The sequence below is a fragment of the Zootoca vivipara genome, chromosome 14 (genome assembly GCF_965207765.1).
Source record: "Zootoca vivipara chromosome 14, rZooViv2.hap1.1, whole genome shotgun sequence".
Lineage (NCBI taxonomy): Eukaryota > Metazoa > Chordata > Lepidosauria > Squamata > Lacertidae > Zootoca > Zootoca vivipara.
The window spans coordinates 3,991,100-4,129,955 of NC_142597.1; the positions used below are offsets into that span (position 1 = coordinate 3,991,100).

General features: G+C 44.7%; 3 protein-coding genes, 1 long non-coding RNA gene and 1 other non-coding gene across 16 annotated transcripts; 2 read left to right on the top strand and 3 right to left on the bottom strand.

Moving 5' to 3' along the window:
- The first annotated feature begins 1,888 nt into the window (after nucleotides 1-1,888).
- On the top strand, nucleotides 1,889-5,043 carry LOC148683460 (uncharacterized). The gene is made up of 2 exons (XR_015947115.1): nucleotides 1,889-1,999; nucleotides 4,972-5,043. It is a non-coding gene; the product is annotated as an uncharacterized LOC148683460 (long non-coding RNA).
- On the bottom strand, nucleotides 3,426-23,359 carry ENTPD4 (ectonucleoside triphosphate diphosphohydrolase 4). 11 transcript variants are annotated; one of them, XM_088658137.1, is made up of 16 exons: nucleotides 23,271-23,359; nucleotides 21,938-22,046; nucleotides 20,234-20,350; nucleotides 20,061-20,106; nucleotides 19,793-19,960; nucleotides 18,503-18,682; nucleotides 18,072-18,277; nucleotides 15,644-15,794; nucleotides 15,446-15,549; nucleotides 14,328-14,387; nucleotides 13,356-13,510; nucleotides 10,544-10,710; nucleotides 9,121-9,445; nucleotides 7,202-7,287; nucleotides 5,881-6,042; nucleotides 3,426-5,332 (listed from the first exon to the last, which is right to left on the bottom strand). In XM_088658137.1, exons 5-16 carry the CDS (start codon nucleotides 19,831-19,833, stop codon nucleotides 5,104-5,106), a joined length of 1,866 nt encoding a protein of 621 aa, XP_088514263.1. In that variant the 5' UTR covers nucleotides 19,834-19,960; nucleotides 20,061-20,106; nucleotides 20,234-20,350; nucleotides 21,938-22,046; nucleotides 23,271-23,359; the 3' UTR covers nucleotides 3,426-5,103. The 11 variants fall into 11 exon arrangements, with proteins under 11 accessions (XP_088514263.1, XP_088514265.1, XP_060124627.2 ...); XM_088658139.1 differs by having other exon boundaries at nucleotides 13,380-13,510; nucleotides 20,230-20,350; XM_060268644.2 differs by having other exon boundaries at nucleotides 20,230-20,350.
- A 680-nt stretch (nucleotides 23,360-24,039) lies between these two features.
- Nucleotides 24,040-24,111, bottom strand: TRNAC-GCA (transfer RNA cysteine (anticodon GCA)). Its single transcript has one exon. It is a non-coding gene; the product is annotated as a tRNA-Cys (tRNA).
- An 18,841-nt stretch (nucleotides 24,112-42,952) lies between these two features.
- SLC25A37 (solute carrier family 25 member 37) lies at nucleotides 42,953-79,506 on the top strand. 2 transcript variants are annotated; one of them, XM_035139213.3, is made up of 4 exons: nucleotides 42,956-43,280; nucleotides 74,176-74,404; nucleotides 76,549-76,605; nucleotides 77,860-79,506. In XM_035139213.3, the coding sequence occupies exons 1-4, from the start codon at nucleotides 43,056-43,058 to the stop codon at nucleotides 78,378-78,380; spliced, it is 1,032 nt and encodes a 343-aa protein (XP_034995104.2). In that variant the 5' UTR covers nucleotides 42,956-43,055; the 3' UTR covers nucleotides 78,381-79,506. The 2 variants fall into 2 exon arrangements, with proteins under 2 accessions (XP_088513949.1, XP_034995104.2); XM_088657823.1 differs by lacking the exon at nucleotides 76,549-76,605 and having other exon boundaries at nucleotides 42,953-43,280.
- A 34,773-nt stretch (nucleotides 79,507-114,279) lies between these two features.
- Nucleotides 114,280-118,093, bottom strand: NKX3-1 (NK3 homeobox 1). The gene is made up of 2 exons (XM_035138988.3): nucleotides 117,591-118,093; nucleotides 114,280-116,313 (listed from the first exon to the last, which is right to left on the bottom strand). The coding sequence occupies exons 1-2, from the start codon at nucleotides 117,787-117,789 to the stop codon at nucleotides 115,904-115,906; spliced, it is 609 nt and encodes a 202-aa protein (XP_034994879.2). The 5' UTR covers nucleotides 117,790-118,093; the 3' UTR covers nucleotides 114,280-115,903.
- Between the last annotated feature and the right edge of the window lie 20,763 nt (nucleotides 118,094-138,856).

Below are 138,856 nucleotides of genomic sequence, written 5' to 3' on the forward strand. Positions count from 1 at the left end.
TAACATAGAGGAACATAGTAGGATGGCTGGTCCCGCCATCAGGCAAAATGAGGCCTTGGATGTCATGAAAGACAACAAATTATTATTACATTTTTACTGCCAGGTAGGAGGAGAGGTGTCTGTGTAATTTTCTGCCACAGTTAACTAAAGGACTAGGCTAGCCTTGATGGGGAACAATATCATTTTTTTCTTGTAAACTGCCTTGGGATCAGTAAGGAAGGCAGGATGTATTTAATTCATTAATAAAATGCTTACTATCAGGCAGCAAAATCTGAGGATTTAAAAGTGGCCATAATCTTTGAGCTGCACTTGCAAGAAATCCTTTTGTTAGTGTAGCTGCACCTATCTTTTAGAACTCCCTGCCCATTGGCATTAGTGCCTTCACTGGATTCTTTTTGGCACCTGCTAAAAACTTTTGTTTAGGCAAGCGTGCCCAGACATGTAAAGTTTGTATGTATTTTAGTCTGTAATTTTACCCTATAATGTTGTTGTTGTTATTTATACACCACCCCAGCCACTCTGGATAGCTTCCAACAGAAGTATTAAAATGTATATTTTTAACTGTTGATTTTATCTGGGGGGGGGAGGTTTACTGATGGTGTTAAAGTATATTTTATATTCTTTGTAAACTGCTTATTTACACTTAAGTGACATTTTGTTAAATAAAATGAAACAAAAATGGAGCAGCCCCATGCCTGGGTTTCTCTTCATCTCTTGTTCAGTTTCCCTTCAGCTTATTTGGTTTCCTTCCTGTCATTACCACCTAACTCCCATGCTCAGATCTTTCTCCACCCATTATTCCCTTATTTGCACCCTGGCTTTTAACCCATCCCATTTTATTTGCTAAAGTGAACTGTGCACATCTCTTTAAACATAACCCATTCTCCTGATTCCCCCACTAGCTTTCTATTCCTGTAGACTAGAATAGGCTATAGCTTTTTGGAAGGAAAGTTATGAATCAAAATGTGCCTTCTAACTAGAGGGAAACATTTTGTGAAGTCAGAGCCACACAACATGCAAAGTTGACGATCTGCCATTAAACAATGGCCCTCTCCTTAGACCTGCAAACCTATGGTACTAAATGGAATGCCCTCACTGCAATGCCCTTTCTGAAGCCAGGAATGCCAGGGCTTGTCCAGTTCCTGGTAGGTGGGATATAAAAATATTACATAAATAATATATTAAGGAAGAAACGTAAGGGTTTAGGAATGGAGAGAGGGATCCAATACCAAATATCTGGAAGTTCTTTTTTATTGTACTTTTTATTGTTTTCTTTGTATCTTGTGTATTTTGTGTTTCATGTTTTGTTTTGTTCTTGTTTTTGTTGCTCTATGTATTATTATTTGTATGGTTTTTTTTTCTTTTTAAAAGAATAAAGATGTTTTTAAACTAAACTAAACTAAACTAAAAATATTACATAAATAAGAAAAACAGCTCGGCACGAATGCAGCTTTTGCTTTGCACTTGGTTCCACTGCTGGCAAGCTGACCTGAAAAATAACAGAATTTTTTTCTTCTCCAAAAAATATATTTTTGAGAGTGAGGCTGCTTTTAAACATTACTACCATGTACGTGGCATTTGCAGAGTTCCACCCATCATTAAGCAGCAACAATGGCAGAGATAAAAGCAGCATCAGGGGACAGTGTGCCCCAGATCAAGTTTGTCCCCAGGCTACTGAGACTTTTTGGCCGACCTCTTTGTTATGCTCTTTTTGGCAGAGTATCATTAGCCAAACTGTTTTGTCCAGGCAACCTTTAAAAGAGAAAAGAAGACATACCCTTGAGTCATAGAAAGGAAATGAGAAAAAAACCTCTGTTTTTCCCATATACACAGTGCAGAATTCTAAAAATTAAAAACAAAAAATCTTTTCTTTTTTTAAGCTACTCCCCTCCTGCATTTAAGAGAATGGTTGGGTCCTGTAGCTGCAGCACTGAAGCAGAAGCAATGCTGATGGATATGTCTTGATGTCACTTACCTGGCTGCAAGGCCATTGGCAAAGGTTAGAGGGCACAGCCCTGGTCTTTTCTTTGCATTCTTCCCCTGTACTTCTGCTACCCTTAATGGATTTTTTTGGGGGGGTGGAGAGAGAAAAGAGGCTGAAGCAAAGCTTGTTAAGTGCATAACCCCCCCCCCCCCCACAAATGTATAAACACGACCTTTGGGATGGAGAGGAGCACGAGACCTGGGAATCCTGTTGAAAACTGTTGTGCTTAAGGCTATTAAGAGTGTTGTGTTTCACTGTTTTGTGGAGAGGAGGGGGTCACTGCAGATTGCTTTGGATTAGAAAGCAGCTCATTATTCCTCCAACAGCTGCTAAAAACTTGTCGATTCGGCACAAGTACTAAAGTTGCAAGATTTGTCCTCCCTTATTTTTCATGGTAGAATCACAAGCATTTACAGTGGTACCTCGTTTTATGAACACAATTGGTTCCGGAAGTCTGTTCATAAACTGAAGCGTTCATAAACTGAAGCGAGCTTTCCCATTGAAAATAATGGAAAATGAATTAATCCGTTCCAGACAGTCCGCGGAGTACTTAAACTGAAGCGTTCATAAACTGAAGCATGGGTGTAATTGGTTCCGGAAGTCTGTTCATAAACTGAAGCGTTCATAAACTGAAACGAACTTTCCCATTGAAAGTAATGGAAAGTGAATTAATCCGTTCCAGATGGGTCTGCGGCGTTCATAAACCAAAAATTCATAAACCGAGGTGTTCATAAACCGAGGTTCCACTGTATATAGAAAGCAAATTAGAAAGCAAAAGGCTTGACCTTTTTTTTTGAAAAAACACAAAATGCCAAGCAAGGCTGATAGTTACACTTGTTGCCTACATTTCTATAATATACTTCAGTGTTTCCCAACCAGTGTGCCTCCAGATGTTTTGGGACTACAACTCCCATCATTTCTGACCACTGGTCTTGCTAACTAGGGATGATGGGAGTTGTAGTCCCAAAACATCTGGAGGCACACTGGTTGGGAAACACTGATATACTTTAACACTCAGGGCCAATTACAATCCTGGGTCTTTCGGGGGTAAAGGGTAACAATAAAATTAGATGTGTGGGAATCTAAATAGGCCAAAAAGAAAAGAAATTCAAAGCATGAGCAACATGTGCAAGAGCAACTCCCCTCCTTAAATAGATGCTCCTTGACCATAGCACACATGGGCCTATATAGCTGTCAAGTTTTCCCTTTTCTCGCTTGGAAGCCCATTCCACATAAGGGAATTTCCCTTTAAAAAAGGGAGAACTTGACAGCTATGCACATGGGGGATTCCAGTCAAAACATTATAATTAATTTCTAATGTATCCTCCCACTCCAACTTCACAGGTCTGGAAGAGATTCTCATAAGGGAGAATTAGGCTAATCTCTCTCTCTCTCCACACACACACTCACCCCTTCATGCATGAGTGAAACTAGATGCTGCTTTCTAAGATGATAAAGCTTGTATTTTATGAGATGTTCACACAAATGCCACTTTAAATTATGAACATGTTCTTTCAAGTAAAAAACAGTTTCTATAGCCAGAAATAAGGACATGACAGCATACATGTTATCTTTCCAGCACACATTCAAGCAGTGTTTCAGTCTCACTCAATTATTTGCTGCTACAAAAGGATCAATAATTGCTGTCAGGCCCAAAGATTGAAAGCCACACATATATTAACTCTCTGCTGCAGCACAAATAGTGCTACCAAGCACACAAGGTGGACTGCAGGCAAGGCCAACTGTGCCATGCTATGAGTGCATTTCCCAACACCAGTACATTACAATGGCTAGCCAGGTTTGCTCCATCACAATATTGCAAGAATACTGTACATCACAACGTTAACAGACTGAAGAACCATCTTTTCAGGAAGCAGCTCAGAACCTTAAGATCTATTGCCCTGGTCAGCATATTTTACAAAATATCTTTAAACACATTTGAACAGAGCAAGGGCTTCAAGACCAGCCAAATTGGCACTGTTCAATGACACACTCGCAGGCAAGCCAAGACACCAACAAAAAAAGGCTGTTTAACACCCTCATTCCCAGCATGGGCAGCAGCACAGGATTGGGTGGAGGGCTTGTCTTGCAATGTGCATTTGCTTACAGTGGTGAAGGGTTTATGAATCCTGCTGCTGACTCTCACTTTGCGCAATTCTCCGCGGGTGCTGGTTCCTCTGTGCAGGCCAAGACACAGCAAGGAACTTAGGAGCACCCAGGGAGAGTTCTGTTGAAGCCTATGTTGCTGTTCACACCAGGAATGAATAGAGGGCCCTTTGTCTGATGTCTGTGTGCCTCTGGGGCATCTTAGGGACAAATGAGATGTCCTTAGGACTCCAATGGAGAGCCTCCAGCCCATGGGCTTAATTAAGTCTACCAGGCCATTTCAGCTGGGCTTACCTGCCCAACACTGAACATCACATGAGTGACAGCCAAAAGGGGGTTTTCAGGCATTGTCAATCAGCTGCCTATCAGGATGGCCTGTGCATAGCACTCTGCAAGCCCTGATAGTGTGATAGTGTGTGCTTTGCAGGCTGTGCTTTTGCCCCCAGTCTGATTTCAATCCGTGCAGGGAAAAACGGGTCACCCAATGTGGGCACGAGAAGTGGGGGAAGATAATGGTCTGGCCAGCCAGCCCCATCCAGTTCCCCACCCCTGCCTTATAGGATGGATTAGGTTAGGAAGATTTCACTCACATCCACAGGAACCTTTTATGAGCTGGCTTACCATATATTGAGAGAACAATCGCAGTAGTTGTGTAGGGAACAGTGGAGAACAGACTAGTTTGCTTCTTTCCCATTTATTCATTTACTGGCATTAAGTCTTCCCTGCCCTACCCTTTTTGTTCCTCCCTTCACAACATCTCCCCTCCCCTCAAAGTCAAAGTGCATTTACTTTTAAGGTATGAGTTTTTAAAATAGTTTTGGCTGATATTCCCTCAGTCTAGCCCAGCAGAGCTGACCCTGCTTTCGCCCCTCATTTTCCAGGTGCAGGTGACCTCTCGATTCCAACACTGCAGCGAGAGGTTTGGGCAACGGTTTCTAGGGATGAGAGAAGAACCCTGAGGCAAAAAATGATGGCTTTTTCTTTAGCAAGTCCTAAGACCAGTGTTCAGCAGCTTATGAGGCTCCTGGGATCTTCTGTGGCGGGAGGCCTTCCTCGATCCAGAGGGAAGGGGACTGGCTGCTGTGTACCATTCGCCGGTGAATCCGTCGCAATCGCAGCAGGTACAGCAGGATGGACAGCAGCACAACAAAGAAGCAGGCGAAGAATAAGTAATGGTTGTAAACAAAGGAAAAGCTGCGCCAATGGGAGTGATTGCCTCGGAAATTCTCCTGCTGGATGTCCCTGGGAAAAGGGAGGGGGCCAGAAGAAAAACAAAAGTATTAGTGTGAAAGAAATCTTACAGCAACCCAGACCTCAGCAAGTCAGCCTCTGCAAGGGGGGGAGAGTTGCCAGAAGAAAGCTGAGGGGGCAACTGAGGAATATGCTGATTTTCAAGTGGGAAAGAGCCCCGACTCCTAAACTACCCCGTAGAACTTTTTTGGGGGGTTATTTTGTGATGTCAGCAGCTGTAACACTAATGCCATTTTCCTCTTAGACCAATTCTTTTAATCCTCTCAAACTCTCAAACTATCTGAATGCCTAGCAACCCAACAGCAAAGGCTGCTGTGCTGGCTTCGAGGAACAAGGCAGACAGAGGTGAACAACAACTAGCGTTTAACATTCCATTTGTCCTCTATTCCTACCATCTGGTGGGCAACTCACTAGCTCTACATGATGCTCAGAAAGCATCACAGATGCAGTTTTCTGGAGAAAATTATCCACTGAAAGGGAGATAGCTGGTCGTGACCGGCTCTTTTTGAACACCACACTTAAGAAAAGCGAAGCTATACCTCAAAGGCAAAAATCGTGTTCGATAGAGAATGGCCCCCAACGTCCATTGCACCTCTTTGTCATAGACCTGCAGTGCAGTTTTTAAGTTGCCATAGTTTACAGGAAAAGAGAAACCGTTGTGAAACACTTCATACATCCAGGCTGACTTAAAGCATTGATACCTACAAAGAATAAACATTAAGGAGTCAACTTCTGCTGTTTTTAAACAGAAGAAGAACTTGTTAAGACATAAAAAGCACAACCTAAAAAGAATAACTGAATTCCCTTCGTCTTGTGCATTTAATTGCATATTCAAAGGCACACTGTTTCTACTTAAACTTACACAGACATTCTCTGGATTGCACCCAACATGAGGTGCTTACATGGAATATATTAAGTTTGCTATGACAGAGGGAGTACATCTGCTCCAGCAGGCTTGAACATTAAACCCAAAAGAGACAAAAAGGTGGGATGAGGTTTGGTACTGGCTACTTTAACAAGCCTTTCTCGTGTTAATTTTCGGTAATTAATAGACAGCATTATTTCCACAAATAGAATGCTAGGTAAAGGACCCCTGGATGGTTACGTCCAGTCGAAGGCGACTGTGGGGTGGGGCGCTCATCCCGCTTCAGGCCGAGGGAGCTGGCATTTGTTCACAGACAGCTTTCAGGGTCATGTGGCCAGAATGACTAAACTGCTTCTGGCGCAACGGCATGTCGGAAGCCAGAGCACATGGAAACGCTGTTTACCTTTCCGTCACAGTGGTACCTATTTATCTACTTGCACTGGCGTGCTTTCGAACTGCTAGGTTGGCAGAAGCTGGGGCAGATCAATGGGAGATCATCCCATCGTGTGGATTCAAACCACTGACCTTCTGATCAGCAAGCCCAAGAGGCCCAGTGGTTTAGACCACAGTGCTACCTGCTCCATTTTTCCAGGAATAGCAGCATTTAACAGATCTTCGGAAGACCGAAGTTCACGGATCAGACAGTTGCATTACTAACCAGCTCATGTAGGTGGTCAACCCCATTGTGGGGTAGGTCTCTCCCCTCCACCACATGGGAACTGCAACAGTCCTAGGGGTTGTTTGAACTAGAACTATGTTATACGAAATAGCTATAAACGTTTAACATCCGTTACATTCTTATGAAACGGCACCCAACCACAGTTCCAAAAAGCTCTGCAGTTTATGACTAGTGGTTCAGATGGCAAGAATGAATGCTTCTAAGCCTCCTTGAAGTGTTTCCTTATAGCAACTACTTGTACAATCTGTTCTCAGCCCTTCTCTCCCCAGGAAGGATGCTCAAGCAGATCCAGCCATGAGGGAATACGAACGCTCACTTCAATCGATGACGGTCTGCATGCGACGCATAAAGACCATGGTCCAAACGTTCCCTTAGGACTGACCACTTTGTTGCACAATAATCCTGAGAAAGAAACAGAAAGAATGTAAAATAATCATTTTGAAGGCAATGTGAAAATATTATAGTTTATCAACCACATTTTTGGAGGCAAGGAATGTACTATGGTCAAGTCACCGTCTCTCATCCTGACCAACCCCAACATTATTGCAAGGATAAAATACCCCCAAAAAGCAGGGATTTCCTCCTCCGTCAAACAAGCTCAACATCTTTGACCTGAACCCCTAAAAATGGGCCTCCCTCCTTCCTAAAAGAAGCTCAAAAACTTTGACCTGAACCCCCCAAAACAGGGCTTTCCTCACTTGAAAAAAAAGCCCCCCCCCAAAAAACAGAGCTTTCCTCCCTTGAAAAAAAGCTTTACAACTTTGACCTGAATCAAGGTTCAGGTCCCAAAAGGGGGTAGATCACTGACAGTTTTTAACTCTGTGAGTAGATCGCAGTCTCTTGGGAGCTGGCCACCCCTGTTATATAGTATAGTGCTCACTGTGTTCAGAGGATAAAATAGAGATCATCCTTTTCAAAACTCTTTTAAAAAGCAGCATGCAATAAAGAGGAGTCAAACATGAATGCCTCCTCCTTGCTTAGGGCAAAACCCAACAAAAAGTAATGCACCTCCATCCACTTACAATGAGACTTAAGTATGTATGAAAACCTCCAGGAATGAAACAGGGTGGGGGTTATAACAGAAACAAACACAAGGGAGAAACAGGTTCTCTAAATACAGTCATACCTCGACAGCCGAACGCTTCGACTTCCGAAGGTTTCGACTTCCAAAGTCGGCAACCCCGGAAGTCTTTTCGCCACACGCGCGGTCAACGCCTGCGCAGAAGCGGCGCTTCGACATCCGAAAACCTCGACTTAAGAAGACGGCTGTGAAACGGATCGTCTTCATAAGTCGAGGTTCCACTGTAAAAAGAAAAGTGTCAATTGGGCTCAAATAAAAATTTCGCACCTTTTTAAAGAACTTGCTTCTCCCTTGTCAGTATGACCTTTCAGAGCCTACTAGCTCAAAATTACATCTCTTTCCATCTCCACCACCCATCTCTGCTCCACCACTATGAGCAACTCTCACCCAGGCTCCCTCCAGCCACTATTCTTGCCCGAATCTCTTCCCGTTTGATCACAGTAACTACCACCCCTGCTCTTCCCTCTCAATCAAACCTAAAATTAAGGAGTTGGCTGGTGAGGATTTTATTGAACATATGCAGAAAATCTGTGTATTGCATGTATATGTCTATACCTCTGGAACCCACCCCATTACATATCATACAAGCACTGTCTCTATTGTCCTTTTTGGTACCAACTGAAGACCTTCCTTTTTCAAAAATCGTTTTAAGTGAATATTCCCATCTCAGTTTGCATCTGTATTGGTTAGGAAATCTTTCTTATTTGGGATGTTTCATGAAAAGCAATTCGTAAATGAAATAAATATACCTACAGTATACAGCAGAATGTTACCTTAATGATAGAAACTCAGGCCTCTCAGAACCAAAACTCTTCAACATCAATCACAACTCATGTACATGTGTAATAAAGAGTAGCATTAATTTTATTATATTTTGCCCTGATCTCCTTCCAAGGAACTCAGGGTCATATAAAAAGCTCTCTCTATCTTTCTCTCTCTCTCTCTCTCTCATACACACACACACACACACACCACCACCAATTTCACTTTCGCAACAACCATCTGAGGTTGGTTAGGCTGAGAGAAAAGTGATTGGCCCAAGATCACCAAATTAGTTTTGTGGGTTAACTGAGAAGATGATCCCTAGCCTCCCAGGTCCTTGGTCTGACAATCTAGCTGCCCCTTCACCACCCAAAAGCAGAGTGAACTTTTACCTTTGCAGCTTTAATAAACTTAGCAGCAATGTACTCTCCTCCCATCCGCAATACATCCTCGGTACAGTAATAGAACTCCGAGAACCCATAGAACTCGCTGTTCTCAAAGTGCACAGGAGGCTGATAAATGCCATTCAAAGAAGTCTGCGTCTCATTTGTCTTATTCATGAAAGGCTGAATAACATCACGGCACAAGTGAAAATCTCCCGTCCCTCGAAGATACATCTTCTGCCCATTCTGCTGGATTTCATCCTCAGCATCCAAAGGCAGGCAAGGGTCCAAATAGGGGGTATCAGAAGTCATACCAATCTGTTTGCCTAGAAGCCTGCAAAAGATTGAGCAAAGTTACATGGGCAAAAACTGTTTACAGGATGCCAGATCGCTCTGCCTTGAAGAGTGGTCCCACCTAGCGCTGTGTCAGGGGGGCAGGCACAGTGCCATGTTTTGCTCAAAATTGGGGAAAGGAAAGCAACACAAGGGCAAAATCTGTGACTTCCAGTAGGCCTGTGGTGGGCAACGCAGGATGCAACTGCGACATCCTTAACATCCTCCCTGACAGACATCCTTAACATCCTCCCTGACAGACAACCACCTCACCAGTGAAGGAGGGCCCACCACTCCCTGAGGCAGGCTGTTCCAGTGCTATACAGCTCCTCCCATGAGGAAGCTTTTTCTAATGTTCCTCTTGTGTGGATGCACGATCAGGATGCTGGTCAGCAGGGCTTGCTGGCAGTCCAGAGGTTGGTAACATGAGAACAGGGTCTTTTCTGTGGTGGCTCCCCGTTTCTGGACTGCTCTCTCCAAAGAGACTCACCTGGTGCCTTCACAACATATTTAAGCACTAGCCAAAAACATTTCTCTATAACCAGGCCTTTGGCTGAATAATCATTCTACAGCCTTTTAAATCTGTTAGTGGGAGGGGGGTTATTGGTTTGTTTGTTATGCATTTTGTGTTCTCATTTTGTGAACTAAACTGAGTAAATGGCAATATTAACCATAATGATGGCTGGGAGACAAGTCAAATAAGGAACGGCTGGGGAGACACATAGCAGTTAAGAGTGAGGCTTCCAAGTTCCTTGGAACCGAGGTGTGAGGTAAGGGGTGGGGGCAGAACGAGCCTGACTGGAGTTCCAGTTGAGCCAAAGCCCTACGGGGAGAGGGTGCTGGGAAGCAGCTTATAGAATCGTAGTATTGAAGAATTGGAAGAGACCTTCATGGTCATCTAGTCCAACCCCCTGCAATGCAGGAATCTCAACTAAAGCATCCACCTTCTGCTTAACAATCTCTAATGAAGCAGAGCCTGCCACCTTCCGAGGGAGTCTGTCCCACTGTCAAACAGCTCTTAGCTACATGAGATGTCTGCAACCATCTGAAGGAGGGAAATTATTTGGATCTGGAAATCAAGTTAATTATAGAATATTACCTGTTTCTAAATACTGTGGTAGTAAATATGCTGTCTGCATATCTCTGCCGGGCAGCATTTCCACCAAAGCCGAGGAAAGTTGCCACATAAACTCGGTACACATGTTCAGTTTGGTGAGCATCGCACCCTAGATTAAACTCTGCAAGTAGGTTCTTGGCCACCTCCTCCTGCAGATCACAAAACATGAGATTAAAGAGGCATGAACAACTCTGCTTTGTGTTGTGTAACACTTAACTCTGAATATAGGGAAGGAATTTCAAATCTGCAGCTCTCTAAACATTTTCACAACAACTTTCCCCAGAGGAACCCTTTGTACTCACTACCCAAGTGTCAAAGCAGGGGTACTCAATGTGGTGACCTCCAGATGCAGTTGGACTACAACTCCCATCATGTCTGGCAATCAGACATGCTGGTTGGGGCTGATAGGAGTTGCAGTTGATTAACATTTGGAGAGCACCACATTGGGTACCCCCTGCTAAAGAAAGCAGCACCAACACCCAAAACTCTGCTAGTTGACCAAATCTGCACAATTTATGATCCAAACTGATTGCAGCCCACCCATGGGGGAACTGTACATGTTCTGATATTCACCCCGTTAACTCTTGCCTCTTCTTTGCCTTCTCTCCCTTTGACATCTTTACCACATATAAAGTAAAAATTACAGAAGGGAAGGGACAGATATATTAACTTCTGAATGCCCTGGAATGATTACTCCCTCCATGGGACAGAGAAATCTTGGAGGAACATGCACTGGGGGCAGAAGAAACACCTGGCGCAAACACCACTTAATAGCCCTAGAGGTTAGTCTCTAGGGCAAAGACCAGCAAAGCCTCCTTTCCTGATTTACTTTTGAAATTACTATAAATTACTACAGAGACTATTTCTACAGAGGTGTTCTCTGTCGGTTAAGATGTTCACGTGAAAACCTGCCAGTTGGCTTAAGAAGACACATCATTAAGGGGCTGAAAACCAATAAAGCATGAAGCGTGTTTAAGTAATTTATCAAATAAAGTTATCTACAGCTGGGAGGTTCTCCATTTCTGAGATGTTTTCATCTTATTGTGATCTATTTTCAACCCTCCATCTCACTGATTAATGTGTTGCTTGAAAAGTGGAGCTACATGGCTGCCTATGGTTAGACTGAAACGTTAGGAATGCACTGCTTGACTCTTAGATAGGCAAGAATTGTGTGGATTTCTGAGAGTGCACTGTTGATGCTGAATTTTAAACTATTTTAAAAACATTAACTGTCAATGTCATGCAGCAATTATTCCATAAGCAACTGTTAGAAAGTAAAGTGGAGATGCATAAAATGGTTTACAAAATTGTACTGTGTAAAGCTGAGGCTGGAGAAGTTGCAGAATACTTGGAGAAAATGCTGGTGGGGAACAGCCAGAAAAGGATAATGGAATGGTAAAATTGGAGACAACAGAGGATGAAATCCAGAGAACATCCACACAGATGACCGAAGGAGTGAAATAGCCAAATGCCGGAGTTATGTTGGAGGAGGAAGTGGTGGGCAGGGATGGAGAGACTAAGAAATATCCTGAACTGGAAGAGATAGAGTTGAGAAAGAAAGGACTGTGCATATAATTTTGATTGAAATTGGAAGAAAAAGCTACTAAGCCTCTTGCAACATTTTTGGAAAAATAATGGAAGAAGAGAAAAATTCTTTAAAAAAAATAAGGATTTGACAACTAATAGCTAACTGGAAATGGGATTGGAAGATATGAATTTGGGCATGGATTAATGACTATATAAGAACTAAATAATTATGGACTGTTGTCTCAATACATAACCATAGTGAAGAAATTCTGGACGGAATAAGGACTGAATGTTTCTTAAAATTGGAGGGAATGCTGTGATGTTGGACTATTGCTGACTGTTATAGATAATAATAATTGAAGAACCTCCTTTGGACTTCTTGCACTGAAAGAAATAAACAGGAGAGTCCCAGATAGAAGACTAGAAAAAAGGACCTAGCAGAGGAAGGAACAGCTGGATACTACTCTAGATTGAACATTTGACTGTTGTGAAGAACAATTGTATATATAACTGATAGATGGATAGTTGGAAGTTCTTTTTATCTACTTTTTATTTTTTATTTCCACTTTATTCTTTTCTTTAATATTCTTTTGTTTTCTTCCTTTTTCTTCCTGCTTTGCTTTGGTCTTTTGTATTATTTGTGGCTCTCTATTCAGGGTTAAAGAGGTGCTAACATGCTGATAAAGGTTATGGGTAGTTGACAAAAGAACCTGCATGATGCAGGGAAGAGAATCTCCCAGGTGAGAGCTGGGATGGTTCACCTTTCTCTGTGTGTGACAAGTTAAGATTTATCTGTGAAAGAGGACGTTGTATTCTTTTTTCTTTCTTTTATGTTTATGTTTTTGTTTAGATTAGTTGGTTTTTTAATTGCAATGTATTAGGAAAGGTATTAATAAAACTTTATAAAAACAAACCCACAATCCAAAATAAATGACACCCACAATCCATACAACGCCGCATATTCCCACCAGAAGTGTCACAATTTAAACGGCACAATTCAAAATGGGGGTTAAACACCAGGAAAAGTTAACGGTTGTGCAACATAATTCAAGGACATTTGTATTAAACTGACTGATGAAATGAATCATGTACAGGCAGACTGCTTAGCTGATGGGACATCAAGATGCAACCTCCTCTTGTCTTGGGGTGAAGTTGTCATGTAGTGAAGCACAGAACTCATAACACGCAAAAGAAAAAGAATCAATGGTATATGGATTAAAACACAGGGGAAAAACAAAAAAGAAGGAAAAGCTGTACAGATAATAACCTGCTGTGAGGAGGCAAAGCTTACAGTTTTAGGGACTTCGTATGCTATTTGAGTTGACACACCACCCATGTCAAGTATACCCACAGTCCTCTTTCGAAGAATGGCTTCCTTGTTTTCACTGCCAGGAATATGCACCTCCACTACAGCATCATCCTCTGAAAGACAAGACGTGAAGGATGTTGAGATGGGGAGGCAAACCCCTCTGAGGATCTGAATTTCAAACATTTGCACTGCTATAGCTTGGTACAACGTAGCAATGGCAACCCTGCAATGGTAGCCTAATGCCAAGAGTTTGCTAGGCTGCATAGCTGACCAAAACATGCAATTCTTGATAGAACACTCTTAAGGAGCATTCTTGGTAAGCTCTCTGAGCAGAATGGTCCAATGATCCCAAATCACAGCCATAGTGACAAGAGTCCTGGAAGTTAATAGGAAAGTTAGCTTGCAGTGGGAGAAAATATGTGCTATGTATTTTAACAGTATTAGGAAATAAGCTTGGAGTAAAACAGGAAATGTTGCAATGGTATTCAAAAGTAGGCATAATTAGAATGCCTTGTATATTATTTTCAAAAATGGTAACACAGAGCTGGGAAAGATACAGAAAATAGCAAATAAAATAATATGGGGTTGAAGCACTTATTTAAAGTCCTCTCCATACTTCTCAAAAGCTAATGTTCTTGGGACTTCCTGGTGCATGTGTGTACACACACACACACACACACACACACAGCCTTGTTAAAACTTCTGTAGCTGAAAATACTTAGGGTATTGTTTTATGCCTTCTGTTCTCTAGCAAACACACATATTTTCAGACTCTATATCTTTATTATGGATCAGAATCCACCAAGCACAGCTGCTGATCAACTTTCATTCACGGCTGCTGCAGGGTATTGTCCACTAGCAACAGCCATTGGACCACCAACACCATCTCTCCCTTTGGTATGCCACACAGAGTGCTATTAAGAAACTTGCCATCATCAGTATGCTCAAACCTTCCAAGGACAAAGTTGATTCCAATCCATGCATATACTCCTAGAAAATTTAAGAGAACAACTTTAAGTATTAAAAGTTATTAAGCTGCACCTTTAAAAATAGTAAAATTAATTAAAACAGTATTATAACAAGGGCTCAACCAGACTTGCCCTTGCCCAGTCACTTTCACCCAGCGAAACCAGATCTTTACTGCTGAATCGGAGCAAATGCCCATTAGGTTTACTCTGGATTGCTGTTTGCTCCAATTTATCACTAAAGAGTGCATTCTAGGCACTGGACAACTGCTCGTCTGGATTAGCCCCAAGAAACTTGTGTTGTACGGAAAAATACTTTCCTTTTTAAAAAATTAATCCAGGTAGATGGGACCAAACAACGAGAGCTCACCCAGTCGCAGGGATTCGAACCGCTGACCTTCTGATCGGCAAGCCCTAGGCTCTGTGGTTTAGACCACAGCGCCACCTGCATCGCATTTAGAATCTGCTTTATTCAGATCAACTGTTGACTTGACATTCCACTGATGAATCTCCAATAAAGCCCTTTCTCAGCCTCTCTCGATACTGCACAAATCCAGCCAATTTTACTCTTATATCATGCAGAGAAGACTTCTCATACATTCATTCTTCTTCCCACCAAATATATTCTACGTACCTAAAAAACCAACCATCAAACTAACACCCTCACACTCCCTAACCCTGCTACATCCCTGGATATTTTTTAAATTTATAGTAGAGGGGAAATTTAGCAATCTAAGGAGCCCTGCCCCTTCAAAATTAACTTCCAATTTGCCAGTGTTTTTTGCTTCTTAAAATTGGAGTGACCTAGTATCAACACAATCTGGTTGTAGGCCAACTAGGTATATAGACATCCTGGACAGGGACATATCTCTGCTCTCCTCATTCTGTGTTGTGATCCACAGCATTTCTCACAATTGTGTTTCTTGCAGCAGTTAGAATCATAGAGTTGGAAGAGACCACAAGGGCCATCCAGTCCAACAGTTCTTTGTCACCCACTGAAGGGGACCTGCTCCCTGGACAGACAATTCCATCAGTCTAGTGAATGTGATTTCAAACTTGTCTTTTTCAAAAGCAGTTCCTTACCTTCTTGCTTTCCTGAAATAACCTCAGCATGCGAGTCCGAAAACAGAAAATCAAAATGCACTGGGATATCAGTTAGCAGGTCTTCTAGTATTGCCTTTTGCTGGCTGCAAGATTCCAAATATGTTTAAAATACAAATAGACCCCTAACATACTCAATTCTCTGTATTAAACTGTAATAGAAGAAAGATATTCAGTCACCTCTCTGGTAAGATTCTCATCCCTGCTGTACAAAGGATATACAGAGGTGTTTCTTTATGTTTTGCACGGGGTACATGTGCAGCAGCAAAGCTCAGAAGTGGGAAAATATAGTCACTGACTTTTTCAGGAGAGGTAGCAAATTCTGAAATGCCTAAAAAAAAAAAGCAATGGAGATACATATGTGTATATATGCATACAGCAGAAAGTGGGAGTCCAGCATACAAAAAAACCCTTACTATTTCAAAGAGTTTCTGATTGTAAGAGTTGGAAGCTGCATAACCTGTTTGTTTGTTTTGGTGAATTTTCTGGGTAACATTCAGTATGCCAATCCAATTAAAGACAAAACACTGCCTGAGCAAAGGCTCTACTAGCCAGTATAATTCATGTGGCCATAACTTTACTACAAAAGTGATTTCTTGGTTTTTAAAAAAGCCTGTTTCTGGAAAGGTCAAGACTGTTGTTGAAAAAACCCACGATATGTGAGCTGAGATTAGTCTAGGCAAAAGGTAAAACACCTTGGCTCCCATGCTACAAAGGTTGTATTAGAATGGACCTTGGAATGTTTTTTATAAAAGCATAAAAGGCATATATAACTGGAGTCCATGTAACAGCCATGCAATCAAATGGAGCAGAAAGGCCCCAAGACGTCAAATAATCATTCCATCTATTTGAAGGGATGCATACATAGTATGTCTGAATGCCAGGGAAAAGGCCATACTGTATTACAGGTACTTGAATGATGCTTCTTTCAATTTATGTGTTAGGAAAAGCATACGGCTTGAAGTTTAATATACCGTATTTTTCCATGTATAAGACGAGCTTTTTAGACCCAAAAATGAGGTTCAAACTTTAGGCTCATCTTATACACAGGCAGTGCTGAGGGGGGCATTCCCCCCCCCCAACAATCAAGCAGCCATTCACCACTTTAAAACTCAGGCTCATGGGTGAGCGATTTTCAGCACTGGCCGCTTGATTTTTGTGGCGGGGATCCAGAAAATCACTTACCCGCCAGAACGTAGCACACAGTTGCGCGCGCTACAGCTGCCTAATCGCCGCCATTAATCACGCTGGTGGCGATCGGGGAGCTGATAGGTGGTTTCTGCGACGCAAGCGGAACCAAAAGGTTGTCAGCTCCCCGATCGCCACCAGTGTGATTAATGGCGGTGATCAGGCAGCTGCAGCGTGAGCAGTTGAGTGCCACACTCTGGCGGGTGAGTGATTTTCAGGATCCCCCTCCCACAAAAATCAAGCGGCCAGTGCTGAAAATCACTCACCTGCCAGAACGAAGCACGAGGCTGAGTTTTTAAGCCGTATGATTGTTGGGGGGGGGGGAGATGCCGAAAATCGCTCACCCAAGCCCGAGATTGTAAGCGCCGTGAGCAGTTGTGTGCTGCGTTCTGGCGGGTGAGCGATTTTCGGCATCCCCCCCCCCAAATAAGCCTGCCCAACAGTTCAATCCCCCTATTTCCTAAATTTTGAGGCCTCAAAATTTTGAGGCCTCTTATACAAGGCGGCGTCTTATAGCAGAAAAAGACAATAGCATCCTGAAGTTTGCACTTTGAATAGAAATGGTCCATGGATTCCAGATATTTAAAAGCATTTCACTCATTCCAGAAAACAGGACATTTCATAGGTAGGTTTTGTTTTTTAGTGCTCTCCAATTTTTTTCTTTTTTCCCCCCAAATTGGAAGTTTCACTAAACAGTCTTGTGCCTGAGTAAAAATGCATAAAGCTATTCCCTGTAAATTTCATAAATATGCCAAATAGCATAATTTCACATGCTATATTGTCATTTTATGCTACAGCAGTATTAGTAAATATTGCATATAAAAACAGTTAATTGATGAAAAGAAAAGTATGACTTTATCATATTTATTCACATAAAAAATAAGGACACTGAACAGATGTCACAGATTGAGTTTGAGAACAAATAAAATCTAAACATAACATGTCAACTTCTAATCTATTTATATAACACCTTTTCATATATACTCAAGGTAGCTTCCAGGAATCAGTCACTGTTAACTACCAATAGGTCCTTCCTCAAAGAGTTTTTCTAAAGTTATAACCTTCCAGCACAGGCCAACCAGTGCTGAATTTCAAACCACAGGGAAACAACTCTTTGTTTTTATGTTACAACAGCAAGCAGAGCTGTCTGCAAGAATGAGGTGAAAGAGGTTAGAATGAACTCAAAACTCTTGGCTGTATGGACTGACTGCCAAGTAAACATGGGCAGAATTGGCCTGCACACACATACGGTATCATCCCAAGTAAAACAGGGATAAAACACAATGAAATATTTAATAAAATGAAACTGCTACATTTTTATGAATTACCATCACTCCATTCCTTTTAAGACTGGCTGCTAAACAGCTATGGCGGGCGGGGGGGGGGGGACGGGGGACAAGTTATGGCTTTTCTCCAATACCTGGTTTAATTTTCATAACCACTGGTTTGCTGTTTTTGTCCCTCATTTGCTTGATATCCAGCAAATCATGTGGATTGCCATTGTGCCTTGGCCACCAATATACAAAGATCCTAGATCCACTGCTACCACAGTCCACCATAATACCATAGTTTAACTTGGGATTGTTGGTATCTGTAGCTTCTGTGTCGGTTACTCGAGCAAGATACCTGGAAGAGAGCATCAAAGTGTTGTTTAGCAGCAAATTTCATTGAAACCAGTGGGACTGAGCTTAAGAGTAAACAAACATAAGATCTCACTGCAAATTGCATTCAATTTATAGGGACTTAGAAGCACATTTAAAAGCAAACACAACTATCCATTACTTGTGTTGTTCTCAGATGTGAACAAACATTTTTGGAATATATATTTTTTGTCTTACAAGATGTTCTTACCTGTGCAACTTTTTGTCCCTGTAGCCATATTTTACAACAGAATAGTACAGCAAGAAAAATGCAGCAGCGAGCAACCCAATGACAATAATCTGCCGTAACGTGGTGTTCAATATTCGTGGACACCCTACTGGGGAAATGCTGAAGTGCCAAGAAGCAGGAAACAGGCAAGAAATACTGACCCTGAAATTTAGAAAACAAAGACATAGCCTGTCTGAAAAGGTACATTGCTACAGTATACCCACTGACACACAAAGGATACAATCACTGGATCCCAAATGTTCTAAGCCAGAAAGAATTTCATAGTGAATTTAAGTAGATCATAAACTCTTCAAATAAATGATTCTGCAGTTTCAAGAACTGAAGGAAGATCCCAAAATTCACATTGCTAACTCTCCATTCCTAGATTTGAAATGCTTCCCTACACTTCGTATGTATTTAGAAGATGTATACCTTGTTGTCCTCCTATTGCAGTCATGATGCTAAATTACAGTAATTCTAAAACATCCATATCATCACTATTGACACTAAAGCAACAATCCAATATTAAGAACATAGATATGCTTAAGTAGATGAGTGAATGCAAGCTAAGTTTGCATAGCCCCAGTACTGCTATGAACACAAGTAGCTGCCTGGGGACAGAGGAGTGAAGCCACAAGGGTGGAGACTGCTGGGAGGAAGAAGAGATGATCAGGGGATATGGCTTAGTCACACAAAATTGTTTATGTGGTCAGAAATTTCAGCTGCTACAGTGTAGCCTTCTAAGACACTGCTATATTCAAGAGTTTGTGTACTGTAATTTCTGCTGTTAAGTCAAGCAGAGCTTATTAGACGACCCTAGGGCAAGCCAAAATCGTCATATCCTCAGACTCCAGGACTACAACATGAGGGGGACTCCATTTATGGTATAGAGTTGCAGTAATTAGAGATGGAATCTTCACAATTCATTCATCAGTTAGATTAAATTAAGCAATAAAATGCATTTTGATTTACTAAAAGATGCCCCAATGTAATAAAGCAGCAGCTTTTCATTTCAGTTTGAATAAAATTACTTTTTAAATTGTGGAAGCAAGTACCACCATTCTTCTTGTGTGACAAAGGGCAATGCTTCCTTTATGATGCTGCTTGCTACTGGTGTGCAACATTTTTTAAAGACACTTTTCCTTTATCACAATCTCTCAAATGCATATCTTATTAATTCATTTTTAAAGCTTTAAGTAGATGACAAACCTAGTAAAATATTCTAAAAATAATTTATATATGTGCTGTTATTTCCAAACACCATTTACCCACTTTTCCAATCTATATGCAATGCCACTGTGAGTCCTTTCCATTTAAGTCCATTTCAGGTACTGACTGCAGAATTCTCACTCTGCGAGAACAGAGTGCTAGAATAGAATGGCCTTTAGTTTCATTCAGCAGAGCTCCTCTTATGTTTTATATTTCTTCATGACACAAGTGCTGAAAACAAGCAACGGAAATTCAGCACTTTTTGTTATTTATTCATTATTTGTACCTATTTTTATCTTGTATAGTTCAGTATTCAGCTGTAACAGTTTACCTGTTAACAATGTGATGTGTTTCGTCTCCAACTGTACCTTCATCAACTAAAAATAGCACAGGAAGGGTTAAAATTTAAGGGAGCCCAAAGTCAAATACTTTTAAGTCTGTTTCATCCCCACCAAGCACTCAGCTTATTCCTTTCACCCCGACAGTATTCAGATACTTACCTACCCATTTCAGAACAGTTTGATCAGGCAAGGTACAGTAAGATAGACTCCTATTGTCAGCCGGATGTTACAGGTTCATAAGACAAAACATAATCCCCAGAACCAATGGTACAAATAGGAACTGAAAAGGAAAGATTGCAGTGATATTAAAAAGATGGTACTTTCATTCAGATCCAACATGTGATGAGTACAAAAACTAAACCAATGTACCAAATAATTAGCAAACAACAATCCTCGATCTATATCCTACCCTTCTTTCAAAAAGTACAGGATGATGTGCATGAGACTGTCCTATTTTATTTTTTCTCTCCATAACCAATGATCAGATCTCTTTGAAATTTTACAGAGATCAAAAACATGATGCACACAAAATGCACACAAGGCCGAGAATCTCAAGAGGGACAGAAACACAGATTTCACAAAACTTTGAAGTGCTATAAAATTAAAACCATTTGAGATAGAGGGGGGAAATTAAGGGGGTTTCTTTCAACCGTAAGGGAAGGGTGTATATCAAGTTTCATCAAAATGTGAGACGGTGGGTGGCGAAACCCTTGTTTTTTTGCGTTGATTTGATGTGGAATGACCCATATCGGAAGCAAGTGCACTAACACAGTTACTCACAAATTGGAGATGCAGGCAATTATATTATTATTAAATTAATATCTCGCCCTTCCTCCCAAAGAAGCCCAGGGCTAGCTTACACTACTTCCACTGAAGCTAGCAGAGCAATGTGAGGTTATGTAAACTTCCCACTATACTGAATGTAGTCTGATGCTTGATGACCTTCCAACATACTTTTGCTGAAATTCATCTTCTGTATCTGTGCAATTTGATGCTGAAGCAAGCAACAAAACTACAACTTCCAGCTACAAATAATCAGCAGCGCACACTGAATTTTAAATAACATTTCAAAAGCACAAAAACCCACATTATGCAATCAAGGCTTTAACTGCAATAACATTTCAAGTCTTATTACCAAGTTAACCCCTACTTTCTAAACAGAATTTGAAGCAATTGGGTGTGTGAAAAGAATATATATATATATATATATAATGATTACAAATTTACAAACTAGAACCTTGAGTTGAGCTCAGAAACAAATTGGCAGCTAGCAGATGCAACACTATCATAATATGTTAAAGAAATCCATTTCATGTATGTACGGTATGAGAATTACCTGACATCACTATGACATCAGCTGAAGCATTTTCTTTTGCCCACATTGTTTGATTTCAAATTACATGGACAAAGGCACAGATTTTGATGGTGTCACTCAACACAGTGATTGGCAGCACCTGCAAACCTTGCTTTCAGCATAGATCAATTGCACTCAGAAGCTCTATTTGGGAGCTGCCATGTGGAACAAATCCCAGCAGGCTTGCATTTGGGGACACATTTAAAAGGTACCACATACAAACTTTGCCTGCCAAAGAACATTTAGAGGAGAATTTTAAGGCTTCCAACTATTTCTCTGCAACTGTGTTTTACCTGTTCCACACCTGTTGTCATATGTGGCATCAGGTAAGGGGCAGGTGGGGAAATGGTCTCATGGGCCAGAGGTTTCCCAACACTGTTGAAGGCATTAATGCAGACTCTGCAGTCTTATTATGAGTAATTTCCACTTAACAATTTACGGTTTGAAATGGAACTCCAAGCATGCATGTTCCAAATTAAGACACCGCAACATAAAGTACTTATAATTACTTACCACTGAAACATTGTGACCTTCCGGCAAACTATACCAGCTATTTAATGCAAATTACATATCTTAATAGTTCCATGCAAAGAATGCTGGTGGAAGCCATACCATGCAGAAACTAAATGGAGAATAGAAGAAAAAACAAGATATTAAAATGTGATTTTCATTAAAATCAGCAGATCTGCTGAACTTAAAAACCAAGTTACACTGTCAGCATAATACCCTGTTGCTAGGTTACATTTAACAGCACAATGAAGCAAGTAGATCCCAGACTTGAAAGGATGGGGGCCTATGAGGAAGAAAATATGCAAAAAGGTTCATCTGTTTGGTCCCTTTTGTCTCAGGATTAAAAAAATAATACAAGGGCTCCTACGCTTCAAGACATTAAGATTTACCCTGGCTGCCTCTAACTAAAGCCCCTTGGATGAACCATACCCTTGCTAGCCTCTCTCTTTTTTTGCTAAACTAAAAAGCTCCCAATGTTGCAACTTTTCCAACTAGGGGAGTTGATGCAGCAGCTAGATCAGGCATCCCCAAATTGCAGCCCTCCAGATGTTTTGGCCTACAACTCCCATGATCCCTAGCTAACAGGACCAGTGGTCGGGGAAGATGGGAATTATAGTCCAAAACATCTGGAGGGCCAAAGTTTGGGGATGCCTGAGCTAGATAATATGCCCTTTCCTGCACTTGGTTCTTTCCACATGACAAGCATTTTAGGAAGCTGACGGCTATCACAGGGACAGGGGACCTATAGCCCTCAAGATGCTGCTGAACCACAACTCCCATAATCCCTCAGTACTGGCTATGGGGCTGATAACAGCCCAACAACATCTGGAGAGTCACAGGTTCACAGGATCCAGCCCATCATAGTTTTCAATAGCCAGCCATCTGTTGGAAGCTGCTACACACACTTCATGTTTCACCGCAGTTTATAGGAACGCTTCTCTCGTTTTACCCCTTACACCAGCCTGGGCCGGGACAGCCAATCAAACAGAGGACTTTCCTCCGACGCCGCTGGAACGAGGGGCGCGTCCTCTGCGAAGCCCAGCACAGGGGGCCACCCGCCCATCCCAGCTGGCGCTTCCCGCACGGCTGTTCCGCAACTCCGCCGCCGACCCCAGACCAAACCCTCGTTCTCCTCAAAAATGGCACTTTAAACACGGACTTCCTCTGAGAGGCCCCTCCCCCCGCCGCTGGGAACCTGCCCTTCCTTCCTCGCTTTTTCAGACACGGCGGAAGGGAAGCCCGCGGTGGCGCCCACTGGGCACGAAGGAAGAACCCGGGAGTCCGAGCTGGCGGTGCAACAAACGCGCACGCACTCCCCGCCGCCGCCAAAATTCACCTCAGCCGCCTCCTCTCCGGCTTCTCCGGGTCGCTCGCCGGACGCAGGGCGCATAGCGACACCTCAGCCACCCTCCACTTCCGGGTCTCGGAAGACCGGGTGTCGGAAGTGACGTCAAAGGCGATAGCCGAACGGGGTGGGAAGCAAGAGCCGCCAAAACTGTAGAGTTGAAGGACGAAGAATCGCGTGCGCAATTGCCTCAGGCCCCTTTGGGCACACTTCCGGTGTAAACATAGATCTACAAACACAAAGAAAAGGAAGGGGAATCTATTTCATTTATTACATTGATATACTACTCTTTCTTCCAAGGAACTGAAATATGGTCCTCCTCCTGCTGCGAGATAGGTTAGGCTAAGAGATGACGACTGGCGAGGTCACCCAGTGACCTACGCGGCCGGGAGGGGATTCGAACGCCGATCTCCCAGTCCAACACTCCAGTCGTTGCGCCCCGCGGGCTCTCCTGGCGCAGGGCATCATGGGAGTCTGGCTCGGCGTGAGAGTCCTGGCGCAGGGGGTGATGGGACTTTGGCTTTGCCTCCGCTGCTTTAACCCGTGGGATCCCGCCTTGGCGGTTCAGTAACCGAGGAGGAGCAACGCTTTCTCTGGTATGCCTGGGCTGTACGTGGGAATCGGCGCCGGCGCAGGACTCCCTTCGAATGCATTCGCCGCAGCCTCACATTCCCTTCCGTACAGGAATAGGAAGGAATCGAGGTGCAAATTTAATTGGGGAAATTTACCTTTTTTCCAGGAAGGAGGAAAAAAAAGAACGAGGGGACACCCGGATTTGAACCGGGGACCTCTTGATCTGCAGTCAAATGCTCTACCACTGAGCTATATCCCCTGTGTTGTGGTTGCTGAAGAAATAGTACAACTAGTGACATCTAGTTCTTCCATCATTTCACCGCCAGCCTCTTCCAGTAATAAACTGATTGGCTGTTGTCGTGGTATTCCCTGGCTAACTATAATTATGTTTAATTTTGTATTCTGTATACTGTAGTAGGTAAGTGCTTTGCTTTCTTCTGTGTGGTGAGGCTAGAACATTTGACTGCATAACCATCTAAGGAACCCTCCCTCCCCAAGGATAATTACTTAACTCCACTGCTGATCACACCATAAATAACCCGGTGTTTTCTTTAAAATACAGTGCTGTAGTGGTGTTGCAGCATGGGCTGTGAGGAGAGCTTAGACCCCATTCAAAAACAAGTGCCCCCTCATTTTTAGCTGAGAGGTATCATGATGAGAGCAAAGAACTCATTCTTCCTTTGATTTGATTTTGTATTCCGTGTGATACGTTGGATTATTTTTGTTTATCTGTGCATATAGCTCAGTAATCAAACACATAACTAATGATGGGAAAAGTTCCCTAGTTCAAATCCTGGCATCTCATAGGGAAGGAGCTCCATAGTAGAGTATTCACAGAGAGCTACTGTTGGGGAAGGTGGACCAGCGGTCTGACGCCCTGTGCAACTTCACATGCCTGCAAATCTCTTCCTCAACGTAGTGCCCTCCAAGAGTTTTTGGATTCCTGCATTGCACAGGGTTGAACTAGATAGCCCATGCGGTCCCTTCCAACTCTACAATTCTATGATTCTGTGGAATCCTATCATTTCTGAACTCCCGTCGGCCTTTGCCTAGCTTGAAGGCACCAGGCTGGGGAAGACCATAAGGAGAGTTTGTCGTACAAGTCTGCTTTAAAAATGTAAAGGTAAATCTCACATTTAAGTCCAGTCGCGACCGACTCTAGGGTTGCAGCGCTCATCTCGCCTTAAAGGCTGAGGAAGCTGTCGTTGGTTCACTTCCACAGACGGTTTTCCAGGTCATGTGGTCAGCATGACTAAGCCGCTTCTGACAAAGCCAGAGCAGCACACAGAAAAGCCGCTTTACCTTCCCGCCGGAGCGGTACCTATTTATCTACTTGCACTACGTGCTTTTCGAACTGCTAGGTTGGCAGGAGCTGGGACTGAACGACGGGAGCTCACCTCCTCGTGAGGCCTCGGACCGCCGATCTTCCGATCGGCAAGCCCAAGCGGCATCCAATGCTGCAGGATGGTTTGCATCAGTCTAATAAACTGAGCAATAGAATTAGCCCTGCTCTTGACATTCCATGTGTAGACAATGGAACCCTCCAGACTGGTCTTTTATTGCAAGTGATTCTGCTTTGTGTGCCTTGTGGGACATCTTCGGGAAAAGAAAAGGCTAAGGAGTAAACCATACACAAATTTGGACTGGAGTCCCTAAGACGATTGGATGGTGCCTTGTACTCCTCCCTCCAGCAACTCCTGCAGCCAAGCTGCTGCCTTTGGACCACACCAGCGAGGCCAAGAGGGGAGTCTTGTTGTCTGGGTAGCCCAGGAACTCCATACACACTGCCCAGACTTGCACCCTGGGTGCAACAAAAGTGAAGCACACAGCTGGACATTTATGATATGAAAAGTTATGGGATTTCAGCAGGAAGTTACAGGGTGTGCACTTATTGGAAATGAGGCAGCATGATCACCCAAAAACCTTACTGACACAAATAGCATTGAAAAGAGGCTCATGTGGTATGACTGCCCTGAATGTGAAATAAAAGGGATACAGTGTCTGATATAACGTGGATGGGCTACAGATTCCCCCCATCTCACATAACCAGAGTTTGCAATTGCATGAAATCTAAGGGTTGTAGCCAGTGCAAGTCCTACTAAGAGTAGACCTATTGAATTCAATGGACGTGAGTATCTTAAGTCCACTGATTTCAGTGTGTCTGCTCTGAGTAGGACTAGTGTTGAATACAATCCCTTGAGTGAAAGAGGAAAGAATGAGTGCTCTGATGGAGCACTTCTGGTGGTCCCTGATGTTTGGCAGCCTTTACAAGGGAATGGATGTTGATTGTAGCAAGCCCTGCCCTGTAGAACTCCCTGCTACTAGAACAGTGATGGCGAACCTATGACACGTGTGTCAGACGTGACACGCAGAGCCCTCACTGCTGGCACGCGCCCCATCGGCCCATTCGTTGTTGTTGTCCCCCCCATTTGTTCTCCCGCTCCTCCTACAGCTTGTCTCCGCTACAGGTTGTCTCCAATTTATTTCTGTTCTCTCCCCCCCCCCAAAAAAGCAAAGCAACTTTTGCACCCCCCAAAAAACCTCCAAAGGTTAGCAACTCCCCCCCAAAAGCTCAACAACTCTGGGCACTTTGTGATAAATAAGGGGGTTTTGGTTTGGTTTGGTTAAATAATTAGGTTTTGGTTTATTAAATACAGTTATATACCGTATTACAATTATACATTTTTGTTATTTAAACTATAAACATCGCGAAATTATGGTTTTTTTCTCGACACACCACCCGAATTATGCTCAGTTTTTTGGCGCATTTTGACACACCAAGCTCAAAAGGTTGCCCATCACTGCACTAGAATAATCTCTGTCCACTTTCAAATGTCTGCTGACAATTTTGTATATTGTACTCGGCCTTGCGTGGTCAATAAATATTTAAATATAAATAGATAAACATTAGATTCCACCTAAACATTAGGAAGAACTTCCTGACAGTAAGAACTGTTCCGTTACGCACACAATTAGTAGCTATGTAAACATGCGTAACTGGCTGTTGTAACAGAATGTACAAAATCTTATTCAAAACTTTGTTCAAAAATTTATCAGATTAACAAGATCAACATAAGTCAACATAAATGGCACACCCACATGTTCAAATTATCAACGAGGATTCAGTCCAAAATAAACGAAGTGTTCATGGGGTATCCATGTAGAAGAAAGTCAATTCAAAAGTACTTTCGAAGTAGAAATATTTGAATTCCACAAGAAGAGGTGTACATCAGGTGTAGAGGTGGCAACAGTATATCCAATTGGCAAACAGGTGTGACAACCAATGTGCATAAACAAGGTTCCCGGGTTATCTCCCTTGTTTCGCCCCGGTTGGCTTCCTCGGTAGCTAAATATCATAAAGGAATATCATCAAAAAAATATAGAATCAATTTTAACAGCCCCAAAAGGTAAGAAATGATCCTCTAAATGTGAGTACATACCTTGCAAAGATAGAATCTTAACTCAAAGCTCTAGGTGTAATGCCAAATGATGCTCCTATTGCTAGAAAGGGCACTAGCCCAATATAAAGATCTAACTGCAGATAAACAGGTGTGATCAGTCAAAGGAAACAGTTATGGACTCTTAAAGAGACAACCGATGGAAAATACAAGACTCAATAGGACAAAAGCAGAAACAATATGTATAGATGAAACACTACTCAATACAGCATTGCAAAACATACAGAGTGATTACAAAAAACAGCTTTCTGGCATTTCTTACCTTTTGGGGCTGTTAAAATTGATTCTATATATTTTTGTATGATATTTTTGATGATATTCCTTGGCAGGGGGTTGGACTGGATGGCCTTTGTGGTCTCTTCAACTCTATGATTCTATGATTCTAAGACCCCTAGATCTTTTCACATGGGTAAATGCTGGAACCCCTGGAGCCTCTTGTCACTTGGATATTGAGGTGCGCACAGCCATATACAGTATTAAAATTATGTCAGTGTTTTATGTTATTACTTATGTATTTTTTAAAAGTATTTTAAAAAAACCAAACCAAAACAATGCTATTTCATGCTGAGCAACAGGAAGTGGTGTTTGTTGGCATTACTTGACCTAGGTGAGAGATTTGCTAAAGTGCTGCCGAGGGGGTCGAAGTACCAGGGTGTCATGTTTAGGGACACGACAGAAAAAACAGAGGGAGGTCATAGTGTCAACCCCTTGGTGGAAATCAGCTGAATACACACAGGTCCTAAGCAGTCATTCACAAGAGGAAGAACCAAATAGCTTGAATGACAGGATCATACCTAGAAGGGCACTTGCACTGTGGGAACTGTCAAGAGTAGAATGTTTTTAACATATGTCTTAAAAGATGTTTAAAAGCAGAAGAATGCTTTACTGTGGCACCTTCTCACCAGATTGTCCCCATCTGTATGTGGATTTCTTATGCATGAATGTTAATACCAATTTAAAAACACTACAGCCCTTTCAGCATCTCTGCTGAATGAACACCAGCCATAGGAACATAGGGCTGAGTCAAATCATTACTCCCTGCAGCTCAGTATCTTCTCCAATGACTGACAATAGCTCTCCATGGTTTCAGACGGGAGCCTCTGTTGGTGCCCCTGGAGCTTTGCCTGGGAAGGAAAGTAGATGGATAGAGAGGTTCACTTTCAAGCTCTGGAATGCCATAGCAATTCCAACTGTCCACTTGTAATAATGATCAGCTCCAATGCAACAAAGCTAACCTCATGTTAAAGTTTCACAATTTGCATCTGACTATTGCAGTTTCCTCATCCCCATGCTGCCTGGTTTTCGTGGGTGGTCCTATTCTCAGCAGTCCCACAAGGTCTCTTCTGTCAGCCAGAGGCTCGTGTTTCATTTCAGCCCCAGAGATACATTTTGATGAATCAACCTGTACTACAAGGCTGCAAAACAGATACAGGTATAGGCACAAGTTGGTGTGTCTCTTTTCTTTCTGCTAGTCGTTCCTTGTACTGTGGGGTGTCACTATATGAGCTTGAAACTTTAAAATTGGGGGGGGGGGGTTTTCTCAGAACCAAACATTAAACCAGGAAGGTAAAGCAAGGTGTGGGAAAGGGGTGATTAAAAGGGGTGTGGTCAGAAGTAGGATTTCCAAATGATGAGAAAAACAACAGCCTAAACGGCTAGTGTGCCTTTTACAGCCAAAATAGGGTGTGGCCATCAGAGCAGAGAGGGGGGTGCCAAGATTTTGGGGTTGTGGACACATCTACAAACCAAAGCAATTGTCATGCCCCCCCCCACAAGCACTGCTGGACTGCGACCCCATCACCCTTGATAAGTGGCTAAGTTAGCTGGGGATCATAGAATCATAGAGTTGGAAGAGACCACAAGGGCCATCCAGTCCAACCCCCTGCCAAGCAGGAAACACCATCAAAGCATTCTTGACATATGGCTGTCCAGCCACTGCTTAAAGACCTCCAAAGAAGGGAATCCACCACACTCCTTGGCAGCAAATTCCACTGTCGAACAGCTCTTACTGTCAGGAAGTTCTTCCTAATGTTCAGGTGGACTCTTCTTTCTTGTAGTTTGAATCCATTGCTCCATGTCCACTTCTCTGGAGCAGCAGAAAACAACCTTTCTCTCTCCTCTATATGGGATCCTTTTATATATTTGAACATGGCTATCATATCACCCCTTAACCTTCTCTTCTCCAGGCTAAACATACCCAGCTCCCTAAGCTGTTCCTCATAAGGCATCGTTTCCAGGCCTTTGACCATTTTTGTTGCCCTCCTCTGGACACGGGATGATGCTGAGGATATTCTAGAGCTGGTAAAAGGTTCAGAAAAGGGAAACCCAAATGATCCAGTGGCTAGAGCAGCTGTCCCAATGAAGAAAGCTTACAACATTTGGGGGTTGTTAGTCTTGGGAAAAGGCGAGCAAGAGGAGATATGATAGAGGTGTATAAAATGATTAATAGTGTGGAGAAAGTCGATACAAAAAAGTTTGCCTCCTTCTCTCATAACCCTAGAACTCGGGGGGATCTAATGAAGCTGAATGTTGGAACAATCAGGACACCCAAGAGAAAGCCGTTCTTCACACAGCAGCACATCATTAAACTGTGGAACTCACAGGAAGCAGAGATTGCCACCAAAAGTCCATGGAGGCTTACGGCTTTCCCATACTTTCTCTGCTCCCACTGCTTTCCCCTGGGAAAACCACTCTCTAGCACTCAATTGGAGCAAATGGCAATTTGGGTTTTCTCCAGATTGATGTTTGCTCTGATTTAGTGCTAAAGAGGGGAAAGGGGGAAACCACTTGGATCTGTACTTTCTAAGCACGGGACAAGAAGAAGTGCAGATGAGCCCATAATTCCCAACATCCCTGACCACTGGTCCTGTTAGCTAGGGGTCATGGGAGTTGTAGGCCAAAATATCTGGAGGGCCGCAGTTTGGGGATGCCTGCTCTTATCTGTAGCTACTCCATTGCACCAACTCTCAAAACAGAAAGTCACAGTGATTCATTTCTACCACTGTGGGGCAGTGGAACTCTTAGCATAGCTGTGTCTAATGCAGTTGCTAGTGCCGAGTCATGCTCCTTGCATCTAGGGGTGCCATGTCACAGTGGGTGCGGGATAGGGGCAGCTCAGACCCCATGTTTCAGATGGCCCTTCGAGAGCAGCTATATTTCTGGGTTTATAGGCAAAACAAATACCGTATTGTTACAGTAAAATGGGCTATATATTGGACAAAACAGCTGGTGTTCATGTGACCTTTCTTGTTCTGCGTTAATAGCAATACTGCAGCTATTGTGGGGTGTAAAGAGTACAATGCTGGGTTGCATACAACCAAGGAAATAGACCCATTTAAATTAACAAATGTTTGTCATGTTGAAAAACTTCAATGGGTCTACTGTGAGTAGGATTAGCATCGGATACAATCCACTCTTTAGACGTTTTTTGTCAGCTTAACTGGGCCAGTGTACCCTTCAAACTTGGGCTCCCAACATCGCATCCATGGCGCTAACAGACACCCGCTTTATTACCTGCCAAGGCCTCCTGCCCCTCCCAATCCTTATTTTTAAAAATTGAGGCTTTGGTTGTTTGGTGGGGAGGTTGCCTGTTTTCATGTGGGTTATGGGTGTTACCTGCTTTTTTGTGTTATTTTGTTTTTGTTTTATTTGGGATGTGTACGTGACTTACCTTTTTTCAGAGGGGGCATATCTGAGCATCACCAATTTTTCTTCTGTGATATTGGTATTTTGTAGTTCCCATAGGAGATTTCCAAATGTGCCCCCAGCTCACAAAATGTGGGAGACCCCTGTAGAAAGGGGCAAAAATGGCCCCTAATACTGCATGGCCTGTCCTACAGCAACTAGGACTTTTACTGCCACACCCACCTTTCCAACCAACCAGTTCCTGACAAAGAGGCACTATGGGAGTTCAAGGGCAAATTCCAGCCAAGCAAAGACACTCGAGAGGGAGTGGAGCAAGGCCAGTGAGGGGGTGGCTTAAGAATGGTTGGAGGAAGAGTCCCAAGGGCCAGATAGAGTGGCCTGGGGGGCCACATTCACCCCCAGTCCTGGGGTTCCCCACCACTGATATAGGTCACACCCAAGCCATACATTTACAGCACTCTTATACCAGTTTTAAAAGTCATGGTTCCCTGCACAGTTTCCCAGGAACTGAAGTTTGCCCCAGCCTATAGTTCTCAGGACAATTGACAAACTACAATTCCCAGGATCCACATTCCCCAATATAGGTTGTTCTGTACCATTATCTAAGGGACACTTCTATTTATAGTTATTGTACATTAAAAACTAAAAACAAAGTTTATAAAAAGGTCATGAATCAATGAGTAATAGCCACAAATAGCTCTCCAGGAATCTAGTTGCTTACTAAGCCTTGCAGTTCCCAACTCAATAAAGTCTCTTGTGACACAACTGGTCAGCACATCCAGCTATTCACTGGGCCAGACAAGACACACCATTATATATTACAAGGTTTTATTATTTCTAATGGAAGCTTCTATGTGGGTGCTATAAATAGTAAAATTATCATTATGGAATGGCCCGTCTCTATTTTCATGGGAGAAATGTTGGAGGGCATGAAAGTGGGTCATGGATTACCTCTCTGATACCATCATGAGCATGAATCTGGAGTTGCCCACTAGTTCACTCTCATGGGCACTTTCCATCCAAGGAATGCACACAGCAGAGAGTTAACTCTTTGCTGTCAATTATAACACTTGCAGTCACTTCTACAGCTCTGGAGACCTCCACAGACCAATCTAGCGGCTAGGCAGCTATTCCCAGTTCTGTGCTCTATGGAGCAGTTGCAGCAACTGGGAACACTCCCCCTCCACCAGCTGATGCACCTTCTCCTGAAGGGCTGTGTGCACGTAGCCAGAGACTAAGCCTGCGTGGAAACTGCTTCTGCTCTGCCTGCTTCAATTCTCTCCTGGTGCAGGAGAGGGTGAGGAAGCACCCAGCCCTTCACTTGCCTGGCTTGCCTCTTCCTCCAGCTCTGAAGCACCCCCTGCCTCTGATTCTTGCCTCCTGGCTGGTATAGGTCCCCAGAGACCACTGCCCCCCTCTCCTGAGTAGACTCCAGCCCCCCTTCCCTCAGTGCACACTCGTCAGCATCCTGCCAGCCCCTGACATTTGCTCATGGAAATACCGGTAGTAGTTTGCCCTGGGAAAGGCCAGCAGGATTTTGGGTGAGATAAAATGAAACACTTCCACTAGCGCAAGCACTTTGGGTTGTGCCACAGAGCTTCCTCTTCCTCCCCTCTTCCATGTGCTCCCTGAATATGCTCCAGGTTTTGCCACAAGCCCCTGGAGCAGATTCAGGGGACACATGGAAGGAGGAGAGGGAGGGGAAGTTCAACTGAGCAGCCCAAAGTGCTTGTGCTAGTGCAGGGGTGGCCAACTCCCAAGAGACTGCAATCTACTCTCAGAGTTAAAAACTGGCAGTGATCTACCCCTTTTTTGGGTTCAGGTCAAAGTTGTTCAGCTTTTTTTTTAGGAAGGAAAGCCCTGTTTTTTTTGGGGGGGGGTTTCAGGTCAAAGTTGTTGAGCTTTTTTTTCTTTTTACGAAGGAGGAAGACCTGTTGAGCTTCTTGGGGGGCAGCCGGTTCACAATCTACCTGTTGGATGTGCCTGTGCTAGTGTAACTGTTGAGTTGGTGAATACTCTGTGCCACTAGACACTGGGCTTGCACCCATTTCTGACACATTAGTCCCACAACATCTGGAGGGGCACAGGCTCCTTATCCTTGAGCTTCTGTGTTTTTGACATGATTATATATAGATGGAAATGTTACTATTTCTAATGGCTTTTTATTGCTGTGAGATGCTTTGAGCGCAACCTGGTTGCTTGGAAAAAGTGGCACACAAACCAAAAGCAATATTAAATCAAATCAATAGCAACCTTACATCAACATTGGCAGTGGGAACAAATCTTCCACCATACCACACAGTAACAGGACAGCTTAGGCATAGGCAACATAGCAAGCCATTTTGTTACATGCTCTGTCCCTCACATACCTTGTGACTGTGTCTCCCTGCCACCGAGTGTTTGCCTAATGATTGGGCCGGCCCGGAAGGCAAAGGTGGCAATGCAGATTTTGCTCACAGTAGGACCTGCAGGGTTTGGTGCAAGTGTGAGAGAGGTGTACCAGGCTTCTAAGCAACTCCTGGCGCTTATTGGTAACTGAAGGAGCTCTTATTACCTTCTGTGTGTGAAAACGGGAGGCTTCATTCTGTCCTTTCTATTCCAGAGGTAAATTCTGGTTTTTCACAAAAGCCTGCCTGAACCATTCTGGACATCTGCAGATGTTCTAAAAATCTTAAGTGTGCAGAGCCTCCCACCGATACTGTCCAATGAGAACTCGGATCCACAGTATACATTTAAAACATATTTAGCATCAATTCAAAGCATTCTCCCAAAGAATCCTGAAAACTGTAGTTTCTGCTTCACAGAGCTACCATTTCCAGTGTGCTTAGCAAACTAAGGGCATGGAGCGCTGACTGACAGTTGTGGCAGGGGGAATGGAAATTAGTGTCGGTGGGTAGGTGGAATGGAGTATCCTGAAAAAGGTCATGGCAGGCTGGCTGAACAGCAGCATTCCACAAGGCAACATATTGTTTGATAATCCCCAAAAGTAAACGCCCCCCCCCCCTTTTGCATCTCTTCCGTGTTGGAAATTATGGTGCATCTTAAAAATGCCTTTTTGGATATGAAGCTCCTCTAAGACAAGAAGCTGGCAGACGAGAAAGACATTGTTGCATTCAGGATGGGTGAGCTCCTATCTGTTCAAAACACATCTGCAGCTGCTCCCTTCTCCTCCCAAGTATCTAGTTACAACACGGAATGACTGGCATTAGCAGATACAAATTTTATGTTGAAGACAAGCAGCTGGTTGTTATATTCCTGCATTTAATACAAAGTTCAGGTTAACTGCTGGGTAGTAATAATAACACTTCCCTCCTATTAACACAGGCTTCCTCAACCTCGGCCCTTCAGATGTTTTTGACCTACAACTCCCATGATCCCTAGCTAGCAGGACCAGTGGTCGGAATTGTAGTCTCAAAACATCTGGAGAGCCGAGGTTGAGGAAGCCTGTATTAACATCTGCTTGTTTATGAACCAGTATTTTAATTTAAACAGGATTGCTTAACTCTCCCAAAATACCATCAGCTGCCATGTTCAATATCTCCAGGCATTAGTAGGCAATCACATTTAGCTTCCTGTCATGAAGCTTCACCTGTTGGTTTCTGTCTACAAATCAGAGTCCTGTAAAAGGGCCAGAAATGGCCACTACTGCAGGGTTGGGCACTACAGCCTTCCCAATACTGTTGGACTCCAACTCCCATCAGTCCCAGCCAGCATGGCCAATGGTGAGGGATGCTGGGACTGGGAGTTCTAGGCCAGCAACATCTGGAGAGCTCTAGGTGGTGGTTGCAGAAGGGTGTCCAGATGCAAAAGGAGACAGGAGACAGGAGAGGCGTAGGAGAGGAGATTTCAGCAGGTCTAACCTGTCCTGCAAGCTGCACCTGCTGAAATGCCTTCTTCTGCACAACTACTGAAGGCCTAAGAGCCCTGGTCTCTTTTGCATCATTTGCATCTTTTGCGACTCTTAGAAATGGGTACAGAGTTCAAATCACTGTGACCAGTTGTATCTCCTTTGATATGCAAGGCACCTACACTATATTACAGGAATGGGGGATCTGTGGCCTACCAGATGTCATTGGCCTTCAACTTCCATCAACCCCGGCCAGCTTGGACAATGGTCAGGGTGATGGGAGTTGTCTTGCTTGTGGTCTAACCCATAATGGACATTAGGCTGGTTAATGTGAGAATGGCATGCTGGATGAGGCTGGCCACTGGCCTGATCCAGCAGGCTCTTCTTACATGCAGGAGGGTGGTCTTTTTTGCATCTCCCACCCTGCCGGGAGGGTGTGCATATGCATTACACACTGCAGAGGCCATGTGCGATTAATCTGGGCATTGTCACTTGCTCTGCATGCCTTTCTGCTTTCTCCATGCCTACACCGCAGCTTCACCTGTGTTACCTGAGGCCCTCCAAACCAGAAAGACAAGTTGCTGAAGAGACTGGGTCAAGGAAGAAACACAAAAGGTGGTATAATTACTCTGCTAAGTGGAGCCGCTCCCTGTCACAGGAAAGCTCTGCACTAGGGAAAGCGAACTGAATCGGGGTTTATGTCCTCTTTGAACTTCAGGGACAAAACCTACAGGAAGCGAATGAAATGAGCAAGCAGATGTGAGCCAGCCAGCAAATCCTACGTACTAACACTCCCAAGCATAGCTGCCAAGTTTTCCCTTTTCTCGCAAGGAAGCCTATTCAGCATAAGGGATAACTTGGCAGCTATGCTCCCAAGACCGTAGGACAGGCAAGAAGTTGGTTGGGCAGCTTGTTGTGGTCAGGAAACTGCCAATCCAGAGACAAAAGCTGGAAGTGTTTCCCGAATATTGATAGAGCCAGACTGCCAAATGACTTCCACAGTCCAGATGCTTGAGAAACATCTCCTTAGAACTTGCCAATTCCCATATGAATGGGCCCCAAAGGTGGGTGCTGAAAGACTAGGCCCTTTTAGTGGGAATGTTGAGGCTGGGCAGCCAAATGCAAAGGAGGACAGGACTACACCTGCTCAAATACAAGTTTTAGTACTTGTAGGCCAGCAATATCTGGAGGGCCATAGGTGGTGGCTGCCAGGGGTGCCAACTTCAGGGGGTCCTGGGCACACACAGCCACTGGTGGAGGAAGGGGCGCGCGCTGGGTGCATTCCGCCCTGGGTGTCATCCCTGAGGTGGGTGACATCACTGCCCCACCCCCATGGGACGCTCACAGCTTACCGTGGGTGCCGCCCCCCTGGGACGCTTGCCCCACCCCCTGGGACACTCGCCCTGCCCCTGTGGGCGGCTAACCCCACCCCCAGGTGCACAGCATGTGTACTGCTCTGGGTGCCAGAGCAGCTAGCGCCGCCTCTGCCCACAGCAATTTTTCTGTGGGTGGCCGGCCCCTATCCCCAGCTGCAGCGGAGACACAGGTACCAGTTTAGTTGCTGCCGCGAGGCGCGAGGTGCCAGAGCGCTCACAAGCCTCACGCCACCATGTTGCTGTTGCAGTGTTGTGATATGATGTTATGTTACGACATCACATTGCGGCATCATGACTTCAAGGCGTGAGGTGAGTGCGCTGGGCATTCCAAGTGTGGGGCTCAAGTCAGTGCCACTGGTAGTTGCAGTTGGTTGTCCAGATGCAAAAGAGGACAGGATTTCTGAACTTTGAATAGAGGCATAGGAGAAGAGATTTCAGAAGGTCGAACAAGCTGCACCTGCTGAAATGCCTCCTTCTTCACAACTACAGAAGGCCTAAGAGCCCTGGTCTCTTTTGCATCATTTGCATGTTTTGCGACTCTTAGAAATGGGTACAGAGTTCAAATCACTGTGACCAGTTGTATCCCCTTTGATATTCATGACACCTCACTATATTACAGGGATGGGGAATCTGTGGCCTACCAGATGTCATTGGACTTCATCTTCCCTCAACCCCGGCCAGCATGGCCAATGGTCAAAGGTCACTTGGCAACCCTAACACTGTTCAGACATCAGCAGGCTTATAATGGGGATAACTGAAATCTCCTGTGAATGCCTATATCTCAATTTGCTAAATGCAGAGCTACAGGGACAGACGATCGTAGTTTAAAAACTGACAACCCGACTGCCATACAATGTTCACTGCAGATAAGGTTGCCAAGGGACCTTTAGACCTACTGCCAGAATATCGCAGCCCCATCAAGTAAAACAGATCTCTTATATCCAGACTAGGATAACCTCCATGTCATACCTTTAAAGCGTGTGGCTGCCCCCAAAGAATCCTGGTAATTGTGGGTTGCAGAGAGACGGCTTGCACTGCAGTCTGCCCCAAGCCACACATGCACATACATGGCTGATTGTGTCCTACTGCACATGTTCCTTTGAGGAAAAACACATCTGGGAAGGAAGAAACAGTTTGCAAGGGGAGGGGAGAGTTGCCGCAAGAAGCAGTGAGTGGAGAAAAGGTCAAATGGCCCCCCTTCCCCTGTGCTTAGAAGAGAGTGATCATAGGTCAGTGATAGACTGCATGCTTTTTATGCAGAAGGTTCCATTATCATGTCTCATATTTTTAAGGGAGCCTCCAGGTAGTATTTTGCAGGAAGGACTAAAAAACATGCCATAATTTAAAGTGGATTAAAGTCATAGGAGCCAACTCCTAGGGGCCAAGGTCCCTTTGGTCGCCCAATAAAATATTAGAGCCCCCCCCCCCCCAGTTAATAGGCATTGCAATTCAAATGGTGTGTGTGTGCCCATTTCTGTCTCGCACAGATCCACTTCCTTTGTTTCCCTTATTGGTCCATTACCTCACCAAGAAGCTAGCTTGGCTATTCCAATAATTAGAAGGGGGCTCAGGTATTCAGCCTACCCCCCCCCACTCATAACAATACACTACAAATCCACACTATTTTAAAGAGAGAGAAAGAGTATTTGTGGTTTGTAAATGGATGAAGAAATGCATTGTAAAATATGGGATGAACAAATGATGAACGGAAAGACATGTAAACACTCTGCAAGCAAATCAGGATAAATTTAGGATGAATGTTCATGGTCACATAACTTCCCCATAAACAAATCAGAAGGAATGCTCAATGAAGACAGCCTGACCCCTGTGAAAGCTTTGTGCAAGCAGATCAGGGTGAATGCTGAATAAATAGGTCATCTGAAGGTACCCATAATTTGCAACAGAATAGTGGGGGTTGCCTGGGCATCATCTGGTGTGCCATCATTAGCTCCCTCTGGAAGATCTAGCAGGGCTGGTGAGCTCAAGGAACAGTCTGAAAAGTTCTGGAATCTGGGGGAACAATCTTCAGTCTACAGTCATACCTCGGTTTAAGTATGCTTCGGTTTGAGTACTTTCAGTTTAATTACTCTGTGGACCCGTCTGGAACGGATTAATCCACTTTCCATTACTTTTAATGGGAAAGTTTGCTTCAGGTTAAGTACGCTTTAGGTTAAGTACAGACTTCTGGAACCAATTGTGTACTTAAACCGAGGTACCACTGTACTGCTCTGCAGCTGAAACAGCTGGCTAGAAATAATAATAATAATAATAATAATAATAATAATAATAATAATAATAATAATCTATTATTTATACCCCGCCCATCTGGCTGGGTTTCCCCAGCCACTCTGGGCGGCTTGCAACAGAAAAATAAAACAAAACAATCTATTAAACATTAAAAGCCTCCCTAAACAGGGCTGCCTTCAGATGTCTTCTAAAAATCTGGTAGCTGTTTTTCTCTTTGACATCTGATGGGAGGGCGTTCCACAGGGCGGGCGCCGCCACCGAGGAGGCAACTTGGCTTCCCGCAACGAGGGAACTGCCAGAAGGCCCTCGGCACTGGACCTCAGTGTCCGGGCAGAATGATGGGGGTGGAGACGCTCCTTCAGGTATACTGGACTGAGGCCATTTAGGGCTTTAAAGGTGAGCACCAACACTTTGAACTGTGTTCGGAAACGTACTGGGAGCCAATGGAGATCTTTCAAGACTGGTGTTATGTGGTCTCGGTGGCTGCTCCCAGTCACCAGTCTAGCTGCCGCATTCTGGATTAGTTGTAATTTCCGGGTCACCTTCAAAGGTAGCCCCACGTAGAGTGCATTGCAGTAGTCCAAGCGGGAGATAACTAGAGTATGCACCACTCTGGTGAGACAGTCTGCAGGCAGGTAGGGTCTCAGCCTGCGTACCAGATGGAGCTGATAGACAGTTGCCCTGGACACAGAATTGACCTGTGCCTCCATGGACAGCTGTGAATCCAAAACGACTCCCAGGTTGCGCACCTCGTCCTTCAGAGGCACAGTTATCCCATTCAGGACCAGGGAGTCCTCCACACCTGCCCGCCTCCTGTCCCCCACAAACCGTACTTCTGTCTTGTCAGGATTCAACCTCAATCTGTTAGCTGCCATCCATCCTCCAACCGCCTCCAGGCACTCACACAGGACCTTCACTGCCTTCACTGGTTCTGATTTGAAAGAGAGGTAGAGCTGGGTATCATCCGCATACTGATGGACACCCAGCCCAAACCCCCTGATGATCCCTCCCAGCGGCTGCATGTAGATGTTAAAAAGCATGGGGGAGAGGACAGAACCCTGAGGGAACCCTACAAGTAAGAGCCCAGGGGTTTGAACACTCATCTCCCACCACCACTTTCTGAACACGGCCCAGGAGGACTGTTCAGTTGGTGGGTTGTGAGCCACCTCTGTTTTTTTTCTTTCTTTGCTTTATAATTTAAAGAGAGGAAGGAAGGAAGGAAGGAAGGAAGGAAGGAAGGAAGGAAGGAAGGAAGGAAGGAAGGAAGGAAATACACCCCTATGGAAGGAGAAATGAATAGCTTGGCAAGAGAGCTAAAGGTGGTCTGAAAGAAGGATCACACTTTGTAGTTGTATTCACTCATCTGAGGTGCTTCCACAAAGTAGCACAGGAGAACAGGATGCTAGACTAGATGGGCCATTGGCCTGATCCAGCAGCCTCTTCTTATGTCCTTATGAATTAGATCGATCAGTGTTTCCTAGGTTCCCATGAGATGATGTGCCATCACTTGATTCGTGGGGAAGGGTGTGCTGTGCCTGGCCTCCCACATATGCTGCATCTAGGGAGGGTCCTTTTTAGCGAAGATAAGAGATCCTGCTGGATCTGCTAGATAACCAGGGCTAGTCTCACTTCTCAGAAAAGTTTCCTCCCACTTTAAACCGGCCACACCTTCTTTATCGGACGGTATGCACATAGCCCAAGTTGGGAAGTGGCAATACACACCTCCTACCCTTAGAAAGTAGCTTAAGATAAGCTTGGCTCAGTCTTCCTAATCAGTTGAAAAGTAACAAACTGTACTTTTTGGAGACTGGTGGATGTGTGCCAGCTTGCTAGGACAAGGAGGCTGAAGAAGGTCAGAGTGGAAGAGGCTTATCCACCTAGTTAAGCGAGACTAACTCTACTCTGTTTTCTCTTTTCTTCACTTCTCTGTTTGTTTTTTGTATTCTTTTCTCGGTCACTTTTTTGTTTTCTTCACTTCTCACTTCCCTCTGTGGCCCCCTAGCCTCATCCTGTGGCCCTCCATTTACATGATTTTCACCTGTGGCCCCCTTGGAATATCTTGGGGGGGGGAGGCAGGGGGCCATATGGCCCCTGGTTGAGAAACGCTGGTTTAGACTATGTCTGGTCTTTATTGAGCATTTGTTCTGATTTGTTTGTGGAGATGTTATACAGCGATGAGCATTCATCCTGAACTCATGGAGTGTTTACATGCCTTCCTGTTAGTCATTAACAGTTTTCAATGCATTCCCCCACCACTTTCCAAGTGATGAAAATTCTGCGTATTGATTTTGTTTAAGTGGATTTATTGTCCTAGGATCCTGACAAAATCCACTTCAAATGTGCAAACCTAAAGTTGTGGCATGTGAGTGAATCCTACCTGCAAATTAGTGACAGTCCAGAGGCATCTGTCATCCCCCAAAACTTGAGGGCCACAGGTTCCCTAATCTCAAAGCCCAGGTTGCAAGAAGTATACTGGAAAAGAAGTATCCAGTAGGTGCTTGTGAGCATTTGTGCAGTGATACTTCCACAGGGCAATTGCTATATTAATGAAAGCACTCTCTGGGAGAAATTATTACGTTCCCAATCACAAAATATTGGCCTAGGTCCAGTTCTACTTTTAGATAATTGCAAGCAACTACTTGACCAGGAAATATGCACATTTGGCACCAGACAGGCCCATTGTGTTTGGGGGAGGCTTGAGGAGCATCATGATGTACAAGCACATCTGCAAGGACAACCACATCAGTGGCACACAGGCAGTGGACATAAATATGATGTACAACAAGGAGGGGGGTCTACATCTCTCATCATCCCTGGCCATGCTAGTTGGGGCTGATAGACATAGGGAGTCCAACAGCATGTTGAGGGCCACACATTCCCTATCCCTGATGTACACGATGGATCTAAAAGCCTGGTTCTAGACCAACACATTTATTGTGGCATGAACAATTGTGGGCTTAGAGACCACTGCATCATACACTTGGGACTGTTGTCATCAGCTGGGAGGCACATGGGTGCAGAGGGAAGAAACATATACAGTTGGGACAAATGGCAATGAAATGCAGGAAGCACAGTCTTGTGACAATTCAGTGAGAGCTTAAGTGTATGCGATAAAATCATGGTGTCCTTTCTAAACAACATTGGACTCATCCACACTTCCTTTTGTGCTGTGCTCTCCAGGCACAGGTCCAGGATTTCTTTTGCTTAAGTAGACCAAACTGGATGACTTTGATGGAAGCTCCCTGAAATATTTCTTAGTACCCCGTTTGTTCTTCCACCATTCAGGCACAGTGATATCAAGACCCTATAAGGCATGGAATACTAAGATATCTGAGTTGATTTTATTTCTTTCCATTTAACATCTTGCTTTAATGCCTTCACCTTGCATCTTAAATTTATTACTGACATTTTTGGGGGGGATGTGTTTTAAAATTATATTTATATTTAGATAACCTCTTCATTTTATTGTTTTTACTTTATTTATTTCACCAGAGATCCACAAAAATACATTATGAAAATCTGTATTCCTGTATATACTACACACCACAACTTATAACAGTATACACCTATAAAACTCGTAGAATCATAGAATTGTGGAGTGGATCCACATGTTAGTAAAAACCTTTGGAATGGGTCTTTGGTTTTCTGGAGAATTTGTAAACAAAATGAAGCTCCATCATTCTCCTGTTTTGTTCCTTTTGCCAGTGTTTATTTGTGAGTTAATTTTTCTGTCAGGGCGATATGCCATATTCTCTTGCACCGAGCATTACATTCGCACCTTCCAAAATGCTATAACCATAGGAGCAGCTACTAAGAGAAATCCAATTAGTAGCATATCCACCAAATCATTTAAAACAGATTGGGTAACGCAACATGCGGATGTGTTTCCCTCATTGCCACGGCGGATACCCTTGTAGTAAAGCGGGTAACGCACCCCAAACCCCACACGGAGTCTCAGTGTGCCCATGCATGCGCTCACGAAGTAGCCCCATGAAGTCATCACAAGGCGCTGTTCTTAGCAACCCTCCCATGCCATGCGTTGCAAGCCCGCAGACTGCATGCATGCGTGCCTTAACTCATTCCCCGTTCCGTAGAAGATGAACGGTTTATTTTATATTGGCAAGTCTTCTTAAGCCGTCTTCCTTCGAGCCAGCCACAGCCCGTCAACTTTACTGTGCCTGCTTGCATTCTGAGCGTAGCATAATACCAATAATAATAATAACAACAACAACAACATTGTACAGTGTTGTACAGTACAGTAATTCGCTTTCCCCTTTGGAGCGGGGCGGGAACAGACAGGACCCGATCCCGCCCAGTGGCCGAGAGCCTTTGCGCTTTCTGTTCCCGGGGATTTGCTGGCCAGCCTGTGAGTCACGGTGCGCGCCTGCAGGATTGCAGCAAGCGCCTGCCAGGAGGCTGCAGCGCGGGGCGGCTCTTGCCAATCGTTCGCCCGCTTTTGCGCGCAGCCATTCGCTGGACCTGGTCCGCGGGGGCGTGCCGGGGGGCGGAGGGGTGTTACTTGAAGAAGTGAACTTTCTCCCCCCTCCTTTCCTCCCCTCCTCCTCCTCCTCCTTCCCTCCGCGCTCTCTTCCCTCTAGCAGCTGCCGCCTCGGGTCTGGTTGTCGCTCGGATGGCGCTGAGCTGCGGCGTCGGGGGAAGAAGCAGCAGCCAGGCTGCGGCGCCAGGCAGCTCCGCGTCGGCGGTCGGTCCCGGGCTGCTGATGGAGGTCGAGAGCCCCGGCGAGGAGGATTACGAGAGCCTGCCCACCAGCGCCACCCTGGGCACGCACATGATGGCCGGGGCGGTGGCCGGCATCCTGGAGCACACGGTCATGTACCCCGTGGACTCCGTCAAGGTGAGCCGGGAGTGCGCGCGGCGGGGGTCGCGGGAGAGCCTGCGAGCCGAGGAGACCCCCCTTGCCACAGTCCCGGGGCAGGGGACGCGCGCGCGCCCTCGCCACCCTCCGGGCGAGGGACCTTCCGCTGCCCCCTTTCTGGCGAGTCCTCGTTGCCCAAAGCTGCTGGGGCTCAGCCGTCCGAGCGGCAAGTGGCAGCGGCTGCCATGCATGTGTTTCCTTCGCCCTCCCGTCATTGCGTGGGGGGCAGGTCCCGGGCAGGGCAAAAGTCGGGCTGCGCTGCAACATGGCAGTGCCATCTAGGCTCTTACAAGCAACATCTCTTTAAAGGTAACAACTGACAACCCCCCCCCCCAATTAAGCCAAGAGGGGCGTGTTTTGCTGACTGCCCTCCGCCACCCATATCCTCAAATTGCCATTTCTTGTATTTACTACTACTTACAAATAGGATCCACTCATTCTGCATATTCATGCAGTCTAATAATAATCGTGCTTCAGCACTGCAGCTGGAAATGCTGTTTCTGCTAATGAGACTAAGGATGCATATAATAATAATGATAACAATAATAATTTATTATTTATACCCCGCCCATCTGGCTGGGTTTCCCCAGCCACTCTGGGCGGCTTCCAGCAGAAAAACAAAACAAAACAATCTATTAAACATTAAAAGCCTCCCTAAACAGGGCTGCCTTCAGATGTCTTCTAAAAATCTGGTAGCTGTTTTTCTCTTTGACATCTGATGGGAGGGCGTTCCACAGGGCAGGCGCCACCACCGAGGAGGCCCTCTGTCTGGTTTCCTGCAACTTGGCTTCTTGCAACAAGGGAACTGCCAGAAGGCCCTCGGCACTGGACCTCAGAATGATGGGGGTAGAGACGCTCCTTCAGGTATACTGGACCTGGCTCAAAGCACATTTTTCCTCCACCCTCTGAATCTCAGGAACTGGAATTTACTACAATTCCTGGCACCCTTAACAAACTACAGTTCCCAGGATTTTAAATATATATTTTACTATGGGAGTGTGTGCTTTAAATATACCGGTATGTCATGTACACAGCCTAAGAGATGCTGATGTTCTGTGCAGTGAATCATTGGCAGAGAGCACCCCTCTTAAGCAGTCAGTGGACCAGGGGGACTAGGCTAGTCCCCTAAATGTTCCTAGTAAATTAGAGTATTAAAGCCTGGCTCCTCCTTCCCAAAGTCCAGGAAGCTTCTGCCCACCTTAGGGAGGGATGTGTGTTTGACTTCCACACCACTGCTAGTTTCTCCAGTTCTTAGCCCAATGCACTGGGCGCTGTTAACCCCGTGAATTGTTTAGTTACCACAGTCAGGATTAAGGAGGGAATGTGCCTAATTCATGTTAGTGAGAATAGAGTAGGAGGAATGGTGGCTGCAGGACTTGGTGTTCTCCTGCTGCTAAATATTAAATTTATAGGTAATCTTCAATCTTTGCTTCACCCCCATTCTCAGTTTAGCAGCCCTTCTCCTGCGTTCTGTTACTTGGAGATGGCTGCACCACCTTCCTAGGTGAACAGGTGAACTGCTTTCCCTCCTGTCATTTCAGTTGGTGGTTGGCTCTTACCAAACACTTCGCAGGAGTATTTAGAAGTGAGCTCTGGTGCCCATTTTAGCATTATTGCTGAAGGGGTACCATGGAGTTCCCCTGCCCATCTGCTAGCAAGACTGCATTACTGTATCCAATTTCTTGACATGTGTGTGTGTGTGTGTGTGTTCATTGTTCAAATCAATTGCCAGTGTGCAATCCTAAGCATACCGTGTTTCTCATATTTTAAGACATGTCTTATATTAATTTTAACTCAAGAAAATAAGCCTATGGCTTATTTTCGGGGGTGTCTTATTTTTTGCCGAGCCCCGACTGAGCGGGAACCAGCAAAGGCAGCAGCCCGCCGCCGGCATGGAGCTCGGCAAAGCGCGCGCTCTGTTGGAGCTCCATGCCGGCGGCGGGCTGCTGCCTTTGCTGGTTCCCGCTCAGTCGGGGCTCGGCAAAGCGCGCGCTGCTGCCCTTGCCGGGTCCCGCTGGGTCGGGACTTGGCGCGGCGTGCCCTGCCATACCGTACCAGCATGTCTTATTTTCGGGGTATGCCTTATATTTCGCCAGGTCTTGAAAATCCTGCCATGCCTTATTTTTTAGGGGTGCCTTAAAATATGAGAAACACGGTATTTGTTCAGAATCCAGTCCCATTGTGTCCAGCAAAACTTAGCTGGAAGTAAGTATGCATAGGATTGCAGCTTACAGAACTCAGACTAATGTTAACGTTGCTTTAACAAAAACAAAAACAAAAAAGAGCCACTCTTCCCACCCCTCATTGATCAGGTTTAGTCTCATTTGCACACACACATTCATAGAATCATAGAACTGTGGATTTGGAAGGGACCACCAAGGGTCATCTAGTCCAACCCCTTGCAATGCAGGAATCTCAACTAAAGTCTCCATGTCAGGTGGCTATCTAAGCCAGGCATCCCCAAACTGCGGCCCTCCAGATGTTTTGGCCTACAACTCCCATGATCCCTAGCTAAGAGGACCAGTGGTCAGGGATGTTGGGAATTGTAGTCCAAAACATCTGGAGGGCCGAAGTTTGGGGATGTCTGATCTAAGTTCTGCTTTAAAAATCCCCAAGGAAAGGAGAGTCCACAACCTTCTCAGGGAGACTCTTCCACTGTTGAACAGCTCTTACTGTCAGAAAGTTCTTCCTGATATTTAGTTGGAATCTCCTTTAATCTAACTTGAAATCATGGATTCAAGTCCTACCCTCCAGAGCAGGAGAAAACAAGCTTGCTTCATCTTCCATGCAACAGCCCTTTAGATATTTGAAGATGGTATCGTTCTAAGTTCTCTAGCGATATTTAGTATAATAGGCTAATGCTTTCTGCCACTCACTTGATTGCAAAAGCAGTCTGGCAGCATGGTTATGTCTAGTAACAGCATGGGCGTGTGCCTGACGTTAAAACTCTCATTAACAAAAATGTGGCAATGTGCTACTTGCTTGCCTTGCGAAGCACACTCTGGTTTGGAGCAGGAATTTGTGTGTTGCTCAAGAATGAGGGAAAATGCAGTTGGGTGGCTGGCTTCCCTCCCTCAGTTATTCTTGTGGCTGGGTGGCGATTCCCTGATCTCAGGTTTTGCTAAGTGCAATCTTGAATGCCAGGAAATTTTCCGTGGCTTGACTTGGGAGTAGCTGTCTCCTGTCAGCTATACATGGAACACAGCAAATGTGCCTGCTCTGTGAACAGAGGAAGGCCACAGCTCAAAAGGAGAGTGTGAGCTTTGCACACAGAAGGTCCCAGGTTCAATCCCTGGGGGAGAACACTGGAGAGCCTCTACCAGTCAATGTAGACATTATTGGTCTGGCCTGTCTTGGTATAAGGCAGCTTCCTATGTTCATGCTATCACTCTGACTTCTGCTGCAGCAGTGGGAATCCTGTACACATGTTTAAAACCTATTCCTACGTTTCCCATGGAACTTCAAGGAACATTGGTTTCTCCACCGCCATTTCATCTTTCATAGCATGTATATCTGCCCCTCGTTTGATTGAATGAGTTGATTCTCAGCTCCTTACTTGAGGTCTACCTAGAGGAATGATGCTTCTAATCAGAGTTGGGAAAATATTTCAGATTCCTAGAACCCTGCACCAGAATTTTAGGAGATAGTATTGAGGATAGGCCCCCCCAACTCAGAGTGTCTGGGCATCTAGTGATTAGGTACCAGGAATCTGATTGGCCCAGCTCCTACCTGAGGGAAGTGGTATTTCTGAGTTGGAGGGTGGCCGTGGTAGTTTAGGGCTGGGCGCAGAGCCAGGATAGAGTAGCAGGGCTGGCTCAAGACATTTTGGTACCTGAGGTGAACCACAAAATGGCACCATGAAACAATGAGTGAAGATCTACATTGGGAACAAGGAGGCAATAAAGATCTTCATCGGGATCTGCTGCCTCTGTGGATCCTGCTGCCTGAGGCAGTTGCCTCACCTTGCCTCATGGGTCGGCCAGCCCTGCAGAGCAGAGAGTGTTTGGGGATGGAACAGTGCCGAAGGGGCAGGTGGCATAACCTGAGAAGCAGCCTTGGTGTTTTGAGGTCAGAGTCCATCTTGTATTGTCCTATTGTAGCTTCCGCTGTTATAAAACAAATTGCCTGCTTTCCTTTTCCAAGTGTCAAGTTAATAATACTCAATGTTGTGCAACTAGGTAGCTAACCTGTTGGACCCCTTTGTAAAGTGGATTAAACACATAAAATTCTTTTGCGTGTGAGAGAAATGCTGGTAAATAAGCCCTAATGACTGGTTTGGTGGTGGTTCAGTCATCTCTATGTAATCTTTTGCTGAGGGTGGCAGGTGTAGGTGAGCCAAAGGTGATGATCATGAACTTGTAGGAGGAGTTTGAAGTGGGAGCAGTGGGGTAGGTGAAGTGAAAAAAGAGACGCACTTGCACACCCTTCTAATAAAGGGCAGCACTGAACAGGTGCAGAACGCCTTTCCCAAACCCAGGAGCCAAATGTAGCTTTGCGCCAACACATTTAGAATGAAGTAGAGAAGCAGGTAACAAGGTTGTCATGCAGACGTGAGCCTGGGTAAGTACCATTAAGGGACCCAGGTGGCGCTGTGGGTTAAACCTAGGGCTTGCTGATCAGAAGGTCAGCGGTTCGAATCCCTGTGACAGGGTGAGCTCCCGTTGCTCGGTCCCAGCTCCTGCCAACCTAGTAGTTCGAAAGCATGTCAAAAATGCAAGTAGATAAATAGGAACCGCTACAGTGGGAAGGTAAACAGTGTTTCAGTGTGCTGCTCTGGTTTGCCAGAAGTGGCTTTGTCATGCTGGCCACATGACCTGGAAGCTATACGCCGGCTCCCTCAGCCAATAATGCGAGATGAGCGCGCAACCCCAGTGCACTTCTTTTTCTCTTGGTACAATGCAATGAAATCTTAACATCCAAAACACACAGGAATGCAGGAAGCCTCCTTCTACTGAGTCAGACTATTGGTCATTCTAGCTCAGTATTGTTTACCGTAATTGGCAACTGCTCTCCCGGGTCTCAGACAAGCGCCTTTCCTAGTCCGGCCCGGAGATGCAGAGAATTGGAACTGGGACCTCCTGCACACAAGGCAGATGCTCTGCAGTGGAGCTGTGGAGGGTCCTTGGCTGATTGTATTGCTTGCAGCAGTGAATGCTGGAGGATGGCGGGACTTTTCTAAATATGCCAGATGTAAGTGAGCAAAGCTTTTGAAAACTAACATTAAACAGCTCTACTCATTTGGATTTGTGACTGCTGTTTAAGAAGTGGATGATGGTAAGAACATTTTCACGCCTTTACATTTTTACAAACACTTGAAGCATTATTATTACTGTATTATTATTGCTGTTAGTACAGTGCTACCTTGGGTTAGAAACACTTCAGGTTACAAACACTTCAGGTTACAAACGCTTCAGGTTACAAACTCCGCTAACCCAGAAATAGTACCTCAGGTTAACAACTTTGCCTCAGGATGAGAACAGAAATCGCAGCAGGGCAGCAGCGGGAGGCCCCATTAGCTAAAGTGGTACCTCAGGTTAAGAACAGTTTCAGGTTAAGAACGGACCTCCGGAATAAATCAAGTTCTTAACCAGAGGTACCACTGTATTAAAATTTGCATACCACCCTTCATCTAAAGATTCCAGGGTGCTTCACAATATAAAAATACAAAATGAGAATACAAAATACATAATAAAACAAAAACAAACCAATAACCTCCCTCCCACACATTTAAAAAGCCATAGAACGTTAATCAGCCAAATACCCATTTAAGAGTTCTTGGCTGGACGTAATCTAGAATTTGTCATAGACCTTTTATCAGGATCGTTATGCGTGCTAGAGAATTTGGGGTTGGGGTTCTTCCATATTGTTAGGTGATGAGACCCCCACACCCCTCCAGTTCAAAGCCTAGTGAAATACAGTGGAACCTCGGTTTATGAACACCTCAGTTTACGAATTTTCGGTTTACGAATGCCACGGACCCATCTGGAACAGATTAAAAAAATTCCTTCAGTAGCACCTTAAAGACCAACTAAGTTTTTATTTTGGTATGAGCTTTCGTGTGCATGCACACTTCTTCAGATACGAAAGCTCATACCAAAATTAAAAACTTAGTTGGTCTTTAAGGTGCTACTGAAGGAATTTTTTTTATTTTGCTTCGACTCAGACCAACACGGCTACCTACCTGTAACTGGAACAGATTAATTCACTTTCCATTACTTTCAGTGGGAAAGTTCGCTTCAGGTTAAGTACGCTTCAGGTTAAGTACGGACTTCCAGAACCAATTACACTCATACTTCAGGTTAAGTACGCTTCAGGTTGAGTACTCCGTGGACCCGTCTGGAACAGATTAATCCACTTTCCATTATTTTCAATGGGAAAGTTCGCTTCAGTTTATGAACGCTTCAGTTTATGAACAGACTTCCAGAACCAATTGTGTTCATAAACCGAGGTACCACTGTATGAGAAATGGGAGTCCCACTTCAAAGCCCAGTCCAGTGTGTGGGGATGAGGGACTATTTCAATTTCAGCATCTCGGTTTCTTATTATTCCATTGTTAAGTTCAGCTATCCACATTTCTACATCAGTTTGTGAATTTTATTTTATGTTCTCATGAAAATTCACCAGAATTTTAGTGCAATTTTCCCTAATATGCATATATTTGTATGTAGTGTTGCCTAATGCACACATTTTTGCAAAGCATGTTTCCCTGATACAATGCATTTTTTTGTGCTTTTTTCTGCACACTAGTATATGCATTTTTGTACACATTCCTGGCTGGCGAATTCCATTGCAGAATTTGGAGCAGAATTTGGAAGGGATGACTGAATGGTTAGAGTTCAGCAGAAGGTTTAAGGAGTTGTATATCACATGTAGGAGGAAGTGGAGACTTCTGAGTTTGGTGATGGGGAATTTCTTCACTCTTTTATGGATAAGGAACTTAAAATCATTTCCTCTACGACTGAAGGAACATGCTTGCTTTGAAGAACTACGTCAGCTGGCTTATGAAATATCAGAAACCATCTTTAAGCGCTCCTTTTAATTTTTCCAAGGTGGTGATTTGGCAGGCTTAAAGGTTTAGAGTGTTGTAAAACATGATAAAGAAGCAAGGGCGGAGGAGGGACGGGGAGAGTCTTACTGGTATTAAATTACTCGGTGAACTTGAAAATGTGGATATGTGCTGAACACTTTACAGTTCAATGTATAGCAGTAATTGGTGAAAGTTGATCTGTGCTAAGTGCAAAAACAAATAAATTTCATGTTAATTGTAAAATAGTGACATATACATACACCTAAACACCCAGGGTGAACCTACAGTTAAAAACATAACAAAAAAAGAGAAAAATAAAACATCAGTTTTTTAAGGTGCTAAGCAGACCAGATTTGAAGCTTGGTGGTTTCATGGAATGTTTGACAGCTGTCAGTTGACCATCACAGGAACTATAGTTTTTGGTGGAGTCAAACTCTGCTGCACATGCCAAGAGAGCTTTTTTGACGGGTTCCCTTAATCTTCCTTATCCCTCACCCTGTTTGGACATCTCCTCCCTACTCTGGGCTTTGGTTGGGATGAGAAACCTTCGTCCCACCAGAAATGGTTGGGCTACAATTCCAGCAGCTGTGACTATTGACCATGTTTGTTGAGGCTGATGCAATTTGTACTCCAGTAGCATTTGTGAGCCACAGGTTACCCATGTCCAATTTATCCCCTGTTCTTTCCATCCCTGACTAGAGATGTGAAGGCCCGGGGGAAAAACTGAAAAAATTTGGGGGAAAACCGCCCCCCCTTTTCCCCCTGAAGCCTTTTTTGTTTTGTTTTTCTGAAAAAAAATAAAAAAATAAAAAATAGATTATGGAATATTTTATTTTAACATGATGAATAAAATATTTTAAGATAAGGGGTTCAAATATTTTATAAATCATTTCTAAAATAATATGTATGGTATCTAATTTCTGTGAGGACAAGCAAATCCTAAATAACAAACTGAACTCTCCAATGCAAGAGCAAGATACATTTCTTCCTTTAGGAGGTGCTGTTGTCACCAGAAAAGAAAAAGGTTTCAGTTTTGTTTTTGCATGCGTGTGGTATGTGTTGGTTCTCTTTCTCTTCACTAGGCCTCAAAGCACTGGAAGAAAATATAGAGCAACAAAAAGGGCCTGAAAGTGTTATGTGCTGTCGTGGCAATCAGAAAAGTGTTATGAAAGAAAAAAAGAAATGAAAATATTTTAAACATTAAATGCTGTAAAACAGTCTTTAAAAATAAACTAATTTAAGCATATAGTAGTAGCTAAAGTGGTTAACAGACCGCACACATCAGTGTGAGGAAATACATAAGGTCTCATGGGCAAAACATGGGAGGTGGAGTAAGCATGTTGCATAGCAAACAGTGATGAATGACAAGGTAAATTTCAGTTCCTGTTTGGATACACTATATTTTTAATATGCTAGTTGTGATAATTTTATGCCTATTAAAATTGTCCATAGTTATATTTTATGTTTCTAAAGTAACAGAATGACTTTCAATCTGGAAAAGAAAAAAGAAGTGCTAATGTAGCATTTATTTCCATTTTTCAGAAAATTTTCGTTTCCCCCGGAAAAAAACCGGGGGAAAACCCGGGTTTTTTCCGAGTTTCAAAATTTCCGGAAATTTTACATCTCTATCCCTGATCCCTTAGAGCCCTATACCTTGAAGCTGTGTTTGAACACAGTGTGTGAACACTGTGTTTCTGTGTTGACTGGGGTCACACCCACACAGTACATTTAAATCATATTTATTCTTCAGTAGTCATGTCTTCCCCAAAAGAATCTTGGGAAATGTAGTTTGTTAAGGGTACTGGGAATCATAGTTCTCTGAAGGGTCTTCGAAGAACTCACAGCACCCTTAACGGATCCTATAAACTGAATTTCTTAAGGGTGCCGAGAGTTATGAGACCCCTAACAGAGCTACCATTCCCAGCACCCTTAACGAACTTCAGTTCCCAGGATTCTTTGGGGAAGACTATTAAAGTGGTATAAGAGTGGTTTAAATGTATTGTGTGGCTGTGACCTGGTTCTTCAAGGCTGCAGGGGGGTTGAATTGCATTCCTAGAGAACTTGGGAGGTGCTGTGGCTGAACAGGAGCCCTTTGGACAAAAAGGATGTCCTTCGCCATTTGGAGATGATCCGTACTGAGCTCTTCTCTTCCTGCAGCAAATGCCAAATTTCTCAACTGAGTCTGAAGATGAAAAGTTTCAAATCCTCCGGCCTAGTTTTTGTTTAGTGTGCATTTACAGACAAAATGTGGAGTAGGACTTTTTGTATGTGCAGGTGGAAAGTTGATAATATCCACTTTGGGGGAAAAATTGGGTTGGGGCAGGAAGCTAGACATGTTCAGTGTGTGTGTTTATCTAGCACTTAAATTACAGGCAAAGTCAGGGACAGCAGCTAAACAAATTTCGTTAAGGTAGAATGTGCTCAGATTCCATACTTAACACTGCCCAAACCTTATTAAAACACACTACTCTTGGGGGACAGGAGTGTCTCTTTTTCACCTTCAGTGGCAGGTGACCCTTTGTTATAAATACCTTCATATGCTCCTTGTTTTGGTGTCTGAACTTAGGCAGAATCATTATTGAACTGTCTCTGTATCTCTGTCTCTAAGAGATATTGACTCCTAGGGAGAAACCCCCACCTCCACCCCCATACAGAATGTAAGCAAGCAGTCCAGGATATTGCTTTTGGGTATTTGTGCAGTTGGAAAATCTGCTTTTTAAAAAACTATGCCTGTGGCTGTGGAATTCACTTCATGTGTGTTGAAGGATCCAGGAAGCAATGCAGCAGAAGCCAAATTCATGGTTCTCAGAAGTCCTATGACTTCTACATGTGATACCCAAACTAGAGTAGAAATATTGAAATCAGTAGAGTTAAGAAACTCAAGTTTGGCTTAGTTGGCTATCCACTTTTAATTTTGGGGGCTGGGAGAGATGGTTGTTCTGTGTTCAGGCCTCTCAGTTCCACCATAAGTGCTGAAGAACAACATCTGCCCTGTCAGCCACCTATTACGGTACATCATTCATATTATTACAGGGACCTCAATGTTCGTGGGACTTCAATGAAAATTAAAATATTTTCTGTTCCGTCTTTCCACAGTGGAGTCTACAAGGCATGTTAAGCATGTTTCAAATACAGCTGTAACAAAAAAATCTGAAATAATCCAGCTGCAAGGTAACTAAAATATGAAATATAGGCTACAAAAGAGCAGCCTTCGAGCAAGGACACTTAAAAGCTCTTTCAAATGAGACTGTCTTCAGAGTACAAGATTGCAAGCCATATGGGAGTTGGTCTGGTTGAACTTGGTGGGACTTACTTCTGCACAGACATGCATAGATGTGTGTTCTAGTGCAGAAAGGGACACTGGGATTTGTTCTACAGCCACCGAAGGTTGAAGTTTGTAAGCAAAAACACAGGTCCTCTCCCTCAAGTGGCTGACAGTCTAGACCAGGGGTGCACAACTTGTGGCCCTCCAGATGTTGTTGGACTACCCCTCCCATCATCCCTGATCACAGGCTATGTTGGTTGGGGCTGAAGGGCATTGTAGTTCAGAAACATCTGAAGGGCCGTCGGTTGTGCACCCCTGTTCTAGATCATGGATCTGTCTTACAGATGCTGCTGACTGGACCCCCAGTTCCCACCAGTCCCAGCCATCGAAGTCAGTGGGGACCTCTGCATGTCGGACATTGTATTCCACACAACTTTGTAAATAAACTCATAAATCTTATCAGATTGCTGGGGTCTGGCAGAAGAGGGAAAGAAAGTTCTGCCCTTCATGCAGTATTGTGGTCTTCATCAAAAGTTTGCTTGTGTGAAGCTCCTGTTTTTGACCTGAAGATCCAGGCTGATTTTGCAGATACAGTGCTTGTCAGTGGTGAACCAACTGTGATCTGATCCACATATTGTGGATCAGCTTTTAGGCCCAAATCTCAAACATGATGCTGTGTGTGTGAATTTCAGACTTGTGTGACCTATTTGTTTTGTTTTGCTAGGATCCTCCAATCTACCAGCTGGGAGTAGGTGCAGGAGAGGGGCTCCAGGATGCCCTGGGGTGCCTTGAAAGATTGTCAAGGGTGCTGCAGGCAACACTGGCCTCTGTCCCTCTTTCCTTCCCTCCCTCCTCTGATGCCCTCTCACGTCTCTGCCTCCCAAAGGCTTGCACGGAGAGGTGCCTCTGGGGCTGGTCAGGGGGTGCTTCCCAGGCCCCTGTGGGGCAGTGTGAGGCACCTCTCTTTGGGGTGTGTGTGTGGGGGGGGGGGACAGCTCAGAGACCAGGGACGGCAGCAGCAGTTGGCAGTGTTAGCAGCCAGCCTGGGACTTGTAGCTTGGGCAAGCATTGCATTGCTGTGCTGTGCATCACCTGTCGACCCAGTTTGAATGATACACTGGCTTCACGGAATGCTGCTTGGCTAAGTTTTTGCTTGCTTGCCCATCATGTTTAATCGGAGCTTAGTGTGTCTTCTGCATGTTTAAGAGGTTGCACAGGACCACTGAAAGACCGCAGGGTGAAATGCTTTCATTCTTTCTCTTTCGCAGGTTGCACATGGCCTTCTGAAATGACATACCGTACTTTTCTGTGTATAAGACTATGTTTTTTTATTCCAAAATCATGTTCAAAATTTGAGGCCGTCTTACACATGGGTAGTGCATTGTGGGGCCGTGGGATTGGTGGCTGCTGCAAGGGCTGTTGTTGATTGGCTGTTGCTGCAGCAATTGGGCAGGCACATGACGCACATGAGCGGCATTGTCTGTCTGGCGGATGAGCGATTTTTGGCATTCCCCCCCAAAAGTTCAACAACTTTGGGGAATCCCCCCCTTTTCTTAATTTTGAGTCCCTAAAAATAGGGGTGTGTGTGTTATACACAGAAAAGTATGGTAACTGGGGGAGGTTTGGTTCTCTTCCCTTTTCTGCTCTCCTGCTTCCAGCAAAATCGGCTTCATGATGATTAAGTAGCTAAAGAGGAGCTTTTGCATGCTGGCTGCGCTGCTCTAATCCAGCATGCAGTTATTCAAAAGTGTGCTTTGGCATGCTTTTCTAGTGTGTGTTGCCAGAGCTTGGCAGAATTAAGTGTACACAAAGTTGCTTCGCATGGCTTACGAGCACTTCCTGTTTTTTTGGATGAAAAACGGGTCTGCTTATCTTATGTGATGTGCAGCAGGAGAGCCAGTGGTGTGAATCAAGGCCTTCTATTGGTTCTAGTTTTGGGGAAATCTCTCTTTTTGAAATCTAAAACTAAACCTCCCTAAAATGAGAGGATGACAACTTTCAGACTGTGTTTCTAGGACAGAGCTTTCCAAACTGTGTGTCGCGACACGTTAGTGTGTTGGCGCGTGTCGTGTGAAAACTCCTCGTGCTCCTCCTGGGGCTGGAAAGGGAGCGGGCAGCCTGCTGGGTAGCTAGTAAACTGAATTAGTGAGTCGTGAAATGATGCATGTCCAAAAAGTTTGTCACCAACATGAAAAGTTGGGAAAGCTCTGTTCTAGGAACTTTTAATTGAGGGGTGAGGAACACTGTGCCCTCCAGATTGGGCTGCAATTTTCATTATTTCTGACCATCTGGAGGGCCCAACACTGTGCCCAAAGGGGGCACAGTCTCCCATTTCATCCCTGGTTTGGTGTAGTGGGTCAGAGACTAAGCTGTGTATTGAAGCCTCTGGGGCCACATCCACACCAGCCATTTGAAGCGGCATAATACTCATACATCTATGGCTTCCCGAAAAGCATCCTGGGTACTATAGTAGGTTAAGGGTGCTGAGAGTCATTAGAAGACCCCTATTCCCTTCACGGGATGCGGGTGGTGATAGAGACGCGGTTGGCGCTGTGGGTTAAACCACAAAGCCTAGAGCTTGCCGATCAGAAGGTCGGCGGTTTGAATCCTCGTGACAGGGTGAGCTCCCGTTGTTCGGTCCCAGCTCCTGCCCACCTAGCAGTTCGAAAGCACGTCAAAATGCAAGTAGATAAATTGGTATTGCTCCAGCGGAAAGGTAAACGGTGTTTCCGTGTGCTGCTCTGGTTGCGCCAGAAGCGGCTTAGTCATGCTGGCCACATGACCTGGAAGCTTTCTGCGGACAAGCGCTGGCTCCCTCGGCCAGTAAAGCAAGATGAGCACCGCAACCCCAGAGTCGTCTGTGACTAGACTTAACGGTCAGGGGTCCCTTTACCTTTTATTCCCTTCACAGAGCTGCAGTTCCCAGAGTAGTTTAACAATCCTCATTCACAAGGAACCACCTGAAAAATGTCTGGTGTGGATGTGGAGTGGTCCAAAAATCCATGCTCTGCTGTGAACATGCTGGGCAAACCTTGCTCCTCCTGTCCACCATAAGGGTATAATAATATAGACCTACCTTGCACTATTCTTATGATGCCTCCAACAATAAACAGTGGTGCCTCGCTAGACGAATTTAATTCATTCCACGGGTCAATTCGTATAACGAAAAAATCATCTAGTGAATCCCATAGGAATGCATTGAATTTTTTTAATTTTTTTTGCCCGTAGGAACACATTAATTGAATTTCAATGCATTCCTATGGGAAACTGCGATTCGCTAGATGAATTTTCGCAAAACGAATTTGTCTTGCGAGGCAACCTCTGCTCGAAAAATCTCTTCGTTAAGAGAAAAATTCATCTTACGGGGCATTCGTCTAGCGAGGCACCACTGTACTGTGCGAGGGACACTTGAAAAAAATGCTATATGAATGTTTACTGCAGTGTTTCCCAAACTTGGGTTTCCAGCCGTTTTTGGACTACAACTCCCATCATCCCTATGATGGGAATTGTAGTTCAAAAAGAGCTGGAGGCCCAAGTTTGGGAAACACTGGTTTACTGTATCCTCCGACTCAGGGTGTGCCTGCTAGACTAGCACTTTTCTAAACGTTGTTCCTTGGCACTCTCTGTGACCTTGTTTTGCTGGAGGTGATGGAGGAGAACCAGAAACTTGGAGGAGATGAAATAGGGTTTTTCGATGGAGAGGGTGCCTGGCCGATTAGAACAAGCAGGAGTAATGTATACAGCAGATGTTTACATGTACTGTATGTGTAGCGGATCTCTCTTTTTGAGGTGGTGAACTTTGCATGCATTATAGATCCTTTTCCAGAATCTGCTTTAACATGAGGAGTTCCATGGATGATATGAGGATTTCCTGAAAGGGCAGGAAGTTCAGCGGTTGGAGATGTAGAAAACAACAACAACAACAACAACAACAACAACAACAACAACAACAACTTTTTTTTAAAAAAAATCAAACATTGTACAGTTGAGGGCTAGAAATTTGTTGATCTGGCACTCCCATAACTCCATTGTGATGCTGGGCAAATAGATAGGATTGTGAAACAGTTAAGACACTTCTTGGGGTGTGCTGCCCACTACTTTGGACTTTTCCTCATGTCTCAAAAAATGTTTTCCCCCCTTTACTGAAAATCCTGGCGAGACTGTGAGAAACTGAAAGCAGCATTTTCTCTTCTCTCTGCCCTTCCCTTCCCATCCTCTGCTGCCACCACTGGAACTAAATAACTTTGAAACTGTAAGAGCAAAAGTCCTAAATTGCACCACAGCCTTGCTTTGGCAGTCTTCCTGGTCAAAGTGCCTTTAAAATTGCTGCCGCCAATGAGGGCATCCATTCAGGGCAGCCGTTGTGGAAGCTTGTTCTGTTGCGTAAGAGTCTACCGTCCTGAAGGTTGCTCTGGGCCTTTATGCACAGGGATTACGAAATTCTCCCTATGCAAATTTCTCCCCAGTCTTTAGGGCTCCAACTTATCTGAACTTTGCCACAACTCACCCCTTGCTTTTTCCTGTAAGACCAATTGCAGTCGTTAACAGTCGTCAACAGGTTCGCCACACCTATCAGTCAATCACCCATTCATACCACCCTTCTGAGTGATACCCCTCCCCACCCTCTCACTATATATGAGGGTCTGGTGACTTCTGTTTCAGTGCATCTGAAGAACTGTGCATGCACACGAAAGCTCATACCAATGACAAACTTAGTGGTCTCTAAGGAATTTTTTTATTTTGTTAGGAATAGGGTTGTTCCTAAAAACCTGTATCTTGGCTGTCAGTTTGTTCTGTTAACATTAAGCAGGCTATTGGCACATGTTTCCCTTCCGTCTGCCATTTGGCCGCTGTGGGGCTATTGTGTGCTGTTAACCAGGCACACGGGGTTGGATGCCTCGGTGATGATGACTGTGCATGAGCAGCTGCTTGGTGTCTGGCTCAGGTCCCTGGGAGTCACCGAAAGGTGACTTGGGTTAAGCAGATGTAATGGTCTTGTGTGAAGGATATAGAATCATAGAGTTGGAAGAGACTCCTCATAAGGCATCGTTTCCAGGCCTTTGACCATTTTGGTTTCCCTCCTCTGGACACGTTCCAGCTTGTCAGTATCCTTCTTGAACTGTGGTGCCCAGAACTGGACACAGTACTCCAGGTGAGGTCTGACCAGAGCAGAATACAGTGGTACAATTACTTCCCTTGATCTAGATGCTATACTCCTATTGATGCAGCCCAGAATTGCATTGGCTTTTTTAGCTGCTGCATCACACTGTTAACTCATGTCAAGTTTGTAGTCTACCAAGACTCCTAGATCCTTTTCACATGTACTGCTCTCAAGCCAGGTGTCACCCATATTGTATTTGTGCCTTTCATATATTTTTTTGCCCATTTTTTTTTTACATTTCTCCTTGTTAAAATTCATCTTGTTTGCTTTGGCCCAGTTGTCTAATCTGTTAAGGTCATTTTGAAGTGTGATCCTGTCCTCTTGGGTATTAGCCACTGCTCCCAATTTGGTGTCATCTGCAAACTTGCTCAGGATGCCCTCAAGCCCATCATCCAAGTCATTGATAAGATGTTGAATAAGACTGGGCCCAAGACAGAACCCTGTGGCACCCCACTAGTCACTTCTCTCCAGGATGAAGAGGAGCCATTGATGAGCACCCTTTGGGTTCAGTCAGTCAGCCAGTTACAAATCCATTGAATGGTAGCATTGTCTAGCCCACATTTTACTAGCTTCTTTACAAGAATATCATGGGGCACCTTGTCAAAGGCCTTGCTGAAATCAAGATAGGCTATATCCACAGCATTCCCTTCATCTACCAGGCTTGGAATTCTGGGTTTTTCAGAAACCCATGATGACTTTTTGTGATCACAGCAACTCACAGCAGAACCCTGTGTACATGTACCGTCCATGGGAATAAGTCTTGCTGTGTCCAATAGGACTCAATTCTCAGGAAAGTACCTGGCACTGATGCCTTATTCTCTGTTTCTGCAATATGGACATCATAGATCCTAGAAGCTCTTGCATCAAAAAACCACTTAACCTGCCTGCTGCATTTTATCTGTGGGTGTTCTCTTTTCTCAACAAAATCATTTTCTTAAAAGAATGAGCAAAGGATTGATTTTGTTTTCTGGAATGTGGAGGGACTTTCCCACGATCTGCTTACTGCATTTTGGGTGGGGAGGAAATTTCAGTCAGATGGGCCAGCAATGCTGGAAATGCCTTAACTTAGTTGCTTGCGGATCAGTTTCAGCCCCTGTTGACTCAAAGGTCTCCCTTTGTCCATGCGCATCTTCTTGTCAGTGGCAAAGCAGACTCATCCCAACAGGGTATAAGTCTGCCTTGCCAGGAGTCCAGGTATAGAATGCCCTCCCCAGAGAGTGCTGCCTGGCATCAACATTATCTTTTAGGTGCTGGTAACAAAACAACCCCCTTTTTTATTTTCCCAAGCTTTTAAAAATTCTATCAGTGATGTGTTCTTAGTACTGTTTAAGCTGTCTCATCTGCTGCTTTTTATCTTGATTGATCTTGTACCTCTTGTGTTTTTTACTCACCCAGTGGCCACAGGCGACTAGGAATTCCATGCAGGCGAGTGGGTGGTCCATTAGAGGGGGAGCAGATCACTCTGTCTCTTACTCCATGGATCTACACCGTGCTGGCCATGGAGGATGGGAAACCCATCCCTCAGCTCTGACCCTCGTCTGCCAGCAGGCTTGGTAGAAGGGATCATTATTATTATTAGTCTGCTACTAAGAGGGTAGTGTCCTGCGTTAACAAGTCTGGAGATGCAGGCTGCTACTAGGCTCAAGCTCATTGGTGGAAAGGAAGGCTATAAATGTAATAAATAACAGTTAAGAAACAGTAAAAAAAAAAAGCCCATGAAAAGTTACAAGGCTGTCGTAAGCAACCTTGAAAGTTTTAGAAAATGAATGGTGATAAAATGATTTTATATTTTAAATGTTTATATATCTGTGGATTGAGTGGAAGGGAGGAATGGTGGGTGAATAGCCTGGTCCTCTTGGGCTTCCTGGTGTGACTTTTTCAACTCCAAACTGAGCCATAGCAGGGCTAGGGAGTACTTGACATAGTGGTGGATGAGCTGTGCTTGTATTGCGCCTGTGCTGCTTATCCAAGAAGAGAGGGGGAAAGTTCAGAGTTCGATGAAAGTGTTTATTATTGTGTCAACTGATGGACATGACATTTCCCAGTATTTACGTAAGTGTAAAAAGATAGGCCTCTGCCCCAAGAAGTGTGAAATCTAAATTTAAACAGGAAAGAGGGGAGTGAATTAGGTTGACATGTGTCAATGGAATGCTTTCATTTTCTCTTCTTAACATGGGCCAGAACCAAATGTTTCCTGCCAGTCGGTTGCACAATTGCAAGGGAAGCTTGCATTTACGTAACCTTGCATGCTTCTACGTAACCTTGTTTCACTGCTGGGAAAGATGACTGAGCATTTGAAGTGCTCTGAGTGTGGACGTGTTGACTAACCTTTAATGGCAGGCCTCTCTGAACATGGAGTGTGTGCAATTGCCATGGCTGCTTGCTTGCAAATGGAAAGTGAAGGAATACTACGGTAGATCTGTGCTTTGCCAAGGTAAACTTTGGCTGGACTTGCCAAAGAGAGACTTTCCTTTGGCTTGTGTTTCCTCCTTCTGCAGAGCAGTGATTCCGGGGAGGATTCCTTCCAAGCTTCTGAGAAGCTCTGCCTTTTCCTGATGGGTCTTACTCTTAATCATTTTGCAGTGGTGGTTGTGGTCTGCTGCTCTTTGCAATGAATCTTATTTATATGAATGTGTGGCTTTTAGGACAGAGGAAACTGCCTTATACTGAGTCAGACCATTCGTCCATCTAGCTCAGTGTTGTCTACACTGACTGGCAGCAGCTCTGCAGGATTTTGGGCAGGGAGTCTTTGCCAGCCCAGTTTGGAGATGCCACAGATTGAGTTTTGAACCTCATACTAACTCTGCCACTGAGTTGTGACTTTGCTTAAAGAATGCTTCTCTTTTATTTGCGCGAAGGCAGATAGATTGCTCCTTCAAACGTTTAGCTTTCCTGGAGCCTTTTTTTTTTAAAAAAAAGATTGCATCTGTTTGAGGTTATAGAGGGGTATCCTTGGTTGTGATGCTCTGAGTTTGGACCACGTTCTCCCCTCCGCTGTGACAACTGTCCATTTGCTTACCCCCATCTCTCTTTCTCTTCCTGGGCTCAACTTGCACTGCTATGCAGGATAGCCGGGATGGACCTGGCATAGTTCAGTCGGTAGAGCATGAGACTGAGACAGCCTGCAGAAGCATTGTGCAAATGAACAAGACTACCCGAAAGGAGGAGTTGGTGACACCTTAAATTTTGCATGCCCAGTAAGTCACGCCAGCCAAAACTGGTGGAGTCCTGTTGTTCAGGGTTGCCTCCTTTAAGCTGTTTATTTTTTAGGTGCCTCATAATGGTGATTATTTGGGCAGCACACAGTAAGTTAAGGAAAAAAATCTGATGTGGATTCACAGTAAAAGCTAAACCAGTGCTGGGATCAGGACTCATCCTTATCTCTGTGTGTCATTAGTACTGCTGAAGAGGCTTTTTGAGGGCAGCTGCCTCATTTGTAAGACTGGAATGAGGATCCTTCCTTTGGAGTTAGGACAGCTGCTGGGAATCTCCGTTCTCAAAGAAGAGAAAAACAAAGGGAGGCTTCTGCAAGTTATTTTGTGCAAGTGTCTTTGTGTTGCGGGTTGCACCCAGAATTCTCTTCCTCCAGAAATCAGCTCCATTAACGTCTAAAGAAAAGCTCAATTACTTTATCTTCCAGTCATCAGCAGTTGGCTTAACGTGAGGGTTGTATTCCTAGATATGTGAAGGCCTGGAAGAAAAATGGAAAAATTGAGGACCTCCTCCCCATTATTCCGCCCCCCCCCCTGGGCCTTTACATCTCTCTAGGTGCTGGGACTTCTTCTTTTTTAAAGGAGTTTGTGTTCAAATTTGGGTGCCAGCCCTGCAGAAGGCTTATTAACTGTTAATAATGTGTAGTCAGCTAGAGAGCTGGGATTTATTTTGCTTGCTCTGGCTTGCCCTATTTCCTTTAATAGCTGGCTGCACTTTAATAGCTGGGGCTTCTCCTTTCCAGGCGGTGCAGTGATGGGAGCAGCCATGTTGGCTGAGCGCCTTCCTGCTGTGGAGACGTTCAAAGATGCAGAAGTACCATGACTTCCTGAAGGGCTGTTGGATCGAAGAGGGCAAAGCTCATCCCTGGGTTTGCCAAGGATTGACTCTGTAACCTCCTGTATGCAAAGCACCTACTCACTGAGCAACAGCCCAGATGTGGAGGATTGACTTGTCAGGATGAGTGGGACTTGTAGCATCCCCACATTTTGGAGGCACTGACTGCCCCTGCTGCACCGGTCACTAAAAGTACATGGTTATCACTACCAGTCCTCCAGTATGAAGAATGTCCAAGGAGCATAACTGCTTGGATTCCTAAAATACAGCACTTGCCTCTAGCCCCGTTTTCACACAGGCTGCAGTTGCCAGGGTGCATGCATTTCCCACTCTTGGGCAAGCACAAGCTGCTACTGGTTCTGCTTCATAGTCTACACTTGCAAGACATCTTTATTTTAGCTTTTATTGACATAACCAAAGGGGATTCAATACCAAAGCCTTGTGAAAGATTTTGTTTTCCAGTGCAGCTTTGTGCTAGGAATGTAAATCTCAGAATGCAATGTCTCAAAATAGTCTGCAGGAAGCTAAATGGAAACTAAAGATCACCATTAAAAAGGGTTTTATTTGGTTGCGTTTTACTAGAATAGCTTTTTAGTGGCATCTCTCCATAGACAGGCATGCTAGGGCCAGCGTTCATGGATCTTAGTCATATGTGCTTTGTTACTGCAATGTGGATGGCAGATGCTTTGTTATTTTTGAAGCAGGCATGTCCAAGGCCAGTACTACCATTAGGCAGAGGGAGTCAGCTCCTTCAGGCATCAGATGCTGGGCAGGAAGTGGCAGCAAGATGGTGGAAAGATGGCTTTATGTGCTATGCACCCTCGAAACATGCCTACTACTCTCATTTGTGGTGGCCAAAATTGCCATTATTGCTAGTCCAGTCAGCTTCTGAACATGTAAGACAAGGAGTGGGATGTAGCACATAACACCAGTCCTGAAAGACCTACATTGTCTCCCAGTACATTTATGAGCACAATTGAAAGTGTTGGTGTTGACCTTTAAAGCCCTAAATGGCCTCGGCCCAGTATACCCAAAGGAGCATCTCCACCCCCATTGTTCAACCCAGACACTGAGGTCCAGTTCCGAGGGCCTTCTGGCAGTTCGCTCCCTGCGAGAAGTGAGGTTACAGGGAACCAGGCAGAGGGCCTTCTCGGTAGTGGCGCCTGCCCTGTGGAACACACTCCCCTCAGATGTCAATGAAATAAACTACTATCTGACTTTTAGAAGACATCTGAACGCAGCCCTGTTTAGGGAAGCTTTTAATGTGTGATGTTTTATTCCATTTTTAATATTCTGTTGGGAGCCACCTAGAAAAGCTGGGGAAACTGAGCCAGATGGTTTGGGGTATAAATTTATTACTACTACAGTACTACTATCTTGTTCCTCACCTGAAGCAGTGAAATATCTTGGGCTGGCCCTGCATATGCATCATGTTGGATTCTGAACTGATAAATCTGATGGGTAGCACAGATCTTGGATTCATGGGCATAATAACAGTGTGGGTTGCAATCTAAGCCAGTGTTTCCAGGTAGATATTCCCCTCCCCCCTCCCTGGGGTTTTTGGGTCTGTGAAAAGGGTGAGGAGGCCTAGGGTTAGAAAAGGCGTTTATGAGGTACAGAATGAAAACTTTAATTAGGAACTATGAGCCCCAGAAATATAGGGCGTGGGCATGTACAGAGTGCATTTCTGTTGCCATTGAGGGACTTCTAAATTTAATAAGATGATTCCACAGTGCAACACTTTTCCTTTAAAAAAACCCATTTTATGATTCCTGCGAATGGTGATTGATAGATAAATGTTGGTTATAGGTTGCTATTTCTTGATTGTATTTCATTTACATTCCTAAGAATTTGGGTTGCAGTTAATAACGACTTTATAAGCTCATAAAGGGATCAGTGAACTCAGAAGTTTGGGAAACCCTGATCTAAACAGAGGCATAAAATTCCAGAGTTGTTGGACAAGAACTGTGGGAATCCAATGGATTGGATGCCTTGCGAGGAACATAAAAAGATATCTTTACCTGAGACAGTGAGGAGTAGCAGTCAGTGCAGAAGTTGCTGGAAGGAGGTGTACAAAGTGCCTTCCAACCACCTGAGGGACTCCACTCCACTGGATTTGTATAGGGTTTGCCCCTTAGCCGTGTCTTCTCCTGAAGATGTTCCACAAGGCAGTGGAGATTTAGGACCAGAGTTCCACCTTCCCAGGTCGAGGAGCCCCATCTACTCAAGAGGAGACCCATTGAATCCCTGGACCTAGGTTAGCCATGTCTGCAAATTTCAGTGGATCTGAGTATGATCAGCATGGGAAGCAACTCAGGGCCTTTACAAGATATCTGCAGCCCTTCAGGGTTTATCTCATGTGATGATCTTTGTCGAGGGTTCTTGCTGTGGAGGATAAGGCTGCCAAAGCCGACCAGCCATGATAGCTATACTGTATGTTGCCACCAGGATCTTCCAGTGTCTGTTGGTCTGCATTCTCTTATTCCACGACTGTATTGAAATCGGGCATGAAGTTGAGAATCACTTTCATCCTAAAAGCTTAAAAAACCCTCCGCTATGGCTATGAAGGCTTGCAATCATATGGGTTAGGTGTGATGAAATCAGAGCAGCTGAGCAGGGCTGCTAAGTGTCACAGTTCCCTTCAAAGCTTTCTTCCCCTCTGGGATGAGCAGAAAGTATGTTTTGCAAGTGAATTATAGCAGAAATGCTATAATTTGTCAAATGCACTCCCTGCAACATCCTGCACAGAGAGCTGGGTGTTCATTCATTTTAACAACTTCCATGCTCATCTTACTGGTGCAAAAGCCAGGACTGTAGCTCAGTGATAGAGCACCCTTGGCAATATATTTTGAAACTGTTATCCTCAGACCATAGTGGGGTCTGCAAGCTCCATTTGGGTGTTCTTCTTATGCAGTTTTAATAGTGCAGTTCTTTAAAAAATGGCTCGTGTTTATATCTGTCAAGCTGTCTTGGTGGTGGTGGTGGTGGTGGGGGATCATTTTGAAGGGTAAAACTATCCTGTGCAGTAGTAACAGCAAGTTCACTCTTCCAAAGTGGATCCTATCTATCCGGGGTAACATCACATGTGTGGGGCTGGTGGGTGAGAAATGGCCTCGTGACTAGAGATTCCCTACTCCTGCCTGAATCACAGAAGGAGGTACCTGTGGGCTTGCAGGCACGCCATGATTTGCAGATAGACAGCATTCCTTGCAGAGGGTGGGGCGAGACCCCCTGCCCCTCAAAAAAAAAGAACCCAGTGAGGACTGAGCATATTCAGTCCAGTGGCATAGCAAGGGGGCGATGGGGGCGGGGCGCCCCGGTTGCCACCCTGGAGGGGGGTAACACTTGGCACCCCCCGCGACTCCCAAGCTGAGCGGTGCCGCTCCAGCTTCATGCGGGGATGGTGCCGAGGTTCTGTGCTTGCGGCTGCCACCGTGACCGGAGGGTCCTGGCGCCGTCCCCATGCAGCACTGGAGCGGTTTGCTGCCGCCCCTGGGTGCTGGAGCGGCTTCCTCCGCCCCTGATTCAGTGCACTAAATATTGAAATTGGGGGGAACAGAAAATCCTGGAATGGAGTATGGGCATGGCTGGCTAGAACCCTGAACTAGAGCACTCCACACCTCAGTGTCTTGCTCCAGGTTCCACTTGTAATTCATAACAAAACAAAATGCTGGACTCAATAGACTTTTGCCTGATCTAGGCAGTTGTGTATGAGAAGTGGTTGTGTATATAGCAGGAACAGCAGGCTCTGATATCTGCCTACATTTTCAGATCTGTCTTGCAGAAAGGGGTGTCTTTTGTAATAGTGTAAACAAGCTGAAGGATTCATTTTACATAAACCTCCTTGTGACTAAACTGGGTGTGGTGCTCAAATATTTCAAAAATGTCCCTGCTCCATTTCCCCCTTTGCATTTATCCCTTGGACCAGCTATCCCTGGAAAGTGATCTGCCTTTGTGTTACAGGCTTAGTTAACAAGTTTTTCTTGTGAGTGTAAAAGGAAGCAAAGCCCAATACTCATAAATCCATTCTCAGACTGGACCCCCCCCCCCCAAACCGGCCCTAAGACATCTTACATAATTCTGTTGTTGCCTTTACATCTATCAGGCTGTGATATAATAATAATAATAATAATAATAATAATAATAATAATAATAATAATAAATTTATTATTTATACCCTGCCCATCTGGCTGGGTTTCCCAGCCACTCTGGGCGGCTTCCAACCAAATATTAAAACAGTACAGCATTAAACATTAAAAACTTCCCTAAACAGGGCCGCCTTCAGTTGTCTTCTAAAGGTAAAATAGTTGCTTATTGCCTTGACATATGCTGGGAGGGCGTTCCACAGGACGGGTGCCACTACCGAGAAGGCCCTCTGTCTGGTTCCCTGTAACCTCACTTCTCGCAATGAGGGAACTGCCAGAAGGCCCTCGGTGCTGGATCTCAGTATCTGGGCTGAATGGTGGGGGTGGAGACGCTCCTTCAGGTATACAGGACCGAGGCCGTTTAGGGTGATAAACCTGACTTTGCTTTCTATTTTATCTAAAAGGGCGGTCTCCAGACCAATGTTTGGAGCACTTCAGGGTATGAAAACGTGCTTCTTAAAGATGGGTGTTATTTTTTTATGTCCTTGAGATGCACAACGCTTGTACAGTACAGAGTCAGGCAATTGGACCTTGTAGCTCAGGATTGACTTTTCTGACAGGCAGTGGCTCTCTGGGGGTGCAAACGCTGCTCCCCCGCTGCAGCCTTACCTGGGACCTTCTGCATGCAGGCTGTGATCACCTTATTAGGTGCCACTATAGAGGTTGGCCATGCATCTTTCCTGATGGCCATGCAGAGGACAGGTAGCTGCTGTAGCTGCCACTGCCACTTGCTCACCATCCCATTGTGAAATAGTGACCTCTCTTAAAACCATATGGCTGCAACAAGGGAGCTCCTGTGACAATGGTAGAACAGTTAGAATCATAGAATCATAGAGTTGGAAGAGACCACAAGGGCCATCCAGTCCAACCCCCTGCCAAGCAGGAAACACCATCAAAGCATTCCTGACAGATGGCTGTCAAGCCTCTGCTTAAAGACCTCCAAAGAAGGAGACTCCACCACACTCCTTGGCAGCAAATTCCACTGCCGAACAGCTCTTACTGTCAGGAAGTTCTTCCTAATGTTTAGGTGGAATTTTCTTTCTTGTAGTTTGAATCCGTTGCTCCGTGTCCGCTTCTCTGGAGCAGCAGAAAACAACCGTTCTCCCTCCTCTATATGACATCCTTTTATATATTTGAACATGGTTATCATATCACCCCTTAACCTTCTCTTCTCCAGGCTAAACATACCCAGCTCCCTAAGCCGTTCCTCATAAGGCATCGTTTCCAGGCCTTTGACCATTTTGGTTGCCCTCTTCTGGACACGTTCCAGCTTATCAGTATCCTTCTTGAACTGTGGTGCCCAGAACTGGACACAATACTCCAGGTGAGGTCTGACCAGAGCAGAATACAGTGGTACTATTACTTCCCTTGATCTAGATGCTATACTCCTATTGATGCAGCCCAGAATTGCATTGGCTTTTTTAGCTGCTGCATCACACTGCTGACTCATGTCAAGTTTGTGGTCAACCAAAACTCCTAGATCCTTTTCACATGTACTGCTCTCAAGCCAGGTGTCTCCCATCCTGTATTTGTGCCTTTCATTTTTTCCCCCCAAGTGTAGTACTTTACATTTCTCCTTGTTAAAATTCATCTTGTTTGCTTTGGCCCAGTTGTCTAATCTGTTAAGGTCATTCTGAAGTGTGATCCTGTCCTCTGGGGTGTTAGCCACCCCTCCCAATTTGGTGTCATCTGCAAACTTGCTCAGGATTCCCTCAAGCCCATCATCCAAGTCATTGATAAAGATGTTGAACAAGACTGGGCCCAAGACAGAACCCTGTGGCACCCCACTAGTCACTACTCTCCAGGATGAGGAGGAGCCATTGATGAGCACCCTTTGGGTTCGGTCAGTAAGCCAGCTACAAATCCACTGAATGGTAGCATTGTCTAGCCCACATTTTACCAGCTTCTTTACAAGAATACCATGGGGCACTTTGTCAAAGGCCTTGCTGAAATCAAGATAGGCTACATCCACAGCGTTCCCTTCATCTACCAGGCTTGTAATTCTGTCAAAAAATGAGATCAGATTAGTCTGACATGACTTATTTTTCAGGAACCCATGCTGACTTTTAGTGATCACAGAGTTTCTTTCTAGGTGCTCACAGACTGTTTGCTTAATGATCTGCTCTAGAATCTTTCCTGGTATTGATGTCAGGCTGACTGGGCGGTAATTGTTTGGGTCCTCTCTTTTCCCCTTTTTGAAAATAGGGACAACATTTGCCCTCCTCCAGTCTGCTGGAACTTCGCCTGTTCTCCAGGAATTTTCAAAGATTATTGCCAGTGGTTCTGAAATCACCTCTGCCAGTTCTTTTAATACTCTTGGATGTAGTTCATCTGGCCCTGGAGACTTGAATAGGACAAGACGAACTGTCTTTGGGGGGCAATTTCCCAGGCAGATCTTGACATGGATCTGTAAAAAGGAGAGTCTAATATCACCGGACATCCTTAGAAACAGTAATACATCATATTTATACTTTAAAGTAGGTTGGAGGGGGAGCTGTCTTCTTCTGGCTCTGTGGAGGAACCCAAGGAACAAGGCAAAGTCTTAGGGTTGACTTCAATCTGCCAACCTTGCAGTTTTACAAGTGCCATAATAACGTTGGTTTCACATATTTTAGGAAAAGCTTCTGGAAACAAGAATATCTTCCGTTGTTTCCAGGAAGTATAAAGAGTGTGTCCCACTCTTTATATCTCAACAGGGACGCTGTTCCACAGGGCAGGGGAAGAAGCCACATGGAAAGCCTAGAGGAGATGTCTGACTTTTAAGGAGCATCTCAACACCGGAAATTACCATGATAGATGCTATCTATTTTCTGCAATATTATTATCAAGCAATTATTAATAATATAAGTGTGTGTGTGTAAGATCTTCAAGATCAGTCTCCTAAAACTACTTTGCCTACTTTGGAAGGCATTAATGACAAGCATGTTTGCCTTATACAATAGACAAGTTCATGAAATCCCAGACAGATAAGAGCAAACAGATGTATAATCTGCACGTATTTTAAGTGTTTTGTGCTGTAAAAGTCTTGGTCAGGCAGGCTAGAATGGGGAAAGAGAGAAGATGGGAGTTTTGCTGCACTTGGATTTTTCATTAGGATCTGGACTGATTTTGAGAAGGAAGGCAAGTGTCATCTTCCGGTTTCCTTTAGGCTTGGCATAACAGCCTTTCCGTGAAACCCCAGTTCTGGCATCTGTCCAGGAATTTGCAAAGTTTCCTTTGCCATGCCTTGAAAACATACTTGGTACACTCTGACCATTAAAACATTGCTGATGAAGAATTAGCGAAACAGGGCCTTGTCCTGGGATTCTTTTCACTGGAATTAATTTTTATTTGCCTCACTATCATATTGGAATTGATTCCTATTTGAATTCATCCTATCATTACATAAATAAAACCCGAGTTCTTGCAATTTACTGTTTATTCATGCCTTGAAAATGAGCATGCTCTGGGAATGGGTCAGCCATCTGATTATTTTGATTATTTAATTTATATACTGCTTAATATATTAAAATATCACTAAGCAGTGTAGAATAAAACTGAAGCAACAGTAGATAACTTAAAATATTGCAGAAATGCAGAAAACGATATTGCCAAATTTCAGCCACTTACCATTTACAGACTTCTTTTTGCCTACAAAATGTGCCTGGACTGTAAAGTAAAATAAAATCCCAATAATATTAATTTTTGCCACTGGGGTGGTGGTTTTTGTTGTTGTCCCACCTACGGTATGTTGGTGTATGAAGATTAAATGTGGTTTTACAAACAAAATGGATCCAGAGATGGGGATGGTGCTCTTCTCATGCTCAAATACACACACTGCTTTGTTTTGGGACAGTTTACTGCCCCGAGATACCTTGGAATCAGTGCTTTTTTCTAGAAAGTTAGGTGCTGGGATTCACCATGAAGTTGTTACAGTAAGTGCCACACTTTTTAACAGCAACCAAAAAAGTGGTCCGAGTGCTGTGTACCCTAAAGTACCCCCTGAAAAATAGCCATAGTCATCGGTATGGCTTTTGTTTGCTTTTCAGATTGCTGGCCCAAGCCCTTTTGGGAGGCAGGTTGGGAGATATATGGAATAAATGAATAAATACATAAATAAATACATGCCAATATGATATAAACGCAAATGTGATATAAACACACAGTTCCTTTAATTGCTTCTAGGAAGGCTGTGCCAAGGCTGGTTATGTGTTCATCACATGACTGGCCAATCTCAAGTTTTTTTGCAGCTGGCAAATTGGTGTTTATCTGCTGTAATTCTTCTCTTGCATTTTCTGGGGCTTTGCAGCAAATGAGACAATCTTCTGGGATTAGAATTGCATCTTTTTTTCTTTTAAAATAGGTGGGTGTGTTGAAGTGGGATTTGCTGTACTTGTGTTAGGAAGGAAGCCTGGATTTGCACCTTGCTGTTTACAGTGGCAAAGTGGTGGAAACCACCTCTTCTTGCTGAGGCAGAGCTGTGAGATTGCAGAGTGAGAGATGGTGTCTTGCCACTCAGAGTGGTTTTGTGCTCCAGGTTGGAATGCCGTTCTTCAAAGGAGAGACGCAAGCAAGCAGCTCTGTGGGGCTTGAGTAGACTTGCTGGGCCTCTACTTTGATTTCACGGCACCTTAAACAGCCCAAGCCTGAACCAATCCAGGTGACTATTAAGCATTGCCTTAAGCAATTAAAACAGCAAGGTGGAGATTTCTTGGTTGGCTAGTGAGTTCCTAGCTTTGCCACTCAAGAGCTGGAGCATGACCTTTTGGCTGTACCTTGTGGAACATCATTAGCACATGCACACAAAACTTGAAAGGTTTGAGAGTGGAAACTTCCAAAGCGGGTACATTTTCAGACATGTTTAATGAGCAGGGAAGCGAGAGCTAATGAGCATTTGCACAGAATGACAGTGATCTACATTGCTGAGGCTGACATTAGGCTGTTGGGACAAGTCCAGTCTGTGCTGGCAGCTTTGGTTCTTCCTTCCAGCCAAGTAGCTTGAATTGGATCCCAGAGTCTTGCCTGAGATGCTCAATGTCGTGATCATGCGCTCGGACACAGATTCCAAAAAGCACTAATGTAATAATTAGCATTTGATTTATAGGGTTGTTGGGTGAGGTGGGTGTACTTGAGCATGGTTTTCCCTCAAAGAATCCTGGGAACTGTAGTTTAGGCTGTTGCAAACTGGAGCTCCTTGATAAATGAAATGTTAAAGTGGGGTGGATGTGTTTTAAATGTATGGTGCGGATGTGTCCTCTTCTGTGTGATTGCTGAGGATTTGAAGAGTTTTATCATGTTCTCCACATCCCCACAAACTTCTAGACTATATATATCCAGATTCTCTGTTTACTCCCCTCAAAGGACTTATTTTTATACCTCTGACCATCTTCATTGTCTTCTTCCTGAACCTGTTCCAGTTTCTCTGTTTCAGAAATGGGGAACCTGTAGCTCTCCAGATGATGCTGAACCACAACTCCCATCATCCCTGACTATGTCAGCTGGGGCTGGTGGAAGTTGAAGTTCAGAAACAACTCAAGGGCCTCAGGTTGGTGTAATGATGTGTGTAGCTTTCTCACGTGATGTGTGTAGCTTCCAAACCCCGTGCTTGGTTTTTACAGGGTTTTATTATATACATATGTACAAGACAGAGTAACAAAATGCATGACTGTACAAAATGCATGACTTCTTCCCGCTCTTCATTTTAATGATTCCAGCTTTAAAGGTAAAGGTAAAGGACCCCTGACAGTTAAGTCCAGTCGCGAACGACTCTGGGGTTGCGACGCTTATCTCGCTTTACTGGCCAAGGGAGCCGGTGTTTGTCCACAGACAGTTTTTCTGGGTCATGTGGCCAGCATGACTAAGCCGCTTCTGGTGAAACCAGAGCAGCGTACGGAAACGCACGGAAATGCTGGAACGGTACCTATTTATCTACTTGCACTTTTGACGTGCTTTCGTACTGCTAGGTTGGCAGGAGCTGGGACCGAAAAACGGGAGCTCACCCCGTTGCAGGACCTCGAACTGCTGACCTTCTGATTGGCAAGCCCTAGGCTCTGGTTTAACCCACAGTGCCACCCGCGTCCCTTGATTCCAGCTTCAGTGCCATGCTTTTGGCCAGTTTACCTGGGACAGAAGCCAAGCCAAAGGATCTGCAGCTTCTGAGCTCCCCCAGATTCCTTTTTTAAATTGGTGCCAGATTTGCTATCTTACAAGAGGGTAGTTTGAGTGAAGATTGCACATTTTGTTGGAGGAGCAACAATTTCATATCTGTGCCAACTAGAACTGATGATGTTAATTTATAGTTTGTCCCTTAGCCCTGGTACTTGATCTTGTGCTGCTTTTGCCCCAAACCATTTCACAGCATGATTATTTTTACAGCAAACATTAAAATGGGCTTTTGCACGACAGGTCCAGAATAATGTGGCTCTGAAGACACAGAAGGCTCTTGCTTTGTCCTACTCATTTCTACTCTTGTTTAAAGTGGGTGCTCATTACTGAGACATGTGAGATAAGTACATTCAGTTCTCTTTTGCAGCTTCTGTTGTATTGAGAGCGTAACAGCAATGAAGTTCTCAGCAACTGCGTTTAGTGGGGAGAAGAGAGTGCTATCCTGTTTGGCTGAGTTATAGCGCCCCCTGCTGGCGTGCTGTTGCTGTTGAAGCCTGTGTGTAAAGTTCCTTGGCTTACTTTATTCATTTTTAAAATGGGTCTCCACAGATTAGGAGTTCATAGCTCCTCCAGGACTGCCTCTCCCCACATGAACCAACCTGGACATAGTCTGAGTCCCGTCTTCATATGCCAACTCAATAAGGGGCCTGTTCCGTGATAGCTCCCTGTTTGTGGAATGCTCCCCCCCTCCCCCCGGAGACCATGCCTGGCACAGTCACTGGCTGTTTTTAGGCGCCAGGCACCTTTCTTATTCACCCAGACATGTTGTGTTTAACTGGGAAGGTAGCTAGAGATGGCAATCTCTGTTGCAATCCTCTTTCAAGTGGAGTGGATAGTGCTTTTCTTTTCAAATGCACTGTCTGCTGAGTAGTTTTGTTTTGTTCTGTTTTGTTTTGCTGCTGAGTGTAATGTCTTTGTTTTATCCATGTAGGTTGCTTTGAGGCACTTGGGTGGAAAAATGCATAGGTAGATAGATAGATAGATAAGATAAAAAAAGCTCAGTGGCAGAACCTGGTGCCCTAAACTTAATCTTGGGGGCCATCAAGGGCTCCTTTCCTCATGCTTCTTCAATTCTTTCTTTCTAGACCCGGATGCAGAGTTTGCAGCCCGACCCCAAAGCCCAGTACAGAAGTGTGTTTGAGGCCCTGAAGAAGATGATCCAGACGGAAGGCTTCTGGAGACCCTTGCGAGGGATCAACGTGACTGTGGTGGGAGCAGGCCCAGCGCATGCCCTCTACTTTGCCTGCTATGAGAAAATGAAACGGAGTTTCAGTGACATTATTCAGCACGGAGGGAACAGCCACCTGGCCAACGGTATATTGACATAACCAACCCAGGGTGCCATCCTGGTCCCTTGCCTCTCAAATGGTGTACTTTTTTCTTGCGCTCTGGCATCTTCCGCCTGCATTTCTGCTTCTGGAAAAAAGACGCTGGGAAGACTCTGCCCGTGGCCACCTAAGCACTCTCTTGCTGCATTCAACTCATTGTCTGTTTTCCACAGGCATCAGCAGTGTTAGAGTCACGTGTATGAAGAATACAGAAGTTATGTAGTGCTCCAGAGCCTCCAAAAGTTAGATGTTGGTGAAGCATTTGACCCTGAGCAACTCTGGTTGGGGGCCCTGGGAAAGCAAATAGCCCTGAGCACCTCTGGTGGGGGCCATAGGAAGCAGATACTTGAAACAACTTGTCGGTCAAGCTTGGTCAGCCTCTAGGAAAGCAGGTTCTTAGGGCTTTTTTCGGGGAGGGGGGGACACAAATTGCTTCTGCTTCTAAATCAGTATCTAATCTTATTAAATCTATCCATTGCATTTATATATTGCCTTTCTGCCAGGGCACCGAAGATGCAGTGGTTGCTGGTGCCTTTGAGACACTGTAGGGCAGTGATGATCTATAGCATAAAGTTGGCCTGTGTATGTGGAGGTGGTGGAGGAGCAGTCCAACTGGAGAAGGTCCCGATTATCTTTGCCTGCCTGCCTCCCTCCCTCTCTCCCTTGGCTGTCATCTACAGAAGCCTAAGTTCTAGTCTAGCCAGCCAGATGCCTTTGTCCCCCAGTATTTGGGGGTATCTGACCTTTCTTTCGGGGTGTTTTATTTAGGGCCTGTGTTGATATTCCCACTCTTGAGGGAACTATAGTACAGTAATAACCCATGGGATAAATTCTCTGCTCTCTGAATTTGCACCTGCCTGGCTTTGTAACCACAGATTAATGGATTAATGTAGAAAAACATCCATCTTAAATGCAGTCAGTATTTCAGGCTTGGTGGTCTAAGATACAAGCTTTGATGTACAAAGTCAATGTGTATAGTATTATGCAGGGTGTTTTTTAAATATATATAAACTGTGCCTCTGAAATATTATTTAATATTTATTTAATATGTAGAAATCAGTTTTAAAGAATCCAGTGCATATCAAGCAGATGCAGACACTCAGAGTAGGCCCATTAAAATGAATGGACCCAAGTGAGCTTTGTGTGGGTCAACTCTTAAGAGGACCTTCTTTGGATGCAACACAATGTCTCTTCAGGTACAAAAGTTGCCCATGGCCATTTCAGGGGACATGTCAGCTATTGCTGGCTGTGTGGCCAGTCACAACTGCGACTGTGTTACTTCTTGCTAACTTGGTAACTGTGCCTCCTTGGTGCTGGGGAATCTCTCTCATACCCCAACATTACGGTATAATTATATATATATTTATTTGTTCCCTGCCTTTCCCCTCACATTTAAGGATTGTTTGAAGGGAGAAACACTTAGCATATTTCCCTTGTGGAGGGATCAAAAACTTTAAAAAACAACAACAGTGTCATAATTGGGGCATAACAGTTGATCCAATTGGGGCACTTTAAAAAAGTGTTTTAAATAGCATGTCATGGCTGTACATAATCTTAATAATGTTATGTTTTACGTATCCAATATCATATTTGAAATATGTTAAGACTTAATTCAGAAATTGGGAGTGCAAATAAGAATGCGTCTTTTGTTCAGCATCTTTTGAGGTTTATCTTCTTGTGTTTTGGTTGGAGATTGCGGTTGCTTTCCCCCTCCCCACCCTCTGCTGACTTTTTCATAACAACTTCATCATAGGTGGGTGTACCTGGAAGTCAGTATGGGCAGGTAGACAGTTTAAAACACAGACTTGCTTTGCACAACTGCACAGATGAATTGCATAAGAACGAACTGCCAAAGAAGAACCATTCTTCTCCCAGATGGTCTCTTATAAGTTGCTGTGCTGTATTTCTGCAAATGGTGAATGCTTTCATATGTCTACTGTGGCTTTTTTATATAAAAGTGTTGTGGGTGCAGGTTTTTTTTTAAGGAACAATGTGATTCCTGATAATGTTGCATAAATAAGGGTGATTATATATTGTGCATTCAAGAGCTCCTTTGGGTGCAAAAGGAAAGGCGGATTGTTGAGGATTGATTTGTGAAAGGGGACTTGTCTTTTTTGTATGTTTGTGCAGGAATGGCTGGGAGCTTAGCTACCCTACTCCATGATGGTGTTATGAATCCAGCTGAAGGTAATGCCCTTGCGTATAAATGGCTCCGTGGCATTGAGAGGAGGAAGGGAGAATTAAAAGGGTCAGGATACCCATAAGACTTTCCTCTGTGTGACCTTGGAGTTTGTTGCAGCAGGCTGATATTACCTGCCTTGATGCCACTTCATCAGGGGGCTCATTCTGCACCATACAGGATTCAGCCCTTCAGCATGGCAGCAGCTCTCACTCCCATTGCTTATCCGGAGAAGCACTGTCTCTATTGTCCTATTGGCACCTGTCAAATTCCTTCCTTTTCCAAAAAGTTTTTAAAGTGAAGATAAACCCCATTCTGTACCTGTATTGTATTTGAAATTGTTTTTATATACAGAATTGTTTTTTTCATTTTAAATTGTTTTATTGTTGACCCCCCCCCAAAAAAAGAGTTTTTATGGGAAACTATTCATAAATGGAGTTAAATAAGTAAATGAAATGTTGCAGATTGGGAGACAGGCAGCTCAGCATTGTCTGTACTGACTGGCAAATGGCTCCCCCAAATCTCTGCGAGGGTCACCTGGGAATTGAAACATGGTGCATTCACAGCAACTACAGTAGTTTTGTTTCAGAAAGGGCAACTCTAGCTCCCTTCACGCCATGCTTTTAAGTTCTATGATGCCACTATAAACAGCCACGGCTTCCATCCAAGAATTCTGGGAGCTGTAGTTTGTTAAGGGTGCCAGTAGGAAGCCCCTATTACCCTCACAGAGCTACAGTTCCCAGAGTTCCCCGTGAAGAGGCATTGATTGTCAAACCATGCTGGAAATGATAGCTCTGTGAGGGGAATAGGGGTCTCCTAAAAGCTCTCAGCGTCCAGAATTTGTTGGGGGAAGCCATGACTATTTAAGCTGGCATCATAGTGCTGTAAAGGTAGGGTCTGGATGTGGCCTCTGTCTGATACAGACACTTTTGTGACTGACAAATGTCCCTGCTTGGCAGCCTTGAGAATCCACATGGAAGCTACTTTAAATTTGACAGTTGATTGGGTGATTGATATTTAATCTGCCAGATACGTTGATGTCTTTGGCTTTGTAAGTTTAAAATTTTAAACTTTTCAGATCTTGTAATTCTGAAATTAAACTTTTGGGACTGCCTTCCTCAAATATATTATCTGGGAAATTACAGTGGCCATTACTTACTACTGTATTCTGTTATTGGTTGGCGAACTGCATCTGATTTGGCTTTTCTTATTTCTTTTCTTTCCCTGCTCGGGACACACCCAACACCTGCCCACTGAGCCAGTGGTGAAGCAGCGCATGCAGATGTACAATTCTCCGTACAAGACCGTCCTGGAGTGCATCCGGACGGTGCATAGGACGGAAGGGATGGGTGCCTTCTACCGGAGCTACAGCACCCAGCTCACCATGAACATCCCCTTCCAAGCCATTCACTTCATCACCTATGAGTTCATGCAGGAGCAGTTCAACCCCCGCCGGCAGTACAATCCCAGCACGCACATCCTCTCGGGGGCTGTGGCTGGGGCTGTGGCGGCTGCCGCCACGACTCCCCTGGACGTCTGCAAGACTCTTCTCAACACGCAAGAGAACGTGGTGTTGAGCTCTGTGAACGTTAGCGGACATCTCTCCGGAATGGCCAATGCCTTTAGGACAGTGTACCAGCTGGGGGGCGTCGCTGGGTATTTTAAGGGGGTCCAGGCAAGGGTGATCTACCAGATGCCTTCAACTGCCATTTCCTGGTCTGTGTATGAATTCTTCAAATATGCACTTACAAAGCGTGAACTGGAGAAAGGGACGCCGTGCTGACACCCCCCTGGTGCTGCAGCTGCAACCCAAAACCTCTGAGATGGCAGAGTCCCTTTGTGGGGGGGCTGGAATTCTCCAGGGCTCTTTATGTGACTGTAAAGGTTTCTGGTAGAGTCACCCCTGGGGTCTGCTGTGTGTGTGTGTGTGTGTGTGTGTGTTTTCTTAGATGATAGAGAAATTGATTATGTACCTCCCCCCCCTGCTTTTGTTAAACCATATTGTGCAAGGGATTGTTTGGCTTGAACAAGTATTTATAGTTTTATTTAGAGTTTATAACACTGACCAGTTTGTACAGGGTTCTGCAAGGCCTACTTGTTTCTGCCCTGAAACGCTTTTGAGGGCTGCCCCTGAGGGGCAAGGGGCAAAGAGAGTACTTGTGGATTGGACTTTCCCCTCTTTGAAAATATAAAAGATTGAGCCTTTTAGCTGAACAAAGTTTTATATAGAGAAATTATGCGATATAAATTGATGGATAATGTTTATCCTTTTATTTTTCTATAGCAGTGAGTTGGGTGGCTTTTAAGAGTTTAACAGCTGAACAAGAGTTCTTTTTGTGTGCGTGTCAGAAGAGGCTTCTGCACTATTTTGAAAAATTGTGAATAGCATTTACCCCCCCCCCCTTAAACCAGAATGGCTTTAATCATTGCTTCTTGTCCAGTGTCATAGTTGTAAAGAATTCTCAATCCTTAAGCAGCTCCTTAAATTCTCCTGAAACTGGATACTCAAAGAGGCATAGAACTTTGAAATCTTAAGAAACTGCCTTATGCGAGTCATTTCCCTTTCAATGTATTGGGAATGGTAGGCACTTCTGGAAACTTCAACCAGTTTTGACCAATACCGAGTAGAAGACCAAGAGTACATAGTTTTGCATAAAACTCCATTTTAGCAAACCCTTAAATGCCTCTGACGGTACTTTAAAACCAAATTGCATCTCAGTTTCTGAACAGGTGTTGTGTGACTTTCCCCCACTAAGACCCCTGTGCCTGACTTGCACAAATGTCCAAGACCTTTTGCAGTTGTGTGTGTGTGTGTTTTGCAAATTTCACTCCTGCAAGTGTGCTGAGGGGTGGGGCATCAGTTTACATTTCCTTAGGAAAACTCGCCTTGAATCACTTCTTAGTTTTTGTTTTTTAAAAAAGGAAAAGGCAAAAAAGACTGACAAGAGAAGGCAGCTCTTTGTTGTGGTACAGTTATAATGCCTCTGAACCAAAAGGCCTTTGCAGAGGCGGAGACAAACTTCACTCCCCCCCCCCTCCAAAGAGAGCGGCAATGTTGCTCTTGGCCCTCTGGCCTGTGCAAATGAAGGTATGTAGAGTTAGTTCTAGCACTTGTGATAGCTTTGTGTCTGCTTTTTTATGAACATGTACAACTTTTGTGCTGCCCCAGAAACGTTTTGTCCATACAAAGAGTACAGTTTACAGTGGTGCCTCTAGTTATGAACATAATTCATTCCGGAGGTCCGTTCTTAACCCGAAACTGTTCTTAACTAGAGGCGTGCTTTCGCTAATGGGACCTCTTGCTGCCGCTGCGCAGCTGGCACACAATTTCCGTTCTCACCCTGGGGCAAAGTTCTCAACTCAAAGTAACTCTTCCAGGTTAGCGGAGCTTGTAACCTGAAGTGTTTGTAACCTGAGGCGTTTCTAACTCGAGGTTCCACTGTATTTATATTTTATATAGAGAGTTAGCAAATCAGGATTGCAACTGGATGGTCCTGTTTGTTTGTGCTACACATCCCTGTTTGTGGAAAATGTACAATTCTAAAGGAAGATACTGTATTGGCCCAAATATAAGCCACTCTCTCCCCCCCCCCCAATTCCAACTATGAAAAGTTAAAGTGCAGCTTAAATTCGTGACCTTACAAAAATAGGCTTTTACGAAATTGCTGCTGAAACAGCTGTGCTAGGTCCGTGGCCCTGCCTTGCCTTCCAAGGCCGGAATGGAGAATGCCCCCCCCCGCCGGATGCCACCACGAGGGCTGTCGGGGGGGGGCGGTGAGACAATGGTACCCATCCCGACTGCAGCTCCCACACCTCCCCCAACCCATCAGGGGGAAGGGGGGGAGGCCGCCGGCAAAGCAGCACGGCTCCCCCCCCCCCCAGGAAGCAGCCCGGGAGCGCGGGGGAATGGTACTCGTAGGACTTTCTTCCACATTTGCCAATTATGGGTGTGAATGCCTGCAGAATTTTAAAGGAGCGGCTTATATTCAGGTATTGTCTTTTCTTCTTTCCCCCCTTTGAATTTTAAAGGTATGGCTTACTTGCAGGTGCGGCTTTTATTCAGGTCAATACAGTACTTAAAAAGAAATTCTGTTTGGATTTAACTGAACAATATCTAAGAAATACCGGTAATTGTAACGGGCTGTCTCTTCCAAAGTGCCTGGATCTGTACACTTTATAAATAATAGTTACTTATAAATAGCAGCTATTTCATAGTAATCTTAATGCACTTGGTGGACTGGCTGCAGATCAGCCTGTTGGGAATGGAAGTTCCATAGACCTGGAGGGCGGCATGTTGACGAAGGCTGCTCCAAGTGTTGCTTTTGTGCTTGAAAGTGCCAAAGCTCAACCTGATCACTTTATAATGATAATAATGATAATAATAATTTATTATTTATACCCCGCCCATCTGGCTGGGTTTCCCCAGCCACTCTGGGCGGCTTCCAACCGAATATTAAAAGCAGTACAGCATCATTTAATTATAAATACTAATGCACAACTGCTTCAGATGATTCCAGACGTCTGCTTCCTCAGCAGCGAGAAGTGAAACAAAAATACCTCAGAGGTTCCTTTTCTTTCTTTGCTTAGAGCTGCTGCTGCTCATTTGCATGTTGGCTGCTACCTTTCGCCGCCACCCCAAATGTTTCTAATCAGTGCTTTTTTGTAAAGGGGGGGGGGCGGAGTGTAGGAAAGACCCACAAGGTGCCGGTACTCATATCTTTAAAAAGAGCCTTGAGTTTCAGTACAAAATGGCTGCCATTGTCAGGAAAAAAGGTACTCCATACTGGTCAATACTGTCACAAAAAGCACTGTTTATAATATATTTGTGGCAGAACTACAGGGTGTGTATGATATATGGGGCTGGTTCTTGAAAGAGCACCCCATGTAAATTTTCCTCACCTCATCCTGACATGGTAAGTAGGGTCACCTCTACCATGTTGCACTTGTATGTCCACACAGCCCAGGCGCCTGATCTCACCACTTGGGGGAAGTGTTCCTACTGGGATGGGCAATTGGGGAGTAACTGACACAAGTGTTGTCTTCAGGGTTGGGCATAACATGGAGGTCTGCCCTAGAACTTGCCATGATCACTTGCCAAAGCACTACATCTGGAATTGCCCTTTACTTGACAGGGATAATCATCTGCATTCTGAAGGTGTCCTAAGGTCTGCCTGTGGAGGGATAACCAATCTGAAAATGGCGTCCTGTCTCATTTGATGGTTATATCAGACAAATTTTGATCTCCCCTCCCCCTGCTGTGGCATTTATTTTGATTTAGGTGGGTTTCTCTCTTCTCTCTCTCTCTCTCTCTGTGTGTGTGTGTGTGTGTTCCCAAGCAAAAAGAGGATTCTTTTCCTGGTGGTCAAAGATTGATTGAAAGAGGTGCACAGTTGAATTTGTAAAACACCTCTTGAATCACTACTTAAGCATTTTCAAAATCATGTGTCTGTTGGTTCTCGGCTTTCTTAGCATATACGTTTGGAGCAGAAGGAGGTTTTGGGTAGTATTCCTCTGCATCCTACTCAGAGTAGACCCATTGAAATTAATGAACCTAAGCTAAACATATCCATTAACTACAATGCTTCTATGCCGAATTTGTTGTCAAGCTTGCACTAAGTTTTAAAACCAGTCTGATAATACTTCTCACTGAATGATTTCCAGGAAGCTGAAGGATTTCTTTTAAGGTACCACTCAATACCTTCAGTCAAATGTTCTTCTGCAGTATTCTTGCATGCTGATTTCCATTGCCCTTCTGAATACAGACACTGATAACTTGGATATAAATGCAGACAGCAGTCCCAACATACATTTAGTAACTTGGTCCTTGAGTAACTTCCTATTTTGGGGGAATAATCTTTGCTGTTACCTTTTTGGAGATGTATGAGAGCTAGAGGCACATTGGCTAAAAGCAGGGTTAGTGCATTACTTGACTGGGAAAACAGAATTATTATAGCAGCTACTGTTGGAAGACGAATGTGTGTGCATCATGGCTAGTTGCCTGTTTGTTCAACTGAAAATGGACATTAGATTGCAAAATCAATAGGATTATTTTTCATTCTCTTAACAGTGTGTATGTAGCATTTGCAGCCTTTGGAATGTAGAGGGGAAAGACATTCTGGAGTGTCATAAAAACCAGAGGATAGTTTAGCAATAACCTTGGTCTTGAGGACTGAAATTTAAAATTGATTTCTATACCTGTCCCAGCATGTCAGGCAGAAGACTAGGCTAGGTTCCCGTAGAGTCTAGATTTCTATGCCAATAGAATTTTTGTACGGATGTTGGACTCCCACGCCTGTTAAGCCTACCAGTGCCCAGTCTAGTTGGGAATGATGGGAGTTGTAGTGCAACAACATCTGGAGGTTCCACCACACCTGATATATAATGTAAACCTCCATCTTACATTCTGAAGGGCTACAGCCCAGATATACGTTCAGCAGAATGCACAGGACTAAGGCAAGGATTCATGGCCAATTGTTTCCACCTTTGAATAGCAGGGATGCACCCTCACTTGGCCTGCTCAATGCCTTACTACTAACTGCTTTTCAAAACCCCTCCTTTTCAGATGTTTGTTGGATGTGTATGTTTGGACAGGGCTTGCTCTTCAATGAGAAGCCCAAATCTGCCTTGGATGAACTGTGCACAGAACTAGTGACATAGTTTTTTTGGAACTGGACCCAACTTTGCTTTTGCCCAAGCAAATAACCACAAGTGGATAACCACAAGTCTTCCACTACAGGAACATGCTACAAGGGTCTGTAGCATGTTGGTTGTGCCATATGCCTGCTTAATCACTGCACATTTTAAATTTTGTTATGCACAAAACCCTCTATCACAAGAAAGTGTGAAGCAATCTTCCAGTCGAGTTGGAAAATAGGCCTCTGGGAAAAGCAGTTTGGAATCAGCTCACGCATTGACTAATGGTGTGGCTGAAAATGAAGCAGCACAAGCTAGCCAATCAGGGATCCAGTTCACAGCAGCATCTCTGCTTGATAATGTTGCAGAATGCATGCATGAGAAGACAGAAGTTGCTGTGGGGTGGAGATCTGTAGCCGTGTCCCTTATGCTGCTGCCGTTAATACATGCCTGTGACCTTAAGGACAGTTGCAGTCTAAAATCAACCAAATATAACTGACCCAGCCCAAAGCTGTGCTGGCTAGTATTTTTTATTCTATTGGGAATACGATTCAAAATACAAAAGAGGCATGGGGGCGGGGCTTGCTGGACCACCCTCCTGCTGGCTATGTTCCAGCCCTACATGTGCACACCAGCAGTCTGGCTCCTGAGATCATTTTCCCTAGCCAGATTGTAGTTCTGTAAGTGAGCTTGGCTGAAGGTGTGTGTGTTTTAGGGGTAGAATGGGGAGGCCAGGGTTCAGGAGCCTCGCCATAGTGTTTTCTGCTTTAAACCTCACCAGTTGGGGACAGGCTTACATTTAAAGACTGGTCTCCCTTGATGCCTATTTGATTTGATTTCCCTGCAATCTAGATCAGAGGCTAGGATGTCACCATGAACTAGGCTGGCTTCTCAGAAGCTGATCTGTGAAGGATCCGGGGGAGCTTCTGACAGCCGTCAGTGGGATGTTCTCTGAGTGCATTCTTTGTTCTTTAAAAAAACAAAAAAAAAATCTGAATACTCATTAATGCTTCAGTGGCTGGGGCTGGAGCTCACCTTCTAAAGCAGGGTAGGAAATTGTTCTCCAGGGATTACAGAGGATACCTGCCATCATTCCTCACCATTGGTAATGTTGGCTGAGGCTGATGGGAATGGGGAGCCCGATGACATCTGGGGGGCTACTCACTCCCCACCTCTGCTCTGAAGCCATCTTACGCTATGCCATGTCTTGGCTTACAGTTCTCTACTAAGAAATTAAAATATTCTAGTTTTTTTAAAGGTCTTTAAGAAACAAAGCAGACAAGTGCACACATTGCTGCTTTGCATGCTATAAACGCACATTTTTTTTAAAAAAGGTGGATTTTTAAAAAAATTGATATTTTGTTCTTCTAAACTTGCATTTTTATGTATTTACCAATGTCTACTTTTTAAAAGAATGTTTCTACATATATGTATATATTTAACAGAGGAGAAAGTTGTTTTTCTGAGAAATGCTGCTACAGTTAAAACACTGGAGCTTAAAATAAAAATATTTGATCTGATTTCCATATGTTGTTTGATTTTTTTGGGGGGGGGGAGGGAGGTAAATGGTAACTAGGAACTTATACTCAAGTTGTCTGTGGGTAGAGCAGGCTCAGTGAATGACTGACCCAAAATTACTCGGTGAGCTTCATGACTGAGGGATGGGGTGGGATTTGAACCTGGGTGTCCTCTGTCTTTGTTTTCGGCTGACATAGGTACCTTGGAGAAGACATGTGAAGAATATTTTGCCCCTCGAAATGGAAGACTAATTTATGCATTAAGGTGAAATAACAAGTGGAACCTGGAGCAAAATGTTGTAGTGCTGATGCTCAGGACTCTAGCTGCCCATTCCTTGGCCCCTTTCGCCCTCTCTCCCATCCCACCCTAACGCCAGTGAGTGTTCTGTGGCCACAGCATGCTCAGGCCTCACTGGGCTGCTTGGTTTCTCTCTCTCTCTCTTAGGTTTTCCCTATCAACTTCTAGGATATTTTCTATTTTTTGGGGAAAAAACCCTTATACAAACCTGGTACTCACATCAAAGTGAAGACATGTGCCTTAAAATGTGTTGTAAGCACACAAATATGTGTTCAGAGGTACATCTTCTGCATATCTGTTGACTTTGGCATCATATGGATGTGCAAAGCGGCTCCTATCTTTTTTTTTGCATGTGGAAGCTCCACAAAACAACTGTTTTACAGAAGAAAATTTGGTGATTGGTGAGACTCCCCACACACAGCAGCAGGTAGAACACACCCCCAACAAATAAAACACAGCCAAAAAACAGCCCCCTTCCCGACAAATAAAAAAAATATATAAATTGGGAATGGCAGTGGCTCATGATGGGCTTGGAAATGGTGTCTGATGGTGTCTGTGGGTACCATTTTGCAGGCCCCAGTGCTATGTTATAACACACTCTATGTAGAAATAACACCTGTGTATTTGGAGATGGGTGATAGAAAGACACTGACCCCCTCCAAGACCCTAGGAAATGATTTCATGATCTGGTAGTTGATAAGAAACTCATAAATGTACAGAATTTAGTGGTCAGTACAAAACGTAGCCTGTGTTATTTTATGAAATAATGTCTAGCACATGAGGCAGTGCAAGTAGATTTAAAACTGTGGAAGCAGATATTGGGGGTTCAGAAACTGAAATATGGGGTTTCTAAGGCAGTGTTTCTCAACCGCTGTTCCGCGGCACACTAGTGTGCCGCGAGACGCTGGGTGGTGTGCCGCGACGTGCCGCGACGAGAAGGGTGATTTGCATTGTCACGTGCCTGGCGGCCGCCAATACTAATCACTGACCCGCCAGAAAGCAGTATTTCTCCTCCTCTTTCCCAAAGCTCAGTGCAAACGAGCCTGGCGGCCGCCAATACACAACACTGACCCGCCGGACGGCTTGTGAAGCCTTATTACAGGAGATTGCAACCAACACAGCAATTGGCAAGTGTTTCTTACAGTCATAATTATAGTCAATATAGGGCGGCACAGAGTTAATTTTTTAAACTTTTTTAATGGTGGTGTGCCGCGTGATTTTTTTCACGGAACAAGTGTGCCGTGGCCCAAAAAAGGTTGAGAAACACTGTTCTAAGGGGTTGGAGGAGGGAGAGCTTCTCTTTTCCAAAATTCAAATACAAAAATAAAAATCTTTATGTTCATGCATACAAAGAAAGCAAACTTTTTTTTTGCATTCTGCCAAAAGGTGGCAGGGTGTAATCATTCTTTTTCTTTCTTTACAGTTCACTATGATCTGCTAACTTTGCCTTGGAATGCAAAGTCTATGCTGGCTCCCCTTTCATGTAGCTTTAAAAGGGCTATGTGCCATGTTTAAAGAAACTAAAAATTAAGAGAGTCCATATTTCGTAGTTTTCTTTGTGGGGAAGTGAGAGTGAATTCAGACATGCAACTCTTTTCCTGCTCCCCTCCATCTGTTGTCTGAAGTCCAGGAAAAGCTAATCCACATGATTCTACTGACTGCAAAATAAAAGTACAAATAGTTACATTACAGCATGTGAGCAATTACTGCAAGACAATTGCCTTTTTCTAGCCAATTTCTGCCTTACTCCTTAAGCACTCTTCTGCATTTGGCTGATCTCTTCACACTGTTTTTATAGTGATTCTGAGGGCACACACTGGGGACGCTGTCTCTGAAGCTCTCCTGTTGATACGGATTTGTATTTACAAAGATTAAGGATAAGCTGCAGCAAAGAGACTATAATAAATGAGTATACCACATTAATGCTACTGGTATGTACAGATACAACAGTATTAACTAATTATACCTTGGCAGGCAAGGTGTATGGGAATTTGATGGAGTGATTGTCTTATTGGATTGGATCAATGGTTTGTAAAAGCCCTCTGCGGTACAACAGGCACACAGAGGATCAATACATCTACTGCTTCAGGAAGTGGAAATGAAGCAGGTTCACAATGAAATGCAGACAAAACGAAATTTCACCTTGTGTTAATGGCAGTAAGAGTCCAAAAGAGCTGGTGGGCACCAAGCTGGTGAAACCTGCCTCGGGGCTGACTTGTCCAAAGCCAAAAACGCCTTGATGCGTGACATCTTTGGGCTTGTCATTGCAGGAAAGGTACCATTTCTTGCACTTGCTGGAACTGTGATTCATATGGTTTGCCTTTGACACGTACTCTTTTAATATGCCTGTTACTCTCAACCCATGGCACTCTTGAGTTGGGTTGCAGGGGCAGAGTGAAAAGTGCATGGCAAGTGCCAGCTCCTTGCACAATACGGTGGAGCTCTTACCTGTGCAAGTCACGAGGGAGTGATCTGGGGCTGCGGACCATCTGGCTTGCATTCCCTTCTCTGCTCATTTTGGCCTCTTGCCCCGCCCCCTGCTGGCATGTGGCCCTTTGAAGGCTGCCAGAAGGGAATGTGGCCTTTGGACTGAAAATGCCCCCTGCCCCCCATGCCATTGGTGCTGCAGATTTAGCAGCTTCTCCAGGTTAAAGGTAAAGGTAAAGGGACCCCTGACCATTAGGTCCAGTCGTGACCGACTCTGGGGTTGCGCGCTCATCTCGCATTATTGGCCGAGGGAGCCGGCATATAGCTTCCAGGTCATGTGGCCAGCATGACAAAGCCACTTCTGGTGAACCAGAGCAGCACACGGAAACGCCGTTTACCTTCCCGCTGTAGCGGTTCCTATTTATCTACTTGCACTTTGACGTGCTTTCGAACTGCTAGGTTGGCAGGAGCAGGGACCGAGCAACGGGAGCTCATCCCGTCACAGGGATTCGAACCGCTGACCTTCTGATCAGCAAGCCCTAGGCCATAGCTGCCAAGTTATCCCTTTTTTACAGGGATTTTCCCTTATGCTGAATAGGCTTCCTCGCGAGAAAAGGGAAAACTTGGCAGCTATGCCCTAGGCTCAGTGGTTTAACCCACAGCGCCACCTGGGTCCCCAGGTTGGGCCACCTCAAATCATACCTAGTTTGTTCCTGAGTTGGTAAACAGTAGACTAACATTCTAAGTGCTGTGCCAGAACAGATTTGCAATACATCTACGCATAATGAAGATTACACATTCAGATAAAAACGACACACACAACTACTCACCCCTAAGATCTTCAGATCAGTAGCTCTTATTGCGTTCTCATACATCTCTCACCTTTCAGAAAAGCACACACATTTATGACAAAGAGGGAAGGGGGTGTTTAAATATTTATTCGATGATGAAATCCAAAATATAAACTTATTCAAGACATTTTATCAAGCATAAGGAACACGTTATTGCTCCATCTCCTGTAGGTAAACACATCAGTCAAGCAAACCAGGCTAATCCAGATTGCGGGACATCACAATCCCAGGGCACCTTTTTAGCTGGCATGCATGTGTGTATGCTAGAGGACCAGCAAAGAAGTCCACTTATGAGATACTTCCTAAAGTTTGGCACTGGCAAAGTGAGAAACAATCTCTGGCCCAGCCCCCATCCAAGCTCCATTTTAGGGAAAACCAAGATGGGGCCCTGCAACTCCTATCAGCCCCCCCCCCCAAAATGGTCAGGGCCCGGGGAGGTGTAATCCAATGCATCTGGAGGGCAACTCATTGGCTTCATTTGTTTTGTTCCCTTGCTTATGAGAATATTCCATGTGAAAAAGATGACTGATACTATGGGTGCTGGCAGTCCACACCAGCTGTCAGAGAGAAGGAGTACCTCTGGATTCAGTCCCCTGTCCTCAAAGGTGACCTCTCAGCATGTTCTGCCCACCACCTGCGCAGAAATGCATCTCCATGAAGCTGGAGCACTGCACATGTACAGGAAAGTGTTTGCGCATTTAATACTGGATCCAACCTGCAGCCCCAAATTTATGCACAAATTAAGCAAGCTACAGTTTGGGGCTTCTAAATACAAGAAAATGACTGAATTTCAAGTTTTACATATAGGTCCCCCCCCCAATACGCAAGGGTTACATTCCGGGATTCTGCACACATAAGTGAAATTGCATAAAATGGGGAGCCCCCTCTAAGCACCCTTTAAACACCCTTTCTTCCGTGCTCTCTTCAATCCATACAAAAAATACTTTATCCCAAAATATCCGCAACTAGAATTGAATCTCTGGTACTGGCAGGAGGCTGGAGGATGTGTGGGAGAGCGGCTGCTGCTGTTGCACAACCATTAGCTGTTAGGCGGGGAGGCTGAGCAGCATAACCAAAGCCCCACTGCACCTCTGGTCTCTTTGGGGCTTCCACCACCCTCAGCGACATCCTCTTTGGGCTCCAGGGAGGATCTCCTCGTGAACCACAGGGACTCCCCAGCTCTTTCCTGCCATTTTTGGGTTTGAATTGAAGTATTTAATTATTTATGCGGTCACGTGTAAATGGAGGGATGCCTTTAATGCTGTGAACTCTCTCCATCAAAACCCAGGTTGTAAATACATGTACAATAAACCATTTTTCAAAAAACACACACACACAAAACACTTGTCTCCGCTGTATCTTGATTTTCCAACAGAAACACAACCCTGGTTAAGTGCCTAGAACCCTGGGATCTCTTGCTACCCCAAGGCAGAGATTGGGTGGCTTGTAACAATATTGAATCACCTGTAGCTTCCCTGCCCCATCAAGGTGACGCAGCTCAATATAAGCCATTGCTCTAACAAAGGAGAGAATGTGCCAAAGGGATTCCGAAGAGCACAGAGAATAGAAGAGCTTAGTTTTTAAAATAATGTATTCAATGTTCCTGAAAAAGGGCTGCTTTAATATCCTTGGGGATATATTTTTTTCTGGATGAACATGCCACAAAGTTTACCTGTTATGTGAGCACCAGTTCTTTTAACACACCCTGGAATCCATCATTTGTTTGCTTAAGCTATTAAATTCACCTTTCCCAAGTGGGTGCCCCATTATCCTTGGCCATGTGGGCTGGGGCTGATGGGAATCCAGCAATATCCAGAGGGCATGAGGTTGGGGAAGACTGGGTTAAATCAGGGGTGGGGACCTGCAACCCACAGCCCACATGCCTAATTAGCCCCTCCAGGCTTCCCCATTTGGCTCACCAGGCTATGTGTGGGACAGGCAAAGTCAAGACTGGGTCAAAAGGGGGGTTGCAGACACAGCCCCAACTTTCAGCAGCTTGTTGGTGCTTGAAGAGAGCACCGTGGAGCCAAAAACATGACAATTAGCTGGGATCGGCTGCACTAAGGAATTCTCCTTCAGGAATAACCTAGTGTAGCTGAAGGACCAGGAGCAAGTAGCTTGTTTCTTGTCTGCCGAGACTTTTAAAGGAGTTTCCCCTAACCCAGGATCAGCTGACTGTTAAATGAAAGTCACTTAGGACTAATCTACACTGCTCAGATAAAACATTAAAAATGTGTTATAAAAATGTGACACCAGAGGGCGCTGTACAGCAGTCAATAGAAAATTGCATTGAGAGCTATATTACTTTTTAAAAGCATTTTTTTACAGATCATTGTAGATCCAGCCTTAATATGTTATGTGAGAATCCATGTCATCTATCAAGAGGACAAGCTTTGGTGCTGAGAGGCCTTGGCAAAGTGAGTCAACCCTCCTGCAATGTTGGACCTTCCTAGGGTTCAGGAGAGCCCTGTGGGGGAGGCTTACCTTGGTGGCCCTGCCCATTTCTCCCCTGCAGTGCCCCACATGTTGGCTGAACTCCTGGGGCATTTTGGAGGCTAAAATAGCCAGTGTAGTTTTGGTCCAACCCAGTGTTGGCTGGTGCCCAATGGACCTTGTGGGGCTGCTAGGAGGTCCCAGAGGCATGGCCAATGAAGCCATGGGGTCAAGACCAAGCTGTTCTGGTTTTCTTCCCATCCTTCTCCCTTGGAAACATAGGCACCATCTATGTGGGGCTGTGGGAACCCACACATGTTCAAGTTCTAAGCCATAGCACACACACGCTGCAGGGTGTGCTGACTTCACATGTGCACATGCGCATGTTGTGGTGATGTCAGCATGCCCCGGGCACCCAGTGTCAAGGGGTCAAGGTGGTGTGCCTGTTTGGAAAGATACTGCAGGCACTTAAGCATTGCAGTTTTACAACCAGTATTAGGTACAGATCCGGAGCGAAACAGAAACTAGATTGTCACCATTTTCTTGCACGGATGCTGTTCAGAGAATGAATGGTGGGGATCTGTGAAATGAAGAATAATCTGATTTGTGGTTTGCTTTGAATTGAAATGAGATTTGTGCAAGAGAATTATCCTCTGGATTGTTGTGCAAAATGCTTGTCACCAGCTCATGACAGATCAAATAACTACATGCTGTACTGGTTTCCGAAAACTCCCCCACCTTCCCCCAATTTTGTGTCCAGCTCTGGCTGCCAAAGTTCTATCAGTTGGAATTGGATGACTTTTGTCACGTCCTTTAATCCAGGATCTGGGCAGTATTTGTTCACCGCATGCGATTATTATCTCGTTTACTTGATGCTTTGTTTCTCAATCAAATATTATTGCTGCTTCAGAGGCAAATATCTCACCTCTCTTCCCTGACAATGTCATTAAAGCCCGTGTTTACTTTGGACGACAAGATACTACATAAAGTATAGGGGAGCTTTTTTTTAGCCACACCTGTGGTTTTTTCTGCAAATGAAAAAGGAAAAGAATGACAATATATTTATTTGTCCACAAAGTCCATTCAGATTTCTGCTAGGAAGAAAATGGGAAACTAGTGAGGCAAAAAACCAGATTTTGCTCTACTGTGTGAAAACAAAGACAATGGGTCTATTCTTATCAGCTATTTTGCAATTATTCCTGTGTGTCTGATATGGGCATGCTTGAGAAAGACAATTTCTGTGGATCCTGATTGGAACTGTCCTAGGTTGTATGTGCACGATGGTTTACTGCATTTTCACGACATTTCCCTAACTGATAATTTTCACATTATAAAAACCCACTTCCAGAACTAGAGTGGAACATTGCACAAATTTAAAGCTCATTTTCATATTATACTTTGAGGTACAATAAGTATTTAAATAGTTTGTGCTAAGTGTGGTGCAAAGATTGGACTAAATTTACAGACTATTTGAAAGACAGTTGCATTCAAAGTACTACGTTGGTAGGATTGCAAGAAGCTTTGTAAGTTATAAAAGAGAAAAGTCATTGTAATTTGGATTTTAGTGATAAGTTTTTGTAATAACTTAAATCAATGTTTGATAAGTGAAGTATAGATGTTAGAAATAAACGTTAGAAAATCATTAGAAGGGGTTGATGGAAGTCAAGGCTTTAAAAAGCCAAAAGGATAAAATGTGGAAAAATGAGTTGAAAATGACTATTGTATTGTTAAAAATTAATAAAATATTAAATGGCAAAAAAGAAGAAGGCTGGTGATGGCTGTGGGAAGGGTTCCTACATTGCAGGGCATTGGACTAGGTGGCCCTCAGGGGTCCTTTCAAACTCTACAATTCTATAATTCTATGATATACACATTTTTGAGCAATTTCCCTGATTTCCTTCTGCAGATTTGGACTTATTCAAGAGAGGCAGGTTAAAAACAATAAGAAGAATTAATGCAGAAAAATGATGGAATTGATTTATGAACAAATGCACAAGTGACACTGACCAGAAATCTATCCCTGGTCAAATATGAAAGGTTCGTGCACATACTTTAAGCAAAGCTGCATCAAGATTACAAAAAAAATTAATAAATCAATTGTGTTAACTCTAGTAATGTTGTTTCAATTATTTCCTATCTACACAATATATCTATGCAATATAAACAATATGTGAACCAAGAGACAGCCATTCTTTGAAATTTGCATTCTTCAAATTTTGTGATTCAGTTCTTCAACCAATGTTTACAAAAATGCATATGTTATGAATATATTCGTGAAAATTGCATGCAGAAATGCATTATATTAGGAGAAGCTGCTTGCAAAAATGTGTTCATTACTCAAAATTGCATAAGAAAATGTGTTCATTTTACTACCCACCAGCACAAAAATGCTGATGATTTTTCATGAGGATTAAAAAATGCAGAAACCTGAATTTAAGAATGGGAAACCAAGAGAACTGAAATGGACAGATTTCTTTCCCCATCCCTGCTCTTGCTACATATCAGACAGGCATCATCTCTGTTGCATTTCCAGTGTCTGTTGAAGACTTTCCTCTTTCAAGAAAAGCATTCTAAGCAGGGAATTTTATCCCATTTGGTATCTGTATTGGATATGAAACTTTTTATAAAAGTAATTGTTTTAAAACAGTCTTTAACTGCTTTTACATGTGCAGTTGTTTTATGTATGTTTTTATTGTATTGTGAAATGATGATGCTTCATAGGAAGCAATTCATTAATGAAAGAAGAAGAATGAAAGCAGATCCTGTAGTAAAGGAAGTAGGGTCTGGCCAACCTGAATTAAAGGCACAGGATCAGGTCAGGCCTTCTGATACTTTCTTGTATGGCTGGCCATACATCATATGGTTGAACCATGACTTCCCCACCACCACCCTGCCCAGTTTTCCTTTAAGGGTAAATTCAGAAACACTGGGGGCAAGGGGGGGGCTGTGGTGGCAGAGGGGCCAAATGCAGTCCCTGGCCTCTCTTTCTGGCCCTTGGAACACCCCAGAATGAGCAGGAGGGCTCCCCAAAGCAGCTGGACTGGCTTCCCACATTTTGAAGAAAGGGAAGCATTCGAAGAGTGAGCAATGTAAGACCATTAAGTCCAGAATCTAAAATTGCCTCACCAGGGAAAGCTCCCAGTTCGAAGTGTTGGTGTTATCCTTTAAAGCCCTAAATGGCTTCGATCTGGAGGAGCATCTCCACTCTCATTGTCCAGCCCAGACTGAGATCCAGCTCCAAGGGCCTTCTGGCAGTTCCCTTCCTGCAAGAAGTGAGGTTACAGGGGGACTTTCGGTCTACCGCCATTGCTGACTGGCGGGAGAATCTTGAGCTCCGAGATTCTCTGGCGCTGTGAGGGAGGGGGGAGCCGTGAGAGGGCTGCGGACGCCCGAAAGAGCTCCAGATTTAGCGTTCTGGAGATGTAGGGACTCAGCTGCACCTTTTTCTGTCTCCTCCGCCCCCCAGTAAGCCCTATTAAGGGGGCCGAGAGAGAGCGGAGTAGAGACGTGGTGCCTTGAGTCAATCTGCTACCCTCACAACGTGAAGCTCCAATCTGGCAGCCTGTGGAGTGGTGGATTTTTCCAGATTTTTTTAAAATCAATTTTTATTAAATTTTCACTTACAAACCAATCATATCAATTGTTCCAAATTATACAGATACATATCTATTAAACCAAATCATAACATTTTTGACTTCCCATGCTTCAAAATCTGAGGATTCTGAGTAACGATTCTTGCTGCCATTCTAGTCCAAATTCCAAATTCTTTCCAACCATTATAGTCCAATATAATCCCGATTTTTCCCAACAAGTCTATTCTTATTATCTTAGTTAAAAATGGACCCAGTGTGAGGGGAATCGAGGAAGTCTACAATGTTAATTAAAATGTTAGATTTGATATGTTTTTCTTTTTTATGTTTTTATTCCTGTTTTTATGTTTTTTTCTTGTTTTTGTTTTTGTGAATTTTTGTAATTTGGAATGTTAGAAAATCAATAAATATTATTTGGGAAAAAAGAAATGAAGTGGGGTTACAGGGAACCAGACAGAGGGCCTTCTCGGCAGTGGCCCCCAACCTGTGGAATTCCCTCCCATCAGATGTCAAGGAAATAAACAACTATCTGAATTTTAGAAGAGATATGATGTGACAGAGCCCTACCAGTATTTTTTCTTGAGCTTCAAAAGCCAGCACTGCACCCAGTACTTCTGTGTTCCCCACAGTCAAGTTACTAAATTTCCTCTCTTTCAGAGACTCTCTGGAGTCTTTTCTGTCCATTTCCTCTGTGACTAATCACAGCTTTCGACAGTACAGTCAACCATGCAGTTTGCTATGGCTAACAGGTCCCACTCTTCACCCTTGTCTCTGGAGGTTGGACCCCTAGGAAGAGGCATCTCTTAGCCTACCTCTCTCAGGGTTCAGTTAGATGCTAGCTAACAGGGCCGTCTCAAGCATGTCGGGCACCCGGGTGCCGTGGTGTGGAGATTGCTCCGGCGCCCCCACCCAACCCCGTTTCTTGCCACGGCTGGTGCGCGCAGCACGGCTTCCGCGCGGCGCCCCCCTGCCAGCCCGGCACCCTGCGCCAACCAGCCTACCCCTAGAGCCAGCCCTGCTAGCTAATTATACAACTGCATTGCTTTAGTGTTCTCAGTATAGTTACAAGAGAAGAGGATGGGAAGAGAAGCAGAACAGACTGGTCCATCTCCAGTAGCCCCCTTGGACACCCCACCAGGTCCAGGGCTCACCAGTCTTCACTGTACTTAATGATGCCACATCAAGTTCTGGTAAGTTCCAACCTGGCAATACTGCTCTGATTTTAGTCAAACTCAAGACTCTTAACAATTTTGTGGAAATATTGTGTCTTTTTATTATTTTCCTGCATGGCAGGAAAGCTACGAAGCTACGAACATGAGTTTGACCAAACTGCGGGAGGCAGTGCAAGACAGGAGTGCCTGGCGTGCTCTGGTCCATGGGGTCACAAAGAGTCGGATATGACTAAACGACTAAACAACAACAAGCAGGCTCCATCTCCACATGGACAACTGTAGCGCAACCTAATTTGTAAAATACGTGGGTTCTTCACGTGGGTTCTTCCTCAGTGGGGTGAGTGGCGGGAGATGGACTTTAGTGCTTTTTGTTATGAATGCACAACTGAATAAAAGCATTAAAAAATAGAAATTGGGTGGTAACTCTTATTTTCAGTTTCTTCTGTTCAGTGTGGAAGAAGCTGACATCCAGAGGACACCATCATGTTTCTTAAGCCACAAGGTCAAACGCCCTAAGTGGTCCTTCTACCAACAGGCTGATGGCTGAACAGTTGCACCCACATAGAACTTAAATCTCCTTTGTTTAAGTCTCAAGGTTATACATCCTTTTTCTATGTATCGTTTTCAACAAGGTATGTGTAAAAGCTGATTAGGACCTTGAGGCCTGCTTTGCAAATACAATGGAACGGTCCCCTGGTGAAAGATATTTTATTAGATAAATACTCCTGGTAATTCCTCTTTTCATTGGCACAAATAAAGGACAAGAAGCTTTTGACATATTGTCAATACCCAACCAAAGGCCATTCAAAAGGGAGGGGAAGAATCCTGTTAGCTAGTCAAATAAAAGCAGAGGCTCCACAATGGTGTGTGTGAACAGAGGCAGAATCTGGCTAATGCTCAGGGAACAAAATACCCCCCTTCAGGGCACTGGAGAAGGGAAAGGAGCTGCTGTCTCCTCTGGAGCCACCCATGGCTGCAGACATACAACCACTGCTTTTTATTAACTGATATACCACAATTCCAAGAGATGCCTCTAACCTGGTGGCTGCTGGCCATTTCAGTGTCTCACAGTGACTCCATAGTGTAGTTCCAGGGCATATGGGAAATTTAAATAGCCACCCCACTGAGCGGTGCCCCTTTTAATTTTCCATAATGCCTCTGGGGAAAAATACAACTTTCAACAGCTCTTGTTACTGTTGGTTTGAGAAAAAGATAAAAGGAAGAGAATTCCTGCATACCAAAATCCAAGTTTGGGGCAGGTGCTCTTTGGTAAGAGAACCCCAACACAGATTTAAAATAACAAAATATGCAGCAAAACAAAGCGTGGAAATGCAGGCTGTAAAACCGTTAAGATGTGCCCTTCCGAATGAGTTCCAAATTTGTCCTCATTAAAAGTTCCTTCCAAAGTTTCCCTCTTCCACAAGCAAGTGAAGGCTGGCCCACCCATGAGGCAAGATGAGGCGACTGCCTCAGATGGCAGGATCCACAGGGCAGCAGATCTGGCCTGCAAGGAATGCATAATCTGCTGCCGCTGCCTCAAGAATCTGTCAGCATATAACATGTTCAGGGATCCGCACTGGCCACTGATCTGTTGTTGGATCAAATTCAAAGTGTTACTAGTGGTGTATATAGCCTCCAACAGTTTGAGACCAGTTTACTTGAATAATTGCCACGTGCACAGAATATTCATTCCCAACTTGCAAGAAATCAATTTTTTTTTTTAGTGTGGCAGCATCTATACTTTGGAACTCCCTGCCCACTGATGTTAGGCAGAAGCCTTCATTATTTCGTTTTCAGCACCTGCTTTAAACGCTTTCCCCTCTGGCAACCTGAGGCATATGATTTTGCAAGTCTGAGTGTCTTTAAATTACTGCTTTTGTTTTATGTATTTATATTCTTTAATGTAACACCAGGAGGCTGTGGCCTCTCCTTCACTGGAGGTTTTAAAGCAGAAATTGGGTGGCCACCTGTCATGGATGCTTTAGCTGAGATTCCTGCATTGCAGGGGGTTGGACTAGATGACCGTTGGGGTGCCTTCCAAATATTATTCTATGAACTTTCTTTTAAGGCTTGTTTTTATTGGCATTTTAAATTAATATTTTAGAGGGTCTTGTAAACCCACTTAGAGGAATTTTGTTCCAGTAAGTGGTGTATAAATCTTGTTAAGTAAATAAGCAAACATAAAGTTGGGAAGGAATTGCTTTCCCTTACTTTCCAGAGCAGTAGCTATATTGGTCTGTTCCAAGAGACCAACCCATCAAAATCGGTGGGGTGGCACAGGGCTGGGAGTTCTAAAGTTAGCAATAATTGCTATAATTGAAATAGGCAAACATCTCATCCTAGTGAGAAGACTGTGACCAGTTGACCAGTGTGTTGGCCCACTCCGCTGGGCAGGTTTTCACTATTGATAACTTCAAGGCTTCCCTTCTTAGGGTTCTTTATCTTTAAACCAGTCTTGGACTGGGCAGTACTTCAAGTAGAGAACACCTTCAGAGACAGGACTGTCCTCCGTAAAGTAGGACACATTGCCACCCCAGCAAGGGTGTTTTTCTTGGCATGGAGGCAGCTAATACGATCTGCTAATCTCTACAAAACAAACTGTACTAAAGTCGCAAGAGCAACGGACAGTCAACAACTGGTACACAGCAGGCTTTTAACAGGAATCTTATGCTGATATTTGTGAGATGGGTTTCTTTTCTTCACAAAAAACATTGGATCAAGTTCATCCTTCCTGTTCGGCCCCTGAATTATTCTCCCTGAGTGGATTTTTGTTTGTGCAACCTAAGTGAGTTGTCAGCTCTGGAGCCTGACAAGGTACAGAAATATGTCCACCTGGAAGGGACAAACACTCTTTAGCTTGGTTGTCAGCATAACCTGCTCAGTGTGGCTATTAGCTTAGACCAGAAGTTGATAACAGCTTTTCCCATGACAAAACTCTCAAAACTGCCTTGCATCAAGTCTGACTAGAATCAGACAAGATGTCTCCTATACCATCATGGTTTCTGACAATCACTGCTCTACAGTCGGGTGAGGAACCTAAGAGCCCAAAGCTGCTGTTAGATTATAACTCCCATCATCTCTGAGTGTTGGCAATGCTGGCTGGGGCTGATGGGAGCTGAAATCCAAAAGCAGCTGGAAGACCATAGGTCCTCCTCTCCCTGCTCTACAGGGTGCACAACAATATAAATGACCGCATTTCCCCCCTCTTATATCCACATCAATAAATACTGTGGAACCTGCAATATTGCTGCACGACGTACTCCTGTTACAAACGCCAGCCAGTTAGCCATACCTTTTCCCCAGTCCCTTCTTCATTTCTCCTGTTTACCAGCTTTAAAGTGGGTTGATGAGGCCCTCCTGGTGGTACCTATCATCATGGAATGAGGTAGGATACATGGTGTGAGGGCCCATGAAAGTCCCCTTTCCCACAGTGGTGCCTTGCACTTGGAATTCTTGTCTCTTTGGCCTCATCCCATTGCCTTGTGGGACATCTTCGGGAGAAGAAAAAGCTCAGGAGTAAATCCTATGCAATCCAGAGTCGAGTCCCTAAGATGGCTGGATTGGCACATTGTAAGCCTCCTTCTGGCAACTCCTGCAGCCAAACCGGTGCCAAATGTATTGCTTTCCTTTCCTTTGGACTCCATCATTGAGGCTGAGAGCAGGCTGAGACGCTGTCTGGGCAGCCCAGGAACTCCAGATATATGGCCCAGGCTTGCACCTTGGGGAAGTCACTTGGGTGCTGCAAAAACAACTTGGGAGGCAGCAGTTATGAATTGCTGGACAGATCCTGAAGCTGAGGCTCCAATACTTTGGCCACCTCATGAGAAGAGAAGACTCCCTGGAAAAGACCATGATGTTGGGAAAGATTGAGGGCACTAGGAGAAGGGGACGACAGAGGACAAGATGGTTGGACAGTGTTCTCGAAGCTACAAACATGAGTTTGACCAAACTGCGGGAGGCAGAGCAAGACAGGAGTGCCTGGCATGCTCTGGTCCATTGGGTCACGAAGAGTCGGACATGACTACACGACTAAACAACAACAACAGCCACAGCAGATTCTTTAGTGGTTTGACTTCAACACTGGAGGTGCACTTCATTGTCTCTTGAGACAGACAGAGGCCAAAAACTTCTCAATAATTTCTGGTGGTTGTTCTAGACCTAATGGTCAGGGGTCCCTTTACCTTTACAAGAGCACAAGAAGAGCCCTGTTAAATTAGACCAAAGGTCCACCTAGGTGAGCATCTTGTCTCCCATAGTGGTGAGCAGGACATGAAGGCAACGTTCCACAGCTAGGGATGGAGGGAGCTGTCAATTTCAGTTTTTCTCAGTTTCTAATTGTTCCAGTCTTAAGTTCAGTTTGCCACAGCTTGCCCTTACAACACGCCCATCCCCATCTGCAAAAAAGGAAGCCCCTCTGCTGTGATGCTTTCTTCAGCCACATGGAAAGAGGTAGAGCAAGGGAGCCTTGCCATCCCATGGCGGTACATCCTTTAAATGAACCCCTTCCCCAATATTTCTCAGAAATGTTATGAAGATTCCCCCCCCCCACATAAATTTTGGCACAGCTCTAGGTATCTCAGATGAAGACCTCAGGTGGAGCAATGGGTCGGTGCACCTGGCTGTTAACCAGAAGGTAGGTGGCTCTAGTGGCCCACCCCCCCACCCCAGGGATGGCTGTGGGCAGGATTCCTGCACTGCAGCAGTTGGACTAGATCAGGGGTGACTAACTCCCAAGAGACTGCGATCTACTCACAGAGTTAAAAACTGGCAGTGATCTACCCCCCTTTTTTGGGTTGAGGTCAAAGTTGTTGAACTTGTTTTAGGGAGTAGGAAAGCCCCGTTTGGAGGGGGGGGGTCAGGTCAAAGTTGTTGAGCTTTCTTGGGGAGAGTCAGTGATCTACCACAGACATCCAGTGATCTACTGGTAGATCACGATCTACCTGTTGGACGTGCCTGGACTAGATGATCCTTGGGGTCCCTTCCACACTCTACAATGCTATGATTCTATGTGTCTATGAAAGTTGACTGTGCAGGTCTATAACAGAGAAGGCCGGTCCTTCAGGTCTTAGTGGCAGAGGCAGATTTAGGGCAACATGACTGCTTGTGCTGCCCTGGGTGCTGAGCCTAGGGGGCACTGCAGGGTGTCGCAACCATGATGCAGTGAATTGAGCGGAATGGAAGGCAAGAGGTGAGGTGTGGGCACTGGATTTTGGCCTTGCACAGGGCGCCACTGAAATGTGAAAGACCACATTCTGTTCCTGTTGGTGGGTTTGTAGAAGTTTAAGCTATTGTCTGCAGCAGATTTCCAGTTGCATCCAACCAAGTTCTTCTCTGAGCAAACCCAGTGAACTTAAAAAACCTAAGTTAGCCATGTCCTTTAACTTCAAAGCGTCTACTCTGAGTAGGACTTGTAGTGGCTACAACCCTTTATTTTACTGAGTGGGGAAATTATGTAAAGGAATCGGTCTGCTGTATATTCCTTGGCATGTTTTTGAACTCTGTTTCAAAATTTGAATTACAGGTAGGTAGCCGTGTTGGTCTGGTGTAGTTGAAACAAAATTTAAAAATTCCTTCCAGTAGCACCTTAGAGACCAACTAAGTTTCTTATTGGTATGATATTTTGTGTGCATGCACACTTCTTCAGATACACTTCAAAATTTGAAGACAGCTAATATTTTAATTATTTACTTTTTATGATTTTGGAACAAAACTCTATAAAATGCACCTCTTTTCCTTACAGGAAATAAACCAAACTTTGGATGAGTAGCCTCTGAGTCACTAGAAAAAGATGAGGGCTATCATGCTGATAACCTCACGTTTGTTTACCCAGCAGGGAGGAAAGGAAACATTAATGGTTGGTGAGAAGCTTTATATACTAGGGCAGGCATAGGCAACCTTGGCTCTCCAGATGTTTTGGAACTACAACTCCCATGATCCCTGACCACTGGCCCTCTTAGCTAGGGATCATGGGAGTTATAGTTTCAAAACATCTGGAGAGCCAAGGTTGCCTGGGCCTGTACTAGGGTGTCTGGAAGACAGCCCAGTTTTTCAGTGAGCTGCTTGTGGTCTCTTTGCTTCTTCGAGTTTTGAGAAGGTGGCAGTATCTTCACTTTAAGGAAGCAGTTGAGGATTGAAATAATAAATAAGGAAACTCTCACCTGGTTATTTCATTTGCCCAGTTCTTTCAGCACGTGGCCATATTGCCCAACCAGGCAGTGAAAAACTCCTTAAACTTATCTCTGTCCAGGCACTTCCTCTTTAACTGTTATCAGCGCTTTGAGAGAAAGTGCAGTTGTTATAAGTGTCTATTTGGAAAGCATGGGAAAAGGGCAGACTTTGGTCTTTCAAATTTCACCAGTGCCCTGTGTGAGCCCAAAATTTGGCACCTTCTGTTCTACATGTGCACAATGTCATAGTTATGGTGGCACCCCCCCTCAGCTCAGCACCCTGTGCAGGGGAACCAGCCACACAGTCCTAAATTTGAATAATATTTACCGTATTCACTTTAATACAAAAAAGCACGAAAACAAAAAGAAAATACGAGAAAAAACAAAAAACAAAGTAAGAAAGCACAAGTAAGAAAAAAACAACATATCAATTACAACAATCTTTCATTTTTACTTAACATTGTTGACTTCCTCAATTCCCCCCTCACTGGGTCCATTTTCAAATCCAACTTTAGCAATCTTCATATTGTATCTTAGACCATTTTAACATTTTCCCCATTATCTTTCAGTTATTCCTAATCTATAAACATCAATTATCCTTAACCTATAATCATCCATTATTCCCAATCAAAAATTATTTTCCCAACCCTCTATCTTCTATTTCATCCCTTAGCCTAAAATTTATTCCCAAAAATTATCCATAAATTCAGATATTGCTTCTTCTATCCTAATAACATTTATACACTTAGATCTGATTCAGCCCCGCCTCCCCTGGACTCGGAGTCTCCCAGACGATTCAGCCAGCTCCATAGGCCATTCCAGTTTCGGACCATCCTGATCAGTCAGAAAATAACATCCATTATTACTCCTCACCCCACTCCCACTCTGCCACATCCTATCCACCACACGTCCTTCTTCGTCACCTGCTGTCTCCCCAATTCTCTAACTCTAACATGATATCATTCATCTAGATTTCTACTTTTCAGTCCTTTCACAATTTTTGTTCCCCTTAGATTCTGACCCCAGTATGGATCCTGCTCTCCTTCTCTCACTGGAAGGGCATTATTCCATGCTGGTTCTTCTTTAAAATCCTTTTGAGTCAAGCATGGGTCTTGTTCCCCCACTCTCACTGGGAGCACAATGTTCCATGCCACTTCCTCCTCTTCTTTAGAATCAATTGCATTATCCAGAACCGATGAGTGTTCGTCTTTCTTCTCTAAACTCTCTGGTGAAATTACTCCTTTTTCAGTTTCCACACAATTCTGGTTTATTTTTCCAATCTGTATTGTATTCTGTTGTACTTCATTTCTTTTAGTTCCCATAACAATTTCGGGAGTTCCTCCATCTCAGCCATCTGAGCACGATTCGGCTCCCCGAACATGCCTTCCAGGGCAGCAATGAAATTGTCCAAATGCCCCAGCAGGGGGTCGTTGGCCTCAAGATAGGGCGTAGCCCAAGCAAGTGCCGGGCCTGCGAGCAGACTAACCATAAAGCATACCTGGCTCCATTGGGTGGGAAAATCCACGGCACAGGTGGCAAACAACAACCGGCACTGGCTTACAAAGCCCCGCAGGGCGCCACGCTCCCCTGTCCTGTGGATCTTGTACAGACGTTTAGGGAAAAGATTCAAGAGCAAGGAACAAATGTTGGCTAATGTACTTTCATGTATTTAATCAGCACTTTCGCTGGATCTACTCTGAGTAGGGCTATGATTGGATACAACCCATAGTCATGTCCGTAGTCATGTCCATTAATTATGGTGTGCTTGCTATGAGTATAACTAACCTACTTTGGCAGGCTAAGGACAGAGGTGAAAGCTATTTCCTGGTCCTGCTGGATCTCTCAGCTGATCGACAGAGGTGGAATCTCAGCAAGACAGAAATACTGTTTCTGGGGGACAGGGGATGGGTAGGTGTGGGTGTGGGTGATTCCCTGGTCCCGAATGGGTAACTGTGTCCCTGAAAGAACAGGCCTGGGGTCATTTTGGACTCACAGTTGTCCAGGGCAGCTGTCTACTAGCTCCATCTGGTACGCCAGCTGAGACCCAACGCGTCCACAGACTGTCTTGCTCTGGTTATCTCCTGCTTGGACTACTGCAATGTGCTCTACATGGGGCTACATTTGAAGGTGACTCAAAAGCTACAACTAATCCAGAATGCGGCAGCTAGACTGGTGACTGGGAGCGGCAGCTGGGACCATATAACACTGGTCCTAAAGGATCTACACTGGCTCTCGGTACTTTTCTGAGCACAATTCAAAGTGTTAGTGCTGACCTTTAAACCCCCAAATGGCCTCTGCCCAGTATACCTGAAGTAGCATCTCCACCCCCATCATTCAGCCTGGACGCTGAGGTCCAGCACTGAGGGCCTTCTGGCTGTTCCCTCACTGTGAGAAGTGGGGTTAAAGGGAACCAGGCAGAGGAAAAATCCCTATACAACTTTTAGAAGACATCTGAAGGTAGCCCTGTACCGGGAAGTTTTTAATAGAGTGGTACCTCATGTTGTGAACGGGATTTGTTCCGGTGGCCCCTTCGCAACATGAAAAGGCTGCAACATGAAGCGTCGCATCTGTGCACGCGCGTGATGCAATGTGGCGCTTCTGCGCATGCAGAAAGTACGATTTAGTGCTTCTGCGCATGCACGCAGGTTACAGATGCGCCAAACCCGGAAGTAACGGACTTCCGGGTTCGGTGCGTTCGTAACCTGAAAAGATGCAACATGAAGCAGACGTATCATGAGGTATGACTGTATTTGATGTTTTCCTATGCTTTTACAAGTTACAGGTAGGTAGCCGTGTTGGTCTGACGTAGTAAAAAAAAAAAATCCTTCCAGGAGCACCTTAGAGACCAACTAAGCTTGTCATAGGTATGAGCTTTCGTGTGCATGCACACTTCTTCAGATTCTTACAGTGGTACCTCTGGTTAAGAACTTAATTCGTTCTGGAGGTCCGTTCTTAACCTGAAGCTGTTCTTAACCTGAAGCACCACTTTAGCTAATGGGGCCTCCTGCTGCTGCCGTGCCGCCAGAGCACGATTTCTGTTCTCATCCTGAAGCAAAGTTCTTAATCCAAAGTACTATTTCTGGGTTAGCGGAGTCTGTAACCTGAAGCGTTTATAACCTGAAACATTTGTAACCTGAGGTACCACGGTACAGTATATTTGTTGGAAGCTGCTCAGAGTGGCTAGGGCAACCCAATCATATGGGTAGGGTACAGATAATACAACAACAACAACAACAACAACAACAACAACAACAACAACAAACGTTGGATACAACTCTCCACCTATAATTTTAACCAGCTAAAAATTACAGATCGCATTAGGTTTAGTGACACTAGCTAATCATGCTGGCAAAACCTCTGATACGGAATGCCCATTGGGGAGGCTGTGATGTCATTCCACTTTCAAATGGAATTTCCCTCTTGATAAGAACAATACCTTGTTTGCTTCAGGGTCAGTCAAGGTTGTCTTTGTTAGTGTTTCCTGACCAGTTGATTGATGGATCTCCCCAATACTTTGCCAAGGTGAGAAAGTAGCTTACTTTTGGCCTCTCAGAGAAGAACATTTACAAGACCAGCAAAAACAGAAAGTGTTGCAAATATTCAATAATGTTATCTGTGTGGCAGAAGAACTGCCAATGGATACATCCAATAGATGCAAATGGTACAAAATCTAACTGCATTAGATGAAAAATGTGTTCCAGCTCTATGTAACTTTTTTTTATTACAGCTTAGACTCAGATGACACAATCAATTTATCTGGTAACTCCTTCAGTAGAGTATCTTACAATGCTTCTGTGTCCTCTAGTTGAAAACACAAGCCATGCCTCTCAAACAAAGCACACTGTGTGTCTAGTTCTGGGCAACACAGAAGAACAGAAGAGGAGCCTGCTGGATCAAGACAGTGGCCCATCTAGTCCAGTATACTATTCTCACAATGGCCAACCAGGTGCCAAAGGGAAGCCTGCAAGCAAGACAATAGCCCTGTGCCTGATTGTGATTTCAGTGGAGGCAGAACATACCGGTAGCTATCGGGGTTAGTAGCCAGTGATAGGCTTATCCTCCATGAATTTGTCCACTCCTCTTTTAAAGCCACTGAACCTGTCTCTGGTGGGAATGAATTCCATACTTTAGCTACGTGCTGCATAAAGAAATCTTTTCTTCTATTGGTCCAGAAAAGTCCCTTTGATCATTTTCATTGTCCTTTTCTGGACTGTTTCCAACTCTAGAATATTGGTCACATGATAGATGTGTATAAATGCGTTATGATATCAGCAGTTTAATTTTCAATTCCAGCTTCCACTCCCTATAATATCTGGGTCTCTTCCAAGAACTCCTGGGTTTGCTGGCTATGTCCAGATATATTTGAAAAATTGCCTTCTGGTTCATTTTTCTTGCTGATTTATCCTTTTCTGCTTGTCTCTGTGGCATGGTATCCCTTACTAAAGAAATGCAGGCATGTTTTTGCCCCCCCCCCCCGGTAAGAACAGAGAAAATAATTCAGCAAGGGTTTTGGGGGAGTGATTGAAAACATTTTCCCCTCCCCACTCCACCATGGCAAAACACAGGAAACAGTACTTTGGCAATCTGTGTTTTATACACATCCTCCAAAGATGGTCAGAGGTCAGAGTTAGTCAGCAGTGCTACTACCGTATTCTGGGGGCTTAGCTCAAATTTGCCAAAATTACAAAAGTTTTCCTTGATTTTTGAATCCATCAAATTGCTGCAAGGGATGATGGATCTGGGGTTCTCAACGTGGCATCAATGGTACCACCACCTCTTCCTTGGTGCCTGCCAAGGCCTCCTTGTCCTACCATTTTTAATGTTTTTAAATTGTTGGCGGGCTGTTGTTGTTGTTGTTGTTGCATTTTGCTGTTTGGTTGGGAGATTGCCTGTTGTGTGTATGTTTGTTGTGTGTGTTGCCAACTTTATTGGGGCAGGCGGGTTCTGAGCATGACCTGTTTTTCATCTGTGAAATGGATGTTATGTCATGCCCACAACAGTTTCTTAGATTTGTAAATGTGACCCCAGGCTCCAAATATATGAGATATATATGTTCTAGATCAGGCTTCTCCAAACTGCGACCCTCCAGATGTTTTGGCCTACAACTCCCATGATCCCTAGCTAACAGGACCAGCAGTTGGGGAAGACTGGAATTGTAGTCCAAAACATCTGGAGGGCCGAAGTTTGGGGATGCCTGTTCGAGATTATGAGGGAGGCTTATTCCAAAAGTATCAATCCATCTGAAGGGGTTGTCATTAGGACCAGATTTAGAGGCAGATGACCCAGGCAACTGCTTCCAGCACTAGGCTTGGAGGTGAGGGAGGCAACACTGATCTCAAAGATAGGTTTCAAAGGTTAACTGTCTCAGCAATAGCCAAAACAAATGGTATAAACAGTTCAATTTGCATGAATAAATATAGATTTTTTTTAACTTAGTGTGTAAATTATTTGTCTTATCTGATGGGGATAATTCATGCAGCAGATTGTGAAATGGTCTGCAAGTATTCAAAAGTTGAACAAATGCTCTTACTCTGTTTTGCTGTTTGGTCTATAGGTGGCCCTGGTTATTTCTGTGGTGTACACTCTTCCATTGATGGTGATGATGGTGGTGATAGTTGTTACATCCCACTCTTTCCTTAGAAAACTCAAAACAGTGTCCCCTGGACATGACCACACTCCTCATTTACCTTCATTAGTATTTCTATACTGGGAGCTTTCATTCACCAGGCCATTGGCTGAGCTACTATGAGGTCACAGAAAGGTTCAGAACACTTCACTGTTAGACAGTGGAGGTTGGTCCATTAGGGCAAATGGGGCACTGCCCCACTAACTTCAGTCTGCTCCAAGCCAGCTTTCACCTACCTGCCTTCTTCCTTGCAACCAGCCCAGCAGGTGGTCCTGGCTGTCAGCTTCTTCCTCCTTAGTCTCAGTATTGGCCCTTGTAGAACTCAGCAGGGAGGAGGGTGGGGTCAAAACCAGGACCAACTGGCATTGTGGTAGATCTAAAATGGTATGTGTCAGATTCCAGAGCTCCTGTATGCCTGTGATGGGGCACTGATGTCAGGAGGACACCAGTAGAATGCCCTCAGCTTCCCATCTGATGTCAAAGAGATAACCAATTATATGACCTTCCATAGACATCTGAAGGCAGCCCTGTATCGGAAAGCTTTTAATGTCTGATGTACCATGTGTTCTTTTACATTCTGTTGGAAGCTGCCCAGAGTGGCTGGTCAGATGAGAGGGGTACAAGTAAATGATGATGATGGTGATGATGATGATGATCTTGGGAGTGGTCACCAGACAACACTTGCCTGGAGCCCACCTGGAACCCAAAACCAGCCCGAAGGCAAATGAACTATGTTAGCCTGCTGGTGTCAATGGGTTCCCACATCTCTCTGCTCTGCAAGTGTTCCTTCTGTTAAGTAGATGCTTTCTCTTGGCACTCTGGCTCAGCCTGCCTGCCAAGTATGCATTGGATTGCATGCAAATGTCAGTCCAATATTATCCAAAAGCAGCTCCTTTTTCTGTAGCGTGAAATAAAACAATTTGGCATGAACAAGTGTAAATGTTATATCAGCCTTCAACACCATTTCATCTGGATAGAGATGTTAGCGGTGGAGTGTAACGCATGCTGACAGACATTAAATGATGCCTCCTTTTTCCAGTAGCTTGCAAACAAGAGTCTGTTGTGTTAATGCTGGAGAAAACGTTAATGTCTCCATAAGCTGGGGTGGGTCTTCCTCTTGCCCATTCATCAAGAGGAAGTGTATCATTTCCATTTTACATTGTTGTGATTTTAGATCCTTCATTAACACGCTTGGATTATTTGGTTATCAAAGCATAAAGCCTTTTTTGTTACTCTCCCTCCGAAAAACAATTTTTGACCTTGTCTTTTGTGATTAAAATATTGTTTCACTTCTCCTTACCAATTGGTAGGAAGTTTCAGGAACAGCCTATTATAGTTTACATGACTGCCTTTCATGAATTGAAAAAAATATGTGCGGGGCTTCACAAGGCCATGTGCCCCCCTGCCATGCTGCACACGGCTGCCGTACCTTCAGCTGCCAACCCCCGCTGTGGAAATGCCTTCCTGCTAACTGCACATTTGGCTGGCCTACCGAGGTAAACATGCAAAGCTAGGATGGGGAATGTCAAGCACCTGGGCCAAATGTGGCTCCCCAGGCCTCTCTTCCTGGCCCATGGGACTCTCCCCCAGGGCCCAACACCTCACAGGTCCTGCTTTGTATCTTCCTACATACAGTTTTCTGCCTAGCTGGAAAGTCTCCTTGAACTATAAGGCTTCTTGCTAGCTTGGATGGAGGATAGTGAGAGATGTGTGTGTGTGAAGAAACTAGTTACAGGTAGGTAGCCGTGTTGGTCTGAGTCGAAGCAAAATAAAAAAATTCCTTCAGTAGCACCTTAAAGACCAACTAAGTTTATATTTTGGTATGAGCTTTCGTGTGCATGCACACTTCTTCAGAACATTCTGAAGAAGTGTGCATGCACACGAAAGCTCATACCAAAATATAAACTTAGTTGGTCTTTAAGGTGCTACTGAAGGAATTTTTTTATTGTGAAGAAACTAGTCTACTATTATGTGGATTTTAATGCATTATGTGAACTGCTCTGAGATCATTTAAATGAAGTGCGGCATAGGAACGTTTTAAGTAAGATAAGCAGGAGCATAGGAAGCTGCCTCATAACTAATCAGATTGCTGCATTTCATTGAGTATTGCTTACAGTACCTTGCAGTGGGCAGGTGGGGCTCCACCACCTGGGAAGGGAGCCCATCTAAGAGAAGGAAAACTCTGATCCTAAACCTGAGCTGTTTTGCAGGATGTATTCGGGAGAAGAAAAAGCTAAGGAGTAAACCCTACACAAATTTGGAGTGGAGTCCCTAAGATGGTTGGGTGGCACCTTGTATGATTCCTGCAGCTAAGCTGGTGCTAAATGTATTGCTCTGCTTTCCTTTGGACCACATCAGCGAGGCAGAGGAGGTCTTGTCACCTGGGCAGCCCAGGACCTCCAGAAATGCTGTCCAGACTTGACACTTTGGTGCTGCTAGCACAGCTGTTTGACTTCACCCCTGGAGGTACGCTCCATTGTCTCTTAAGAAATGGAATAACGATGACTTGTAGCAGCCCTCCTGGGTTCCAGACAAAGGGCATTCCCAGCTCTGCTGGAAGATGTTGGGGGAATGCTGAGCTATAGGCCTTCTCCATAGGAATTAACTGCCTTGCACTGAACAAGATCATCAGTCCATTTAGCTCAGTAGGGTCTACACCGGCAGGAGCTCTCCATGGTTTCAGACTGGGACATTCTGAACCTTTTTGGAAATGCTGGGGATTCAGCCTGGGACTTTCTGCATGCAAAGCATACAGGTATGCTCTACCACTGAGTTATGGCCCTTCCCAAATGTGCCCCATCACCTGTGAAAAGTGGCAAGCGCTGATGTAAAGCAAAGGGTTGACATTCCATCTCTTCTGTGTTGTCAATGTGCCACCAAAAGCATCAAAAGGCATTGAGGACTTTTGTATGCTTTTCATGCTTGAGAGAGGTGGACTTGGTGATTTGGCAGATGACATATGTAGCTATCGGGGAGAGGCTGTAGGTCACTGGCAGAGCACATGCTCTGTATGCTTAATATAGAAAGCTGCTTCTAGCTCAGTAGTATCTGCTTTGATAGTAGTTCCTCAGGGTCTCAGACAGGGGACTGTCCCACTCTGATCTGGAGATGAACCTGGGACCTTCTGCATGCAAAGCAATTGCTCTACCACTGAGCTGCAGCACCAAGTGAAATCCTTGCCAACTGCAGCTAAGGACTGTCTGAAACCACAGAGTCACCACCTGTCAATATAGACATTCCTGAGCTAAATGGACGGATGTCCTGGCAGCAGAAAGCAATCCTTTGAGAGTGCAACCACCATAAGAGATAGAGAGTGTTGAAATAAGTCCTCCATCCCACTAGATTTATGTCCTAATAACCTGATCTTGTGTTTAAAAGAGCATCTTGTTTGGTGAAAGGCAGAGAGACTGGAAATCAATCTCTGGCTCTGCATTGCGCAATCACCTTCTCCAAAGTGGATAAGCAGCAGGCTGGGCTTCGAAACATTGTTCTAACTGTTTAGCGATGACCTTCTGCTCTTTGTGCTGGTGAAGAGCGGGGGCTGCATCATCCAGAATATATAGGCTCTAATAACAAGATAAAAGAGCTGGGAAAGGTTTCCTGCAGATAGGATAAGCTACATTCCGAACGGTTAGAAAACAAGCAATTGTTATTTTTTTATAGACCCTGTTCACACAAAGCTTCTTCTTTACTCTTAGTACTGGGACCTGCTCCAAGCACGAGGCCATCCCAAGTCTGTATTGCAATCAGCCTCAATGTCTGTGAGAGTATCCCAAGAAGTGCTTCCTGCAGGACTGGTGTCAGCAGTCGGCCAAGTTGGGCACTGACTGAGGGACCCTCAGAAGGGAGCCTCATTGACCTTTTCCAGCTCTGCTGCTGCTACTGCCTGCCTTGGCCCAGGCAGATGTTTTAGCAGAGGCTGGGTAGCTGTGCCACTTTTGAAGGGAGCCCAGTCTTGTGTGTGCTGTAGGAGGGGGCCACTGGCAGCACTGTGCTGTGGGCCCCCACATAGTTTGGTGCCATGCCAATGATTTCACAGTGAACGACAGATCGGAAGAACTGCAATAGTACCCAGCCAAATGGCCTTTTGATGCTAACAAGCAGAGCACAAAAATGCCCATCAGTGGTGCAGTGAAGAAATTTTAGGCTGTCTAATAATGCCACCTTGCCTTTGGATCAGATGTGGGGAATGTGTTGCTAGCCAGATGTTGGTGGACTACAACTCCCATAATGTCTGACCAGGAGCAATGCTGGCTGGGGCTGGTGAGAGCTGGAGTCCAATAATGTTGGGAACACTATGTGTCCCCAACAAAGGAGCAAGCTTTGAACCAGGGGGGAGCAACCTCCACTTTGGCCTCCCAGGCAACTTTCTCCAAGCCCCATCCACCAAAATTGATAGCTCCTTCCATCCCTGGTCTAGAGGAGCTTTCAAGGAACCCCAATGTTTCTCAGGGAAAAAAATCTGAAAGTCCCTGGTTTCACTGATGACTGGATATACATTTTAACTGGTGAGGCTGGGATTTAAGGGCACACATCTGCCTCCCTCTCCCTCTCCCTCTCTTCTTCTCTCTGTATTTCTTGAGGTGATTTTGGTTCTGCTGAATGACTGCAATGAGAAATTAAACAGAAAATACTAAAAATAGTTTTTCCTTCCAGCAAACAGCAACATTTATTCAATCATAACTTATCTCACACTTCCTTCAATATCTCACAAAGGCACTTCTGTTGATATTTTAGCAGTATGCACACTAATTTACAATTGATTGGTTAAAATGAAAGGCAGAGGACTAAGCAGCTAAGAAACCTAACTCAACCAGCAGCCCTAGAAGAAACATTTGTGTAACAAATGGGTTAGTGTGCATACAGTCTAAATGTCCCTCCCACAACGTATTCAGCTTTCTGATATCAAACAAGCTTCTTAGGGGTTTACAACACAGTTATATGCATGTCTACTCAGAAGTAAGTCCCACTGAACTCAGAGAGACCTGTTGAACTTGACAGGGCTTATTTCCAAGTGTCCCACCTATAGGATTGCACAGTTAGTGAATGTTTGTCAGATATAGGAATTATTCTTGTGCTCATAAGCGGCACATCTAACTGTGTGAAAGGCTAACACACAGCTCCGACACTTGCTGATATACTTGTGAAATCCAGAACTCCAAAGTAGCTTTAAACAAATAAATTGTTCAGATAGATTTCTTGCATGTATGCATAACATCATTTTGTGTGGCTGCCAACAAAAGAGTCAATTCCAACAACGGTAGAAAAGTAAAAATCACCCTTATCTGGGAAGCTTATACATCTTATTGTCTCAATTTATTATTCTTTGGAGAAAGGAACAGAAGGAATAAAACAAACAACTTCTTTGAGGTGACTCTAGCATGGATTAGTGTCAGCATCTCTTGATTATGGCAAATTAAGGTTGTAATTCTAAACAAACACACTTATTGGGAATATGTCTCATGGAACACAGCGTGGAAAAGGATTGGCTTTTGGCTGAAGATGTATAGGATTGCTCTGAAAAGCAAAACTTATCTGAAGCCTAACTGAACTCACTTGGACTTCTGAGTAGGGATACAGAAGATTGACCCTTTAGCCTGGAAACATATACACATGAGTAAACTTCACTTAATAAAAGAGGACCTACTTCCAAGTAAATATGCAAACAACTGGATCATAAACTATGCTAAAGGAAGCGACTAAGCATATTATTTGCTTACAGGCTGGATTTGGTCTTTTCATGGTGCATAAATTGTGTGATGTTGAGCAACCTGTCTTTTTATAAGTCACTAACACCGATTCTGATTGCACCACTTCAAACTGAAGGTAGCAGCTCTTGCTCCTGCATGTCAGAGAAGGCTGGCAGAGGGAGGTTCCCTCAAATATGCTTGATTTTAGTGAGAAGGGAAATTATGTGTGGAAGAGGGCTGCATCACAGAAGAGATGCATGTTTACTGCCATCACAGGAAGCTGTGTCTTCTGCGTAAGACAAACAAACCTACAATCAAAGAAAATAAAAGAAAGGTGCAGGCCTTGCTTCAGTGCTCTGTCAAGTACTCCAGAAAGTAGAAGGAACAAAAAGAGTTTACTCATCACAGAGCTATAATTCACAGCACCCTTAACAAAATGCAGTTCCCAGCGTTCTTGGAGCGGGGGGGGGGGGAGTCATGTACTTTAAATGTATGGTGTGTATATAGCCTGAAGTCTGCTCTGTCCCATTTCTGGGCAGGTTTTAAATGTGAAATCCATGCACAAGCACTTTTTAAAACAACCAATAAAAAAGTACTTGTGAGGCAGTCTAATGGCTATGGGCTGCATTTGCTCCTCCAATCGTTTTCCTTCTTAAACTTCTAAAAGTTCAGCTGTCCACAGCTTAGCATGCCTAGTGTGCAAGGCTCATTGCTACCACAGGTTTTGAATGCACTTTCCACAAGTCCCCAAGGAGCAACAGCACGCCAGGAAGTTTCCCCTACGTTTGATCTTGCTAAACACAGATGTCATATACACATCACCTTGAGCCAATTGCAGCCTCTCCACCAAACCTACCTCACAGGATTGTTGTAAAGAAAAAAATGTGTGAGGGAAGGGATCGTGTACAACCCCTTCCACAGATAAATAGAATAAATAAAATTCTAGCTGTAAGCTGCCCTGAGTCCCTGTCAGGGGAAAAGGTGGGATATAGCAATTGTCTGAAATAATAAAAATAAAATAATAATAATAATAATAATAATAATAATAATAATAATAATAATAGAAACTGTGAGAATGATCAGGAACATACCAGGGAGTAAGCTCCATAGTGGGACTTACTTCTGTGTAGACAGTGTAAGGCTCCATTTACAATAAAGGAATCAACACTCCATGTGTTTCCTAAAAAATGGCTGGCTGCTGAAGCATTGCAATTGAAGAATTGAAAGTGGACTGGTGACCTTTCCTTCAAAATTATAGGAAGAGCTTCACATGCCAGATTCACTGTTTCCTGCATTTGGTGCAGGTATTTTATTTTCAGTAGAAACAGGCCTCCGTTTTTGCACCTACAAACACACACTCTTTTAATTATTCTCCAATACGGTGAGGGGAGGAAAAAGGAAAATCAGAAACTGGGACAGCTTCTGTAATTCCAGGATTGTCCCTGGAAAATCGGCAAACTTGGAGGGTATGTGCTCTCAGCAGGAATTGTACATACCCTTGAACATTTCTCTGATGAAAATAGGGACTATTTGGCTCTCTTGCCCATTGTTGTCTACCATGATTGCCAGTATCTCTTCCATAGCTGCCAAGTTATCCCTTATTTTAAGGGATTTTCCCTTATGCTGAATAGGCTTCCTCGCGAGAAAAGGGAAAACTTGGCAGCTATGATCTCTTCATAGCAAAAGAAATCAATGTGGCACCCACCAAACATGGTTAAATAGCCCATTATGTGATCCCCAACCATTGGCCATGTTGGCTAGTGGATTGGTGGGCAAATGGAGTCCAACAATATTTAGAGGTCACCACACTGACCGACATTATTCCAGAGTCTCAAGCAAAGGTCCTTCCCCACCCTCATTAGTCTTCAAATGGTGGGTCATAGGAAGCCACCTTACACCCAGTCAGACTATTGGTTTCTCAAGCTCAGTATTTACTATGCTGACGGGCAACAGCTCTGCAGGCTTTCAGACAGGGAATCTCTCTCCCAGCCCTACCTGGCGATGCTGGGATTGAACCCAGGACCTTCCTCATGAAAAGCAGCTGCTCTAACCCGAGCTTTATCCCTTCCCAGGAGTGCAGGGACAGTCAGCCTGGATCCCTCCAGATGGGGCTGGACTCTCATCAGCTTCAGCCAGCATGGCAAATAGCCAGAGATGGGGGGAAGGTGGAGTCTGACAACATCTGGATGGCATCAGCTTGGCTCTCTGCACCAGTGGATCACAGCCTGACTTAAGGCAGATCACAAAAGCAGCCCTGTTGCCATACATATCTATAATTTAAAGAATATTAATAATTAAGAAGTGGGTCCCCAAATCCATGTTTGGGAGCAAGGGGTGTGTGTGTCAGGCCATAAAAGGTTCAAGACTGCTGTACTGCTCAATCTTTCTCACTAGAGATGCCAGGGATTGAACTGGGGGCTTTCTGTACAAAAAGGATGTGCTGCCCTTCTGAGCGCTGGTTTCCCCCTGAAGCAGGGATGAACACTTCTGGAGTTTTCATCATTCAATGCATTTCTCACAATATAGTAGTATCTCTCTCCCTACACGTGAAACATGCTGCACATTATATGCAGGTCGGGAATTACTTTACAGACTGACTTTCGAGGAAAGATGTTGTGATCCCTTGCAGGAATGGATGCATATTTTATAATATTTATTTTGCATGCCACCCAGATTGCATCATGGGAAGCAAACACAGCACTATCCATAGCTGTAGATCAAGAGCACCTTGTGAGCTCCCTGGATGTCCCAAGACGGAGGAGAAAAAATAAAAAAGGAGGAAGCCAATTCTCTCTGGCAAAGTCTGACTTGCAATCTATCCCACTGTAGCAAAGTCAGTGACTGGGTGGTGGCTGAAGAGTGTTTTTAGACCCTGTGGCAAGTAGATTACTCAGTATATTAGTTACCACAAGACCGGACTCCAGCCATTCAGGTAGTAGACATATGGATTATACTGGTAGCTGTGGTACACAGAAAGGGCCAGAGTAGCCCTGGAGAAGTCACACTCTTTGAAGGCTGGAATTGCTGAGTTCTTATCAAGCCCACCAAATTCTGAAGCCAGCTGCTTCCTCTTGGTCTTATATCTTCTGTTCTGGAACCAGATTTTCACTTGGGTTTCAGTGAGTTTCAGGTGCTTGGCTAGGTGGGCTCGCTCAGGTGCAGACAGGTACTTCTGGTGATTGAACTTCTTCTCAAGCTCTATGACCTGCATATGGGAGAAGGCAGCCCGGGAACGCTTCTGCTGCTTTGGTAGTCTCAGTAAGGATTTGGGGGGGTTCTCAGAATTAGAGTGGAAGGCCTCTGCAGTCTGATCTAGTAGAGAAGCAGAAAGGGGAAAGTTATGACCTATTTAAACAATACCAAAAAATTGGGAGGGAGGTGATGGAAGGAAGCAAGGAAGAAGAGAGAGACACACAACCTACAACCAAATGGCATGTTTAGGCCACCTTGGTCTCCCCAGCACTGTAAACCACACAATCACACTGCACATGTGATGTGTGTATGACAACACAGCATTTTGTGTATTTTCTTGATCTTTGCATATTGCTTACAAGGCCCCATATGAACCATGCATGTAAAAATGGCAATATACCATATTAAGCAATCATGAATTCTACTCCCACACAAAGAATCCTGGGAACTGTAGTTTATCAAGGCTGCTGAAAGTTGTTCAGAGGCCCCTATTCCCCTGCAGAGGTGCCATTCCCAGAGTGGTTTAACCATCAATCCCTCTTCCCAACTTTGGGAGTGGTCACTCAGCTCTGTGACGGGAAAAGAGGTCCCAAACACCTCTCAGCACCCTTAAGAAACTACAATTCCCAGGATTCTTTGGGGAAATCTGATTATTTAAATACTGCTTTAGATGTAAGGTGCAAATGGGGCAGTGTGGTGTTATGGTTAAGAGTGTTGGACTTTAGTTGGAGAGGTCAAATCCCCACTCAACCACAAAACTCACCCTGAGGGACTGTTAGCTAGTCTCAACTTATTCTACCTTACACATGGCAGACTCAGGTAGCAAAGGGACAGAACAGACTGCACCATCTCAGATTGCAAATGGGGCAACGAAAACATTTCTTTAATAGCCCCCATATATAAACCTTTCTGCAAGAGGAAAACTAGCACGGCAGACAGAGGGCCACACTACAGGAACCATGCTAGTTTTCCTCTTGCAGGGACCTCCTTTTTAAAACAAGGACAAGAGTTTACAAAACGGTACCCAATTTCCCAACACGCAATTGCTCCATCACTTCGGGACAGACAGGCCTCAAGGCAGCCGCAGCTGCAGGATGCCTCAGTCCCCTCGCCCGATCGGTGAGCTGAAGGTCTTGCAGCCCTGCAGGCCAGCTATCGGTTTCTCTCCTTTCGCTGAACCCTTGCCCGCGCAGGGGCGCGGAGCAGCATAAATTGCCTTCCCTGCCATTTCCCTCCCGCACAACAACCCTGCCAGGTGGGCCAGGCTAAGCGACTGCTCCGAGAACTTCCAAGTCCAGAGTGGGGAACTGAACAAGGGTCTGCCAGTCCGGGACCGACCGTCAGCACACCGGCTTCCGCCCCTACGAAGCCGTAGCTACCCCTCCTCCCTCCGTTACCTGTTGCGTCCGCCGCGCAGAGCTTCTCGGGGGCTTGGCTGGCCCCGGCCCGATCCCTCCGGGCCGGTGAACGCGCCTCCCCGCCGGACTCCGACGTGGGCGCGCCCCCGGGGCGCAGAATGTCTCGAATGAGGAAAGAGGTCAGCTGCTTGGGGCAGGCAGCGCCACCGCCACCCAGGCGCTGCTCGGCTGCTTGCATGACCGACCTCCCAGGTGCTGTGGCGCCGAGTGCCTGAGAGGGGGCGCCCCGGCGCTGGGCCAAAGTTTTGCTGCGGAGTCCGGCTTTCGGCTTCCCAACGCGTCTGGAGGGCCATTTATACCGGGTGGCGGAGGGCAGGCGGGCCCCTCGCAGGGATTGGTGCCTGGCGCTCCTCCCCGCTGCATTGGATCCTCTTCACCAATCCTCCTCCTCCTCCACCACCACAACCACCCGGCTGCGATCCTGAGGCAGGGCGCACTGAACTAGGGAGCGCGCAGTTTCTCGAACGAGAGGGGCGTGCTCCGCTCTTGCGCGCGACTTCTCAGCGGGGATTTGGCAAGCCCGAGTGAAGTCAATGGGTCTCCCTTCTCCCTTCAGGGTCAGTTTTTGCAAAGAGAAAACCTAAGGCTCGACACCCCGAGCGCTCAGCGCGCTTATTCTGAAGTAAGCTATTCTGATTGGTGGGACTTTCTCCCGTGTAATCAAAATGCCAGCCCGACCCCCAATTTAACATGGATTTAACCCCAGAGGCGGTGGGGTTCCTTGGTGGAAGATGTCTGGGAACAAGCTAGTGACTCTACATTGCAACCCAATAGAAGGAGCTGCCAGACATATGAAGTCACACCTCAAATGGACAAACGAAAGGGTGAGCATTGAGCAATCTTCCCTCTTTCCACACCAAGCTTAATGGCAGAGATTTAAGTCTGAATCTCATCTCTCTGTTCTGCCCCTCTAGATTAATGGTTTATCTAGCGTCAATCAAAAATGGCGGTCAAAATGGTATTCCAGGATTGAAGGACATTTAGGTGAGTATCCCTTGCTTGGCTAGGGAGAAAATCTCTGTTGCGTTCCGTTTACAACTCTTTGTGCTAAGACTCTTTCAGGTTGCAGTGACTGAGTTGTCAGAAGTGGAAGCCTTTTGCAGCAGATTTCTTAAGGTAACTCTTAAGGTCCCCCCCCCCAGGAGAACATTCACAGAGTGTTCTCTCAGGTTTTGCTTTTCGCCTTGTTGCATTGCAGGGAAAAAAAGCAAAAGACGCTGGTGATTGGTGCTCCTGGTTCCCAGGATGGGGTTCAAGTCCCTACGGATTCCTTGCTAACTTCCAATGCAACCATCACGCCCCTCTATTTTTCCCCATATTCCTCACTTCCCAAAGTATTACCATGGGAGGGTTTTGGGTGGTGTTTTCAGTGAAGAAGCTTCGTTCTGGACTCTGCCATGGCATCTAAGGACCAATTCAAGCAACCTTTGCACTGTGCCTGCTGCTCTAACGATGCTCCCCTGACACATCACCACGTGTGTTTAGATAGGCTGGATCATGTGGGATCATGTGGGTGCTTCCTATCCTAGCATCTCAGGTATGTATGAATGTACCATATTTTTCGTTCCATAAGAGCTTGGGTTGGGCAGTGTAGAGAGGGACAAGGAGGCGAGGCCATTGTCTAACTGCAGGAGAGATCCCATGTTGCTCTCATTTATTTCAGTAGTGCTGGTGTTGGTAACCTTTGGGCTGCCAGATGTTGCTGAACTTCAGTCCCCATCATCACTGGTCACTGCACATACTGGGGCTGATGGGAGCTGTATTTCAGCAACACCAAGCAGGCCAAAGGTTTCCCCACACTGGCAGTTAAGTATTGTTCCTGAGACCCATGGATTGAACCAGTTCACAAACACAGACAGAAAGAGGTATGGAGAGCTTCCCAAAATGAATTTAAAAGCTCTCAAGTTCTACTAAATGGTTGGCTCTGCCTTCCATGTGTGAATGGGTAGCCATATATATAATTACACAAATGTAATTATTATTATTTACCTTTTTTACACAGATGGAACTTTCACATTGCAGCAAACCAGTCCCCCGACACCCTGGCTTCATGCAGGTCTGAATCTTAGGTGATGTCAGGGGTGCCAACTTGAATAAAATATGAGGGAGGAGCAGGTAAGCCCCACTCCACCTAATCAATCACGCAGGACACACGTGAGCATAGCCAGGGGAGCAGGGGGCAGCTAAATCAATAAAAATACTTAACTAACTGAGGTTCTGCCCCTCACATAAAGCCCCCGAATATAAACCCTGGCTCCAGCAGGCACGCACCATTTGAATGGCAATGACCATCAACTGGGGGCGGCTCCCCTCAAATATTTTATGGGGGGGCACTAAGGGACCTTGGCCCCTCGGAGTAATACATCTAAGACAGTTGTCAGTTTCAGCCCTTTGTGGGAAGCAGCCCAGCTCACTTCTGAATGTTGTTGGTGTAGAAAGTGGAAGTGAGCTGCCATCTCCTAAAAGCCCTTTAAGCTGTACATCTTATCTCAGCATCCCTTACAGGACAGGTGTTTGGGCATGGGAGACACACAATCGGATCCATTTCTTTCATCTATATCCTGCCTTTGCTTCAGGCTGCTCCAGGTTCTCCTTCTCCTTCACAACAACCCTCCAAGATAGTAGCTGTCTCAAGATCATTCAGTGAGCTTTGCGGCCCCATGGGTGATTTGAACTCTGGGTCTTTCAAGTCCTAAGCTGACACTGTAAACACTTCCCTGCACTGGCTTAAAAGTACTCTGTGCCTGCTTACCTAGGAATACACCTGTTGAACATGGCAGGACTTTCTTGCAAGCAAATGTGTGTAAGCCAGTGAGGTGTAATGGCTAGAGTGTTGGACTAGGATGTGTGTGGGGGGGGTCAGGGTTGAAATCCCTGCTCAACCATGAAACTCACTGGGTGACCTTGGGACAGTCACAAGGCTCTCACTCCAATCTACTTCACAAGGATGTTGTGAGGATAAAATGGAGAGAAACCATCTATGCCACCTTGAGCTCCTGGGATGGAAGAAGTGCTTGTTGTTGGCAGCCATCTGTCTCGAGAAACAATGGAGTGCACCTCCAGGGGTGAAGTCAAACCGCTGTGTTAGCAGCACTGAAGCAAGCCTGGGCAGTGTGTCTGGAGGCTCTGGGCTGCCCAGGCGACAAGACCACCTTCTCGGCTTCACTGAGGTGGGCCAAAAGAAAGCAGAGCAATGAGTTCTGCAGGAGTTTCTGGAAGGAGGCGTACAAGGGGCCATCCAAGCATCTTAAGGACTCCACTTGAGGTTTGTGTATGCTTTACTTCTGAACCATTTTTCTCCCAATGATCTCCAGCAAGGCAGGGGATGTTTAGGATCAGAGTTTTCTTTCTCTTAGATGGACCAGGTGGATGAACCCATCTGCCCCTCACTACCCTCTAGAGCACGTGCAGAAATTGCCTTTTTGATGGTTGGACCCACTCTCGGTCTCATATGCTCAATCAGCCAGCCAGAGCCTACCTTTGCATGCAGGGAAAGTCCCTAACTCATGGAAGGTTTGAGGCCCAGGGTTTGGTTTAGCCAGCCAGTCAAAGCTGTTCCTGGGATGTGGCCACTGTCACATGCTGGCAGCTTCTAGGAGCCACAGGTGAGAGGAACAAAAGGTGGACAAAATACCCCAGAAGGAGCACAATGTGTTCCCCACTAGAGGGACAACCCCCCCTAACATCCCATACACTCCCAAAAGGAGGACTATAAATGCAATATATAAATAAGATTGCCCAGCTAAAAGCCACTTCTGGCTTAAATGGGCTAGAACAGGCATGTCAAACCTGCGGCCCTCCAGATGTTTTGGCCTACAACTCCCATGATCCCTAGCTAGCAGGACCAGTGGTTGGGGAAGATGGGAATTGTAGTCCAAAACATCTGGAGGGCCGCAGGTTTGACATGCCTGGGCTAGAACATCAGTGGGGATCATTTGACCTTCTAGATTTTGCTAAACTACAACTCCCATCTGCCCTAGCATGCATGGCCACTGGCCAGGGTTGATGGGAGCTGTAGTTCAGTAACATCTAGAAGGCCAAATAGTCCCCATACCTGGGCTAGATAGCACTCCAGTGAGATGGGTCACTTTCAGCCTTGATTTCCGAGATGCACAAACTGATTGGACTGTAGGTGCTCTAGTTTATTGTGTTTATTGTCAGGTGTAGGGAATTGAGGGTTGCATCCTTTTTTGGGCAACCATCCAAGGACCACATGCCAGTGGTGGTGCAACAAATGTAGAGGGGTGCCACACAGACATGTCCCTCTCTGTCCTTCATCCAGACATGCAAGAGTCCCTTCCAACTCTACAAATTCTATGGTTCTCTGACCCTTTCCAAGCAGGCAAGAACCCTCAAGAACCCCAGCAATGCAGGGTCAGTAAAGGGAGTACCTTAGGGAGAGTTCTGAGGACTATATGGAAAGGCCTCCGAGCCTGAGATTCCCCACTCCTGGTTTAAGGGATTTGGAAGTGGGCATCCCTGCCCACCTAGCATCCTTTGTCCAATGTCAATTGTAGCCTCTACAAACCCCTACACCAGGCATGTCAAACCTGCGGCCCTCCAGATGTTTTGGCCTACAACTCCCATGATCCCTAGCTAGCAGGACCAGTGGTTGGGGAAGATGGGAATTGTAGTCCAAAACATCTGGAGGGCCGCAGGTTTGACATGCCTGCCCTACACTAACATTAGACAACAGAACGAAAGAATAATCCCCCAACCGCAAACAAAAGAGTCTCTCACTAAAGGTAAATGAACTGTGAAAAAACCTTTTATGAATGGAAAGTGGAGGTGATAGTGTCCCTTTTGCTATTTATCTGTTTGTTTTGTAACATGAAAAATCTTTAATAAAAACTAATTTTTTTTAAAAAAAGGCATGCAGATCGACACCAGTTGGGATCCCAGCTGGACGAACTCATTTTGCAATGCAGTGTATTAGGCAGGCATTTTGTGGCATGCTTTCAGTGGACTCTGTCCACCCCCTAACAATTCATAACGGTCCCTTCCCTTCCCGACCCCAGCAGCCAGTTTTGCATCCTGAGCCACATCTTTAGGAAACTTCAGTAGCCTTCTAATAACTCGACCCCTGGATCCCCATAGCAGCCACAAAGGAAAGATTTATGAAGCAATAGGAAACCAACAGTATTATTTTGAGAGCTCTTTGCCACCACCCTGCCCTGCAGTAGGACCTTCTCCAAGCTCTGGTCCCTGCCCCCAGCTTCTGGAGAGCAAATTAAGACCCATGGCCAGCTGTCAAAATGATTAGATGGTCCGCAGACTGGGTGGCCTGCACAATGCTGCCTCCCCAATCTGCTCAACCGCTTAGCTGCCCTCTTTCACCTGTTACACACATTGTGAATATTTGCTTTACGGCTGGGGGAAGTGACCTTCTCACACTCTGACAGGGAGTGTAGTTCAGGAGGGTGGCATGTGCAACCTGAGATGTCCAGCCGTGATCCACCATTTATCTTGCTCTTCAACTTTGCTGGGACTGAAACATGGATACTAGAGTTACTGGTTCCTCAGATGGACCCATCTTTTGGTATCCATTTATCGGCAAGATCTCTTTTGTTCATCTGTGGATCTTTGGAACATACTCTGATGGGGTTCAGAAGATCAAGAACTTTACAATGACCATTACCAGTGTACTGGGTGACACCTGTGAACACATGGGAAGGTCATTGATTGATGGATCACTCATCTATTGTAGCCATTCTCATTTCCCCCTCCCAATGACCACTTGAAAACTGGGAGTCTTGGCAGACCATTTAATAAATGTTTCTGTTGTTTTCCGTAAATCAAAGTTCGTGTATAACTCATGTTTTCATAATATAACCATAGTCTTGCTTTTCTATTGCAATAGATCATCTTGTCATCTGATCAAGTTTGCAGATGACACCAAATTGGGAGGGGTGGCTAATACCCCAGAGGACAGGATCACACTTCAAAATGACTTTAACAGATTAGAGAACTGGGCCAAAGCAAACAAGATGAATTTTAACAGGGAGAAATTTAAAGTACAGTACTACAGTTGGGCAAAAAAAATGAAAGGCACAAATACAGGATGGGAGACACCTGGCTTGAGAGCAGTACATGTGAAAAGGATCTAGGAGTCTTGGTAGACCACAAACCTGACATGAGTCAACAGTGTGATGTAGCAGCTAAAAAAGCCAATGCAATTCTGGGCTGCATCAATAGGAGTATAGCATCTAGATGAAGGGAAGTAATAGTACCACTGTATTCTGCTCTGGTCAGACCTCACCTGGAATACTGTGTCCAGGTCTGGGCACCACAGTTCAAGAAGGATACTGACAAGCTGGAACGTGTCCAGAAGAGGGCAACCAAAATGGTCAAAGGCCTGGAAACGATGCCTTATGAGGAACGGCTTAGGGAGCTGGGTATGTTTAGCCTGGAGAAGAGAAGGTTAAGGGGTGATATGATAGCCATGTTCAAATATATAAAAGGATGTCATATGGAGGAGGGAGAAAGGTTGTTTTCTGCTGCTCCAGAGAAGTGGACACGGAGCAATGGATTCAAACTACAATTAAGAAGATTCCACCTAAACATTAGGAAGAACTTCCTGACAGTAAGAGCTGTTTGACAGTGGAATTTGCTGCCAAGGAATGTGGTGGAGTCTCCTTCTTTGGAAGTCTTTAAGCAGAGGCTGGACAGCCATCTGTCAGGAATGCTTTGATGGTGTTTCCTGCTTGGCAGGGGGTTGGACTGGATGGCCTTGTGGTCTCTTCCAACTCTATGATTCTATGAGATGCACCTTCTTTCTGAGCAAAGTGTCATCAGAGGGAATGATACCGGTAATAAAGGACAGGTCAGGGCAAACTGCACATATTCCTGACTGATCTGCAATCTTTCTGCAGAGATCACCTGGATGCAGCTTGTGGACCTTCAATGGCCTGCGAATCTTCTCAGGAACTGCTCACCACTCCCCCATGTGGCGAGCCATGTCACTACAGCTTATCATGGAACACAAGGAGTATAAAAGAACTTTGCCTGAGCAACAAGCTCTTCTTGAGCTCTAGCATCATGTCTTGTGTTATCTGGTCTTGCTCTTTAGTCTAGGCTTATTCTACTGCTTCCACTGTCCCCTGATCCAGATTCCTCTATGGGTTTGATTCCATAATGGAGAAGGGCTGTATGGTAGCTCAGTGGTAAAGCACCTGCTTTGCATGCAGAAGGTGCCAGGTTCAACCCCTGCCATCTCCAGCTTGGGCTGGGAAGGACTTCTGCCTGAAATCCTGGTGAACTGCTATCACCCAGTGCAGACAATATTGAGCCAGATGGGCCAACGGCTTGGTATAATGCAGCTTCCTGTGTTCTCTGACGTGACTTTCTGCTTGCCCTTAGTTCCTGGCTCCTGAATTTCTCCAGACCTCCATCCAAGGCCCACCTCAGACAGTATCAGAGACTGTGAAGCTCTGATCAGCTGCATTTTTATTTTTATATGTCACTTTACTCTTCTTTTCGATTGGATTTCCATTTTCTGCTCAGTGCTTTGAGGGCCCTTTAAGACCAAAAAGCTGGAATACAGGCATCCCCCCCCACTAACACAGCAGCAGGAAACAAACAAACGAACAAACAAACAAACAAACAAACAAACAAACAAACAAACTCAAATCTGGAAATGGCGGAAGAGAGCTGGAAAGTCCTCTTGGTTAGCAAGGAAACCCTTCTTAGAGCCCAAAGTCTAGAAATAAAGATTTAAAATGCTTTAAACAAGAACTTATGGGCTTCAAAATGGAACTTGGGAGCCCCTGCTGCCGCCATGCTACCCCACTCAACAGGGGTTGGATGGGAAGCTGCATTGCAGCGGGCTTGGCTGCCCTGTTCCATGCTCTTTCTGGCAATCTGGAGGCAAAGGTACAGTGTAAAAGAAAAAGGTATTTCTGATGCCTCTTAAATTGCCCTAGTTCCCCACTTGCACACATTTTGCTTATGCATGTGGGGACCCAGATCGTAGCCCCCATGTAAATGAGGAGTCACCTGTATATAAAATCAATTTGCTCTTGACTTTCTGACCATATAGTTCAGCCTTCCACTGGCATTCCCTTGCAGTTCTCAGAGGCTACAGAAAATGGGCTTTATAGGACACATGGTAGGTTTAAGGTTACAATGACATGCATGCTTACTTAGGAATAATTTCCACAGAGGCTTCCTTCTGAATGAGCATGAATATACAGTAATTGCTCATGGCTCTCATAGATCTGAATTGCTCTGCTGGAATAAGGAAATGGGAAAGGGAAACCACAGCAAACTCCTTAGTTAGTCTACTGTACTCTATACCAATACAAATTGTGGCATGTTGGGTTTTGGAACTTGCAAGAAGCCACTTCTGGATCACTCTAGAGATTTGTTAGAAATGAGTGGGTAGGAAAGTTTCTTACAACTTTCTCAAGAGTCTTTTTGCTGTGCTGAGCTCTTACTGTGTGGAGAGGGGTTGTCGCTGGTATTGCCTGTTACTGCCACTGCCACTGGCTTTCTTTTTTTAAACTCCCCCTTCCTTTACTTGACTCATTCCTGCCATCATGGCCAACCTGGTCATGTTTTTCAATATCGCTGCCCATGGCGAGCCTGTGGGGCGCGTCGCCTTCGAGATGTTTGTAGACAAGGTTCCAAACATCGTGGCTTCCGGTTGACCACGCCATCTTGCTCAGACGGGGGTCCGCACAGCGGAGCGGACCTCGGCGCTTCAGAGGTGGAGGGAATCGTTCCAGCGAAGCGAAACCTCCTTAAAAGCCCCAAATCGAGCTTTTTGGGGACAGATTTTGCCTGGCGGCGCCAAAAGCGGGCTCTCTCCTCCCCGGATCGGCTTTGTTTAAGCCCCCGAGAGCGAGGAGGTGAACCGCGGCGGACAGGCTGACATTGCTGCTCTGAGAGTGCGAAGCTGCGAGTCTGGGAAGTGGAGGTGGCCAATTCTTCAAAGAACATTCAGCAAATGAATAGACTGTGAGTAATTTGGATTCTTTGGAATGTAAATTAAGGCAACAATTTGGACCTGGGAGAGAGGGGAAAAGAGGAAGCCACCCCCCCCCTACGGTAACATAAGAGACAGTAAACAGAAACCCGAAGCCGTAAACAGAAGATTTCAACTTAAAAGGATTCCTCAAAGGCATCAAAGAGAATCTCCCCTAAATGCAGGGTAAAAGGGGAGAGAGACTGTGGTTGTGATTGCCCTGCAGAAAGAAGTTAAGACTAAGAAAGACCTTTCTGTTCCTCGGGAGCTGGCAGCCCAGACAATCCAGTGAGTTGATCAGGATTTATAGTTAAATTCTATTTCTATCTTTATCTCTGGACTTTTTGGAAATTCTTTTTTGGTTTATATACTTTTGAAATGTGAGTTCGAACTTTATTTTTAAGAATGCAGCCAGCTTGTTAAAATGGAGTCGAGAAAATAGACTGCGATTATATTCCACCCCATGTGACAAGTTTTGACCTTGACAGGACTGAACTATGTCAACAAAAAGGTACCCGCCTGAGTTTCAGCGGACTGTTTTGACCTTAATGTGGGAAGCAAGAATAGAACTATGTCAAGAGGAGACACAACGGCAAGTGTTACAGAAACAATTCCAGATGATGATGGCAGAATATGATTTCTTAGAACATGAAGCTTTTGAAACTGAAGAAGACGAATGTGAGAATGACAATGATGAGGACTGTGATGACTTAACACAAAATGAAGCCCATCACGAAAAAAATGATGATTTTACTCTACAAAAAGTTGGATGGAGTGCCTCCCCTTCGAGGGGGGCACGATTGGACTTACTGGAACTCCAGAATGACCACAGGGAAGAAGGAAAAATTAAGCAGAGAAGAGAAGAAGCTCAGGGGTCTGATATGGAGGCCTGGATGGCAAAAGACTGTAAACAGGGGGTGGGGTGAAGGGAAAGTGAAGTTGTGATTATAAGGATGGGTTAATAGGACTATAACTGGACTGCTGACTATGGAACTTGCTGGATTGGTGGGGGGAGCCAGTACTCGGGGGGGTGTAAGGTTAGTTTGGGAATAATTATAGGTTTAAAAAGTGAATTGATTCTGGAAAAAGGTGAAAATATGGAGGCCTATAGAGGGGTAAAAATTAGGCACGGGAAGAAAAAATGGGAGTTTGATTTCTCAGTGAGTGGACAATAGGCGAAAATGATAATAGTTAGTTTAAAAGTGGTATAAGATATAAAGGTGTATGTTATAAAATATGAACTATGAAACTGTTGAAGATGATAAATAAGGGAGGAAAACCGGGGAAGGGGGGAGGGTGGGGAAGCCCACAAAATATGGTTTAACAATTATGAATTTAACAATTATGATGAATTTTTTTTTGTCTTTTTTCCTTTTTGTCTTTTTTTTTTCTTCTCTTTTTTCTCTTTTTCTCTTTTTGTATTTTCTTTTTTTTTGGTATGACAATAGATGGTTGGATGGATGAACTCCTGCGTACTGCCCTGGTTCACTGGAGCTCCCTGGTGGCAGGGGGGGGCTTCGGGGGCAGGGGAGGGGGAGGAGGACAGAAACCCAATCATAAAATGGACCACTTCTGACTGTTCACCTGCGTGGGATACTTCTGTGGCAGGGGAGGACCCATGGAGGGGGGTGGGAAGAAGGTGGAAAAGGTGTATATGTATGTACCATCTTTTGTAATTTGTAAAATCAATAAAAATTATGTTTTAAAAAAAAAAAAGGTTCCAAACATCGTGTGCATGCACACGAAAGCTCATACCAAAATAAAAAACTTAGTTGGTCTTTAAGGTGCTGCTGGAAGGAATATTTTTTCTGCAAGACTGCCTCCTGGTGGCCAAAATCTGCTTTACACAATTTTTATAACTCTTGAAACACTTGCGTAACAAGGCTCCAAGAAATCCCAATAACTCACAACAGACACAATAATTATGGTTTGGTTTTGGGGAATTATTTTTGGCCACAACTTTATTTAAAATACAATTTAATTCTGAGTGTTGGCTTAGGCTTTGGTTAATCCTTCTGTCCACCCTAAGGGACAGGACCATTTCCATCTGACCATTGGGTCAGGACCATACCATCTGCTCAGTTGAGCAGGACCAATTCCATCTGACCATTTGGTTCAGGACCAGCTCCGACTTACCTAGTGGTTGGTAAGTCAAGTAAACACCCCAAGGGATTGGAGGTACGGTTTCACTATACTCTCCTTCCCCCAAGGAGTGTTCCCCAAGGCTCAGCTCTGTAATGGACACACCATCCTTGCTTAAGGCCGGATGATGGACTAGAGTCCCTGAGCCCCAGGATTCCTTTAACGGAATACTTCTATGAGGAGCAAATAATTGGGGGGGGGTAGACATTTAGGCCATGCCCCTCCACTACCATTTAACCAAAGCCTAACGGCCAACCTAACAAGTTGCGACAGATTGCTTGACAGTAGGCGAAAACCACATGGCAACAGCCAATCAGCCAAGTGGAAAAATTCCTACCGGACCCCTGAATACAGGCGACCCCCGCTAGTCGGGCAAGCAGTGTTGACTAAGGCCTAAAATCAGCGGCGGGTGGGCGGGGATTCGGAAGCTTTTCAAAAGACTGGGCAGAAATGAAAGCAACGCAATCAATAAGTTAGATGTGCCTGTCAATCAAACTCAAGGCACGCCCCGTGACTCAGCCTCCCATTTAGCCCACCCCCTCCCAGATTTCTCTCAAGCCTGTCCGCAAACGCCACTACACTCTATGAGTGTAATGGTCTTTCTACCTCAGCAGGTGCAAGTTGCTTGGCAGATGTTAAGAGAAATCATAAGAGATGGCTTAGAAGAGGATTTAATAGGTGATTTGGGCAGGTATCCAAAGGTAAATGCTGTGTAAATCTAATGGGTGTACTATCAGGTTGTGTTCTAAAGTAATAGTGAAGCACTTTTGAGTGTTCAGAACACTTTGCATGCATAATTGTGTTGCGGTTGTGGGTGGGGTTGTTGTTGCTGCTGCTGTTTTTATTGCAGCACCAGCAGCATGGCCACTATAATAATAATCTGTTAGTCACTTTCCTTCACAAAAACTAACCCAAAGTGACATACAAACATTGCAATAGTACAAACATTTGCATAATGCATAATGTTCTGTATATGCTGTAACCTGACCTATGATGTTCTGGTGAAGAGCAAGTAAGAGAACACAAGTAGTAGTGTTCTGACAACTATGAAAAGTAGCTGAGTATTAATATCCCCAGACTGCAGATGGAGGGAGGAGGACCAGGCTACCTAGTACATTCATGGTGAAAGTAAGATTCAAACCCTTGTCTGCTTATTATACCAGATCTTCACCAAGATGCCCTAAGAATTATTTTTGGTAGGGTTGCCAGACTCAATAGAGGACAGGACTTCTGTGCCTTTAATTGCCCTGCTCTCTTTTGAGTCTGGAAACCTTAAAGAGAAACCAGCAGACCCTTTGTTTAATTTCCAAGCAAAGGCTCTGCTGGTTTCTCTTTAAGGTTTCCAGACTCAAAAGAGAGCAGGGCAATTAAAGGCACAGAAGTCCTGTCCTCTATTGAGTCTGGCAACCCTAATTTTGGGCACCTGCCATTTTCTGGCATAGACAGAGAAACGGCTTCAACAGGCTGGCTAAATCAGGTGATGGTATTTGATGAGTCTCTAGCCCTCAGTGAGTTAGGGACTTCCCCTGCATGCCAAAACAGGCTCTGGCGTTTGGAGCGGACGAGAACATTAATGGGCCCAATGGTCAGGAAAGCAGTCTCTGCATGTGCTGTAGAGGGAATTGAGGGGCAGACGGGGCTTATCGACCTGGGAAGGGAGCCCGCCGAGGAGAAGGAAAACTGCTGCCGCCTTGTGGGAGATCTTCGGGAGACGAAAAGGCTACTGAGTCAGACCATTGGTCCACTATTGCACTGCTGTCTACTTTGTGTGGTAATGACTTTCTAAGCTGTGAGCCAGAGGTTTTTCACAACTCTGCTGAGATCCTTTAACTCAGAGGAAGGACCCTGTGGTCCTTAGCAAATGCCTGATCATACTGACCCTCTGATCTGGAGGGCTGTGTCCCCACCACCGGTCCCAGCTATGTGAGGGCAGGCAGTGGCTATGGAAAGCACTTGAAATATGCTCAGAGACATTATCTTCTCAGACATCCCAGAGCTGAGGTTAAATGCTACAAAATCTTGATTCAGGTTATTAATAATAATAATAATAATAATAATAATAATAATTTATTTATACCCCGCCCTCCCCAGTCAAAAACCGGGCTCAGGGCGGCTGACACCAACAGAACCACAATAAAACATAAAAACAATTAATTAAAATACAGATTAAAATACAGTATTAAAATTTAAAGTGCAGCCTCATTTCAAGTAGGCCATAAGTGGCTGACACCAACAGAACCACAATAAATCATAAAAACAATTAATTAAAATACAGATTAAAATACAGTATTAAAATTTAAAGTGCAGCCTCATTTCAAGTAGGCCATAAATCCAAGCCATGAGGGAGAAAAACACAGGGGTCAGGCTGAGTCTAACCCAAAGGCCAGGCGGAACAGCTCTGTCTTGCAGGCCCTGCGGAAAGATGACAAATCCCGCAGGGCCCTGGTCTCCTGGGAAAGAGCGTTCCACCAGGTTGGGGCCAGTACTGAAAAGGCCCTGGCTCTAGTAGAGGCCAATCTAGCCATCTTATGACTCGGGATCTCCAGAATATTATTATTTGTGGACCTTAAGGTCCTCCGCGGGGTATACCAGGAGAGGCGGTCCCGTAGGTACGAGGGTCCCAAGTCGCATAGGGCTTTAAAGGTCAAAACCAGCACCTTAAACCTGATCCTGTACTCCACCGGGAGCCAGTGCAGCTGGTAAAGCACTGGATGAATGTGATCCCGTGGCCGGGACCCTGTAAGGAGCCTCGCCGCGGCATTCTGCACCCGCTGGAGTTTCTGGGTCAGCTTTAAGGGCAACCCTGCGTAGAGCGAGTTACAATAGTCAAGCCTGGAGGTGATCGTCGCATGGATCACTGTGCCCCATGTGCCCCAGTGCCTGTTTCCAATTCTGGAATTTATCTCTGATGAATGAAGAATATTTCTCTCTTGACTATTGACCTAAAGATCCCATTGGGTTGGATCCAGACTAACGGTGTCTCCTCCTAACCATGTCTACTCAGCAGTAAGTCATATTGAATACAGTTAGGTATATCTCCGGGAAAGTGGGGTTAGGAGTGCAGCCTAAGTTAACTGAATTTAGTTTCCATTGAAATTAATAGGACTTCAGTCTAGCTTCAACCCTTTGATAGCAGAAGACTTAGGGTTGCCACCTTTGTTCTGCAAAAATGTGAGGCAGGGCAGTTGAGGAAAGATTCCCCCCCCCAATTTGGCACTGAAGTGATTTCAAAGCAATCCATTACAATCTATAGCAGCATAACAGGATCTTTCACACATCCTTTCAAACACAGGCATTTGGAGAGGATCCCTAACTTGGCAGAGAGAGAGAGAGAGGGAGGGAGAGAAAAGGAGGAGGAGGAGGAGGAGGAGGAGGAGGAGGAGGAGGAGATGACATGAAATACAGGACAAAACTATAACTACTTTATTCAGGATTGTTGGTCTTTGGTTTGGTGATGATATTTTTATTATCTGGACACATGGTCAACAGACCCTGGACACCTTCCACCAGACATTCAATGACTTTCATCCCACCATCAACCTAACAATGAACCAATCTATGCAAGAAATATATTTTTGGACACTACTATAAAGATACAGGATGGGCGTATAGACACCACCTTATACCGAAAACCAACTGACTGACAAACATATCTACATGCTTCTAGCTACCATCCCAAACATACCAAACAATCCATTGTATATAGCCAGGCCCTACGTCACAACCGCATCTGTTCCAACTCTACAGACAGAGACTCTCACCTAAGAGATCTACAGCAAACATTTTTAGAACTAAAATATCCACCTGTTGAAGTTAAACAACAGATCAACAGAGCCAGACTGATACCTAGAGAGAACCTGCTGCAAGACAGACCCCAAAAAGAAAATAACAGAACACCACTAGTTATCACATACAGCTCCCAAGTTAAAACAGTACAACGCATCATCGGAGATCTACAACCTCTCCTAGACAATGACAGTTCTCTTTCTCAAGCTCTGGGAGGAAAACCTTTCATTGCCTACAGACAGCCACCCAATCTTAAACAACTCCTCACCCACAATAATACAACCACCAGACTTAACATGGACACTGGTACCAGAGCCTGCAATAAACCCAGATGCCAACTTTGCTGCCACATACACCTAGACAACACCATTACTGGCCACAACAACATCCAACATACCATCTCAGGACTATTTAAATCCTCATCTTCTAACATTGTGTATGCCATCAAATGCCAACAGTGCCCTTCAGCTCTCTACATTGGACAAACAGGCCAAACCCTACGCCAAAGGATAAATGGACATAAATCTGACACCAGAAATCACAAGACAGAGAAACTAGTAGGAGAACACTTCAGTCTCCCAGGACATTCTATATAACATCTCAAAGTACGTAGCTGTATTATTATAAAAGAATTTCAGAAATAGACTGGAAAGAGAAGTTGTTGAACTGCAACTTATTACCATACTTAAAACCACAGAGAGACCTGGTCTGAATAGAGACATTGGATTCTTATCTCATTATACATGATAAAGCTATTTCTAGCCATCTCACCCCTTGCTTTTTCCTGTAAGACCAATTGCAGTCGTTAACAGTCGTCAACAGGTTCACCACATCCATTCATACCACCCTTCTGAGTAATATCCCTTCCCACCCTCTCACTATATACAAGGGTCTGGTGACTTCTGTTTCAGTGTATCTGAAGGAGTGTGCATACACATGAAATACATACCAATGACAAACTTAGTTGGTCTCTAAGGTGCTACTGGAAGGAATTTTATTATTAGTTATGAGAAAGTCACTTAAATGAGATGCCAGAAGCAGCACCAACTTGGCCAGCAGATGGCGCCAGAGGGATGACTTGTGTTATTTCATGCCCTGATTAAAGGGTGGCATTTGTAATTCTGAAACAGACAAGGCTTGCTTGCCCCTTGCCTTGCAGTTTCCTTTCTGTGACACTGGGGTTTTTCACAGTGGTCTGCCCTCAAAGCAAAACAAACAAACAAACAAACAAAAGAAAACCCACAAGATGGACACAATGGGTTGCTTCTTTGGCCGGTTGCTTCCAATGTTCCTTGGCACCCTCTTAACCCTGAATCGAGGGAAGCCAATGCTGACTGCTGGTGCCTATTGAGACTGGCTGGGCAGAAGGCAGGGAGACCCACAGCAGTTGGCACCAGAACCAGGACTGGCAGAGCCAACAGATTCCAGTTTTGCCCCCATTATCTTTTTTGCTGAGTTCTTAATATCTCTTTTAATCTTAATATTGTTACAGATCTGGGGTAACAGAGTTTGAGGTTGCAAGGGAACCCATAACTGCTAGAGTTAAGGAATGTTAGAAATCAATGAATGGTAGAATTTAGATCAAACTTCGGCCCTCCAGATGTTTTGGACAATTCCCATCTTCCCTGACCACTGGTCCTGTTAGCTAGGGATCATGGGAGTTGTAGGCCAAAACATCTGGAGGGCCGCAGTTTGGGGATGCCTGATTTAGATGATATTTGGAGTATTGAAGGCAAGGTGAACTCTGTGTGTTGGCTGTGAAGGCCAGAACCATCTTAGCAGGCTGGGGCCTGGTGCAAGGGACAGAGAGAATTCACTGAGGACTGAACAATTGTGAGCCCAGGAATTTGTTTTAAATATCAGAACTGAACTGAACTCATAGTCATTCTGCACAAGAATCCAAACCTGGTGACCCACTCCAGCTTTCTTCATTTCAGTAGTATAAAAGGGGATGGGATACAAGTTCTAGTTGCTATTGTTAAACAGCTGGAGGCAAAAGAACCCAATCACCTTGAACATTTTTTTTTCAAAGCACCCAGAGATCCTTTTCTGACTTCCACAAGATCAAGGGAATAGAATAAGGGCAAGAGGAGCTATCCAACTTCTTTGGCTTGAGGATTTGAAGAAATTTCCTCTATTTTTGCACATTACTTTCACATATATTTCTATGCACACTCTACCCTAGTATGTATATTTTTGTACATGTTACTTGGCTGGAGAACTGCAGCGCAAAATTTAGGGATGCACACATTTTGAAGGATGGCTTCAAACAGGATTCCCTGTTTTGGGAACTGTGGATCAGACAGGTTGGCCTTTAAATGCAAACATAATCAGAATATTTTCCTATCCATAATGGAGAAAATGTGCCAGTGAAGGAGGGCATTCTTTTTCTTTTACTTCTTCTCCAACCCTCCTTTAGAATATCAGGAATGTATACCATATGTTTGTGCCTTTGTTTTCTTTTTTAATTGGAAGCATTTATTTAATTCTGGAACAAAGATCACTTGGTGAGGAATAATGAACTAAAATATTTAGGCTCCAAAGAGAAAGGAAATTGCTTAATTTCTCCCTGACGTCCTTTTGTGGGGTGTGTGTGCGCGGACACGCTGGGATTCGCAACGTGATAGGATCTAAATAAAACACAACCTCAAAGAATTAGCACAACTGGGGAAAATGCATCATTCATTAGGAACGATTAAATTCCATAGATTTCCATGTGTCAGCCCCCTTCATCCTTCTTCCACCCCCTTTAACTATGCACATGTTTGAAAATGAGCAACATTCTCCATCTCAGCTCAGGACCCTGGGGAGGTATGTAAGGCATGAGCAAATGATTAGGAGTCAGCATTCTGCAAGAAGCAACTCTGGAATACTTCGGGCACTGAGGAAGTATTCACCAGGGTGGCTGATTCCAGACATTGGTGACTTTGATCAAAAATGCTGCTCAGATGAGAATGTTTCTCTGTCACGCATACCTCACTTTACGCTGGGAGTGCTCCTACAGTTAAGGCAACTGTAGCAAAACCCAGGTTCCAACATTGCACCTCTTGAGATTCTCTAGCTTATAAAAATGGCACCTGCTGCATTAACAAGTTGAAATGTGGCATACATGATCTACCCGATGACGTCTACTAAAGTATGAAATTTCAAAATGATTCAATAAAAGTGGCCACAGGTACAGCAAGTTTAAAATTTAACCATTTTTATGGAGTTATTTAAAAAGCATTTCATAAATTCATTTCCAGATTTAGTGAAAACCACTTTATTCAGGATTGTTGGTCTTTAGTTTAGATGCAATTCAAAAATTATTAATGTTTTCCTAGTGGCTTTGTCATGCTGGCCACATGACCTGGAAGCTGTACGCCGGCTCCCTCGGCCAATAATGCGAGAGGAGCGCTGCAACCCCAGAGTCGGTCACAACTATAGTGAGGTGCAGTGGCTAGAGGAAGGCTCTCCAACCTTTGTGGGCCCATTTGGAAACCTTAGAAAATGTCAAGAAAGAACCATTCCCCATAACCATTCCCCCCCACCCCCACCCGCACTGCACCTCCCCTATCCCATATGACAATGTCTTGCAGTGGCTGAATGAGACGTCACCAACCCACTAATGTCAAACAAACAGGCATGGATTAACCCACAAGAGGATTCCTGTTCTTCATAAGGCAGCAGAGGACCAGGATAACGTCCTTGCCTGGTGCCAGGCCCTCCATCCTCCCCATCTGGCTATGGGCCTGAAAGACAAAGGCACTCAGAGGGTAGTAAGTTGTGGCAAGCATAGCCTTGCCAGTTAGCTCAGTTAGTTACAGCACAGTCCTGAAAACACCAAGGTCAAGGGTTTGAATATGGGTGCATATTCCTGCATTGCAGGGGGTTGGACTAGATGATCCATGGGGTCCCCTCTACCTCTATGATTCTATGAATAAAATTGTGATATTGCATTATTGCTAATCATGAGGCATGTCTGTTAAGGTATCAATTCCCAGCGTTGCAGAGCTTGGACTACATGGGAGAGTCTTAACTCTATTCTTAAAATGGCAGTTTGTTTTTAAAAAACTCTCTCTCTCTCTCTCTCTCTCTCTCTCACACACACACACACACATACACACACACATGAGAAACAAAAACACCAGGCATTTTTGTGCTATATATAGCTTTGCTGCACGGGTGTTCATGTATGGTCGTTTCTGATACATCTACAGTATTTCTAGGTTGTGGTGTGACCGACCCCACTGCCCCCAAACAGAAGGGTGCTTTTTCCACAGAAGCCCTCAAAAGCATAGATGCTATTTAGACAAATGTTAAGTTTACTGTTCTGTAAGCATGGGCTTAATGGCTAAAGAAGAAAAGGAAAGTGTATTTAGGCTTGGGTGTCTAGTGCCACCACCTTCCATTTTAGAGGAGGGTAAACCTCTGGCAGATACAGCCACTCCCCCCCCCCCCGTTTAATTCATTTGTGGTGACCACAAGCTCCCTCAAATAATGGGGAGAGGAAAAGAAAGCAAATATAAAGCAAATGGTATTGCCACATCCCTTGAGTGGAGGAATGTGTGCTCCCTTTGGGTGTATGCATTCCCCTTGTTCCCACACCCATAATTACAAGCATGGAGGTCCACAGAACCCCTCTGGAGAAACCAGCTTGAATCTTGTGAGACCTTGAAATATGAATAGGAAATATGAAGAGACCTTGAAATATGAATAGGAACACAGGGAACTGCCTTGTTCCAAGTCAAACCACTGGACCGTATAGCTTAGTACTGTCTTCACTTCCTGACAGTGACTTTCCAGGGTTTCAGACATGGGCTTTTGTAGCCCTAGCCTAAGATGTCAAGGATTGAACCTGGGACCTTAGGAACATGGGAAGCTGTGTTATGCTGAGTCCATCAGCATTGTCTCCATTGACTGCAAGCAGCTCTCCAGTGTTTCAGGCCAAGATCTCTCCAAAACGTACCTTGGAGATGCTGGGGATTGAACCTGTGACCTTCTGCATGCAAAACAGATGCTCTACCACTGAGCTACGGCCCTTCCTGCAGCTATGGCCTGTAGCATTAGCTACTTTGCATGTACCCCAAACAAAGCACAACCGTCCAGGGAGTGGCTGTAGTTCATTGGTAGAGCGTTGATTAAGATCCCTGTATTCCAAGAAACAGGCACAAACAGTGGAAGTTGCCCTACGACTCTTTAAAATGAAAGTTCTCCCACTACTTCTGGTGGGCATTGCCTTGGGTTCACGTAGGGACTTTGTAAAATTGGAACCAACCAATCACAATTCCTCAAGGCCATTCTCAGGATCCCCCCTTCTGTTGCGGGTGCGATCATGAGATTGGAGACCGGTTGCCAAGCCTTTACGTATGTGGCCCTGAAAGCGAAATTATGGCTATGGCTCAAACTATGTTTCAGACCGATGGGTTTGGCCCCCCTGATTCTGAGGGATAATTTTAAATCTCCATGGGAAGGGGAAGTGGTAGAGGAAGTGCAGAAATGTGGTCTGTCCTCCCTTTATATTGAGTCCATGACGTATAGCCGCGCTAAAGCGGTGATTGCTCAGAGATTGGGGGATATCGCCAGACAGGAGGATATAGCCTGCGTGAAATCTGGGATGTTTTTAGGGGAGCAGGTGTATCGGGCTGCACCAGCCCGTTACCTGGTGGATATCCACTACGTGGAATACCACAGATTACTTATTGCGACCAGACTGAATGTTCTTGATTTGGCGGTTTTGAGGGGAAGATTTGGAGGAGTCCCATATGGTCAGAGATTGTGCCATTGTGCCTTGGGTGAGGTAGAATCCACAGAACACATTTTACTGAGTTGACCCTTTTATAATGATTTAAGGCAATATCTCATAACTCCATATTTATCTCAGTTTAGTTCCCGACTAAGAGAACGGCAGGCAGTATATTTGCTAAACAAGCCCACTGGGAAAATAACCTTTTCGGTGGCTAAATTCCTCTTCCTGGCACTCAAGTGTCGGAAACGTATAATCGAATGCCTTGATGTGGGTTACCTGTAGGAGGTTCAGTAGCGCGGTCATACCCCATTTATGTATCCCTTCAATTTTATATTTTATATTTTTATATTTGTAACTGATGCCTTCAGTTTTATATTTTTATATTTTTTATATTTGTATTGAAAAATGTTTTTCTGTCTGACTATCGGTCGAATAAAGTATTTTGATTAATAAACAACATTGATAGAGATCTGTTTTGCATGCAGAAGGGTCACAGTTTCAATCCTCAGCATCTCCAAGGTAAGGTCTGTAGAGATCTTTTCTGTCCAACTTCGCACTGTTTGAATTATGGCAGCCCTACCCTAAATCCACCTCAGGTCTCAGGTTCAATTCCTGACATCTTGT

Coding starts and splice junctions, on each gene's coding strand:
- ENTPD4 (XM_088658137.1), bottom strand. CDS start 19,833: ATGGAAAGGACTCACAGTGGCATTGCATATAGATTGGAAAA. Junction 18,683..19,792: donor ATTGCATATAGATTGGAAAA/GTGGGTAAATGG, acceptor TCTAAATTTCAG/GGTCAGTATTTCTTGCCTGT. Junction 5,333..5,880: donor ACACGATTTTTGCCTTTGAG/GTATAGCTTCGC, acceptor CCCTTTTCCCAG/GGACATCCAGCAGGAGAATT.
- SLC25A37 (XM_035139213.3), top strand. CDS start 43,056: ATGGCGCTGAGCTGCGGCGTCGGGGGAAGAAGCAGCAGCCAGGCTGCG. Junction 74,405..76,548: donor GAACAGCCACCTGGCCAACG/GTATATTGACAT, acceptor ATGTTTGTGCAG/GAATGGCTGGGAGCTTAGCT. Junction 76,606..77,859: donor TGTTATGAATCCAGCTGAAG/GTAATGCCCTTG, acceptor CCACTGAGCCAG/TGGTGAAGCAGCGCATGCAG.
- NKX3-1 (XM_035138988.3), bottom strand. CDS start 117,789: ATGCAAGCAGCCGAGCAGCGCCTGGGTGGCGGTGGCGCTGCCTGCCCC. Junction 116,314..117,590: donor CTGCGCGGCGGACGCAACAG/GTAACGGAGGGA, acceptor CTTCTCTACTAG/ATCAGACTGCAGAGGCCTTC.